Source organism: Lissotriton vulgaris, chromosome 3_1 (assembly GCF_964263255.1).
Source record: "Lissotriton vulgaris chromosome 3_1, aLisVul1.2, whole genome shotgun sequence".
Taxonomy (NCBI): Eukaryota; Metazoa; Chordata; class Amphibia; order Caudata; family Salamandridae; genus Lissotriton; species Lissotriton vulgaris.
Window position 1 is genome coordinate 587,736,681 of NC_141689.1, and position 144,179 is coordinate 587,880,859.

Below are 144,179 nucleotides of genomic sequence, written 5' to 3' on the forward strand. Positions count from 1 at the left end.
AAATATCACAGTAACACACAATTCTTAAAATCCTTATGTTTAAAATCTCTGCAGGTTCAGTGCAAATAACAATGTGCAAACACTGCTAGTCTGCAATATCTTTAATCATACTACTGCGAGTCTTCTAGTGCATCTGATCCAGCAAGTCCCTTGAGAAGCTCAGCTCTAAATAGTGCTTCCCCAGGGTAGTTTCCGCCCTCCACCCTCTGACCCGTCCCTGCCCCGCCTTCACTCCATCCATGTCAAACGGGACGTACCCGTGGTGGAACGGGGAGCCAGCGAGCAGAGCAACGGGCGTCAATGAGGAGGCTATGAGGTAACACGTGTGTTAAAAGAAGTTTAAAAATATCACAGTTACACACAATTCTTAAAATCCTTAGGTTTAAAATATCTGCAGGTTCAGTGCAAATAACAATGTGCAAACACTGCTAGTCGGCAATATCTTTAATCATACTACCGCGAGTTTTCTAGTGCATGATAGTGAATATAATTTCTCTCCCCATTTCTCCTACTTAGGGGTGTCCACAGGGACATAAGATACAATGCACTGAATTGACAGTCCTAAAGCTTGTCATAGTTCTTTGGTCAATATTCTCGTTGCCCAGTTTATTTTGCTAGACACTATGGCACGAGCCACATCTATGAATAATCTCTGCAGTGCCTAGGGCTACCCGTCAGTCATGCTGTCAACTCATCCTCTTCTCCCTCATTACGGGGGAGAAGCGTTGGCAAGAGTCCCACTCCCTGCACCCCACCTAATGACAAGATGGGAAAAGGGAAAGGAAAGGCCAAGGAACTAATGGCTGGAGCCACCGCATCACTATGCAGACTACAGCTTTCTACTTCAGTTCTCGAGGCTGAAAGAAGCTGTGTACCAGCCCCGATAAAGCTTGACATCTGAGATAGTGGAAGGTATGCAACTACAATAAGACCTTGTAAAATTATGTGGGCGTGTGTGTGTGTGTGTGTGTGGGTGTGTGTGTGTGTGTGTGTGTATGAGTGATAGTATAAATAAGTGAGAATGAGTAAGTCAGAGCTAGTAAGAATTAGGGAGTCTAAGTTAAAAGTAGATAGCGAGTAAAACTGAGTGCAAGTGAGAGTGAGCTACTGGTTATAATTCTTGGTGTAAGGGGTATCTATGGCAAAATGCTGGCACTGGCATACTGAAGGTAATTCTTGGCACATGGGGTGGGGAACTGTTACAAATGGGGTTCTCTGGAAGAGTAAGCACCTTTGTCCAAGTAGAAACCCTTCTTCCTAGTCAGGTTAAGGGAGTTACACTCCTAAAATAATCCCTGTTCACCCCTTTGGTAGCTTGGCATAAGAAGTCAGACTTATCTCAGAAGCAGTGTGTAAATCATTTGCACATAACCAACTGCAATACTGTGAAAACACTACAAAAGGATACCACACCAGTTTAGAAAAGTGTCCAATATTTTTCTATATCCAAAGACCACAACCATAAAAATCCAACATGCAGTGCTTTTAAAATATATACTTTGAAAGATATCAATAAAATTGCAGAAATACCTCAAAAAAACACAGTTCGTAGGAGTAGATAGCTCCGATTGGGGCTACCACAATGCTGAAAACAACAGAGTCTAACAGTTTCAGCCGACTGTGTCACTAACGCCAGTGAAAGCGTGAACAGACTCGGTAACAGTACCTTGCTCTATCCGGTGCAGGCAGCGGCTTAGTGATGATCGTCCAGACGGCATCGGTGAGACCAAGGCGTATGTGCAGAGACAGGTGGTGCTCAATGCGTTGCTGGCAGGTTGCGGTGCAAGAGACAGAGCCTGTTAGCAGGAGCTGGCGTTGGTCGGCCCAGCCTGCTGTGTGGGACGAGGAGGTGCATCATGAAACTTACGAGTGGTGCCCCCAGCCATGATGCGGTCACAGGTGTCAAAGTCAGCAGCAACGACAGTGTCAGTGAGACCAGGATGTTGAAGTGAAGCGAGGCGGAGGGAGTGCGGTGCAGAGAGGTCATGGCAGAAGCAGCAGCTCGGTGGCGGCGGCAGTGGTCGTCGGTGAGACCAGGATTGCTGTGCAAGATGTGGACTGTGCCCTCTGCTGTGCTGTCAGGACACAGATTGTCTAAGAAGAACAGGATTAAATACCCATAAACCACGTTGGGATGGGTGTGGAGTAGAAAGAAACAAAAATTCCCAACAGGTAACAGTTAAAGGCAGTTCAGTAAAGTATGCAATCGGCATTACATGAACAGGAAAGAAGGAGGCTCATATGGTTTAAAAGCTTGTTATTCACCAATTTCAAAGGGGGGTGTTTCACAATGAAATACAGTTAAACAGCACTGTACAGATAGAATCATGTGACAACCCGAGGGCACTTGGTGAATGGTGATATATACAATTGGTGAAAAGTGAATATGCAAGTGCTGAACGTGTACAGCGTGATCGGCGCAAAGTGACAAAGAAATTATACAGTGATGGCTCCGCAGGATTAAGTATTAGTCACTTAAATCATGGAACAAACAATTTTACAAGAGCCAAAAACGTTAAATGCGCCATGGAATTGCGTTGTGATGTCGACGGCGTTTCGATCCCTTCGAGTCGGGATCGTCATCAGGACTGTGTTGTCGAATTACGAGCAGTGTTGTACACGCAAGAACATATGCGTGGCCTCTGGATACCCTGGTGGTGGCAGCGGGTGCGGCGTCTGCAGTAGTCTGGCGTCGCCAAGGGCAGTAACAGAGTGGCAGGGCCTAAGTTAATCTAGGCGGCCAGCGACGATGAGGGCTCTGGCGATACGGGCAGCAGGCGGTGAAACCGAGCCAGCAACGGAGATGGTGACGGAGACAGTTGCGTTTGCCTTCTCTGTGGCAACTGAAACAGCAGTTCTAGAAGCAGTACCCAGAGCTTGGTGAAGTATTTGCAGTCCCTAAGACTTCAGAACAGGAGGCAAGCACTAATTCAAGCCCTTGGAGATACTCATCACAAGTAAAGAAAGATCAGTCCTGTCCTTTCACTGCCCAAGACAGACACAGCAACTGCAGGCCTACCCAACAAAGCAACAATGTAGCGAAGGGGCAGTACTCCTCCTGGCAGCTCCTCCAGCTCTTCTTCTTGGCAGGTTCCTTGATTACAGCAAGTTCTACAATGTTGGGGTCTGGGCCCCAATATTTATACTCACTATTCCTTTGTTCTCTCAAGCAGAGAGTGTCTGTGCTTAGTCCAAACCAATGCTAGGTGGAGACAGCATTGGGGAAGGCATACCAGGCCCATTAAGGTGAAAGGAATTCTCTTCCCCTACTCTAAATGCATCCCAGGCCTATTCAGCCCAGCCCTGACTCATCCGTACTCTCTGGAGCCACTGCAAATCCCCAGCCTGTGTCAAGCCAGACAGTCAATCCACATACTAGCAGAAGTGCACTGGATGTCTAAGCAAGAAGATACCTACTTTCTAAAAGTGGTATTGCCAAACACAGAATGTAAAAAGCACCCTGAGTAAAATTTACTTTTTACCATTCTGAGTTGAGGCATACTAAATTATTTTTTTCTACCTTGTTCCCAGGGGTAGTTATGCTTATAAGATGTTATAAGCAAACTCTCCATTCTATCCTATGGGAACAGGTAGCCTTACAATAGTGAAAAACTAAATCAGCAGTATTTCACTATCAGGGCATTCCACACACACCAGGGCATGTCCCACCTTTCACATACACTGCACCCCGCCTACAGAGGTATCTTGGGCCTAGCTTAGGGGTAACATGTAATGAAAGGGAAGGTTAGGGCCTGGCAAGTGGGTGCACTTGCCAAGTCAACATTTCAGTACCAGACTGCACACAGGCTCTGCAATGGCAGGCTTGAGTTACCTTTTCAGGGCTATACATGTGGGTGGCACAAGCAGTACTGCTATCCCACTAGTTTCATTTGATTTACAGGCCCTGGCACACTCAGTGCACTTTACTAAAGGGCTGACCAGTAAATCAGATATGCCAATCATGGAAATACCAATCCATAATAACAATTTTGAACAGGAGCACTTGCACTTTTACTCTGAACAGCAGTGAAAAAGTGCACAGAAAAAGTGTATTGTGCACAGCTGCCCCTTAGCTGGGGCAGCTGTGAGCAATACAAATGTATGTAACATAACATAACTGAACCAGCAAAAAACAGTCAAAACTGGGAGGTCAGAAAGCAAAAACACAAGGTAAACGCACCAAAAGATGCAAAGTCTAATAGGAACCCACAGCAAATTGATGGTGCTGACACAATAGAGGTAATAGTGGTAATTTGTGTCATATGGGACACCAGTAGGAAAATGCTGGTGATGCCATGCATTGGGGAAGACAACCATGGCATACTAGGCAGGGGGATGCAGACAACCATGACAAAATTCTGGATTAGACATACTTGTGGTATTGTTAACTTATAGGTCACCCGTTGTATACATATGGGTGCAGTCAACTGCAGACTTATGGCACTTGCATACTGTATGTAATTATCGGCATTTACAGTGTGCCCAACGTATATGAGACACAGCCACATCAAACTTCTGGTCTTTGGCACATGGAAGTAATTATCGACATACAGTGGCACCTATTGCGGATTTTATATTTAATGGAGTCAACGTCTTTGAAATGTCTGTCTTTAGTGATTTGGAACACCTTTAAAGCACTTCTGTATTTTAATAAAGTGCCATTTTAGAGCCAGTGGTTTTTGAGCAAGTTTAAGTGAAATTTGTGCTTCAAAAGACACGAATTAGCCTGTTTTTAAAAAAAAATCTTTAAGGGGTGAAACCCTGTGGGACTTTCATAGAAATTAGAATTCAGATGAATGATTATGCTCCTTCACTTTCAAAAACCACTAGCTGCTACAGTATGTTTTACAAATCCTACTGTTGTCAAAAGGTGAGTTAGATTTGGGAATATGAGAAATTATTTGGACGTCTTTCCATATACATGTTCAATGTCTGTAAGTAAGAGTTTATTAATCAGCCATTAAAATATATAATTTCTAAACTCTTGGTTGTGGCCATGCATGTCTACATATGGCAAGAAACATTATTTCCCCCAGAAACTGAGCATGTGGATTACAAAGAAAACATCTTTTTACGGTAAAAGAACAGCTGGTTCACTTCCCAAATAAATAAACATCAGCACATAATCTCTGGAGCGAAAAGGGGCCGATCTAATTCTAGAACTTCTCCTATGCTAGTTGTCTCCATCACCACCAGAAACCACATTATCATTTCACGTTTAAAGATATATTGCCCAATAAAGATCCTTAACCCCATATTACATCCACCTAAAACAATATTATTGACCATACGTAGTGCGCACTTTCAAGCCTTCTCAATTTAAAATAATCTTTACAGGCTCAAGTGGAGAAGTGTGGCTCACTGGTTAGAGCGGCAGACTCTAAAGCAGAGATCAGGCCCGGGACCAGGGTTCAAGTCCCGACGCGGCAGGGTCTTGGGCTCAATATCTGCGGACTCGATAATTCTCACCTCGGCGCCTACTCTAATCGTGGGTCCATTGCTGCAACTCCTGGCAATAGCTTGCTTAATCTCCTCAATGGCGCCGGCAACACTGGGATGCCTGGCTTCACCTTGGGGGTGCCCAGGAGGGGCATCTCACAGGGAGAGCCAGGAAGGGTTCCACAGCGTTATACAGCGCCGGGACGCCCCGTTGCTGTGCGCTTTAAAAGCAGCGGTAGAAGTGGAGGGGGATCGGTGGGCACGGCGTGCCCCTACTTCTAAAAATAATTTCAGCCCGTTCCCCTACTTCTTTCTTTGAAATAAGCATCCCGGGACGGAGAGAATAGTCCTGCTAAAAACGTAACTTTTTTTCAGCTTCCAGGGGCTGCTCGCATTCTCTGTTGACCTCCAGAGGCTGCAGCAGCCCCTCCCTGAGCTCTCACAGACCGAGGAGGCCCATTGTCATTCTGATTGAGGCTGATTATCCCCTTTGGAATGACAATGCGCCCGCCCCTGCCTGCCTTTAGCATATGCCAGCGAGATCTGCATGAGGTGTCTCTGGTATCTGGGTGCAGGCCATGGCTCGTTGTGCAACAAATATACAAGATGGGTCCGCAATGTGTAATCAAAACTTTAAAACAATCCCGCTGGGGCGTGAGAGGTGCACTGTGGGCAGTGTAATCTGCTATTTGGAAAACACAACCCTGACGTCCACGACGCTGAGGAGGCAAGGAAAAGCATTACATTCGATCAAACTATTTTTATATAGTATAGTATACTTGTAAAAACACTTGTGGCTGTCAAAGGCGTACCCGAAGGTGCTTGCTTCTTCTAATGCGTTTTATGAAATATATATTTTGCTTAGTGCTCTAAGCTGTGTTTTTATAAGTGTGTTTTGCTGCTCGGTACGTGATGTATTAAAGGGGAAATCCGGCGAATATTACATTAGTCTTAACACCCAGCAGACGTAATTGAACAAGGGAACATCGTTGGATGCCTATTGTTGGGGATTGTTCGAAATACAGGTCTTGATAAAGAGAACAGGGTTTTCCTTTAAACTACCAGACCCCTTTAACTGGAGGACCACGTGATCTTAAGCCCTCCTCTGCGATCCTGTGGCCTTTAAGGTGTGAGGCTCTGCTCAGGGGAGAAGCCAGAAAATCAAAATGCCCCAAACTTTGAACTACACTTATAATGGCAAGCAGCACGTGATGAGAGTGCCCTTTGCACTCCCTAAAAGAGCGGCCTTCACTGCTCCATCCAACCAAGGGAGTAGTCAGAAAATGAGAATGCCCCCCATTTTGCAGTAAACCTCTAAGTGAAGGGACAGGAGAAGTGACGGGGCAGGAGAAGTGACGGGGCAGGAGAAGTGACAGGGACAGGAGAAGTGACGGGGACAGGAGAAGTGACGGGGACAGGAGAAGTGACAGGAGAAGGAGAAGTGACGGGACAGGAGAAGGAGAAGTGACGGGACAGGAGATGGAGAAGTGACGGGACAGGAGAAGTGACGGGACAGGAGAAGTGACGGGACAGGAGAAGTGACGGGACAGGAGATGTGATGGGACAGGAGACGTGACGGGACAGGAGACGTGACGGGACAGGAGAAATGACAGGACAGGAGAAGTGACGGGGCAGGAGAAGTGACGGGGAAAGGAGAAGTGAAAGGACAGGAAAAATGAAGGGACCAGGAGAAGGAGAAGTGACGGGACAGGAAAAGGAGAAGTGACGGGACAGGAGAAGGAGAAGTGAAGGGAGAAGGAGAAGTGAAGGGAACAGGAGAAGTGACGGGGACAGGAGAAGTGACGGGGACAGGAGAAGTGACGGGGACAGGAGAAGTGACGGGGACAGGAGAAGTGACTGGGACAGGAGAAGAGACTGGGACAGGAGAAGTGACGGGGGCAGGAGAAGTGACGGGGATAGGAGAAGTGACGGGGACAGGAGAAGTGACGGGGGCAGGAGAAGTGACGGGGGCAGGAGCGGTGACGGGGGCAGGAGAAGGGAGGGGGCAGGACTGTTCCCATTGGGCGCAGAATCTAGACTGATTTGCATATGGCTGGGTCCAAACTGGAATGGCATGGTGAGCAAAGAAACAATGGATTTAGGCCCAGATCTCTGTACTGGGGTGAATGTAAGATATTGTTCTGCATTCAGTTGTTCTTTTTGCTATATTATGATTGAGCAGCTAGCTGGCGACATGAATATGAAGGAGCCTTTGTGGGTTTGCGTGAGTCTGGATTCTCCTGAAGAGTCCCTTTCTCTTCTGAGTCCTGCTTAACACATGTGTACAGGAGGAGCCCTGTATTCATGACCTCAATGTTTGAGACAAAAAATAATCATGGATTTCTGAACATTGAGTAAAAGCATTAAGGCAACATGTTGTTCCTGCTTATATTTCACACGCTTTACATAAACCTGTATTCCCTATGACTGTTTGCTGTTTCCTGAATTAAACCTCAAACATGTTTATCCATTGTTTTAATTAAATAACGTTCTAAGCTGTAACTGGTCAGTGAAATGCTAAACGTACTAAAAATTGGTATGTTTTGCTATTTCTAGCCACGCCCCTGACTCCGCCCACTGATTCAATCTTCGGTTATTCCCGCCCCCTGATTCTCCGCCCACAGTTCCCCTACTTTTCTTTCCCCACTTCGACCACTGTTTAAAAGTATACTACTACAAGTCCGACGAGTCCTGTCTTGCAAATAGCATTATCGTTTTTCATGTCCTCTGGAACAGGAAGAGGAGACTTTCCTAGTGGACATGGTCATGTTAACATCCAGAGAAAACAACAACAGAAGAAGCTGGTGAGGGCTGGCTTAGAGACAAATGCAACTGGCATGTACATGTACATGGTGCGACAGACAGGGACAGGCCTTCTTAAGAAAGAATACCTGTTGTGCCTACTGCAGGACTCAGGGCATTTCAGTCTACTTTCCACATATAGCAAAATGAGGATGAATTGCACACTGATATACTAAAGTTGAGCACATGCCATAATTGAGAAAAGGGTGACAGCTGTTTTCCAATGCTCCCTCCCTCCCTGGCTGGTGAAGACGGTAACTTAGGGAGCTGGACAGGTCAGGTAGTGCTGGGTATTGGTTTCAAGGATGAAAGGCTTGAGCTGGAGCTAGCATAGAAAGTATTAGATGACAGTGTGTGGTGAGGTTTTAAAACACTGGGTAGTAGGCAGGCATGGGCACTAACCTCCAGCAGGTCAGTCAGGCAAAGAGTGGTAAGGTAAGTCCACCTCGAGGCGACAGGCTGCGAGTGATAGCGAGTGCTATGCTCTCTCCTTGTTTGACATGCGCTTGCTACCAATCACACTCTAAAGCTCTGAGAAGCCTCCCCTTTAGTAACATCATCACAGCATGAGCAGATTCTCATGATGAGAAGCAGGGATTGGTGGTGCAGTAGGGTAATGCATCCACTCCACGAATTTCTGTTTGAAATTATGGTCAAAGATTCAAATCCCGACCTTTGCAATCAGCATTCATAGTACAGATGTTGATAAAAAGAGTACCATTGAGTTGGATAAATCAAGTGCAGGAAAGTGGGGTTGAACGGATCCACCTGGATCCCGAATCCGGTACATGATATTAAGCTGTATCTGGACTGGTTCCACTGAAATGTCCTGAATTTGTTCTGGTGTGATTTGAGGACGTCAGGACACATTTAGCAATGCTCCCACGTTGCCTGTCTTCCGTTTGTAGCAGCAGCCTTCAAGGGATGAGGGAGGTTTCTTATTTTCATGCCCAGCCAGGCTCATCACAAAGGCCTCACTTAAAAGTCAGTTAGCTCTCATTTTATTGAAGTCTTGTTCTGACTGGTAGCTATCTGGAACCTAACACCTAGATGCTAGTGCAATGGAGGGAAAAAGGACACTCAGCTTATCAACTTCACAAATGTTTATTAGAGACTATGACTTGGAAGCAGCTTTTTGACTTTGTTCAACCCCTGTATGTAAGGGACAGGCATAATTATATTTTGTATTTACTTTCTTTTATAGTGCTTTTTTTTCCTGTGTAGGGTGTCATAGCAATTTACATCACATTTACATATTTTACACAGACAATGAATCAAACAAGTCTGTAAATTACTATATAGGAAATGTTACATAATACATAAAGGTTACAAGCTGTGTGAGTCGCTTATCTTCTGTATTGGTTGCCATCATATGGTAAAAGTGCTTGGGCTGGAGAAACACATCCAAGTATCAAAACATAACACAGTAGTTGGAGTTGTCTGCACTAATAGAATGTATTACTATCCAAAGGACCCTCGTAGGAAACCACCTCTATGTACAGTGTACTAAAATGGAGTACACTATGTAGAGATTGTGAGAAATCCCCAAAAAGGCAGGTAGAGGTAAAAGTAGATAGTACTAACTTTTTTTATGGTAGTCTGGACGAGCAGTTAGGCTTTTCAGAGGGTTGTGTTATGCATTTGTTGTACTCACAGAGGCAATAAATGAGACACACATTCAATAATAAATCCGAGACCAATCTGTAGAAATAATGTCAATGTTTATATAATTTTTAGGACCATAAGAACAGTTCTAAGGTAAGTATTTTCGGAGGTATGATTCTCCTAAGTTCGATAAATATATCACTTCTATGCTCAATTATGCACAATAGAAAACAACAGAAAAATACATCGAAATTCAGGCAATCCTTTCACAAAGTTCACCTTCTTGTTTTAGGTCAATGTCAGGACCAGGTCCAAAGATCCAGCAGGAGAAGTTTGGGAGTATCTCAGATCAGCCAGGAACAGAGTTGCTGAGGTCTCGGAAGCTGGTGCTCAAAGTCAAATGGGGCCACTTGAAAAAGCAGTGTACAGAGCGACTTACAGGTAAGCCCAGTAAGTCAGTAAGACAGTGCTCTGTCCTCTGAGAGCACTGGCTCTCACCCCATGAGATCAGAAACATGTGTGGTAGTAGCAGGAAGGCAACAATAAGTCAGGAACCACACCAGTGCTTGGTAGGTTTTCAGGGAACCCCTTAAAAGGGACGCCTGTGTGAATTTATTATTGAATTCAACACTAGAATTAGTGAGGATTATAACAACAAGATGTCTTGTATCAAACACCTTAGAAATCAGTGGAGCAATCATGGAGCTAGGAAACTCATGTTGATGAGTATCCAGCCCATTTACTCTTCATGGCTTCCCTGTTCCTTTCAACATCCCAGAATAGGCTGGACATTGTAGGGGCCTATCTGCTCATGCAGCAGGAGGTCCTCTGGTGTCACACGAGCCATGTCGGTGACCACAGGGATTGTCAATAGCCCACAGGGTCAGGATGTGAGGCACAGCTGTTGCGATTAGACCCAGATTCAATGCAGGGCCACCATTTTGGAAGGGTGGCAGAGGCAAGCTGAGGTGTCCCTGTGAGGCAAAATGACAAGGTGCTCAGCAAGCTGTTGCTCCCGGAGAGTTCCAACTGCTCCAGAGTTTCTGGGCTACAGTTAGAGGCAACTGCAGAAAGTCTGGTAGAGTTTGGGCCGGCTCAGAAGCTTTCTAGGTCGTGTTTGCCATGATCCAGGCCCAACCCACACCCTCACTCTAGAAACTGTGATGATAGCTGTGATTCAATTGGAGTATAGGCTGAGATATTTCATCACAAGAGCTACTGGAGACTAATCATTGACAAAACTAGCGATGCAGGAAATATAGATGGTTACTGCACAACAAGTTTAAAACAGAGTAAAACATGCACTGTTGTACGTTAATGTATTTCATAGGAGAGTTGGGGAAACCCTTTGGATCAATGATAGAAGCTTGTTTTTAATAAATCAAACAGAGGAGTCATAACCTGGACAAACTGATAAAACTGCTGTACTCATCATAAAAGTGGAATAGGACGACAAGTAGCTCTGAGACGGGTAAAACTACAAAGGACATGGGAAAAACATCTGATGTATTATCTCTATCAGATCTGAATGGGGACCAATCAAAAGGTATGACTGTATGGATCCTGAGATACAACTAAACCAGTACTATTTTGGAACTAGGACAGAAAACCAGTGAGAAACTGTAACCGGGAGAAGGGATAGGCAATAATTCAGAGAATAATTATAAAATCATATATCAAGATTAAGCTATACAGAACAGGGACTCAGAAAACTAAAGCACTGTTGAACAGGGAAACTGGTACAGGAAATTATACAGAAGGAAACCTGCTCAAAGAACTCTGACGCAAGAAGAAAGAAAGTTACAGCGGACTCACCAAATATTTGGAAAGATGAGGAAACACAAGCGTGCAAGGGAATAAATAGGACAGAGAATGAAAGTTGAGACCATCACAAGAAATATTTAAAACTGAAGGAAGAGCATAGGAACAGAGGATGCAGTGAAACACACAAAATAAGTAGACAAATACAGTAAAGAAGCTAACCCATAAAGCAAGCAGCAGCAACAGAAAAACAGGAATGTGGCTTTAGATTTTTTTCGGACTATCAGGAAGCTGTTCACACTTCTGGCGACTGTATCACAATTCGAGAGCTGCCAGAGTAATTAGGAGGAGTTTAGTGTCCTGCAGGACATAGTGCTCAGCAGAAAGTTGAAAAACCCAGCCACTCCCTCGAGAGCTGGACACACTCCACCCCACTCCCATCCATCACGGGTGTCATGAGTAACGTGGCCCCGCCAATAAAAGGGCCCGGGTGCACGTGCTCGTGGCCAGTTATCACACCACGCTACCGGCTGTCTGTGTCCATCCTTTCTCACCATGTGGGCCTGATGCCCAACTCAACATTGGCGATGAGGCAGGTAGCTAACCCCGCATACCTGACGCTTTGCTTTATTGTTCCTCGTGGGGGAGGAAATGAACCCGGCAAGCAGTACCCCCGGCGAGCCGTCAACAACCACCCATGTCTGCAGAGGGGACTGAGCCCCTCGTGTCACCCGGTCGCCGCCTCCTAGACTCGAGAGGATTAGCGGTGCCTGCACGGGCTGCTCACACACACCCATTGCCAGCACAAGAGCCGTGGCCATGCTGAGAGGGAGCAACAGCCACTCAGAGACTGAATAGCCACCCAGTGCCTGAATCGGTGTTACAAGGGCGGTCTCGGCAGACACCTGCTGGCACCCACACACACCGCCGCTGCAGCCGGGATGCTGGCCAGCCAGAGGAGGGTCATTGGCTAAGAAAGCGGGCAGACTTAAAGAGACTTGCAGCTGCCAGCACTGCGCAAGAGGCACCCAGGGGTCAGACCCTCTGAGTACTCATGCCCGAGGCCTCCACAGGCTCTTGATGCACCGACAACAGAGGGAGAAGGGGCACGACCAACCTCAGTCCCAACAGCAGCAGCCTGCGGCCAGGGCCGTTTACGTCATCGGTGGATGGGGAGAAGCTGCACAGCATAAACGCCCGCTACCCCGTTCTCACACCCATGCATCTCAGCCGCCGGGATCAAGTGAACAACGGCGTACCAACTAGCACAATGCAGAGCCATCCATGTTCTGGCATCCCACATGAGGTTTGCAATCAAACACAGCCACCCCATGTGAGCGAGCAACCCCGCCCACCAGTTGGTCGGGCTCCCAGCCTCCCGTAAAGCCGCAGTGCTCCCAAGGGCACACCCGGACAGTAGCACCAAGGAAAATAAAGAGAGAGACACTTACTGCCACCGCCATGCCCCACCTCGCACCAGCATCTGTCTCTACAGCGCCCATGGGACAGCTAGGTCTACAGCAGGAGAGAGGCCGCCACGGCCAAGTGGGACACGTCTGAGCACCTGGCGGCTAGCGGGAACGCTGCACTACACGCTGCGAGGGAAAGTGGGCAGCGAATGTGACCCCATGCCGACATTCCCTGGACCCGCAGCACACAAGGCACACTCATGAGGGACACCAGCAGCACTACATCAGTGTTCCCCGCAAAAGCTAAAAAGTCCTGGTGAAAGAGAAAGGGCCCACAGAGGGAGCAGCCTGCAGCGCTGCCCAGTTTGCCACTCCGCACCCTGGCCAGCAACCCCTGCCTCTCCCTGTGGCAAATTGTTCCACCTACCTCCACAGATGACCTACAGCCCACAGGGTGGCCACACCACGTCGTAGGCAGGTAGGAGCAGCATGGGTTGCAGTTTAAAGAACAGACGTCAGGACTGGCACAAACGGAGTGCTACACTGGCATCCGGTGGCCACCTTCGGTACTGCAGTCACCGTAACCCTGAACACAAGGGAGAAACAGCCTACAGTGCAAAACCAACAGGACGGTAAATGCACCATGGCAGGGGGATGCAAACCCAAGCACCCACAGAGCCGCTTCGACCAGGAACAAGGCTACGCTGCAGCAAATGCCTCAGACCCCCACACAAGTAGTGGGGGCAGCTCACTTCACCCTGGTGCCAACTACAACACACAGTTTTCCCAGCTCCCATACTGTGGCCACCGACAGCTGTGCACTGAGGGATAGACTTACAGCCTGGCCAGCGCAGATAGCCAGCACACCCCATGACCGTCAGTCCTAGAACCACCGTGAGCAGAGGAGAAGCCCTGACACCACACTACCCTGCAGGAAGTAGTGGGATCAGCAAGAGGAAATTGCTTAGTGAGCCAACCAGGAGGATCTACACCGGCATTTCCTAAGAGTGGTCCAGCACACTGACTGCCCACCGCGACCGACATCAGCAGATCAGAATCAAGTTTGGCTATACTGCACCCTGCAGGCCAGCAGTACTAGAGCACAACACAGCACTCAGCTAACCAGCTGGCAACAGCAGTCAAAAGACCCCAGAGAACACGGCACTATTAGGAGAGACACTGCCTGTTCACGCCCAGTTGCTGAGGCAGACTGGTTCAGGCACAGCAAGACATGCCCTCAGAGGGGAGTACTCAGAGAGTGGCTCTCTGCACCCTACAAGCGAAAGCAGCAAGGAAACTCCCCAAGGATCAGTGAATGCTCACTACAGCAGAAGCGCTACTGGGGACCCCGCGCATAGGAGCTGTCCCCCTCGACAGCACAAGAAATGACTGGTGCAAAACACGCACCACATATGGCCGCTCAACGCCACTGCCGGAGAACAAGTTGAGTCATTTGCTCCTCCCGGTGTGCATGCATCACCGCGCACTACACCCCAGCACACGACGTGCCAGAAGAAAGCGTCCCAGAAGAAGATGGAGCGCACTACGTCAGATGCATGCAGAAGGCAGCGCCAGAGAACCTGACGCATGGGCGAGCGCTCAGTAGACAGAGACATCTCCACAAGGAAGCACTGCTAAACACAAGTAGGAGAGCATCCACATCCCCACCGCCCCAGCAAAGCCCCACAGTGGGCCAAAAGCAACAGAGTGTCCTCCCTCGTGCTGCCTCATTACGGAGTCGGCTGTGACCCAAGACAGGCAAGAGAGGAGTCGCACACTCCACGTGTCAGGCCGCCACAGCAACATGCACTCCAACAACCAGCGACACGCGACCGGACTTCACGTCGCCCAGCAAGCAAGGAGCATGCCGGAGTGAAGACAGAAGCCGGCGCCACGACAGCCCCGCCTCGAGGTCCAAGCCCTTGAAGAAAGAAGAGTGACAGCCCTGTCACCCCAAAAACCGATGTAACACAGGTGGGCTGAACAGACCAAAAAAGGGAGAAGACCAGGGACTCACACAGCAAGCCACACGCACACTCTAACACACCAGACAGCCACCACAGTAGACCAACATCCCTGGATACAGCCTCACAGGTGAACTGCACATAAGCCGCAGCAATTGCAAACCGCATCTCATCCCAAGGCTTCCCCAGGCGACCATTCATCCCCGAGCGCCGGCAGTCTAAGTTAAGCGGTATCCATGCTCCTGTCCACAGATGGCACGGGTGAAGATCAGCACTGATTGTCTGCCCTCACACCGCCTCAAGATGGAGTCAGCAGTGGCCCCAAGAGAGGATTTGCACGCTCTACGTGTCAAGATACCACTGAAGATCAACATCAGCAAGGCAGAGACAAAGGGCTGCTGGGTCCCTCCTGGCACCCGAATCTCCCAGCAAGTCACCACTACATGTCATCCCGACTCACCACAGGGCTGGCAACCGCCATCACACTAGCACTAAGCACATGCGTCAAACACCACTACCAGAGTACCGATCGACAGGAGTCCTACACTGTTGCCACACCAGCCAACTAAAGAAATCAGAAGCTACCTGTGAAGAAGGCCTACACCGGAACCGCGGCAGCGAGAGCAAGTCTTAACCAAGACTCATCCACCTGTGAGAGTTGTGCAGGCGACTGAGTAACAACTCCTCTGTGGTCCTGCAGCTGCCCCCAGTCCGCCCACAAGCGGCCCCAGCGCAGTCCTCCTGCAGTCCTGCAGCATCCCTGACAACGTGCCTTCCCAGGTGGGAGAGGGAGAAGAGATATAGCCCCACCAACAGGTTATTGGTTACAGCCAAGCGGGTCAACAGAGGCATCTGATCAGGAAACACTTCTGTGAACTCTCACCTGGGATTCCATCCATGTCCATGATGCAACCCACTATAAGGAACTGTCAGAACTCACCACAGACCATTACCGAAGTCAGCAAGGTGGGAGCCAGGCAAGACCGCAAGACATGTCATCATCAGTGAACTGACGGTATGTAGCGGACATCCCCAAGCCAGCGGTCGTAGTTTACCCCTCAGGTTAAACTACGGGTGCCCGCCGGGATGTTCCTAATACAAGCATAGTCACCAGCTCATGTCTGACATCGTCCTGCCACCTGGCTCAGAAGACTGATGGATCCTATGATATTTAGTTAACTGTTTCTTTTGTCCCCACAGGTTGGACTAACGTTTTGTTTGTTCTTCAATAAAGTTGGGAAGGAAAGTAGTGACCTGCAGGACACATTCTAGTGCTCAGTATTTCCAGCCCCTCCCTCAAGGGCTGGACACACTGCACCTCTCACCCATCTGTCGTAGCAAGCCTCAGCAAGGTCTGCCAGTGCAAGGGATTCGCCCTTCTTTGCTCAGAGTTCTCAGACCAATAGTAAGAAGTTGGCACAGAAACTGGAGAAAACAAAGTATTTATTAAACCTCATGAGGTGGAATCACAACCATACAACACCCTTCGGTAGTGTATGAAGAAGCACACTGACTAGAAGGAGCTTGGTCCTTTTATACCCATAGAGGGGCTGAAATGAAGGTGGTACAAGGCACAGAGTGTTGTTTTCAAATACATACAAGGTCATACAGAGAGTGTGCTAGCAACAAGTGGGAAGGGCTGACAGTAAGCTAATTCTGGTGGACACATCTTGACAGTTACAAGTTAGGAACAGCTGTAAGCTCTACTGAGCATGTGTAAAGCAAAGGAGGATAAATATATCTAGTCTCCAGGCAGATTTCAAGAGCTGTTAACAGGAAGGTAGGACAGAGCACATAGTGAGCACATAACAAGCAAAATGGCTGACGGAAATGCAAAATGGATTCCATAAACGGACAAGATAATCTCTAAATACAGGATGTCTTCTGCTAATGCTTAATCTCATTGCTGTTAATTTACAACAGACAACCCTTTCAGCATTAGCTGAAGACATTCGTCTGTCTAGGGTAATCTAGATCTGCATCCTGTACATTGATGTTCATCATCTCAGTAACTTCACTATTTAGCATTTGTTTTTCTTTTGTAATACCTCTTTTTGCAGGTATATAAGCAGTGATGCACATTGAGCAAATCATGGGACCACATTGTATACAAGTACAGCATGTAAATAGTATCACCAGCAGTATACATACAATAGTCAGAAGCTTCCAGCCCCAAGTGACAGAGAGTGTCCATATCCAGTTTGAAAATGTCCATGTACCAGTCTCTGGGTGAATGTCTGCAGCAATCTTATGTAGCTTAGAGATGCGTCATAAACTGAAGGTGATCGGTCTGGGATGAAAACGCAGCAACTGCTACCGATGATGTGGCATGCACCACCTCGATCAGCCAAAATCACATCAAGCACCATCCGATTTGGAATGCTACAATTCTTGCAATTTGCAGTTCTTCTGTATTGTTCCCAAGTGCCATAGCTGTCTGATTGGTGACAGCTTCCACTACACAAGTCAATCGTCTGATTTTTCTGCTATTCAATGCAGCACCCACAAAGAAAAACAAACCCAAATTGAAATCGACATATTGTTGCAGAGTGGCGTCTGTCTAATCAATCTCGTCAGTACTTGTTGTCTGTTTATATCTATTCTTAGAAATATCATTGTACAGTTTCAGGTCACGATGATATGATGCAGGTGCTAAAAACACAGGTGGTAACAGAAATGATATATAACATACCCCTGAACAACCAATAGGTAATTGGTAATATCCTTTATTTCCGCACACAAAATAGGTATTGTGCGACGATATAAAACTACTAGTATTTATGCCCTCAATGTTCAGTACAGAAATACATTCACTTTGTCCTACTGGAATTCTCCCAACACTGCCAATACATAAATCTGCTTTTGCTCTGGTTACAGAAATCACAAAGGGTCCAATGTTCTTCATATTCCTCACATTTGTGAAGGCATATGGTGTCGAAATATTCTCCGGTTGGTATTCATCCATTTCCCATTTAGTCCCTTTAGCTTGAGGGTAACTGTCTTTATCTTGGTAACATTCTTTATTTAATTGAAAAATTATTCCACCTACTGAAGGTTTTCCATAAGCAAACAAAAGGGCATACAAAGCTTGACATGAACCTTTATAGGCAAACGGTAGAGGAATAAAAGGAGTTCCTCCTTTCTTTTGGTGTGCAGGTATCATCCCACACACCCAACAATTGGTGGTATTCGTGGCATTATGTGTATGATGCAACATCTGGATAAAGTTGCTATTTAGGTAGGATTGTCGATGCTTCTGTTCATGATAGGGAAGCGTTAAATAGTTATGTTCCACTGGAACCAGCGTAGTGGCAACAAAAAGCTGTCGAGCAGGAGCCACTTTCTCAACAAACCAGGTGATTATCGCCATAACCACCACAGCAACAACAAACCCTACAGCACAAATGATTCGCTTGAGCATTTTAGCAACAGTGATAATTTAATATTTCTGCAAACTCGTTGAAACAATCGTTGGAGCTCTTATCCCGCTGATTTCTTCCCCGAAGATCAAGACGGGTGTCACTACACTACGCAGGGCTGATACCCCCCCCCCTCTTGTCATATCAGCATTCCGTTTCCGCTAATCCAGGGCGGTAGCTCAACCTGTCTTTTTCAAAACTGCAGATTCTTTTCTTGGTCTCAAGTCGTATCGCGATGCTCCAGGAATCGTGTGGTCCGGGAAGACTTCCGCAGATTCGTCCTGTAAGATAGCTTGAACTTTCTCCGTCTCCAGAATCTCTCGATGATCAGTCAGCACAGCAGGTTCCACCAAGGCGGGCGATACACGCTTGCAGTGCCTGGTATGGAGCCAATTCTTTCTGTTCGTCACTCGAACCCCTGTCCTTGTAGCAAGCAGCACCTGCTCCGGACCTCGTCACCTCGGCTCCAAGCTGTTCGATCTGTCGAAGGCTTTGATCATCGCCTGGTCACCGGGACGAAGGTCATGGGTCTCACCTGTAGATATGTCTGGAAGAGCTTCTCGAACCTGTTGATGAATAGAGATCAAACTATCAGTTAATTGTGTCAAATAATCATTCAATAGAACACAAGGTACATCATGTATGGGGCGTGGCTTAGGAACTCCCCAAATATTCATTGGTCTTCCAAATACCACCTCGTAAGGTGTGAGCCCAGATCGTGAGTGTGGCACCGATCTTATGGACAGCAATGCCAGAGGTAACGCATCTGGCCACTTTAAGGATGTGGAAGCCAGGATTTTCGCTAACTTCAATTTCAGAGTAGCATTGTACCTCTCCACTAATCCTGCTGATTGTGGGTGGAAGACTGCATGGAACTTCTGTTTGATCCCTAATCCTTTCATGACATCATCAACAACTTGCCCAATAAAATGAGGTCCGATGTCACTCCACAAAAGTTTACAAACACCATACCGTGGGAAAAACTCCTTTAAAAGCCCCTTGGCTGTAGTGAGCCCTGTATTATCCTTCGTAAGGTATGCCTCTATCCATTTACTGAAGGCACATACCACCACTAGGACATACTGTAGATTGTTACAGCGTTCAAGTTGGATGTACTCCATCTGCAAAACTTCAAAAGGTGCGGTTGGTGTAGCAAACCCTCTTGTAGGAGTTCGTGTCCCTTTTCCAGGATTGTACTGCCAACAGATCAAACAGGACTGTACTACTCTTTTAGCTGTGCTGGCAATCTCAGAATGCTCCCAAACTTGTGTAAGTAGTTTAGTTATTGCTAGAGCTCCAACATGTGCCAGCCCATGTGCCATTTGAACCATAGGTTGCAAATAGGCTGAAGGCAACTTCCATTTATTTATTTCTTTGATACGCCAACAGCCCTCATCGTCTAACATTCCTTCTTTGGACCACTGCTCAAGTTCTTGCACAGAGGCATATCCCTGTATATCCAATACTTCCTCTCTAGCATCATGCCAACGCTCAGCTTGTGGTTTTACTATGTACATAGATATAGTGTTTCGCTGTATTGCAGTTTCACGAGCTACACGATCTGCAAAGGCATTTCCTTGTCCTATCTTGTCAGTGATCTTCTTGTGTGCGCTACACTTCATAATGGCAATTTTCTTCGGATATGTAAGTGCAGTCAAAAGATTATGTACTAATTCTCCGTGCATTATCTGCATCCCATGGGATGTAAGAAAGCCTCTTTCCTTCCAGAGTAGGTCAAAATCATGAACCATTCCAAAAGCATAGCGGCTATCTGTGTAAATGTTCACACATAAATCAGTACTAAGCTCACACGCTCATGTCAAAGCTATTATTTCAGCTGCTTGAGCCGACTTCTGTGGTATGCAAGCTGTTTCCACTACTGTTTCAAGAGTGGTGATCGCATATGCAGCTGAGGTTGTGCCATCCGGTAACTTCAAACGGGACCCATCAACCAACAGCTCCCCATCTACATCTGTCAGGGGCGTATCTTGCAAGTCAATGCGACCCTTTGTCTGATCCTCAGTAAGGAATATACAATCATGAGGCTCCTTTGATTGAGATTGAGTCGCAGGATATGGCAACAAAGTGACTGGGTTTAATGTTGCACACCTCTTCAATATAATATGATGTGCTAACAGAGTCAATTTGTATCCTGTCAGGGGAGCACTAGTTAGATGTTGCATTCTAGTCTGATTTAAAAAGGCATCTACTGCATGGGGTACTAGCACCAACAATTTGTTTGACAAAACTATCCCTTCACTCTGACGTATGGACACAGCTGTCGCTGCAACTGAACGGAAACATCCAGGCAACGCAAGAGCAACAGGGTCAAGAACTGCAGAAAAATATGCACAGGGACGCTGCTTGTCACCGCGTCTCTGTACTAAAACTGACAATGCACATCCATCTTTCTCGTGTACATAGAGCGGAAAGGCCCTCGTATAATCTGGTGTGCCTAACACTGGTGTAGAACAAAGATCTTGTTTCAACTGATGGAATACAGTTGTAGGCAGGGGAAACCCAATAAACCCTTGTAGGCTTGGGCAACGTATAATTCAACACAATGGTCCATTGAGCCACGATACGCCGTTTCGCCAAAGAAGAAGACGCTGTTCCTTTAAACCGAACCTTTACAGAAATCATCAACAGATTTGAATAACATCCAACACTTCTAATGTGTTAAACCTGTATTTCAGCAACTGAGTGAGACGTTATTTTTCTTCAATTATCTAAAGAGATCACACTCAACTCAGAGCCTACCATACGATCGGTGTTTTTTATTCACCTAACGAAACCGACGGAAGCGGTTTGCAAGTTTCTTCAAGAACTATATGGATGTAGTATTAGAAATCTCTGTGACAGCTGACTAAAGGAGACATACCGCCTCACACCCCAAGGGAGTCCTAGCTTCAGCAATTGAAACATCCTCGTCCTGATGATGGTCTTTTTGACATCTGCAACCAAGACCGAAACGTCGACACACCATCAACTCCACTAATGTTGTTTTAAAACACATATTCATAACCACATTTAATTGATCATTTTGGGTTATGTTTTGTTCACTAAATAGGAGCTGATGTGCTTTGTCATGAACTATAGATAAATTGTTTTCAGTCTTTGTTCATGATTTGTTGCTATAATTAATTTGTACATTTATCTCCCACAATTTGTTTTCAGTAAAGATTTTTTCAAACATAAAATCCCCCTGCTCTGCTTTTCTTTCAACCTTCCACTTATTCGTTTATTCATCTAAAGCAATACTGTTATCCTGTGGATACTGTTGAGTGTAACTATGGTACAACTCATAACTTAGACCGAGTAATTTAAAAACAAACCCCTTGTAGCATCTCTTTGTGTTGAATCAACTGATGGAAGGCATTTTGACATTCATCTGTCAATGGTTTAACAATGTGTGAAAAACCCAATATCCATTGCCTACAAAATGAAGTTAAACCAATAAATGCACTGACATCTTTTTGTGTGGAAGGTACTGGAGTGTCTAGAATTGCTTGAATGAGTTCTGATGTCAATGCACGGCCCTCCTTAGACAGAAGGTGTCCTAAGTAGGTCACCTTCGGTCTACAATATTGTAATTTCTTCCATGATACTTTATGGCTATGTGTGGCGAGGAAAGAAAGTAGGGACAAAGTACATTGTTCACACTGCTCAGGTCTATCGGCTGCCAACAATATGTCATCGTCATATTGTATGAGGGCCACTCCTTCAGTCAAAGTAAAGGAATCAAGTTGTCGTTTTAAGGCTTGACTATGAATACTAGGACTCTCAGTATAGCCTTGAAGAACTCTACAAAATCTGTACGATCGATTATTCAAAGTAAAACCGAACAAATATCAGCTATCAGGATGAATAGGAATCGAGAAGAAAGCGTTCTTCAAATCCACTACTGAAAATGTAGTGGCTGTTGGAGGGACCAAGGTAAGCAATGTTGTTATGTCAGACACTACAGGGTACTGTGGTACTACAATCTTGTTGACTTCTCTCAAATCAATGATACATCTATACATTTTAGTGTCAGTATCTTTTTTTCAGAATGGGAAGAATGGGACTATTGCAGACATTATAATCAACTTCTTCCACCACCCCCACTTCAATCAGGTCTTGTAAAATACGTGTAAGTGCTTCTTCTCCTTCTCGAGAAATTTTATACTGAGACAATCTCGGCCGTATAGCACCCTCCTTGACACTAATATGTACTGGTGGAATAACCATTTGTCCCACATCAGTTTCTGAAGTAGCCCACAGAGTACGAGGGAGTGAAGCTAGGGCAGTGTCCTCTTTAACAATACAGGATCTCTCAATCTTGGGGTGGTTGTCATTTAAAATAACCCGTACTCCTTCCGAAGAACATCGTATTGTGGCCCTGAAATATTTGAGCATGTCAAGACCCACAATATTGTCTGGTGTATTTGGAGAAAGCAAAAATGGACATGGAGCAGTAAACTTATCAACAAGAAGTTGTAGTGGCTGTGACAATCGGCTAAGGGATGAAGTTCCATCGAAACCTATAGTCAGTCATAGTCATATGCTCTTGTATAGCGCACGTTTCCCCAAAAGGTCTCAAGGCGCTCGGCAACAGAGAAAGAGACGACAACCTTGCTTGAGTGGAGGGTGGGGAGAAATTACTTGGGAAAGAGCCAGGTTTTAAGGCCCCTGCGAAAGGCCAGGTGATTGGATAGGGACAACAGATGGGAAGGCAGCTTGTTCCAAAGTTGAGGGGCTATATAGGAAAAAGCCTGACATCCATTTCTTGAAGTCCGGACCCGCGGCTGGACTAGTAGGGATTTAGAAGTGGATCTTAGAGCTCTGGAGGGTTTGCACCAGACCAATTTCTCTGCCAAGTGAGAGGGTCCTGTGCCGTAGAGGAGTTTATGGGTAAGACTAAGGATCTTAAATTGACTTCTTTGGCGCACAGGCAACCAGTGTAACTCTTTAAGACTGGGCAGGGAGGGAGACCTGGGGGCCAATCCTAGCACCAGACGTGCTGCGGCGTTCTGTAGGGTTTGAAGCCTTGTCAACAGACACTCATTGATGGTGGCGAACATGGCATTACCGTAATCCAAATGGCTGATAATTAGTCCGTGAACCAAAGGTTTCCTGGACTCGAGAGGTAGCCATTTAAAGATTTTCGGAAGTTTCCGCAATATGCCGTAACAGATGCCTGATACATGGTTGACATGTGCTTTCCTAGAGAAAGCACATTCGATCATAATTACCAGATCACGGACCACTTCTTTGGGTTCGGGGCAAAGTCCGAGTTCTCGGGACACCAGTCCTGTGACCAGATTGTCTTTGCCTTGCCAAATAGCATAATTTCTGTTTTGCTATAGTTTAGTTGGAGTTTGTTTTCACTCATCCATTCACTAATTTTGATCATGCACTTCTTAAATCTGGTACGGGTATCAAGGACATCTAAGCTACAGGTGATAAGCAACTGAGAATCGTCCGCGTAGGACACTGTAGAAAAGCCATGAGATTTTATAATGTTGGCCAGGGGGGTGAGATACAGGTTGAAAAGTATGGGGCTAAGAATGAACCTATCAATGTAATGTTTAAGCCAGACAGGGGAGCCCTCTAATCAAGTGTTTAGACAAGGCGCTACGAGTAGCTCCTGTATCAACCAGAAACTGATTAGTAAAACCCAAAACATGTGCTGTAACATAGGGACCCTTCTGATCTACTGGAACTTCAACTGATTCCTTACCCCATCCTAGGCAATCCTATGCATAAGCAGAATCTTGTAAATTAGACACCTCATAGTCGGACATTATATATTGATTCCGTCTGTCAAAAGTATTAGCCCCCTCTTGTCCACGTGTATTAGCATCAAACCTAGCACGATCATTTGTATTTCCTTTAGGTCCTGAATATCCTGACCGATTTCTCACTTGTCCCCGACTACGTGAACTCTGCTGAGCACGCAGTACTGGACAATTAATCAATCAATCATTCAATCATGGACATTTGTATAACGCGCTACTCATCCGGTAGGGTCTCAAGGCGCTGGGGGGGAGGGGTCCGCTACTGTTCGAATAGCCAAGTTTTGAGGAGCTTCCTGAAGGAAAGGTGATCCTGGGTCATCCGGAGATGGATGGGGAGGGAGTTCCATGTCTTGGCTGCCAGGTAGGAGAAGGATCTTCCCCCGGCGGTGGTTTTGCGAATGCGTGGTATGGCGGCGAGGGCGAGGCTGGTCGATTGCAGCTGGCGGGTGGGCACGTAGAAGGTCAGGCGGTTTTTGAGGTACTGGGGACCCAGGTCGTGGAGGGCCTTGTGTGCGTGGGTGAGAAATCCAATGTCCGAATTGTCTACAATACGCACACTGATCAATAGACAAATCTACACGAGGATAGAGAGGAAAAGACGAACCATAAGATCCAAGTCCTCCTCTATTATTACCTCTAGAAGGTGGGCCATAAGCTTGAGCCATCATAACCTTTGTTTTTAACTCTTTAGATTTTTTATCCTCTTTACCTTTAGCTTCTAATTCTTGTTGTTCATAATACTGAGCCATGGTTAAGAGAGAAACTGGAGAGGAGGTAGTCCATGAAGTTTTACTCGCCTTTAGGTGACTAGCTATTTCTGGCAAAAGGTTTGTGACATATTTATCGACGAACAGATGCCTACCCATGTCATCTGTCAATGTCTGACCACTAAAATCGTGGAATGCTTCTTCAAAGCGTGTGAAGAAGTCTGAAACTGATTCATCTATCTTTTGCTTACAAGACGCTAACATAGTCCAATCTATCTTTTTAGGGGGAATAATCGTCTTTAATTTAACCAAGATAGCTGCTGGAAGATCTAAAATTGGCTGACATGGTTTTAGTGCAGGTCTCCTATCTTTATCTGCTTGTTCAATATATATGACCACAGTGCCCCAAATACCGCACGATCATCGACTTTACGCACGGTTCTCCACATAGCAGGCAAAGTCATAGTACAAGAACTAATAGCACGCTCAATTTCTTCATATAAGGCTGTCGGATTCTTTTGCGGATCAGGCAATGCATATTTAAGAGCCATGACATCTGCTCTATTCCAAGGAGTGTAAATCCAATTATAAATAAAATACCCTTTCGCCTCAGCAGAAGCATCATCATCACTCGTACCTGCTCCTTTAGGAGGAACATTTAAAGGCGCTGCTTCCTGCATGGGTTTCACATTTACAACATTCTTATCTGTTTCGAGCGTGGGAGCTCGTGCCATGTTGACTCAAGATGTTTGTGCAGCTGCGTCTGCTGCCTTTTTCTCCTCCCACAAACGACTGCTTCATCACGTAGTTTAACCAGGCATCTGATCATGTCAGCCACCTGGGAAAAGACAAAAGAACCTTCACGTAATTCCTTACAATCAGCTGCTACATCAGCTGGCTCTATTTCCACCGAATTTTTCCTAAATCACTCAACAACCTCTGTAGCCAATATCTCAGTAAAATATTTCTGTTCCTTTTCTGACCAATTCTTAATAGTATCTAGAAGTTCAGAAGAAGTGAGAGTACCACGAACGGCTTTTCGCGCCGCAGATCTAATCTCTGAGGAACGTTCAGTAGTTAACATCGAGCGAGTGTCTCAGGCTTTATCCTGATCTGTAGGAGAGTCCTCATCTGATTCATTTGGAGCAGAAGGGAAAATATACAGAGGTGGAGAACGCTCTAATAACAAGAAATCATCTTGAGGTTTATTATGGATAGGATAAAGAGGCCTACATATAGCGTATTGGTCATTTACCTGTAACTGACGCTCCCTATCTTCCCTTTATTTAATTTCTTTAATCTCTTTATCTTTCATTTCTAATGCTTTTGCATGCACACTTTTACGCTGTTCTTTTTCAATCAAGGCCTTTTCACGCTTCATTCGCTCACGCACTTCTTTCTCCCACTTTCGCACACAGTCAAACATGTCTTGCCTAGCCTGTCGCTTAAACATCCGTTGCTCCACATACTGAATCTTTTGCAAATCAAATGACCCATGCATAGGCCAACGCAACTCAGGATCCATACGGGTGTATTTATTCCACAATGTGCTGTACATTATGGACAAAATACCATATTTAATATACATATCCCTATTAGGCGTCCCCTCCGGGGGGGGGGGGCGGTTATCTTTCATCAAGTTTAAAACTGGTACCACTACAAAAGCAACACATCTTACGAAGTGTGCTGGAAAAAGGCATGCCAAAAATAAGTGCAAAATGTGCAGTGTTATAATCAAAGTAACGCTCAAAGTACTCTACGTACGTTGCGCCTTTCAAATATTCTTAGAAGTAGAGAAAAATCTCCTCATTACCTGCCTATATGTATTGCAAAACATATATGTTCATAATCATAGGACAAGTTCAATATTTGGCCAATACAAATGCCACAGTAAGTGTTTCTAAACTACCTTACCAATCCAAGGCTTCAAACTTACAACAAGTGCCGGAAAACGGCTCTTACCAATCAAATGGTGTCCAGGTTCCCACTGCCAAGGTCTCAAATCGACCAAACGGTCACTGCATGGCGAATCAACAGAAGAGATCTCAGTCGAGGACCGGCGCCACCTGGATGGTCAGATAGAGAAACAAAGGAAAAAGGCCGTGGATGCCAAGACTCGGGTCTCCTCCGGAAGGGATCACGTCCAAAGCCGGATTCCAATCCTTCATCTTGACCAGTCCTTCGGGCATCTGAGTCGCCGATGAGCACCACATTGGAGCGCCAATTTGTTGTAGTAAACCATACATATAAGGTCATACAGAGAGTGTGCTAGCAACAAGTGGGAAGGGCTGACAGTAAGCTAATTCTGGTGGACACACCTTTACAGTTACAAGTTAGGAACAGCTGTAAGCTCTACTGGGCATGTGTAAAGCAAAGGAGGATAAATATATCTCGTCTCTAGGCAGATTTCAAGAGCAGTTAACAGGAAGGTAGGACAGAGCACACGGCGAGTACATGGCAAACAAAATGGCTGACAAAAATACAAAATGGATTCCTTAAAAGGACAACATAATCTCTTAATACAGGATGTCTTCTGCTAATGCTTATTCTAATCGCTGTTAATTTACAACACATCCATCACGGGAGTCACGAGTTACGTGGCCCCGCCAATAAAAGGACCCGGGTGCATGTGCTCATGGCCAGTTATCACACCACGCTACCGGCTGTCTGTGTCCATCCTTTCTCACCACGTGGGCCTGAGGCACAACACCACAAGGAGGAAGAATGATGTAGGTTGAAAGCATTCCTATACCATCCTTTCCAGCTCACACCTACTCAAAGAAGCTGTGAGTAGTTAACATCTATTGCCCATCCTAAATCACAATTAATGTTTACAAATACCAGACTCTAACACCCTAAAAGAGGAAAAAACTGAAGCAAAAAAGGAATGTGCCTGGTCTGAATCACTGATAGAAAAGCATGCAAATGAACACAGTAGCATAACATAGGTAACAAGCTGGATTTTGCATTCAATGGAGGGTCACAGATGTTCCCCAGGCACTGCCAGCTGGTAACCAGATGGCAGAATCCTGGCACGACGTGCCAACTACAGATATGTATTGTGCAATATACTACTAAGTGCTAAATATTGTGTTACAAAAATATTGGAGCAAGAATATCAACAACAAAAATATTAAGCAGATCAGCAAATATATCGCCACATGCTTCAAGCTAAGCGACTGTGATTCCTTAATGGCGGTTATTAAGGAATCGCTATTAAGGAATCGCAATTGCCTATGCATGTAGGTTTTGCTATAAAATAGTGATTCCTACACTTTCCTACACATTTCCCAGTCATCCCTATGGGCCTAGAGGCCCATAGGTATGAATGGGAAACAATTTGTAATTTGCAATTACCAAATGGGTATTCGCAAATTGAGAAAGCAATTTCAAGGGTGCCAGGGGGCCAAAAGGCCACCCTGATGCACCTCCAAAATTGGCAAGTGTGCACATGTGATGCACACACATGCCCTAAGGGCATGTATGTGAGCCACATGGCACTTATAAAAAGTAAATTACCATCAACTTGTTGCTGATGGTAATTTGCGATTCTAATTTCTAATTTCTAATTTCTAATTTAAAACACTTGTAGAGCGCGGCGTACACCTTGCGGTTTCTTGGCGCTAGAGGTTCAGTAGCTGAGGGGAAAGAGGACCAGGGAGAAGTGAAATAGCATTAGGCGGGGAAAGCCTGGCTAAAGAGAAAGGTTTTCAGGTCTCCACGGAAGGAGAGGTACTGAGTTGCGGAGCGGAGGTTGTCAGGGAGAGAGTTCCAGAAGGAGGGGGCCAAAGTGGAAAAGTTGGACCCGCCCCACTTTTTGCGCGAAAAGCGGGGGATCTGAAGAAGGGACTTGGAGGAGGACCGGAGATTTCTTGCGGGGACGTAGGGTTTGATTAGTGAAGTGATAAAAGCAGGGGCAGTGCCCTGCCGGGCCTGAAAGACCATGCACCCGATCTTAAAAAGGGAACGTTGTTTCACAGGGAGCCAATGGAGTTCTTTTAGGAGGGGGGTGGAGTGGTGATGGCGTGGGAGGCCGTATATCAGTCTGGCCGCCTGGTTCTGGATGGTTTGGAGTCTACGCAGGCTGTAGGCTGGGATGCCATGGAAAAGGGCGTTGGCGTAGTCCAAACGCGAGATTACCAGAGCAGCTATGATGGTCTTAAGAGCCTGGGGGGAGAAGAAGCGGGAAACAGAGCGGATAGTACGAAGAGTGAGGAAACAGGAAGAGACCACGGAGCTGATGTGTGAGTGAAGAGTGAGCTGATTGTTCATTTTGACACCCAGTGTTTTGACGGTGGTGGAGGGGGATGGTGCGGGGCCTAGAGAGAGGGGCCAGAAAGAAGAGTTCCAGGGGCTGGATGAACCACCAGTGAGAACCAACTCAGTTTTATCAGGGTTCAGTTTAAGATGGTTGTGATTCATCCAGTCCCTGATGAATGTCATAGTAGACTGGAAATTGGAAACCGAGAGAGAAGAGGAGGACAGATCAAAGATGAGCTGGAGGTCATCCGCGTAGTTGAAGACGGTGACCTCCAGCTGCTGGAGAGCAAAGATGAGAGGAAAGATGTAGAGGTTGAAGAGTAGGGGGGAGAGAGAAGAGCCCTGGGGAACACCGCAGGTGACAGGGAGGGGGGTGGAAGTGAAGTCGCCTAGACGGACCGCCTGAGTGCGGTCCCTCAGAAAGGAGGAAAGCCAGATCAGGGCTGATCCCCCAATGCCGGCCGCCTTGACACGGGTGAGTAGGATGGTATGGTCCACCGTGTCAAAGGCGGCGGAGAGATCGAGGAGGACCAGTGCCTGGTGGTTATTGTCGTCCATACCCTTTCTGAGGTTGTCTAGGACGGAGACTACGACCGATTCTGTTGAGTGCCTGGGGCGGAATCCTGCCTGACGAGAAGCCAGCCCCCCATTTGCCTCGATGTGAGCGCTCAGTGCCGCGGTAACATGGCGTTCCATCACCTTGCCCAGGAAGGGCAACAGGGAGATGGGGCGAAAGTTGGACGAGATAGAAGGGTCCGTGCCGGGTTTCTTCAGCAGGGGTACTATGGTGGCTGCTTTTAGTACCGGGGTCACCACACCCTGTGCCAAGGCGCTGTTAAGGCGATTCCTTAATGCAAAGTCGCATTCTGAAAATGCTTCTTGCATTGCATTCAGGGAATCGCAAATTGCGATTCCCTAACTGCATTCGCAAAATAGGTAATCGCAAACTTTGCGATTACCTATTTTACAAGTGGCGTTGTGCTTGAGGCATCCCAAAAGGCTATTTACAGGTCGCAAAGGGGCTGATTCTGCAAATCGGCTCTTTTGCGACCCGTAATTAGTTTGATGCATTTGCCCCATAGTTATGTACTGATTACTGAACTTCATACATATGTACCATGACAATATGTATATCTTAGTGGTAAATACATGAGGAGCAAAGAATAGTAATTCTCTACTTATCTTTATATACTTCCTTATATTTGTAGTCTCAATATTTTTGCTACAATATTTTGGGGGTTGCTAATCTGACATACAATCTTACCATTGGCAATTCTATTTAGCGCCCTTTTACCTTAACTCTTTACCTAGCTGTAACATCACATTTCAGCAGCAGTAACAAAACGCCTAAGTGTTGTCCTATTATTAGGGAGACTCAGATGCTTGCAGTCATCAGTAGTCGCATGGTGCAATAAGCGAACATCCTTCGCTGCCCCTTAAACCTACGAATAAATAGATGGATCCCCCAGGAGATTGTCTTCTGCAAATTAAATATTGATTTGCTAAGCAACCAATCATACACAGCATGTAGTGAATTTAAGGACACAAGCCAAGTATGCTACTTTATCAAGCTTGGTCATGTGGAATTCCAGCTGCATGGCCCAAGGCTCAGTATAACAATGTGCAAGAGGCCGCTGTGTCCAAATATATATATTTTTTATTTTGATAAACAAACTCTCCAGTTTTACATTTTCTTAACAAATCATATGTCTGCATCTCTGTAATGTTATGTTTTCAGTTGAATAACGCATTCAAAATTATAATTATACCTTAAGTATCTTACAGGAACGTTAACAGGCTCTATGTTATAAAGGGCATTCCTAGGACAGGCATTGGAGAGGAGAGGTAAAAAGACATCAGTAGAGGCAAATACGAAGCTGGAACCTGGGAGTGACTGGAAGACAAAGACGCTGCTGATTCACGTGGAAGAAGACGGAGGACCCATATGAGACTGAAAATTCAGCACCATCACTATCACTGCTTCTTAAGTCTGAATTTCTATTACCTCTTCTGAAAGACCCCTAGGTTCATATTTCCAACAAATCAAAATGTAGTCCTTTCTCTAATCAGCTAGACCTCTTCGGAATTTAGAAGTGGGTGAGAGGTCAGGAATGACAAACAAAACCTGCTCAAAATTTAAGCAGCCTCGTGCCCAGTCCTATAGCCTCAATCCTAGATGTATCAGGACTGGAGGGAAGTAGTTATCAATAATGACTAATTTAAATTATGTAACGCTACAGTGCTATTGTAATTAAAGCGCTCTGAAACTTTGGGTAATAGCTTAACTATATATAACTGCATAAAAAAAATCATTGTAAGTAGTAGTGATTTTGGGAAATGTTACTCACACAAAAGAAGGGGAAGAGGCAATACACAACCACTCTTCCAGTCTTCCCAATCACAACTGTAACAGACACAGAAAGGAGTAGCGTGTAGGGTTCTCTTAGAAAGAGGTGGCACGTGCTCAGTGATAAACTACTGCCCTCACTCACAAAATTGTGACATGTTTCATCATCGGGCTTGCTTCAATACACCCCTGTGCAGACCAATGCCTGGGGTGGAGCAAAAGGGAGGGGAAGACAATACAAACAGGTAATGGATCCTGGGATCACCAAAAGAAAAAGTGCAGTGAAGGTTAAAACTATTTCAGTGGTATATTTATTAAAAATGTATTCCTGGACCCACTGAGTAGGATTAAAAATGTGAAGGATGATGGTGACAGGAAAGTATTAGGAGTTCTTACACCCCTCCTTACTGCCAGATTGTCGACATGTTTCTGTTGCTTGACACGTGCCCACAATTTCAGGTCACAACAGCATTCATCAGGACCTTTCAACCTCTTAACATTCCTCAATACCCCGAGTTTGGAGTACCCGAAACCTGTTGTTCGCAGAGAGAGGGACCCACTCAGTAACACACTTCAGTTAATCTGTGGGTAAAGAAATGGATAAAGAGTGGAGTCAGTCATTCCTATAGTGGGTACCGGTCATGGAAAACAACATGTTTCACTCCATGTAACCAACTAGCACTCTTTTTGTGAATGTACATTGTTAGTACATCCACTTATGCGTGCACCACCTCTATACACAGAACGGGCATAAAAATACTATGCCCTATTTTATGGTGTCCCTAGTAGGACATATCACACACGCTCATCCATTCAATATGGTCAAAGAAACCGTACTTGGTTGGGTGATTGCCTCTCAAGCTCTCGTATCGCTCCTCCATCCAAGGTAGAGAAAGACCCAACTCACTGAGTTTACATTTGCGCATTCTTAAACTGGTGAGTAAGAGGAGGCAACCCCATGTAGTCACACTATGGGATAGAATGAAAACATGAAATAGACAAAGTGAAATTTTTTAGCAGTGTGCTCTAAACTATGTCTAAACTGTCCACACACCCATATAAGTTTTATTCCTTGTCCACCCTGGTTCCAGGTTCGGTGCACTCTGCTAATCAGGTATCTGGTGGGAGTCAAATATTATATGTTTGACCATCAGCTTATGAAGGTCATGAAGGATAGGTTAGGATCAAGATTTATTTTTGATCCCGATAGTCTTTATGTGCCATAAAACAGGAGCATGGTTCCTCTACCATGCAACTGTTCCCTCGCAAACTTTGGTATGTTGATCCTTCTAAAATCAGGCAGTACATGCCACAGTCCTATGACTGTGAAGTTATTCACAACTGATAGTCACCTTTTATCAGTATCGGTCTGAAAAAAACATCTATCATGTATTCCGGTACGACCACGCCTCACCCGTTTTTGTTTGCCATGGTGTTCTATGTCAGTGAAAATGTAATAAGCTTTTACCCGGATAACAATCTTAAAAACATACCCCCCTGTTGCGCTCCGCCTGGTAATAACCGGCATACGGAATGGTTGCGAGCAAGGGTAATGCTCGTTGGTACATACGACCATCTTTGCAAAATGTGAACAAGGGGTCCCCTCGGAAAATGTGTCATCTGCCTTTGGTACTGTCAGTCTTGTACTACGAACTTCCCTTCTTTGGAAATTCAGAGTCTGTGGCAAATTCTGAGCTTCACTGAATCTGTGTCTTCAGTCGACTGCCTTGTATCACTATACCAATTCTCATTCACCAGTTTATCATGTCAATTGTAGATAGCGCTGCCCCTTTTTCTTTAATATATTATATTCCCATTGACTTAATTAAATCTCAGGTATTCCAATGGCACTGCCAATGACAGTAACAGAATATCTGCTCCTGTTCACTTTAAATTGCTGACTATCACGAATAAATGTCCACCAAGAGCCTAAAAAAATATTATTGCAAAAATCAAAATGTTGCCTTTTGGTGTCCCAATTTAGATAGAGGACATCAAATGTATCTTCTTAGGCAATAGGCTATTGTTTGCAACTAGTGAACAAGGATTTAAATTTGAAATGCTGTTTCACTCTGATCAATATAGCATCTAATATGGTCAGAATCTAAATATAGCCCAATGCTACGATAATCATGTACTGCGGCTTGATGTTCTGCTGTTGATGCACCTTAAGGGTAGAAAGTTACACAGAAATAGAGGAACATCTCAAACTAAGAGGCATCGTTTAAAGATAACATTTCATGCAGTAAAATCCTTCTGCCCCTTAATCTCTTTCTTCCATTGATGCCTTATTACTTACCGGTAATCTTGATTACCCCGGGTCCCGTTGTCCTCGTCCCATTTATAAATTAATTGGAGATAACCATCTCCCGACGGAAAAAAAGAGCAGAGGCATGCTGGGAACCTAATACTGCCCCTCCCACCGGGAGTACATAAGCAGTACTTACCCAGCATCCCGTCTGTACAACCCAGCCCAGACAGGAAGGCCGGCTGCCCGGGAGGGAGGGAGGGAGGGGCGCATGAATGGGACGAGGACAACGGGACCTGGAGTAATGAAGATTACCGGTAAGTAATAGAGCATTACCCCCAGGTCCCTTATGTCCTCGTCCCATTCATTAACTACTTGGAGAATACCAAAGCAGAAAACCGGCCTTCCGCATCCACAAGCACACCCAGGAAACCACAACAAAAGCAGCAACCCAAGGGAGCACCGAGAAGGAGAAAAGCCAACCGCAGGGAACAACCGAGCCGCAGCCCAGGACAGCTGGGCCAAAACAGGGACTGGAGACTGTGGTAAAATCAATTACCTATACTTAATTTGTAATCAATAATCAATAAGAATAACTCAGAGAAATAAGAGGCAAAATCCGGGATATTGAGGTTAACTCAAAAGGGTTTTATTCCTGTAAAAGGAATTGGGTTATTGGCTCGAGCCAAGGTGGCATAACCATTCCGTCACCACACGGGTTCGGGAAGGGGCAGACAGACAACAAATTATTTACAGAAGTACATATATATAGTCAATGCATTACATTAAGCGATTAGGCAGTAGGCGTAACAGCTGGAAAAAAGGAGATAAAACATGAATACGTCTTAATAAAGGCGTTACAATAGGCGTGCATGAAGGCGTGTACTAGAGACGTCATTAATCATGAGGTCACAAAATGGGTGGATACATAGGAGAATCTTGCAATGTCAGCAGAAAATCATGACACAGATGCGCGCGCAGCAGATTGACGTGAATCTGACGTGTAACTGGAGGGTGAAGGGGGCTTGACACTTAGCACTACAAGTGTAGACATAAGTCTGGGATGTCAGATCAACCTGATCCCAATATCGTATCTAATATCGTATGTTTTAAGAACTGTAGTGTCTGGAAGGAAGGTCTCTCGGGCAGAGACTACTCTATACTGTCTGCGTGTATATGCGTCTACGTGTCGGCATGCGGGGTGAGGGGGCATGGGCCTACCATGGCAACGGAGTCTATGAGTTACTTGCACGGAGACAGAAAGACCGGGCCCATGCTCCTGCAGCTGGGAGGATGTTTACTTGAGCTACGAGACAGGAATGTATTTTCGAGGAGTGGAGCAGATAATTCGAAGGTTGAATACAGTCTTGGCAGGCAGAAGGCTGGGCTGGAGCCGCGCAAGGAGTAAGGCAGGGGTGACTGGTACAGAGGCAGCCTGGGTTGAGGCCCTTAGAGTCAGGAAGCAGGAAATAAAGAGGTTTCATGGCAGAATCAGGGCCTACTTTCGCCAGAGCTGAAAAACGTTCAAAGTGTACCACAAAAAGACGGTGGCACGGTATATATAGGAACTGAATATACAATCAGTTCATGGCGGATCTGAAAGAGGACATGTTAAAGATGGACGCAAATGTATTTGCGTCTTCGTAGCAGACACAGGAGGGAAATCACATGCACTGCAAGCTAGTACATGGAGACGGTGGGGTACTCGCTGGGGAACACTACTCGATCAAAAATTATATTTCCTCATTCCCTCCTTGTTCCCCACGGACCCTTCATGATACGTCAATTCTCATCAATTGATCAATCTGTTCACTTAACATCAATTGCTCTTCTTGCTTCTCGTGTTTTGAATGGGAATTTGGATGTGGAATACATGAAGTGGCACACAGGCCGCAAATCGCCGGTCCACATTGGAGACACAGGCAACAACTGAGTACTATGAGTAGGCCAATACCTAGGAGGGATAGGATCTTCCACCCCCAGGCTGACAGCGTTGTCCAGAACCAACCGGACCAAGTCCAGGTGCCTGGAGTCTGATGTATCAAACTTGCAATTTTATGGAGACGTGTAATAGCTTTGTACACGGTTGGCGCATTATTTGGGATGAAAACACAGCAACTTGACCCGATGACCTTACAAGCTCCACCCCTATCTGCCAAGATGACGTCAATAACGAGACGATTTTGAAGAACAACAACCCGCATAGCGGACTGCTCCTCCGTTAAGTTACCTAGGGCTGAAGTGGTCTCAAGCACCACTGCTTCGAGGGTTCTGGTTAATCTACGGATTAGCTTACTATTGGAAACAGTACCTAGGTAGGGGAAAAAACCTTTGTTGAAATCTGTGTATTGTTCCCATGTGGTTTCAGTATAATCGACAAGTGGGAGATCTCTTCGGAGTCTATGCTTGACCAGATTAGTGTTTCTATGATAGTCAGGAGGGGCTAGGAAAACAGGTGGCAGAAGGAATGCAATGTAACAGGTACCATCCCAATCTAGAGGCAAACGGACATATGCAGTATGGCCGCAAACAAAATAGGAATGACGTAAAGCCCTAAACGTGGATCTACCATGATCACTGAAATCGACCACAGTAGTACATTTACTATGACCTAAGTGTATGGAACCATTCTTGCGAACACATAGTTCACCAGTAACTGGCAATACTGCCATAGCAGGTAGAACAGGAGCAGCTTCAGATTCGACAGATAAAATCATGAATGTAACTGTGTAATTATCTAATCCATATACTTCATTTTCTAGATCAGTTCCAGTACCAACGGGGAGTCCCTCCTTGTCAGGGTAACATACTTTAAGCAAGGCTGAGTTCAGGTTTCCCCAAACCCAGTTACCTTCGTAAATAGCAGCATCAGAAACTAGGGCATTTAGCATTTTAAACCATGCACCACATGTGCCATTGTGAGTGAACGGGTACGGAAAAAGGGGAAGAACTCCCTTGTTTTCTTGGTAGGGAGGGAGTCGACCACATATCCAACAGTTTGTAGCATTGGTAACCTGATGGGAGTGATGTAACATACTAATGAAAGTGTTGTTGCGCAGCGCAAGCCTATAGGATAACTCGTGTGGGGGTAATTCACTAAAAGAATGTTCGTCAGTAACATTATAAGCAGATTGTGCACGCTTGAATATAGGGTAATATATGTGTAGCAAAACACTAGCGGTGATAACCAGCAAACTTAAGAAAAACATGATAAGTAGTGTCACTATACAGCGACTGCGAAGTGATTTACAATATGCATCCTTTTTATGTTGTCTTTGTCTATCTCTCTCTCTATCTCGATCTAGGGGATACATGTCAGAAACTAATTTAACCGATTCACCTAGGGGAGGACTTAAACAATTAAACTGTCTGACTTGCTAGATCGCAACTTTGTTCTGTATTCTTCAGAAGCAGATTTCTCAACCAAAGGGAGTTTCGAGTCTGAGTCAGTTTGTGTAGGAGGGCAGGGCTTAGAAACCAAGTCCGAAGGAAGTCCGTGAAATTTTTTGATGTGGCTGGAATGCAGCCATCCCTTCCTGCCCTCTAGTTTAACAGCTGTCCTCGTCGTAAGCAGGACCAATTTCGGGGCTTGCCAGCGGGGCTCCAATGGACTTCTCCGATCAAAGTTGCGGGTGAACACGTAGTCACCCGGGACCACCTCGTGGGGCTTCACTTCGGTGTTGTCGGGAAAGGCTGCAGCTACCTGTGAACGACAAGATTGTAGTGCAGACATCAAGGAGGCAAGGTAATCTGTCAGCATAAGACAATCAACATCAGTTATTTTTCGTGGAATAGGCGTCCCCCACATATTCGGTGGTCTACCAAAAACCACTTCGTACGGGGATAGCCCAGATCGGGAATGGACCACCATCCTCATATAGAAGAGGGCGACCGGCAAGGCAACTATCCAGTCCACACCCTTCTCTCTACAGATCTTGGAAAGTCGGATCTTTAATGTCTGATTATGGCGCTCCACGAGACCTGCTGCCTCGGGATGCCGGACACAATGGAACTTCCACTGATAACCTAACAGAAGTGTAATATGTTTCACAAGTTCGGATGAGAATGGCTGACCATTATCTGAGTACACGATACGGGGCAAACCATACCGTGGGAAGTATTCACGAACCAGCTGCTTGGCAGTGGTCGGAGCAGTGTAATCAGGAACTGGGTATGCTTCTATCCATCGGGAAAGAGCACATACGACTACGAGGACATACTTGAATCCTCGGCAGCGTTCCATCTGGATATAATCCATCTGGAGTATTTCAAAAGGGTAATCGGGAGGTTGAAATCCACCTTGTTCTACGGGAATGCTTTTACCTGGATTGAACTGACCACAAATCATGCAAGTACGCACTTTCTGTTTGGCTGCTGCCCGTAAGTTTTTATTTGACCATATGTGTTGTATACTGTCTAGCATTGCCCTCTCTCCTAGGTGTGCGGGACTATGTATCGTGTTAATGATGACTTGTACCATAGAGTCGGGGAGAAACCATGTAGATTTTCCCTTCGTCATCCAACCCTGATCTGTTTGGATCCCTCCTAGTTTAGTCCATTCCTTAATTTCATCTGGTGTTGCATGTGATTGTATGTCGATTACATCATGTGCGGGATCCCTGACTGTCATACAGTGCGATGGTAACACTAATTGTGTCTGATCAATTACATGAGTTCGGTTCTGAGCAGTTTGCTTTGCTGTTCGGTCTGCCAGGTCGTTACCCTGGGAGATGATATCAGTAACCTTGGTATGTGCCTTACATTTCATGATAGAGATTGCAGTGGGTAGATGTATGGCATCTAACAGGGCTTGAATAAGGGGACCGTGCTGGATGTTGGCCCCATGAGAAGTTAAGTAACCTCTCTCTCGCCAGAGGACTCCAAAGTCGTGAACGACTCCGAATGCATAACGTGAATCAGTATATATGTTGACTTTCTTATTTCGGGCTTGAATACATGCTCGTGTCAGAGCAATAAGCTCTGCGGCTTGGGCTGACAAAGTGTCAATACAATTGGTCTCAATAACTTCAGTATCTGTCGTGACAGCATAGGCTGCCACTAATTCACCTGTCCTTGTTCTCATACATGAACCATCCACATAAAGTGTCAGGTCTGGATCTGGTAACGGAACATCTGTCAAGTCTTGTCTGGGTTTTGTTGTGATAGTAATGACTTCAATGCAATCATGTGCCAATGGATCTACTCCATTTATTGGCAATAACGTGGCTGGATTTAACGTGCTGCAGCGTCTGATTTCGATGTGTGGTTGAAACAATGTCAGTTCGTAACCTGTCAATCTTGCTATGGTCAGGTGTTGGGTCTGAGTTCGATTTAAAAGGACTTCTACAGAATGTGGAACCTGTACTGTCAATGGATGCCCTAACACAATAGCATCACTCTGTCTAATTGCTAAAGCTGTTGCTGCAACTGATTTCAAACATGCCGGAAGGGCCTGGGCTACTGGGTCTAATGTGCTAGAAAAGTAAGCACAAGGCTTGTGTGAACCTGCTTGTTCCTGAGTGAGGACTGACAAGGCAGTACCCTCACGTTCTGTGACAAAAAGTGTAAAGGGCTTACTGTAACATGGTGTTGCTAAGACAGGTGCTTGACATAAGGCTTTCTTCAAGTCTTTGAAAGCTTGTGTATGTTCCTGAGTCCAAGGGAGGACAGTCGAAGTCGCTGCCTCCTGTGTCGTTAACTGAATGAGTGGTTTCGCTAGGAATGCATATTGGGGAATCCATTGTCTGCAGTATGAAGTTAGGCCTATGAAAGCCCGCACTTCCTTTTGTGTTCTGGGTGGTGACATGTTTGCAATTAACTGAATGCGATCAGGTGTGAGCTGTCTCCCCACTTTGGACAGCAAGTGACCCAGGTACACAACTTGCTGAACACAGAATTGTAGCTTCGAAGGAGACACCTTGTGTCCCTTGTCGGCCAGAAAGTTCAAAACAGTCAGTGAAGCATTTTCACATTCGGGTTCGCTTCAAGCGGTGATCAGCAGATCATCGACATATTGAAGCAGGGCAGTGTGAACTGGCATGTGGATACAATCAAGTTGCTTTTTCAATGCTTGACTATAGATGCTGGGGCTTTCTGTGAATCCTTGAGGTGCACGGGCAAATTTGAAAGATTGTCCATTTAAACTGAATCCGAACAAATATTGGCTCTCTGGATCAATAGGGACACTGAAGAAGGCGTTCTTGAGGTCTATTACAGTAAAGAACGTCGCTTCTGAATCAATAGCAGTCAGCAATGAAGAGATATCTGGGACCACAGGGTACTGCGGTACGATACATTTATTCAATTCGCGCAGATCAATAATTAATCGATAAACAGGTGGAGCATTTGGGTCAGTACGTTTAAGAACAGGAATGATAGGAGAATTACACACATTGGAGTCAGTCTCCACAACCACTCCTTGTGCAATGAGCTCGTCAATGATTCTCAGTAAAGCCACTACAGCATCTGGGGGTAACTTGTATTGTCGGATTCGTGGTAATACCACTCCTGCCTTGAGTGTGACTCGATATGGGGTAATGTGCATGCAACCTACATCAGTGGGGCCCTGTGCCCACAAGTGTGCAGGGACGTTCTGTAGCCGGGGATCCATACCTCTCAATACATAATGGCCTTTGAAATCTCGCAAAAACAATCGTACTCCCTCCGGAGAACAGCATATAATAGCTCCTAGAGCCTTCAGTGTTTTTATACCTAACAGGTTTTCTGGACATGATTTCGTGAGCAATAAATCTGTAGTCCGTGTCAGAGGACCTACTGCAAGAGGGAGGGGTTGTGATACCTCATTAATAATGGGTTTTCCTGAAAACCCAAGGGACACGTTCTGTGAGCCTGAGAGGGGTGCCCCTGGTACTTCATTGTGGCTTATCGTGGTTCTGCTTGCCCCTGTGTCAATGAGAAACTTTCTGTCTTTCCCTAATACTTGACTATGTACATAAGGACCATTTTGATCTACAGGAACTTCAATGAGAGGCAAGCGGAATTCCCTCTCTAGGCTGTTTCATGTGTATCGCTGATAATCAGGGTAATCGTTCTGTGCATACTGATACATTTGCTGTGTCGTGGTTTGTGTTGCAGTAACGGGTTGTTGTTGGGGTATCGCTACGGTCTGTGTAGATGCTGGCATGGGTGCAATATGTTGTACGGTCTGGGGTACTTGTTGTGAGGTCTGATCTTGTCTAGGAGGACGCGGTCTCTCTTTAGTCTTACCCGTGGCGATATTGTGTTTCAGAACTGCACAATCGTTTATATAATGACCTGGCTGTTTGCAATAATTACATACACCCTTGACAGGAACTGTTGAATTACTGCGATGGGTCGCACCCTTTTTCTGACCGTCGGCAGGAACCGACTGAGCAACTAACATTTTCATTTTTGTATCCTTCATACGTCTTTGTTCATGTTCTTGTTCTTCTCTAAGTCTATTCTGGTGGTACTGTAACATTTGTAACATTTGTGAAGGAGTATTAGCTTGCCATGTACTTTCTACTTTCAGTACTCTATTCTTGACCTGGGGCAAAGAATTCTCGACTAATTTCGTTACAAAAAGATGTGGATATGACTCGCTACTTGCTTTCAGACCGCTATTAATACCAAAACATTTCTCGAATCGTGTATAGAAATCACTAGTGTCTTCATCAGGTTTCTGTTTGCATGCTGAAATAGCACCCCAATCTTCCTTTTTCGTACTCAATAAACGTGGCAACACTTGTACTAATAAACCTGGTAACGCTTTAACTTTGTCTCCAAGCCCTAGGCCTGGCACTCGGGTATCTTCTTCATTTTGTAATGCAGCCCAATCAATCTTTGCGTCTCCCACCTCCCACTCTTTTTCCTTGAGTTTCTCGTATATGCCTGGAGGTAGTAGTACTTTCAGTATTTTCATAAGGTCGGGATAAGTATAATCACCCATTAACAACATATCCTTTATTTCGCGGTGAAAACCTGCAGGGTCTTTATCGTGACTGGGTACTAATTTCTTCATTTCCAACAATTCAATTTTAGTTACAGGTGTATACACGAATACGCGTCTAAGCGTGTGGTCTGCATTCTGTACGGGGTGCACTTCTCGCAACGGATTCTGTCTATCCATATAATACATGGTTTTTCGTTCCATAACGGGTGCAGAATTGACATGTGGACATAAGAACGTACTATACTTGTGGCGGTGTTCTAGTATTGCTTTAATTAGATCAGTACTTCGACCTTTCCATCTGTTCGTGACTAGTTCTATTAGTATGTCAGGCAGGGGACCTGGATCAGAACATTGGCTTTTATACAATAAGAGCAGATGTTGTATCATGTACATACCAGCTAAACGCTGATCACTCGGTGTCAAGTTCAAGAACGTATGTGCTAACGCATCATCACCATATTTCTCAGAGCTATCAGCCCATTGTACGGCTGACCTGGCTAATTCTTGTTCATCCATAGAATCGAGTACATGGTACCCCATTCGTTCTTGAAGTATTCTGTCAGTGGCTTGGAACAAGTGTTCGGGTGTTCTAGGATTACACATGGCTTCCTGATATATCCTTTTACTTTCTGGGCGCACTGGGCGCATCGAATTATTAAACGGTCTTCCTTTACCTACGTAAGCTATCATTTCCCTGACCGGCAACTGTGAGTGTTCCGGTGTCTCAGCTTCCTCCTCTGGCTCCTCCTCTGAGGATTCATGTTTGTCGGAATCTACTTCCGGTACGGGCTGTCTTCTCTCGTGCATCTTATTAATTGCAGTTCTGATTCTTCGGTACATATTATCTATACAGGCCTCTTTGTCATGCTGTCCATCTGTTATATTCTGACCCCATCTGTGGAGTGCTTTTACGTCTTCCGGGTTCATACCCGGCCTATCCACTTCTCTAATGAAGCAGTTTATAAGAAACCGCAATATCTTGGCTTTAGTATCCACTTTCTGGTACGTCATGGCCTCCTTAATACTGTCAGGCCCTACTCCTGTCTGAACAAACTGATATATTCTATCTAGGTGCTCCGTCATTCCAGGTAATGTCATTAGGAAGTTCGTGACTCGCCGTAAACGTATTGACGCGAGTAACATTCTCTCGTCATTCTTTCTACCGGGTACAGGATCATATCTGCAGTCTGCAAGGCGATCTCCAAGAATTGTAATATCTGTTCTAGGTGTACGCTGTTGCGCTATTTCTCTGAAACTCATGCGATGGGCAGCTGGCGGGGTCTGGAAACCTATCACTCCTCCGGACGCACCTCCTGAGGCGCCGGCTCCGAAGGGGTTAGTCGGATTCGTATCAAGGGAAGTAGGTACAGTAAGAGGTGGAAGGAGTGCTGGAAGACCAGGAGGAATCGGGGGAGTAGCTTGTCGGGGAGGAAGAGCATAATTGTCCTGACCATCAGGTGCAGGCACTTGTGGCAATGCAGTATTAACGTATGCGGGAGCTACATCGTCTAAATAGGAGGAGAGGAACATGTCCTTCGCTGTTTTCTGGTGTGTTTTAGTCGGGAGCAATGGGGGTGGTAGGTCCTTTGGTACTTCCGGAGAGGCCTTTGGCAAGCCTTTTGACAGGATGGGGAACATGCCATTCATCAGTGTATTTCGCTGTCTGTCTACTTGTTCTAACTTTACTCTGATACCTTCCTCAACTAATGCGTTCTCTTGGATCTTGTCAGACTCTTCCTTACTCTTTTCTTCCAATCTGTGAGCTTTTTCAGTACGCCTATGCGATTCTTTATGCCATAACTCGATGGCATCCTTCTGTGACTGTCTGGCTTTCTTTTTCCACAATGCTTCTTCTACTCTCATGATGCATTCTGCATCCCATGTCCCAGCAGCGGGCCATCTCTGATTCTCTGACAGTTCTTTAGTGTAATCCACCCATAAGTCAAGAAACAAAACGGCATCTAGGCCGTGCTTATGGTACATAAAGTACCCTGGAGTGTCCCTAGGTGGAACGGGAACAGCTTCTTCTAGAACCCCTTTACGGGTTTTTATTTGTCTTAGTTTGGAGAACAACGGCATTCTGAAATCTGGCTACTTGGTTCTTACTTAGACATGAACACACCATACATAAAACACATATAAGCACGACAATAAAGATCGAACATTCACTCATACCACGACATTTGAAAGACACATTAAAACATTTCAAGAACGAACCACATTTGAGTAACTACAATGAAAAACCTACCAACCACGTGAAACAAGATGTACCGCTAAACGGCACGGAAACACCTTACAGATGCAAACTAGATATACTGCTAAACAGTATAGATACACTGCTAAACAGTGCAGACCAGGCTCGTGTACCCGAACCTGTCTTGACCGGCACAATGTGCACGTCAGGATGCGTCCCTAGCAACGGTACTCACCAGGAAGCACGGAAACAGAAGGCCTCGGAAACCCTGGACTGGACTGGGCTCGGACTGGATTCGGACTCGACTCGCGACGTAGATACTTCGGAACTTCGGAATCTGGTGGGCCTCCGTATACCTCGGATCATGCTCTCTCAGCTAGGCTCAGGTCGGGATCCTCCGCACTCCTCACCGCCTCGTCTGGGTGTCGATCGCAGCCTCAGTCACCTCCGTTGGCCTGAGGGAGATACAGGAAATCCTGCGGATACGCGTAGTTGTCCGTCCGGCTGTGGCAGGGGGCTAGGCCTGCAACGCACCTCCGGCGCGTGGGGTGGGGGAGGGGTCCCTATTCGGGCGCCAAAACTGTGGTAAAATCAATTACCTATACTTAATTTGTAATCAATAATCAATAAGAATAACTCAGAGAAATAAGAGGCAAAATCCGGGATATTGAGGTTAACTCAAAAGGGTTTTATTCCTGTAAAAGGAATTGGGTTATTGGCTCGAGCCAAGGTGGCATAACCATTCCGTCACCACACGGGTTCGGGAAGGGGCAGACAGACAACAAATTATTTACAGAAGTACATATATATAGTCAATGCATTACATTAAGCGATTAGGCAGTAGGCGTAACAGCTGGAAAAAAGGAGATAAAACATGAATACGTCTTAATAAAGGCGTTACAATAGGCGTGCATGAAGGCGTGTACTAGAGACGTCATTAATCATGAGGTCACAAAATGGGTGGATACATAGGAGAATCTTGCAATGTCAGCAGAAAATCATGACACAGATGCGCGCGCAGCAGATTGACGTGAATCTGACGTGTAACTGGAGGGTGAAGGGGGCTTGACACTTAGCACTACAAGTGTAGACATAAGTCTGGGATGTCAGATCAACCTGATCCCAATATCGTATCTAATATCGTATGTTTTAAGAACTGTAGTGTCTGGAAGGAAGGTCTCTCGGGCAGAGACTACTCTATACTGTCTGCGTGTATATGCGTCTACGTGTCGGCATGCGGGGTGAGGGGGCATGGGCCTACCATGGCAACGGAGTCTATGAGTTACTTGCACGGAGACAGAAAGACCGGGCCCATGCTCCTGCAGCTGGGAGGATGTTTACTTGAGCTACGAGACAGGAATGTATTTTCGAGGAGTGGAGCAGATAATTCGAAGGTTGAATACAGTCTTGGCAGGCAGAAGGCTGGGCTGGAGCCGCGCAAGGAGTAAGGCAGGGGTGACTGGTACAGAGGCAGCCTGGGTTGAGGCCCTTAGAGTCAGGAAGCAGGAAATAAAGAGGTTTCATGGCAGAATCAGGGCCTACTTTCGCCAGAGCTGAAAAACGTTCAAAGTGTACCACAAAAAGACGGTGGCACGGTATATATAGGAACTGAATATACAATCCGTTCATGGCGGATCTGAAAGAGGACATGTTAAAGATGGACGCAAATGTATTTGCGTCTTCGTAGCAGACACAGGAGGGAAATCACATGCACTGCAAGCTAGTACATGGAGACGGTGGGGTACTCGCTGGGGAACACTACTCGATCAAAAATTATACAACAAGGAGGCCGCCAGCCAGAGAACCCGGAGACAGAGCAACCGGAACCAAGACCCAAAGGACACGGCCAAGAACCCACCAGACAAGGCCGCCCAGCCCAGAACGGGAAGGCCCACAAGAAACGTCAACCACAAAGACACGGAGCAAACCACGACGACCCCGAAGAACGCTGAAGAAAGAATTCAAGACTGGCCAACAGAGTGCAGGCACAAGCACCCAGACCAACAAGGAAGGTGGAAAGCACAGGCCAGAAACTGGCCCACCCCACCAAACCTAGATACGTGCCCCCAGAGAGACCAGAGAAGGGGTCGAATAGGAGCAAAACCCCAACCAAACAGAAAAGACAGGGAAGGGGAAAGGCACCAGAAAAACCCAGGAGGCCAAAAGACCCCACAGGGAAGGAGGCCACCATCCAAACCAGGAGGGCCAACAAACCCTGAACAGAAGGGGTAGAGGAGGTCAAACCAAATACCACAGGCCAGAGACGCCCCAAGAAGCACCAGCCGAAAGCCCACCAATGAAGGAGAAGCCAACAAGACCGGAAACCCACAATGAACAAGCCCAACAAGGGCGGGGACAGAGACACAGGCTAGAACCCCAGAAAACCCCAACCCCAAAAGGGAGGGAAAACAAAGCAGGACCGAAGGCCAGAGCAACCGGGAATACCCTGCAGCCCCCACACCAGGCACAGAAGGCAGAAAAAACCAGGTGCCAACACAGCAGAGGCCCGTACAGGCCACACCCAGGTCAAGCAAGCAAAAAGAAACAGCCCCAGGGCGCACAGCACCCAGACCAAAAGCCCACAAAGCCGGAGAAGAGCCCAGAAAACAGCACAAACCAGGGCAACAAATGCCAAAAGAACCAGGAAGCCAGGACCAGAGCAAGGCAACCCGACCACGCAGGAGGACCCGCAGGCCCAACCAAACCCCAGAAGGAGCCCAGGCAGAGTAAGAGGCAGGGAGGAACAAGGAACCCCCAGCACACCAACGCCGGACCACACAGAAGGCCAGAAGGAAACAGAGGAAACCACCCAAGCGGAAGCCGGAGGAAGCAGTGAAGTCAGCGAGCCAGGCAGCAGGAAACCCCAGACAAACCCGCAGCCAGGAGGGAGGACCCCACCTAGGCAAGAGCACCACGGAACCGCACCCCAACCAGAGAGGGTGGGCACCCAAACAGACCTACACCGGGAACAGAGCCCGGAGAAGCAAGGAAGGCAGAAGCGAAACAGGACACCACAACCAGGAAACGCCCAGCAAAACACCCCAAAGAGCAGGGTAAAACAGCCAGGAGGCCCAGGAGGCAGGGCCTGAGGACAACCAGAACCAGCAGGAAGCCGGCAGACCCGAGCCTCAAAATCCCACACAGGCCCAACACAGGCGAAACAAGCCCGGGAAGTGAACCGCCTGCAGGAGAAGGCCCCAAAGGACCCACCAGGACGCGGCCACAACCGTAGAGCGCCCCGCCAGGACACAAAAGAGAGCCCAGGCAAGGACGCAGAGCTCAAAAAGAAGACCAACACTAAGGAGCGAAAGGCCCCAGGAGACAACCAGCCAGGCACCCAGCACGAGAACCAGATGAGACCAGAACCCCCCAGGGAACAAAAAAACCAGGGCGCAGACGAGGCCTACAGCACCAGGCATACCCACAGAAGAGGGGAATCAGGCCCCCGCAAAGGACACTGCAGCTGCAAAAGACAGCCAGGCCCAATCAGAAGCAGCACAAACTCCAGGGGAAACACAACCCTGGGGGGGGACCACGGAAAATAAAAGCAGGCGCCCAAAAACCCCAGCCAGAGAAGCCGCACCAGGCCCCCAGAGGAGGCCCCAACCGGGAACAAACCAGGCAGGGACACCGGCAGAACCAGGAGGGGCAGGCAGGAAACCCCGAAAGCAAGCCAAAGGCAAGCACAGGAAGAGCCAGGGCAGGAGCAAACAAGAACAGAAGCAGCCAGACCCCAGAAGCAACCAAGCACACAAAAGGCCACCGGACAACACCCGAAGCCTCAGGCCTGGAGCAAAGGAGAACAGAACAGGCACACCCAAGGCAGCACGAACCACCCAGGCAGAGCATCCCAGAGAGCACCAGGCACAGCACCAGGAAGCCGCAAGAGGGACCAAGCGCTGCCCAAGGGACGGGAGGAACAAAGCTAGGAACCAGGACCCCCATACACCAAACCCCGACCAACCAAGCCAAAGCCAGGAAGCGGAGGCACACAACCAGAAATGCAAGCGGAGCAAAGGCCAAAACACAACAGACAGCCCGCAGCGGAGAAAAGGCCACCCGAAAAAAAGGGCCAGATGCAGCCCAACCAACGCCAGGCCACAACACCTGCCCCCGCGACACCCCAAGAAGGAGGGACGCAGAGGGACAGAAAGAAAAGCAGGGGAACCCCGCGACAGGCATACAGGGACCCAGGGGAGCCAACAGGACGCCCCCATGCAGCCCCCCCAGGAGCCGGAACACCGATCCACCACCAGCCGGGGGCAGGGAGAACCCGAAGAAGGGGGAAAGAGAAGCGCAACAGGCCGCCGCCGAAGAAGCGAGAGGCGATCCCAACACAAGAGCAGTAGAGGGCAAGGCAGAAGCAAGCAGGCAAGGAGACCCCAACAGCACAGGGAACCCCAGGAGCAAGCACAGATAGAGCCAGCAAAAAAAGTAACCAGCCACCACAGAGGGAACAGGAACCTACGCCCACCCGATGCAGGCCACCAAACAGAAGAGCGAATGCCAACAGTCCAGAGAAGCAGCAAACAAACTCAACAGAGAGGAGAAACCGCCAGAAGGCCCAGAGCAAAATGCAAAAAGCACCCAAGGCCAAGAGCAAGGACACCACCCGAAGGCAGTGACCTAAAGGAAGAAGGCCCGCGGAAGAAACAGAAAACACCCACCACTCAGACCACGAGAGGGGAGCAGAAAAGTGGAGCCGGAAGACGTAGAGGCGGGCCACACCACGCAAGCCACCGGACCGAGGGCCTCCAGCAACCAGGGAAAAAACCACAACCACCCCCGAGACCACACACCGCAAGCGGGGGGCGGAGGACAGAGTCCGGAGCAACCAGGCAGAACAGAGAAGCACAGCCCCAACCAATGGTGCACCCGAACTGGGAAGAGCTCACCAGGAGCAGCGTGAGGGAGAGGAGCCCACAGCATGCGAACCAGGAAGGAGGGGGACAGCAGCCCTTACAGGAGGCCCCCCGAGAGGAGCGGCACAAGCAGAATGCATACCCACAGAAGCACATCCCCCACCAAGGAGCAACCGACCAGGGCAGCAGACCCCGGAGACCGCAGCAAGCAACCTACTAGGAGCAGACCAGCCCTAGCAGAGAGCACCCCAAGCGAAGCCAGCAGGAGGCACAGAAAGCCACCCCCATGCCCCAAACAGGAAAGCCAGCAAAAAAAACGGCAGACAAACAGCAAGGCAGGAGCCAGAAGTAGCGCCCCACCTCCATAGGCGCAAACCCCGGCAGAAGGAGAAGGACCCGGACACACTGCCCGCAAACCAGCCGAAGGCAGAGCAAGGAGCCACACACCCCAACACCACCGGAGCCGAGCAGCCCGAGCAAAAAGCAAACCAGAAGCACAGCACCAGCACGCAGGGAAGCCGGGAGTGCACCGACCGGGATGTAGCTCAGAGGCAGAGCACATGCAAGCATGAGGTCCCGGGTTCAAACCCCGGCATCCCCAGGAGACTCGCGCAGCCCAACAACCAGAAGGGCCAGGAAGAATGACACCAAGCCACTGAAACAGAGAGTTTGCAACCAAAGAAGAGCGCCTCATCTGAACCGTACACTGTGCACAGAACATCGCAACAGCAGAGTAAGGAACTGAATCCTGACCCACCAGAGGCACCGAAATACCAACAAGCAATCTAGTTGGTAGAACCCCCGCCGGACCGGAACCTGCAACACAACACAGAACAATGCCACGGAGGAAAGTGGTGCCGAAGACCAAGAAAGGAGCGGGAGGCGGGACTCAAACCCATGCAGTGCAGGGAACCGCCACACCAAAGCCACAGGAAGCTGTAACATCAGAAGCAGCCAACAAAATGCAGCAGGCATCAACAGCGTAGTACGGTAGAGCAAAGATAACTGCTAGGCAGGACTTACCCGGTAGGGAGGCCGGTGCAACCCAAATCACAATGCCAACAAGGGCCCCCCCTCGCACCAGCCCAAATCGCACCACAGGAACAATGCCAGGGCCAGGCAGACAGTCAGGAGCAAACACAGAGCGACTTCCACACAGCCAGGCTCCAGGAAGACGCTCCATGACCCGGGAGAGACCCGGAGGCTGGCGCTCCAGCGCAAAGGGCTGGAGCACCCAAGAATCCACAATCCACGAAGAAACCAGCCTCCCAGCAAGCCCGGCAGGCCAGGAGGCAGGACAGCCAACACCCTGACCGAACAGCCAGGCAGCCAGACGGGCAGTACTCAAGGCCAGCAGGAGCTTCACCAGCATCCACAGCAAACTTCTGTCGACAGATAGAAAAAAAGAAAAGACGGGATGCTGGGTAAGTACTGCTTATGTACTCACAGTGGGAGGGGCAGTATTAGGGTCCCAGCATGCCTCTGGTCTTTTTTTTGTTGGGAGATGATTATCTCCATTTAGTTAATGAATGGGACGAGGACATAAGGGACCTGGGGGTAATTCAGTATTAGAGATGGGCCATAATGCTATGGAATTAGAGTACATTATCATTTTTCTGTACCTTGGGACAAGTTTTATGCTTCAGCCATCCAGAATGGGTTAGAATAGTTTAGGAAGCATGCAGGTTATAGTAGATGGTCGAATCATGAAATATTTTTGGGACTGGAACCAAATAATTTGGTAAGACTATTGTGAAGCAATGGCAAATAGACACTGGGCACTGACTCACTACAGTCACATGGAGTGATATTTTCTTATCGATACCTCTACGCATAAATCAGTGTAAAATCACATCTTGTAAGACCTAATGCTTTTGCACACACAATTTTCTCCTGCTGAAAATGTGTGCAGAAAAGGGCCCAGAAGTGGGAATCTCATAAAGTACCAGACCCCATGATTCCAGGTTTGTCCTGCTATTCCCCATTCTGAGCCAACAACAATGGCTGTAATGTGCGGATACCGACTGACTCTGGGTTGGGCTCAGTATTTCCTCTAGTTACTGCCCTTTTCTGAAATGGCCCCAAAGAATGTGTCTGCATAGTTCTGACTTCCAAAGAAGCCAACACAAATAATCAGAGCAGAGGTCAATGTTATTCTGAAATGGCACTGGCACTCAATCACTGGCCTCACTGAAAATGAGCAATGCAGACTAAAGGTAAGGAGGCAGGTAGCTGCAAACAGCAGTGAAATCATTCTATGGCTTATACAAACACACTATCCAAACAATGAATTGGGAGGAAGAGAGTGTGAAGGTTGACCTTGCATGTATAAAACAACTTCCAAATCTCCCTTAAGTAACATGGTGCAGCTTTAATAATAGTAATCAGATATAACAGGGAAGACTTTAGGGCAATGCGACTAATGCCAGCGCACCATGCACCAACCCTGGTGTAGGAATGTGAGGGCGGGGGTATTTTGCCAGACTCCCCAGATTCCAGGTTTCTGTTACATTGTCAGTGAGTAGAGCGCAAAATCTCATGGCTTGTCTTGTTTTATTTGTGCAGCATATTTTGGTTACTCGCTGGAATGTGCTGCACCAGTTCAACAAAATGTCTAATTTTGTATTAGTTTGCATGCCCTGTTTTACAAAGTGGAAAACACACAAATGTAGAAATCTTTTCTTAATTTATTAGAAGTAGAAACCCCCAAGGTCCTGCTCCAGCAACAGTTCTTCCAAGCCCGCCAGCTTAACCCCGAACATTCTAACATGTCATCATTGTTAACATTCTAATTAAAATTAAAGGAACAGATAAGGATGTAACACATCTCCCTTTTTTAAAATAAACAAAACAAAAAAAATAATTAAAAAATGATTCATATAAATTGGAATAATCTAAAGTTGCTAATATCATGCAAACAATATATGCACTCTAAGATTGGTAACATCATATATACAATATATACACTCATGAATACAAAATATAATCCTTCAGCTTAACTGGTTTTTCCACAATACGCCCAGTTAACCTTCTAATGTTAGGAACAATCTTCTGTAGCAATTCAGGATGTGAAATGTTTGAATTAGATTGAATTTTGCCAGGTTGAACCTTTCCAGTATTACCAGAATTTGATTGAACAGATACATCACTTTTCTTGTTCAACCAGCAGTTTCGTTCTAAATCACTGCACAAAGTAACACTATTTAAATTCCATTTGTGACTATCGTCCAACAACACGCAATTCCCTTTTACCTCCAAAATATTCTTAGGTTGAGACCATCTGGAATAACCATCCTTAGACAAACCAAATCGGGAAGACTTCACCCAGTCACCAACACAAAATTTTTGCACACTTTTCCTAATTTTAAAGTTGTGTCTGTTGATATACTTCCCCTGATATGCATTCATTTTCTTACTAAGACTTTCTTTACAAACACTGCTAGAAGAAGTTTTAAGCATCCACGCTGGAGTCACTTTGTTACATGCAGAGCGACCCTTAAGAAGATTAAACGGAGTCACTAATGTGGCAGAATGAGGGGTATTACGATAGCTCCAAATCATGTTCTTGACAGCAATTTTACAATCAGCACCCTCTGCCACAGCCAACTGGATACATTCTTCGAAAACACGGTTGAATATTTCTACCATACCGTTTTCCCTTGGGCAATACACCGCAGTTGTAAAATGTTTTACGCCACACAACCGTAAATAGTTTTGAAACTCCTCAGCTACAAATTGTGGACCATTATCAGTAGTGACTGTTTCCGGAAAACCCTCCCTATGAAACAACTCTTCACAAAAACTAATAATATTAGAAGCTTGATCTCTCTAACAAATGCTACTTCTGGCCATTTACTGTGAAAATCCATTAGGACAATGGCAAATTTTCCTGCAATGTTACCAACACTAAATGGACCACAAATATCCATAGCTAATTTTTGCCACGGTTTATCAGGAAATGGAACAGGACTGATGTGTGACTCTTGAGAAACATGAGACTTGTCACTACAAGTATACGCTGTACAGTTCCTGACACACCTTTCAACATCGTTATCCATGCCAGGCCACCAGAAATGGCACCTACACCTTCTCTTCATACCAGACATACCTGAGTGCCCCTCATGAATAAGATCTAATAACCTATTACGCAAACCTGATGGTACCACAAGTTTGTCTGCCCTCCTAACAATACCGACAACAGGATCATAAGAAAGTTCTGACCATACCGTCCTATATTCAGATAACTCACATTCACTCCATGACAAACGATTGCATACTGACGTTAACCGTGTAATCACTTGCTTCAATACAAGATCCTCCTGTACCGCTTGCTGCCATTCCTCCAAATCAATAACACCATTGCAAGCTTCATTTACTGTAGCTACTGACCAATCTTCATCCTGGTCCATTTCAATGTTACCTTCACACACCGGAAGACGAGATAAACAATCTGCATTGACATTTTTAATGCCAGGTACATATTTCATTTGAAAATCATACTCTTGCAACTTGTAAATCCACTTTTCTAGTACAGTTCGCTGACTTGTGAGAAGTTGTTAAAGTGCATCAGAAGGATGGGAACTATGATCACGAAAAGAATGGGGTCAGGTCAATAAGAGTGTGGATAGAGTTGGACAGGTAGCTAAAAAGAACAAAATATTTTGTGATTATTTTGTAGGGCTTTCAACTCCCAGTAACTGCATTTAACATGTAGAGCACATATCTTAAATGAAAATGAAATGAAAGACAAACTTATCTATGGAAAATGCACTGTTCTTCTATGAAAGCTCAGTTGGTTAAAACAATCATGTCATATCTCTAAGGGTCTTATTATTAGTTTGGCAGTCCCATGGGCCGCCGTATCGGTTGTGGCGGTCAGAGCTTTGCGGTCTGACCACTGTATTACAAGTTGGACGGATCAGCTATGCTCGGACCCCTGACACTGCCAGCAGACTGCCAACCAGGAGGTCGGAGAAAGGCAGCCCCATAGGGTTGTAAAGGGGACCTGCACCGCTGTGGGTATTATAAGTTGCCAGATCCACAGGTGAACTGCTGTGGTCCATTCACATGCTTCAAGGTGGTGGCAACTGAGGATTTGGGGTGTGTACTCATCACTTTCTCCTTCTTTCTGCAGATTTCAATGTGGATTCCTTTCTCCAGGTCCCCCCTTCACAGCAGGATCTTCACCCGAGGATTACGACCCTGTTTGGGCCAAAATTCAGGTGAGTACTTTCCATACCACATACCCATTGCCAGGACTGGCCACATATGGGCTGAACCCTGCTAATGGGTATTTTCCACATATTTCACACATGTGTGTGCATCTGACACATCTACAGTCAAAATACACACACAGGCATCAATATATTTGTATTTGTACTCACCACCACTGCAAGATCCCTGCCTCCACACACCCACAGCCCATGGTGAACTCCTAATATGGTGGTCTTTGGACCCCCAGTGCCGTGGGCTGCTGGCAGGGGCGGACGCGGTCCGACAGCGGTCTGCCGCCAAACTTGTATTAAGACCCTTTTTGTGCAGCCAGAGGGTCACTGATTTGAATCCTGTTATGCACACTAGTGATAGTGACATGCCTTTACAGTGCTATGAGCGCACAAACTGTGACAGAAGACACTACGAATATGCAGTCATTAGTTTAATCAAAGCATTACACAGTGTATGATAAGCTGCAGATGGTATAAGATAGGCTGCTGCACTGACAAAACCTGTGGGCTGGTCGTTTGCAACACTGAAATAAAAAGTGCTGTGCATTGTGGATCAGAGTTACATTGATTTCAAATGAAAAGATTCTGGGGCATATTCTCAAGGACTTATCGCTGAGTTATCTGGACTTAAGCGCAGTGAAAGTGGCGAAAGAATTATCGCCCCATTCTCAAGCTGGTGCAAACTGCAATATTGCCATTTTTCCAGCAGTAGCTTCCGCAAAAAACATCGCCAAGGATGAGAGCGACAACTAACGCTAATGATATGAAGAGTAGGCGTTCCCGTGAAAAAACATACGAAAACACCACTTTGCGATATTCTCAACGACCAACTAGATCGGCGATGCAATCCAAAAACCGGTGATAAGGCGCAGTATGAAAGGGATCCTAGCCCAGAGCCACATCTGAAGACCAACACATGTCATGGAGACACTGATCATGCAGCTCGGAGACCCAAGAGGTCCACAACACCCACCACCGCCACCCACTTTTCCCCCTGAACCACCCCCTCTGGATACCACCAAGGCAGCGCAGAACAGGACAGCAGATGTTCTGAAAACGGCATGGCTCCTAGGCCACACAATAGCAGAATGTGGGGCGAGGTGGGAGCCACGTATGTGTGAAGGAGGCAAGTCAATCATGAATAAGAATGCACACAATGCCAAGTGTGGCGGTGATGTGCTGGACAGACCTCAGTATGCAGAGCACAGACCTGTCCATGTGGACATATACTCCTGGTGCTTGTAGCGTTGTGGACAGTGGACTCAAGCATGTTACCTCAGGTGGGGAAGACCTCGGTCATGTAGCTGTGTCATCCCCCCCTGTAAGCGTAAGCAGAGTGGGCTGGTCAGGCGTACGCCAGTCCTGCATAGGAGTGTGATTAAATAGGCTGGGGTCCTGGGTGTGGTTCTCTTCCAGGATGGCCAACGTGTCTGCCAGGGCAGTGCCCCTCACCCTACCATGAGGCCGCCACTGTGACAGCCTGCCTCCTCAGCCGATCCCTAGCATCCACGACACAGGCCCCCAGCGAACCCAGTGGCACAGCACTGTGGAGTTATGTCTGTGCTGACTACTGCCTTCGACCTACACTGTGGTCAGCAGGGCTCACAATTCAGATTGAGTTGTGATTGCAGGTCACGCAGTTCAATAGGCAACAGACATTGCTACCAGGTGCCACTAACTCTGTGCACCACAAGTCAACACCACATGGATGTGGGCCCCTGCTGACCTCTGCCTCCGGCCTACACTGCAGTCAGCAGAGCTCACACACATCCAATCCATTCCGACTTTCACGGACGACGCATCATCGCTGGCTGCGCACCCCCTGAGCGCTTCAGCTGCCACTAACTCTGTGCACCACAAGTCAATACCACGTGGTTGTTGGCCCCTGCTGACCTCTGCCTCTGGCCTACACTGTGGTCAGCAGGGCTCACGCACATCGGATCCATTCCTGAACTTCACTGACGATGCATCATCGCTGGCTGCGCACCCCCTGAGCGCTTCAGCTGCCACTAACTCTGTGCACCACAAGTCAATGCCACGTGGCTGTGGGTCCCTGCTGACCTCTGCCTCTGGCTTACACTGCGGTCAGCAGGGGTCACACACATCCAATCCATTCCTGTCCTTCACACATGACGCATCATCACAGGCTGCACATAAGCTGAGCGCCACTGAGAGGTGCAACTAACTCTGTGCACCATAACTCATGGACCCTTTATGATTGAGTTACATGCTGTGGACTGCGGACACAACAATGTCACCTCAGGCATTGTGGAAAACCTGGGACAATGATGATGAAGATGAGGCAGGCGTAACACACCCCACTGCAGCTGGAGCAGGAATATCCCTAAGGGACACAATCATTGACAATTTCTTCAAATGGCATATGCTAATAAAGTCTACGCACCTTCACTTGTATTCAACTGTGATGAGTGTTGATTTGAATGACAATGTGTGTCTCAATGCCTATCTGGGTCACTGCCATAATAATACCCAGGGAGTACCTTTTTGTGGAATCACTGTCCCTACATTCATCCATACTTTCATTCTTGATTGATCATGGCCATGACACATCTGTGTGAATTGGAATGTTTTATTCACATTTGGTGGAGTGTTGAAGCTGGAAAAGTACAGGGCCATGCAACCCCTGCTTTACATTTTTAGCCTGTGGAGGGCCAGCCAGAGTCCTTTCGGGATTGACAAGTTCATAGGGAGTGGAAGACTACAGTCCGCAGTGTGATTGCTGTGTCATTGGTAATCAAACCAAATATGGCAGTCCGTATCGAGGTCCAAGGTGAGTGTCGCTCAGTGTATAGGGGGACAATGGGAGGTGATATTCCAGGTCATGATTCAGAGGGCAGAACCAAGCTCAACCCGGTTATATGGCGGAGATGAATGCTACCACTTCATTCTAGGCTCGAAGCCAGATTCATCATCTTCTTCGTCCTCTGATGTGTCAGGTGCCTCACATGCGGGTGGTGGTGTTTTGTCTGCATCACTGTGTGGCAGTGACACATCATGGGATGGAGGTGGAAAATCTGCCGCACTGTGTGGCACTGACACTTCAGGCTGAGGAGATTTGGATGTAGTAGTAGCACCAGCATCCATCCTCCCCAGGCCTTGTGGTGGCAATGCCATGACGAGATCTGCAGGGCATGGAAGATCACAGCTACATCTCGCTGGCGTGCAGCCGTGGCAAACATTCTTTCCGCCTGCATCTGCTCCATGTTCTCCATGATCCACCGCATGTGACATCGCTTGAGCCACTCTGACTAGACTGTTGTTCTTGGCTCAGAGTCATGACTCCAGCGATGTCAGCCATGGCTTGTTGTAGAGCAAGGAGCAGACAGTGGGTGTCCATTAGGGACTGTGAGTGGTCCCTGATGAGTCTTAGACACCCATGTATGGCAACTAGTTTGGCTGCCATGAGGTTGAAACCCACCCGCAGCTGGTCAGACATGGCCTCCTGACACCCTAACACATGGCATTGGAAGGCCATGTGTTGGTTGTGAGGGTCCTGGGAGACAGCTGTGGTGGTGGGTGCTACCTGCTGTGTGGTCTGTGCAGGGGTTGGGGTCTCATGGATGCAGCTGGGCTGCCCTGCTCCTGGAGGTGGGGTGCCGGAGCTGTCCCTGAGCTGTTGGAGTGCATTGGTGTAGATATTGGGGAGGTCCTCTTCGTCATCAGTGCTGTATTCTTGGGTCTGCTATGCGGGAGGTGTTGATTCTCCCTCAGCAATGTGAAGGGGAAATGCAGATTGACATTGTGTTCACATGTATGTTCACGCATTGTACAAGTTTACTGTCAGAATGCATGGCAATGTACATTGTGACTGTTTATGAGGCGACGCCTATTTGAAGTGGGACACTTGCCATTTCTACACCATCAGGGATGTGAGGTTGTATTTGTACATTGTCATCTCACAGTTTCCTGCTATGCCAAATGCAAATGGACATTTTCTACACACAAGCTCTGCATCTTATGTATTTGTGCTGCATTGTGGGTGAGTTGCCCCTTCGGCTCAGATTTGGCTGGCTGTTATCCCTTTCAGGTGGTGTGCCTTTCACTTCTGTGCTTATGCAGTGCTGAGATGTTGCAGACTTGCTTTAATTGGGAAATTGGGCTATTGGTCGGAGTTGTGACTCTAGGGCATGGTTTGTCCGCAGATGTGCTATACTTACTTGTGCATGTGTGCCATAGTGCCCATCCCCCCCGTCTTCCCAGTCCCAGTCGTTACTCACCATGTTGCTGTTGTCTCAGGTCATGTTGTGCAGTGTCTGGTCCACCAACTCCTGCCAATGATGGTCCCAGGCTGGTCCTCCTTGGGGCTTGTGGAATTCTGGTTGTCCTCTGTACTTGCTCGGGCTACCTCCATGGTGCTTTGCAGTTGTTTGGGTCTTGTTTGTGTTTTTTATTGCCGCTTTTATAGTGATTTTGGCCACCTGACTTGTGGGACTTGCAGGCTGGCGCTACTTCTCGCTGGATTTTTTTATCGCAGTTGTGCCCATCTCAAGTTTTTTTACGTTGGGGGTTTAGATTTTTATCGCTGACCAGGGACTTTTATCGTGGATGTTTGCCATGTTGTAGGGAAACTATCACATGTTACCGCTGTGTTGAGAATACGACGTTGACACTGAGTTATTTTCCCACGTAACGGCAATATGAAAGATTGCGTTAACCGACTTTGGCGATAATTATCGCACGTACTTGAGAATAATGTTACAATGATATGAGGGTCCAGAGGTGGTAGGTTTCAAGTAAGTATTTATTGTAATATAAGTTTACAGAGGTATGATCTTGAAGCCAGGATGGAAAGTAGGCCAGTAAGTATCTCTGTAAATACGCCCCACCAGGAGCTGTCCTCCTGGCAGCTCAGCCTTCAGTCACCAACTGAATCAGTTCACCCATCCAACATTCTATGACATGTACAACATTCCACCAAGACAAACTAGAGAGCAGGGGAAGAAAGGGGATAGAGAAATGACCATACAACATATCCCCCTTTTTTACACTTGAAACAAAAACAAAAGAAGAATCAAAGAATGAATAAAACATGCTAAACGTAATAAACATCCTCGTCGCCAATGTTACAATGATATGACGGTCCAGAGGTGGTAGGTTTCAAGTACGTATTTATTGTAATGCAAGTTTACAGAGGTATGATCTTGAAGCCAGGATGGAAAGTAGGCCAGTAAGTATCTCTGTAAATACGCCCCACCAGGAGCTGTCCTCCTGGCAGCTCAGCCTTCAGTCACCAATTGAATCAGTTCACCCATCCAACATTCTATGACATGTACAACATTCCACCAAGACAGACCAGAGAGCAGGGGAAGAAAGAGGATAGAGAAATAACCATACAACAAACATCCCCCTCGCCCTTTTACAGCACTCTTAAGGCAATAGCGAGTCACTGAGTACACAAAATAAACCTAGTGTTCTCTCAATGCTGGAAACTACAATCCATGACCCTTAAGGGAACTGGCCGGTAAAATAAAGAGTACACAGATGACTGATAAGCTGGACATTACATGAGGAGTTACCAGGTCCTTGCTGACTCTCAGTTTTTTATTTGATCTATGATATATTTAAAGATTAATGAATCAGAAGTAAAGTAACACGAAGGACAGCTGTGCTGTCCAAGGACCCAGACTGTCAGATCGCTGTAACTTGAAAGAAATTGCAGTCCGAGAGCTGGGCCTCTGAGAAAGCTCTGCTTTCTAAGGCTAACCCTATGAACTGAACTAGTTCACTGCTGTCTAATGCAAGCACCTGTAAAATAGGTGTAACCTCAGGGACAGCTCTGAGACGGTTTCTGAAAGCTACACTTTTGCTGTCTACAGCTAACACCTTTATTGTCTGTAAGATTGGTTGGTAGTTCCGCTCTGTGAGTCTCGCGCCTGTACATTATGTCCCCCGTGGAGCAGCCCTGGTGTCTACGACCTGAGCCCGTGACTTCTGCAACCCACGGCCAATTCTGTTGTCTGAAGTCTGAACATGTGCTCACGGGTGGTGTTAAAGTCTATCAGCTCCATCCCAAACTTTACAGCAAACTCCTAGTTATACCCTTGATTTCCCTCAAAATCTAGGCATCCTGCTGCTCACAGAAAAGGAGAAGAAAAACCAACAACATGTGTTAGTGTAATTAATGATCTTCTACCTATAAACCGCTGAATAATAGAAGTGCGGTTTTTGTTACTAATTGAAATGTTCTTTTCCCTCCTACCAACATTTTTACAACAGCAGGGAGGAAACAATTAGCACTGCTGTTTTTTTTCGCTGCTGAAGGTTAGTCTGTCTCTCGTTTTCTAATGAAAATCGTGCGCTAATGTGTTAATCGGTGTTTTAGAGCAATTTGCTTTTTAAACTTTTGATGATTACAATAATGTACTCACGGGTGTGAGGAAAATACGTTGTGTGCCATCCCAAGGTACTGAAGGCACGCAGCGTGCAGCCCTGCGTGTCATGTCATGCCAGGGACCGACAGCCTGTATGTCAGTCTCAGGATACATTAGTACACTTTACTCCACGCTATGTCGCCTATAAAAAGACAGCGATGGAATATAATTAACAAGTCCTACATTTATTTGGCATACAAAACACAGAAACTTTAGTTATATTAAAACTTACACTATCAGCTGGATTTCATCTATAAACCGATCAGAACATGCACTGGCAAAATCAAGATATCTGACAAACACATGCATGCACATACCATCCCAGACTATGTGTTGGGGTGGTTACCAGGAATCTCATTAAAACTAATTTTTGATGCCGGGTAGTTGGAATAAGGTTTTCAAGCTCAATGGTTGACATATTGTGTTTGTAATCTCTACAACACGGCATTGGAACAGGGAGAATCTGTACTACTGTTTGACTGAACAAAATGATAATATATATATATATATTCACTGAAAAACCCATAGGTTTCACACCAGTTATAGTTAGCTGGAAATTTTACTGACATAAAACCATTGAAATTCCCACGTTATAGTTAGTTGGACTCACTATAACTTGCGCGCCTGCAATGCACTGCTGATGACGTCACATATTACATCACTCATGACATGGTCAGTGACATCACTCATGACATCACTGATGACACCATCCAGTGTATGTGTGTCTTTCTGAAAAATAAATATGTTTTATATATGTATTTGTAAAGGTCGATGGAAGAATAAATGTTTAAATAAGTGTGTAAGGGGGCGTGGCCAAGATGGCGGTGTGAGCGGACCTGCTCTGCTGAGCTCCTGCCGCCGGTCGCCGAATTTAGCACTAATATAGCACCGATCCCGGCCCGAGGGGTCTCAGGGAGCGCCTGACACCGGCGCTGTTGAAGCGGAATCGCCTGCGGTGGACGCTGCCGACTGAGGGCGCCTAGTTTCTACCGGGACTGGCCGAAGCTATCGCGGCCGTTGGGGCCTGGCCCGCGCGGAGCGGCGAGAGCGAGGCCGTGGTGGGCGGAGCCCGAAGGCCGCCTTGGAGACACCCTGAGGGGACGGCGGTAGTGGTGACAGGACCGGCCCGCGCGGCATCGCGCGAGGCTTCCCGCAACCCCTGGCGGAGGCTTCTGCGGAACTGCTGTCCCATCCGGGCATCGGAGCCACCCCCGCCCTGCCGCCTGCCGGAGCTGTCGGTGTGCACCGGGGACGACGACGGCGGCGCCTGGGAGGCCCTTCCAGCGACCGGAGGTGAGGTGCGGGGGGAGGACGATCGGCCCACGGCCCGAGCGGGGCGGACCCCCGGCGAAGTGGGGGTGATCGGGGGGGATGAGACAGTGGCATTGAGCCCCCCCCACCTGCAGAGCGCCCGCTTTTCCCCTCCGCCCAGCGGGGGCTGAGCAACACTACAGCCCGCCATTTTGGGAAGCCTGACATCGCGCCTGGGCCGGCGCCTTCGGTGGGCCTGCGCTCCCCCTCTCCATCGCCTGCTGCCACCACACTACCCCCCTGGGGGCTAGCACCACACCAAACACTCGCCCACACCGAGCATTGGGCGACCAGCAGCAGTGGCCCGACCTGCACAGAGAACACAAGCACGTGGCAGGAGGCCGACCAAAGACCACGCACCTAGCACCTCTCCTGCTCACTCGGTGGCTCCCTGCCCCGTGTCTGCCCAGATTCCTCAGCGCTGGCCCGCCTTTTGATCCCTGGACCGGTCCTGCTCCTGCCACCCCCGAACGGCTCGCCGATCCCCGAGCTGCCCACGTTCCTGACACTGTAGGGCTTTGGCGCGCTTGAGGGTTGGGGGCCCGCAGGCCGCCGATACTAGTGGCGGCCGATCAGCACACCGGGGAGGGCCTCACAGGGTCATGTCCAACGGGAGGACCCGGAAAGATCGCACCATCACAGAGCTCTTCACCCCTAGCACTATGGGGAAGCGAACGGACGTCGCGACGACCAGCCACCGGGTGGGCTCCGAGAAGAAAGCCCCGGACTCTCCGTCCTTGGGGAAGGCGGACCCAGAGGGCCCCGTCACTCGCTCCTTCCTAGAGTCCCTCTTTACTGGTTTGAGCGAGGACATACACGCCCTGAAGAAGGAACTCCAGGAGGAAATAAAGGAGGTGCGCCGCGACACCGATGCCCTTGGGGAGAGAGTTGCGGATTTGGAGACGAAATGCGACACGCGGGATGCAGAACTCGAGGCACTACGGCAAGAACTGGTACGCATACATGATCAGCAGGTAGACCTCCAAACTCATGCTGAGGACTTGGAAAACCGCTCCAGGCGGCACAACATTAGAATTCGGGGAGTGAAGCTGTCCCCAGACACGGAGGATCTCTTTCAATTCACCCGGGAACTGTTCAATCACATCCTGGGCCGTCCGGCGGATTCCCTCCTGGGTCTGGACAGGGCACATCGGACGAGCCCACCTAGAGCTAACGCGGCCCGCCCAGCAGACATTCTGGTGTGTGTGCAAGAGTTCAGGACCAAAGAAGAGATCCTCAACAAGGCACGTCAGATGGCGCCAGTCACCTTTGGCACACATTCCCCAACTTTGTACCAGGACCTCGCGGCCCTTACTCTGGAGAAACGTTGCACCTTCCAGCCGGTCACGGCGGAACTACGTACGCGCAATATCTTCTACAGCTGGGGGCACCCCTTCAGACTGGTGTTGAAGCTCGGCAACAACCTCCACCAATTGCGTTCCCTCAGTGAGGCCAGTAGCCTCCTGGGCATCGAGGAGCCGACGGTGGATGAGAGCCCTACAGGTGGGGGCACTACCGGTGAGGACACAACCGGGCGATGGAAGCAGCAACGACGTCGCCACAGACCGCGGCGCCCCGCAGCAACGGAGATAGAGGAGGGTCAATGGGCAGCGGTGGATACCGTCGCGCAGGGCTTGGTGAAGCCGGACAGTGGCTGACCCCCAACTTGAGAATGCACGGACCTAGGCGGATTCGATGAGGCCGGGACTGCTTGCACGGGCGGTGAGGGCGAAGGCTTCAGACTCCGCACACTTTCCCTGCTGTAACCCTAACGATCTGCCCACGGCGCCAGACGGGGACGAACTCTGTCCACCATCACCATTGCCACTGCCTGCATACCAAGGGAATACCCTACCACGGGTCCAGCGGATTACCACCTGGACCTGGGACTATGTTTGATCGAACTTTTTTCATGGTTTGGATGAAGGGATGGGGGGAGGGCCGGGAGGGGGGAGTTGCACCAGTTGGGGTTGGGGGGGGAGTTGAGAAGGGGAGGGCGGAGTGGGAGGGCTCTCCTTGTCCAGGGGTTCTAACCTAGCAGATGGGGTCGGCGGACACACCTGCGCTGTGCAAGACATTGTCCTATGGCTCACGCCCACAGCCCGGGGGCGGGTCCCAGCACCTTTCTTATTGCTCCCGCCATGACACGTCACTTGACTATACTCTCACTTAATGTGCGGGGCCTCAACAACCCAATCAAGCGCAAAGCGATACTGTCCTTCTTGGACCGTTCGAAAGCAGACATATGCCTCCTCCAAGAAACACACCTTGTCACTAAAGACCAACACAGGCTTAAATCGCGCTCCTTCCCTTGGCAGTTTTTCTCCTCCTCCCAGAAAAAAGTGGCCGGGGTAGTAATCTTAGTAGCCAAGTCCTTCGAGGGGAGGATCATACAGAAAGAAGCTGAGATCAAGGGGCGGCTCCTCCTCCACAGTTTCCAGGTTGCGGGCCAAACACTACTAGTGGGCTCTGTCTACGCGCCGAACGAAGGACAGGAAAAGTTCTTACACACAGCACTAGAGACAGCCACTACTACCACACACCCACCTTACTAATTGGTGGAGATCTTATCCTAGTGTTCCACAACACAGCAGACCGCTCGGGTCAGAGACTCGGACAGGTGGGGGCACTCACGACATCAGGGCACACACACCTTGCAGATCTAGGCCTCATCGACCTATGGAGGCACGCTCATCCACAAACAACTGCCTATACATGCTACTCGGCGGCACGCAAGACCTACGCGAGGTTGGACTATTTTTTGTGTTCCTCCCAGCTGGTGGCACAAGCCACGGACGTGGAGATACTCCCGGCCTCGCTGTCGGACCACTCACCAGTCGTGGCGACCTTTCAAATGGCGCCCACGCCGGCACCCCAACGACACTGGAGGCTGCGGGACGGACTTCTGCAGCTACCAGACACCCAAGACAGGCTTAAAACCGCGATCACTCAATTCTTGACACATAACGCGAACGAGGACACAACTAAGGCCACGCAGTGGGCGGCCCTCAAGGCGGTCCACCGCGGTGAAATCATCTCCATTGCCGCCGCTAACAATAAGGAAAGGGCGCTGAAACGGGCCGAACTCACTCAGCGGGTGGCTGAGCTGGAGCAAATGCACCAGCGCACTGGGGCCGCGCGGGCGTGGTGCCAGTTGTGCACCGAAAGGAAAATGCTGGCTGCCCTGGACCAGGATGTGGCCGAATACGCCGCCATGCACCTCAAGCACGCATACTACACCGGGGGCGACCGATGTGGGAAACTCTTGGCGAGTAGACTGCGGGCACAGACTCAGAGGCAGCAGGTACGCTCCCTCCAATAGGCTAGTGGCACCCAGATCACGGAGGACGCGGCCATAGCAGCGGCCTTCGGTAACTTCTACGCCGCCCTCTATGATGCGGACCGCCTGGACCCGAACGCCAGAATAGACTATTTGCGAGGCGCAGCACTCCCCACCCTAAATCAGGCACAAGCGGACTTCCTAGATCGGCCCATAGGCCTGGAGGAGGTCATTTTGGCGATATCCCGCCTCAAGGTGGGGAAATCCCCGGGACCAGATGGCTACACAGCGGCCTTCTATAAGGCCTTTTGCCCACAGGTTGCCCCCATCCTGCGTGACCTGTTTAATACCTTTGATCAACCCGGTGCCATACACCCAGACCTGCTCGAGGCGTCCATCTCTGTGATTCCCAAACCCGGCCGCGACCCAACCAAATGTGGCTCCTACAGGCCTATTTCTCTGCTGAACATAGATCTGAAGCTTTACACCGGCATCCTCGCAGGTCGCCTAGCACCGTACATGCAGCAACTGATAGACCCTGACCAGTCGGGCTTCATCCCCCAAAGGCAGACCAGTGACAACACCCGGCGAGTGCTCCACCTCATTGAGGCCGGGTCGCGTACAAGGCCGGGCTGTATGCTTCTCACTATCGATGCTGAGAAGGCATTTGACAGGGTGCACTGGCCCTATCTTGACCAAGTGCTGCGACACTTCGAGTTTGGGGAAACTCTCCGCCACCGCATCTTCAACTGTTACCGCCGACCCAATGCAGCAGTGCGAGTTAACGGCCATACCTCCCGGAGATTTGACATCGGCAGGGGTACCCGCCAGGGCTGCCCGCTCTCTCCACTCCTATTCGTGCTCTACATGGAGCCGATGGCACAGAGAGTGCGGCACCACAAACTCATCTCTGGCATTCCATTCGGAGCAGATACACACAAAATTAGTCTATACGCAGACGATATCCTACTGTCCCTCACCAACCCGATGCATTCACTACGCGCGCTCTTTGCGGAACTCCATGCCTTCGCACTGGCGTCGGGCTTTAAAATTAACGAGGCGTAATCGGAGGCCCTGAACATCTCACTGCGGCCTGACACACTGGAGGAGATCAAAGCGGAGTTCAAAATGCAGTGGTCAGACGCCTCCGTCTCCTATCTGGGTGTCCTCCTGACCCCGACGGTGCAGGGTACAGCACGGGCCAATTACGAGGCGCTCACGAAGAAGCTCCGAGAGCAGCTACGGCGTTGGAAGCCTCTCACGTTATCCTGGCTGGGTCGGATCGCAGCAGTCAAAATGACGCTGCTGCCCCAGATTCTATATTTGTTCCAGACACTCCCCTTGAGACCGCCGAACGGGTGGCTTCAACAGACCCAAACTGAGCTGTCGGGATTCGTCTGGAACGGCCGTCGACCGCGGTTTAAACATGCTATCGCCACTCTGCCTCCTGCTCACGGGGGGGTTGGCATACCCGACCTCACGCTATATTTTCAGGCGGCACCGTTGCGCACACTGGTAGAGTGGCATCAATTAGAGTCGGGCAAACACCGGCTCTTCCAGGATCAGGCGGTAGCCGGTCGCACACTGCAAGGTATACCATTCCTGCCACGCCGGCATAGACCCCCCAACCTCTACGCTTCTAAAATCACGAGCACAGTCCTAGAAGTGTGGGACAGGGTGGCTGTGACAAAGGGATTGACCTCCTTTCCCTCGCCGATGACCCCGATTTTCGACAACCCGGACTTTACGCCTGGCCTGGACACTAGAGCGTACGCAGCTTTGAGAGCGACTCCCTGTAGAGATGCGGGTCACATGTTTGACCTCAAGGGTGTCCTTCCGTTCCACAAAGTTAAAGCAGACTATGGCATTGCCGAGACAGACAGCCTACAATACCTACAAGTGCGACCCTGGGTGCTTCACCCCTCAATCCAACCAGGAGCCCAAAGACACCTCACGCCTTATGAGAAGTGGTTGCTGACCAGCACTTCGGATAAAAAACTGATCTCCGACCTCTACCAACAACTACTCCTCACTAACATTCACACATACAACGCAGCACGGGCTAGGTGGGAGAGAGACCTGGGGCGCCAACTCACAAGGAAAGAATGGGAGGGGGTTTACCACAGGGCCAGACATTCAGCACACCACACGGGTCTCACTGAGACACTAACCAAAGTCGCCACGTACTGGTATCATACACCCGAGAGGTTACACCAATGGGACGCCCGGGTTAGCGACAGATGTTGGAGGGGTTGCGGGGAACTAGGGACACTAGAACACTTGCTGTGGGGCTGCGACGCGCTCCGTTCATACTGGACTCCTATCCTGGATCTCATAGACTCCCATCTGGACACGCAGCTACCCCGATTCCCAGCCTACATCATACTGGGCCTCCCAAACGCCCTCATGTACCCCCTGAAATCCTGGAGGGGGAAACTGATTGCACTGGCCCTGGGGGGCGGCAGTCCAGAACATTGTAGCCCACTGGAGGGCCGTCCACGCCCCGCAACAGTTGGGTGGGTTGCACCGCCTCTGGGCGATACTGGGGATGGAGAAACTGTCACTAGCCTCAGCAGGGAGGGGGGCGGACTTTGCAGCGCTTTGGCGGCCCTTCCTTACCCTACTGACCGGGGAATTCAGAGGTGAGCTGTCCCCGCTATCTGCGTCTGTTACGCCTCGCAGAAACCCCGCTCCCAGAGCCCAAGACACGCACGCACAAGCCCAAAACCCCAACACGTGCAGCGCCGCCTGACTTGTAGAGAGTCAGCAATGACCTACTGCCTATACTTCACTAATGGACAAGGAGAGGGGAGGGAGGGGGAGAGAAGGGTACTTAGGGGTTGTTTTCAGTCCTGAGTTGGGGATTCCTGTTTACGCTTGCATTATTGTTGGCATAGCTTGCACCTCTATAGCACCTCTTATGACGCGGCCGGCCCTGATGGGTTGTAGGCGGCTTGCTATGTTAATAGACGTAGACCCCGATGGGGACGCATTGGGCGCCGGTGGTGCCCCGGAACCAGGCTGCCTCATGTCGGAGCCGGCACGGACGATGTTGAGAGGTGCATTACGCTTATTTTTGCTCAATAAAAGATTTATTACATAAATAAGTGTGTAAATGGATGTTTTTTTAATAAAATATTGATTGGTTAACTGGCTTATAAAGTGTATCTTAGTGAATACATATATTAGCGAGTAATTTTTAAATATTTAAATATATGTATCAGTGTTTCACTTTGTGTATAAGTGGCTGCATGGGTTGGTGACTGACTCACTGTTTGTATGTGTTTTGAAGACAGCATATGTGCAGGACTGTATGGGTGGATGAGTGTGTATATGTGTGTGTTAGTGAGTGAATGCCTGCCTCACTAGTGTCTTTATGAGTAACTACATATGTTTTAATCTAGTATTTGTATTGCTGTATATAAGTGAGTATATGTGAGAGTGAGAGATTGAAAGAGTTCCTGTTTAAATAAGTATGTGTTTCTATAAGTGATTGTTTAAGAAAGTAAGTATGTGTAAGTTTCCTTAGAAGTAATGTGCTAGTGTGTGTATAGTTGTATATGCAAATAAATGGATGTTCAATAGTTTATTTGCATGTGTGAGTATGTGTGTGAGTAACTTTTGGATGACTGTTGGTGTGTAACAGGATGTATATGTGTATCACTACATATGATGAGTGAGTATATGTATGAGTGACTATATAGAACTGTTGCTGAATGAGAGGATGTGTATATAGATGGTGGAATTACTGAATTGGTTGTTGTAACTGATATGGGTATCTCCATTTTTTTGAAAATGTTAGTTTCTATTTTTGAATATGTGTTTCAAGGGTTACATTACACTGAAAGGAGGTCTGTCAGTCTGTCCCAAGGATGGTGTGCGCGCAAGTTATAGTGATTCCAATTAACTATAACGTGGGAATTTCAATGGTTTTATGTCAGTAAAATTTCCAGCTAACTATAACTGGTGTGAAACCTATGTTTTTTTCAGTGAATTTCATAGGTTTTTTAAATGCTAATTCATAACTATAACTGGTGTGAAACCTATGGTTTTTTCAGTGAATTTCAAAGGATTTTTTAATAGCAAATTTCTATAGCTATAAAATGTAATATTTTTTATAATGAATCCTATATTGTATATTTATGTAATACTATTTTTTTATGTATATTGTTCTTGAACTTATTTTTATTTTCATTTTTTTTGCCCTGGAGCGCTCCCGGTGCGCGTCCCAGTGAGCGCACTGGTAAGCCCAGTCTTGCGGCGCGCCCCGGTGAGCGTCCCATTAGCGCTATTGCCGCGAACGAAAACATCATCGTGACGTATCGCATAGCCGCGTCCGCGTGATACGCACTGCGTAAACGCACCCGGAAGCACTCGAGCACCTACGATCGCGCAACGTAAGCATCCGACGCGCTTACACTAGGCGCCCCGGGGCGCGTAGCGTAAGCGCGTCGGGTCATGTGACCTAAAAATAACACTTTTTATTGGATCAGGACAGTTTTGGTTTCCAATTGATGAAAGCCCTGGTCATGTGACCTGAAAATAACACTTTTCATTGGTTCAGGACAGTTTTTTTTCCTAATGATGAAAGCCCCCACCTTTTTTCCTCATTCTGTACTTTGAGTGAGGAAGACCTGTTTCCAGAGCTATTACTAATTTGTACCCAGAAATGGCTTCAGTAGCAGCAGCAGCAGGAGCATCTCAGCCACCACCGCCACCAAGAGGACCACCACAACACCACAGTGGTGGAGATTAAGAAGAGGAGGAGGAGGAGGAGGAGGAGGAGAGGAGCAGGAGTTTCCTGCCAGAAGATAATACCCCATACAGGCGATAGCAGCACATTATCTGGGAGTTTTTTTCAATCCCAAAGGACCAAAAAAAGTCAATGCGCCAAGGGTTACTTGCCTAATCTCTGGCACTGAACTTTCAAGGGGGAACCCTAACAAAAAATACTCTTTTGGCAATAACACCATGATTCGCCACATGCAACGCCGGCACCCAAACAACTATGCTGCGGCAGAGGTGAGAGAACTGGCCAGAAACCCTCCCCAATCTTCACCCAGCACCTCCAAAAGTAAGCAACCCACTCCATCGGGTCCAGAGACAAGGGAGATGGTCCCAAACATACAACCCCAGTTTGGGCAATACAAAATCAGTTGTATATTTTGTGGTAAAACAATTACCTATGGTGAGCAAAGCATAAAACTCATCAACCGTGCTGGTGACAACCACAATTGCCCCAAAAAACCTTAATTATTTCCTGATTTTTTTTTGCTCCAGTTGAGCCATTTACAATTCCCTGTTTTTTGTTTCTCCCCATAAAAATAACAAAAAAATATATAAAATTGTTCATAAAAGCCAAAAAAAGTACAAAATGTTCAAAAAAACAATAAAAAAAATATAAAACAACAAAAAGAAGAAAAAAAACAGTTCTTTTCAGAACTACCTCCAATTTATAAAAAAAGCTAAATTTTTTTAAAACTCTGTCATTCTTTTTTCCCTATGGTACGCTCCCTGGTGCGCATACTGGGCGCTCCCCAGGCGCAAATTGAAAAATATATATATTTTTTGCCCCACGGTTATGGCCCCCACATCAAACCTAGGGGGTCAGGGGGGGTCTACTCTGCCCCCTTTTGGTCATGAAAAGATTATTATTGCATTGTACTTACCCACTACAAGATGGCCACCACACAACTGATACCTGTGTGGTTGGTAAAATGTCCATCTTCTGTTTTCATGGCTATGGAAGCGAATGGAGGGTTTAAAATGGTTGTTGCACAAATGGGTAATCGACATTGAAAAAGCCGCGAAGCGAAACGCGTCTGTCGATATGGAGGGGAGAGGACTTTAGGCACCGAATAAAGCATTTTCAGCTTTATACATCAACTCCGAGTGTGCCTCTTAATCTGCTAGCCAGCTAAATCTGCCTGCTAAGTGAAGCAATATATATATATATATATATATATATATATATATATATATATATATATATATATATATATATATATATATATATATATATAGATTACCAAGAGTTTGCCGAAAGTGAGAGCGGCCCTACTGGAGGAGTACTTCCAGCTCCAGGGAATGGTGCACTGGTAAGTAAAATGCCCAGCTGTATCAGTTGCTCGACGCGTTTCAAACAAAAGTTCTTTATCAAGAGCCTGACATTCAAGACATCACGCACGGCATGAAGAGCAACAATGCAATTTATTGAAGATCCCGCTATCATAGGCCTATCTTTCCGCCCGATATGGCAGAGTGAATTCTGGCATCTGTAGTGCTCTTCGGAGTGCTTCAAGATGTCCTGAAAATAATGTCTTTAAAAACCCAGTGGGTTAGCTTGACAATGTTCCCACAAGTGCTGCCACTTACACGTCCACCAGCAGGAAACCTCCAAGTCCAACCGGCAACCACGTGTGTGGCCACCAAAGATCTGCGCTGAGCGGCGGGCCTTTCTCGCGACCAGGCACGGCCGCTACAAAATTACCAAAAGGTTGCCGAAAGTGAGAGCGGCCCTACTGGAGGAGTACTCCCAGCTCCGGGGAAAGGTGCACAGGTAAGTAAAATGCCCAGCTGTATCAGTTGCTCGACGCGTTTCACACAAAAAGTTCTTTATCAAGAGCCTCACTTTCCGCAACCTTTTGGTAATATACATATATATATATATTTTATTTTTTACCACCCACGATAGATAGATAGATAGATAGATAGATAGATAGATAGATAGATAGATAGATAGATAGATAGATAGATAGATATAGATGCTGATATATATATAGGCCAGAACAGCTGAAGCAGTATCAGGGAAAGACAAGACTTGAAGTGAAATAGACCACACCAAAGAATCTTCTTGAGATGGTCTTGCGTATCCTGGGACAGACAGCTAATTGCTTTCATTCCTTTGATACCTGATCATACGAATTTTGAATCAAGAGAAACCGAAACAGCACAACGATTCTGGTGCCACCGAAAATGATATTGCTATCAAATATGTTGAATCGATTCACCTGTCTACAAGCAGAAAAACTACTTTAGAAAAGTGCAAACAACTGATGGTTGGAGCAGAAATCTGACCTTCTGCATTCCAAACCCTTTTGGTAACCACGAATATTCAGACTGAACATGCTGAAATCTTTATCCTTAATCTGATACACGTGACATAGTTTCAAATGATTCTGTGGATACCTTGGTTGTGTCGTCACTGTCCAGGCATTGGAATTACATTGTTGATGCTTCAGTCCAGGGGCACAACTAGTCTCAAATTTTGGGGTGGGCTAACATATGGATTAGTGGAGACACAGACATCTTAAGAGTCAAATCAAAATTACTTGTGGGGGGGTCCATTCGCTTTTCCGATATGGTGCGTCAATCTTTTTTGACTACATGTTGCAAATAGTGCATTTTAAAGCATGCAGGGTCAGTAACATTATTCTTGGCATAACATGATTTTGGGACTCTCAAGGAATTTTAGCACAGTGAATGGCAAATGTTTTATTTTAATACACATTAGGCCTGTAAACCTGGTGCAATGTGAAACGCCAGATTCTATTTTACATCAAAATCTCGGGCAAATCGTGCACTCCAAACACTCTGGGCCAGTTGTGTCAACCTAACTAGTCTTAAAAAAATCTTTTACAAGATATTTCACCATCCTTCCACCAATAGAAGGTTTTGAAAATTGGAAGCAAATAATGCAGTTTAAGCACATTTATTTAGTTATTGCTCTGTCCATGCTTCATTTACCTGCACACAATTCTTTTATGTTATTTTCTGAAAATGATGTTACTATAGTAAACCGCTTTGAAGCTGTATGGAGGAAGCTGCCACATATCCTAGTTCTATAGCACAAAGAATGTTGAATATATATTATTTGGTACTTTGTGACAACTCCCACCAATTATTTTTGAATTTTCAATGTGTGGGAGGTCATTTAGCAAGAAACAACCCATGTTTGATAATATTTGCTATAATAACATACAGTAAGGATAGAAACTGAGCACACAAGCTTGATTATAAATGATACCCCCACATCAATCTGGGATTACCAAGGGTAAGAGATGTTGACCTAGTTTTCCATTTGGCACTCATCTCACTGCACTCAGTACCCCTTGTCTAAGTAAAAAGATCTGAAAATAAACAGAGCTTTAAACATCTTACGTATTTTTTAAATTCCAGTCCCTCTACCTCGCCCTTGGGCAGCAAATAAGTAGCTGTTGTGGAGTTAAGCATGGGTAAACGGATCAACTTTTGATACCACTACAGCTATTGATTGCTGCCATTTTAGTGAATAAATGCCATAGGAGATGAGGGCTGACATTAAAACCTGCAGCGTACCACTGAACACAAATGGGAGCAGATTATTTAATTCCAATAAGATTTGTGAAAATAATTTGCACCAGTGCTCGAACAATGAGAATGTTTACTGATAACAATGTTAGCAGTTTTTTATTGAATTCTTGTATGAAACAAAAGACGCATGAAATAAGATATCTTGGGGTGGAAGCTTAGTAGCAGTTTGACGAAGTAATCCCGGAAAGAAATTTGGATGCATGAGTCTGTCGTCTAATACGAATGATGGGGCTAAATTAGAACAATTGCATAACATTTTGGAGTAATCATAGTGTGAGAGGAAGACTGGACTGCAGACAAACTAATCTCTGCTTTGTTGTGGCAGGCAGGAAATTAGGCACAATCACAAGGACCGGCAAACCAAATGCCAACCTCATTTTACCATATTGGCTCATCTCAGGAAGAACCAATTGCTGCAGAGACAGACAATACCTTCACAAAGTATTATCCATTTTAATCACTGCCTGTGAGAAAGTGTCACCTTTGATGCATTGGTATGCCCCCACTTTTTTCTGAACTGCTGATGTACTTTGACTGAGTGTGCCCTGGGTTCCTGCCAACCAGGTACCCAGGGCCTGTGTTCCTTCCCTAAAACTGTGTTGAAACTAAAAACCAAATTGGCATCTCTGGCCACCTGTCAGCCCCTAGTAAATGGTACCCTAGGTACCCAGGGCATGGCGACCAGAGAAGACCTCTGAGGGCTGCAGCACCTATTGTGCTACCCTTAGGGGCCCTGTATCCTGGTACCCACACACTGCTTTTGCAGGCTGAGTGCCTAAGTACACCACCCCCTTTTGTACCGCTAAGTAAGAACTAAACAAAGAGTCGACATGGCACACATCCCTATGTGCCATGCCCACAGAACCCACTGTCCCGGCATACTTCAGTCACCCCTCTAGCTGGGTGCCCAATGCCAGAGGTGTGGGCGCAGGTGCAGGAGCCCTGCGCCCCTACAGTACCCAGAAACATTCCTGGGCACTGTAAGTGCAGTGATGCCATTAAGAGTATATGGTGCTGGGAGGTTGTCATTACAAATTCCACAGCACCATAATGGCTTCACTGAAGACTGACAAGTTTGGTACCAAACTACTCAGCACATTAAACCCGCACTGATGCCAGTGTGGGATTTATTGTGAAATGCACCAGAGGGCATCTTAAGATGCCCCCTGAAACCCTAACTTACAATCCACGTCTGGGCTGAGTGGCTGCAGAGGCTGCCACACAGCAGACATGTTGCTGGACTCCTGGGTGGAGAGCCCCCGCTCTACTGGGCATGCAACAATGTACATCCTGGGCAAGGTGCTAGGTCTCCTCCCCCAGGATGGACAGGGGGAAGCTTCAAAGGCATGCCACCTCTGTGAGCTTCTCCAGACCATTTGCTGTACCCAGCAACTGGCCCCACCAGTCCTGACCCTCACTCTGGAAGAAAGACTGGTGGGAAAAACTATGTCAGGAAGAGGGGGTGCCAGCCTGTGCCAACCCCACCCCTCAGGTGGGGGAGACGAGGTAAAGCACGACCCCGTGCTCCAGCCATCTTGTAGATGGGGAGCCCTGTCCAATCACAACTAGGCTCCTGCCCCCTACCACCGGAGAGGAGCAGGCTAGGGGGTATACCCACCCCAGGACAGGGACCTATTGGTCCCTCTCCTTGCCCTACCTGTAACGCCCCTAAATTCAGTATTTAGTGGCTCCCTGAACCTTCCTCCCTTAGATCCTGATAAGAAAAGAAGACAGAAGATCAAGACCCGCCCTGCAGCTGGTAACAAAAGGACGACAACAACTGACTTGGCCCCAGCCCTACCGGCCTGTCGATCGTGGAGCCTGCTCCTGCCTAATCCCGGCGACTCCTGCGGACAGCAACTTTGGGACACCCAGAGGACCTGCCTGCCCTGACCCTCTTAAAGCCGGGGACTCCCATCAGCAGAGGCTCTGCTGCAACAACACCCCTGGTGCCAGCCAGGAAGCTCCAGACCAACCCACTCTGCACCAGACGAGCCCGGCCCGTGCCTGAGTGATCCAGGACCACGAGGACGTCGCCCCGGTGACTGGGACCCAAATTCCAGTGCCCAAAGACCCTCCTCGACGACCCCGACGACACCTGCAGCCTCAGGACAGAGGACCCCTCCGACCACGACCAGCAGGGGATAAGATTTCCCAACCTCAAAAGACACCCCTGCACCCGGCACCCCACGGCCCCCTGTGTCCAACTCCTGGGTGCCTACCTATCCTCCAAGACCCCAACTTACCCCTCGAAGTGTTGGTCACTCTAGAAGATCCTTCGTCCCTGAGCCTGCAGCCTTTGATCCCTTTTCCAATTCCTCGTTGAATAACATTGAGCGCCCGATGGCTCAAAAGCACCCTGCACCCAGCTGCCCGAGTGCCCCTGGCAGTGCAACCTGTACCCTATTCTACTTCCCCATTTGCCCTGGGAAAGTGACCAGGAGCCCAGCTCCCATAGCCGTGTGGCCTGCTAGCCAGCAGCCACCAACCAGAGGCCCCCTTTCCCTCTTTGGAAAACATTGGGTCTATCTACCTCTGCACCCGGCCGCCCCTGAGCCGCTGGGGGTGAACCAACTTTACTTACCTGACCCTGGGGGACCCCTGAATCTATGCCCAGAACCCTAACTTCACCAGCCAAGTACTCACCTGGAAACCGATAACTCACTTACCTGCCATTGGATAACATTGACTGGTTTGACTCGAAAAATCTTCTAAGTGTGAAGTTTTGGAAACTAAAAATATTCATATAAAATCACCCGAATTCAGAATTCCAAAGTACTCACCTGTGATCAGGGGAGAAGCCAGTACTGTACCTTGTAGCCCAGTACTGAACCGCAAAAGTAATCCTTACCGGGTTTACTAGTAATCTGTATTTTCTCCATAGGAACCCATTGTCTGCTTTTCTATGAAATTTCTTCTAAGTGTCTACTTTGGAAAACTTGAAATATTCTTTAGAAATCATACGAAATACTGAAACACAATTACCTGCCTTTTTTGAGTTAAGACCCCAGTGCTGGCCCTAGGAGCCCAGTACTGGATTACAAAAGTAACGGGATCATACTTTACCTGCAACCTGAATTTTCTCCCATTGGATAAAATTACCAGATTTGCATTGAAAAGTTTCTAAGTGCGAACTTTTAAAACAGCTTACATTCATGAAAATTCACTACAGTAACTAAAACGTTTTTGCTAATCTGGTTTCAGCTTAGACCCCAGGACTGAATCTAGGATCTAGTCCTGGAACTACTAAAGTAATCAACTGTACTTATATGATGACAATCCCTTGAGCTCAATGCTAAAGTGTGTTTAGAAGTGTGTTGCCTACTGCAGCCCCTGTATCTATTGGGTTCACAAACTTCATTGCTTCCTTGCAAAGTAATTACATGAGAGTACTCATATAGAGAAAAGTATAATTTGACGCCTGTTAGTTCTAAAAATAAAACCACTATGGGCCAGATGTAGGAGCCCTAATACCGGTCGGAAAGGGCCGATTTTGGCCGTTTCCGACCGGTATTAGGGTTTTCAGATGTAGGGGGCAGAAAATTACAGAATCAGTATATTTACTGATTCTGTAAAATTACGGATTCGGTAAATTACTGAATCGGTAAATATACAGATTCTGTAATTACAAATGTAGGTGGCACAGTTTACAGTGCCCCAGGCCCTTAAGATTCGTAATTTTACCACACAATCCTATTGTGTGGTAAAATACCGAATTCTGGTGTGCATGCACATCTGTGCATGCACACCTGTGCAATGTGGCACACAGACATGCCCTTAGGGCATGTATGTGTGCCACATTGCACACAAGCCTGTATTTGGGGTGCTAGAGGGTGTCAAAGTGACACCCCCTGCACCCTTGCTGGAATCGGTATTTACCGAATCGGTAAATACCGATTCGGTAATGCCCATTGATTCCTATGGGCTTCAATGCCCATAGGAATCAATGGGCATTACTGAATCGGTATTTACCGAATCGGTAAGTACCAAATCTTAACGATTCGGTATTTACAGATTCTTTAATACTTACATCCCTCCCCTCTATTTTACCACTTCTTAAATACCGAATCGGTAAAATTCGGTATTTAAGAAGTGGTAAAATGAAATTACCTACATCTAGGCCTATATCTTTTGATATAACAACAATTGGCCTGGAGTTCAGTCTTTTGAGTATGTGAAATCCTTTGCTGACTGAGTGTGTACAACAAATGCTTTACACTGTCCTCTGGTACTGCCTTACTGCTCGACCAAGCTACCACTTTTGAGTGTAAGGTCAGTCCAGACTTTAAACTCTGTTATACCTCTGGGGTTTATGGACTCTATACACAGTGTCCCTCATTCTGGTCCAGTATATATAGAGCCACTTGCTCACATTGCCCATCTCGGTAACATGGCCTTCTGCCCTATAAACGATTGCAGAAGACAAGACAACCATATTGGCTTTTGTCCTCAAAGAAGTAATCTCTCCCTTCCACATTCCCACCTACTCTCTCCTCAGCTCAATGCAACCCTTATAGCGAGGATCATGAGAGGTCTTCCTTGAGGCCCTACGTAGGAGGTGGGAAGCTCCTGCTTCCAAGCTGTTCTTCTTGTACTGCTTTAGTATCTCCTGCTCTCAAAATACCGCTAATACAAACAGGGAGAATATACACCCATTGTTGGATGGCCTAATTCTATTCTGATTCATCATAATGGATAGTCTAATTTCTATTCTGATTAAACTCCAATTGGTAACTGTATTTCTGTAGACCATTTAGATGTGACACGTCACCATGGCGCCTTAACAAATCCTCTGAGTGACCTATTGCATAGGACAGATGTATTGGGGTCTCTCTCACTGCACAGATAAGAAACATCCCAAACCATCTCTGATTCAGGGATGCAGTAAAGGCTAGCATATTCCGTAAAAGGTGACACCCCTACTGCAAAGCCGTCCCAAATCCTAACAACCCCACAAAGTTGAGTCAGTCACCTATGTATAAGTGGAAGGTAATTTGCATCTCTTACTTCTCTTGGCTCCATTCCAAGCTAAAGTGTATCTAACAATATTGCATACATATATCTTTTCCCCAAAACACATTGAAATTATGCCTATTAGGACTGAACAATTTTGTACTGTGAACTACTTAATTCTATGTAGGCCCAGATTACAAATTCCTTGGAGGACATTGTGCATGTTAAGTTAGACACTAAGAGGGGGGTCTAAATGTATCCAGTGTGACAAATAGCAGCACTGAGTTTTGTCTAAACAAATGGACCATAGGATAGAGAGTTTGGTGTTCTCTGTACCTAAAAGTACATGCTCTGTTATTTACAAGGAACTTATCTCCCAGCAATTCTTTACCCAGGTACATTTTGGCAAGGGAAACCTGTTGAAATTCACCTGGGAAATTGTTGTGGTTGTGGGGCTTGCGATGTAGATATGTGCTGTACCAGGAACTACCATCCATTTCAAAATTAAATAGACCAAACATAATCGCTGGCTTTAACCACTGAAGTTCATACAACACAAAGGATTAGGCATGGTACAAAGGTTGGCACTACAAACTAAAACACTTAAAAAATATATCTCAAACATTTTAGGAAAGCATCATTGAAGCTTTTAAAGCTGTACCTAATTCTGAATGAATAACCATTACTCCACAGCACACAACATAATTAAGATATCTGCTAGTGCTGAGATTTAAAAAAAAGCAACATAACTGATGCCCTTCTGTACTTTTGAGACTTATTTATAGGGGTTCTAATATACAACACATTGTAAACTTAGCATTGCTTGAAAACTGTTTAAGTTAAATATATAAATATGTGTTCTACATTACACAGGCTGCAGGACATGTTATAGTTTTACAAGACTAATTTAGCTATTTTATTCCAGAAAGATGAAAAGGTAAGATGCCTTTGTTGGAATTCAAATTCAAATCCATGTCCGGTTGACTTTAAAGTTGGTTGAGTGATTAAAGGTTCAAGCCAGGCTCAGACAGATGCCTTGCTCTGACTGAACTTGAGGTCCTCTTGGACCCATAAGACTAAAAAGAGCCAGGTTTGCTTGAGACCTTTCACTTCCACTCACACTCTAACCTCATGCAGCAAGAATTAAAAACAAAGAATTGACCTGTGTTGTAAAACAGGAGAAAGTAATAGCCATCCTGTGTCTTAAATTCATAATGAGAAACCAGTAAAACTGAGTTCATTCACCCGAGCTTCCTTGCTTGACTAAATGGTGTGATCCTAGGCAATATTTAATTTCACCATACCTCCTTTTATTATTGCACATGGCAGCACCTTGAAAAACGTGAGCACTGTATAAAAATGGCTTGCATTTGATTTAATAGTCTATAATTCTTCTAAATGTATATTAGGAATCTAGGATACATTTAGGGTGCCACTGACTTGCATCTTAGTGGCCTATTTATGGTATTTAGGAATGGTGCAGTGCAACAAGAAACCTTGCTGTCCTCCCTATGCCAAAGCGAAAGAGCAGGAATGCATCATATTTTTGCACTATGGTGCATTCCTGTTCTTTCACCCTGCGCTGGTGCTGTTTCTGCAGCCTAGCGCCAATGCAGGCGCCCTTGCACCATGGTGCAAGGGTGCCTCTGTTGAATGCAGGAGTGTTTTTGGGCAGGAAGGGGCACCTTCCTGCACAAAAACAATGCTAATAAGTGTTTTCCTCGCCAAATGGCGAAGCAGCGTGCGCAATGTAATTTGTTTTATTTATTTAAACATGTACTTACCTCCGTTCGGCCGTATTCTGTGGTTTATTACCGCCCACCCTGCCCCTCCGCACCTGCGCCTCTGCCCCAAAGCACTCCTACCAGGAGCCCCCACTGGACATACTCATCCGAAGTATGTACGGCAGTGTGTCTGAGTGTGTCACATCACACACATATTATATAGAGACAATGACTCATAAATGTGAATGTCAATGTATAGGAAATGTTACTTAAGACATTGAAGGCAACAAGGTGTAAGAGTCAGATGTCATCCATACTGGTAAGCAGAGGCGTAGCATGGGCGGGCCTCAGGTGTGGTTGCCTCGGGCACCATATTGTTAGCGGTGCAAAATTTTAAAAGAAAAAAATATTTGTGGTGGAAGGGACTCGAGTCACGTCGGTGCTGTTGTCTGCAAGTGCAGGTTATATTGTCTTGCCCTCCTTTAACCCGCAGAAGGGGTGCACAGAGTTGAGCCCTCATGCATCCCTCCTGGCCTTTGGACAGGTGGGAGCTACTCGTTCTATTTTTGCTGGCATGAGAGCAGCACCGCCAAATGACTCAACAGTGGAACGTCTCTTGTGGTACCACTAGGCCGTACAAGGAATTATTTTCTGATTTTTCACAGTCAGAAGGAGCATTTCAAGCCCGAATTCCGAGCTTGCTGCCTAATGGCATGTGTTGGCTTGGGATGGTGGGTTGAGTCACCCGGGGATGTTGCATCCATTCATTCTTTCGGCCATTATTCAATCCTTCACCATTCATGATGTCCTTTCATCTGTGTGCCCATCCATATCCAAACCTATTCAACCATTTCCAAACCTATCCATCATCTATCCTCTCATCCATCATTTCACTGATCTATCCCTCCATTCACATTTTCACTCATTCATCCATCCATTCTTTCACCCATCCATCCAACCATTTACACTCTCACCCATCCAGCCATCCTTTTTCTTACTCATCCATCCATCCATTCACCAAGTCACTTAACCATTCACTCATTAACCATTTCACTGATCCATCCATCCTTACTTCCAGCTCTTCACCCTTCCTTTCACTCATCCATGTATTATTTTACTCATCCATCCTTACACCCTTCTTTTCACTCATCCATACACCTATTTGCTAATCCATCCTCTCAATCATCCATCTATACTTTCACTCATCCATCCATCCTCCCTTTCTCTCTCCATACCCCTTTCACTTAGCCATCCTTTAACCCATCCATCTACCCAACAATCCATCCACTCATCCATGTATGAATCCATCCATCAACCTATCACTTATCTATCCATCCTTTGTTTCATCCATCCACCCTTTCACTCATCCATCCTTTTGCCCATCTACCCTCCCTTTCACTCGCTGATCCAGTCTTACATCCACCCTCTCACTAATCCATCCATCCATTCACACTCTCTCACTCATCCATCCATTCACCCTTTCCCTTATCAATTCATCAATCCATCCATCATTTTACTCATCCATCCATCTGTTCACTTGCCTATCATCCACCCTTTCACTCTTGTTGACCGGGAGCCAGTGCAGGTCTCTCAGGTGGGCGGAGATGTGGCTGTGGCGGGGAATGTCCAGGACGAGTCGTGCAGAGGTGTTTTGTATGCGCTGGAGTCTTTTCTGTAGTTTGGCTGTGGTTCCAGCGTAGAGGACATTCCCGTAGTCCAGTTGGCTGGTGACGAGGGCTTGGGTGACCGTTTTTCTGGTTCCGGTCGGGATCCACAGGAAGTTCTTTCAGAGCATGCGTAGCATGTTGAAGCAAGATGATGAGACGGCGTTGACTTGCTTGGTCATCGTGAGGGAGGAGTCTAGGATGAAGCCCAGGTTACATGCATGGTCTGTGGGCTTGGGGGTGATACCCAGTGCAGGGGGCCACCAGGAGTCATCCCAGGCGGAGGGGGATGGTCCGAAGATGAGGGCTTCCTTCTTGTATGAGTTTAGTTTCAGACGGCTGAGCTTCATCCATTCCGCGACGTCTTTCATTCCTTCCTGGAGGCTGGCGGTGTTGGGGTCGTTGGTGAGGGAGAGTGGCGGGGTCGTTGGTGAGGGAGAGGATCAGCTGGGTGTCGTCAGCGTAGGAGATGATGTTGAGGTTGTGTTGACGTGCAATGGCTGCGAGGGGGCTCATGTCGACGTTGAAGAGAGTGGGGCTGAGCGAGGAGCCTTGAGGAATGCCACAGATGAACTTTGGTGGCTGCTGAGCGGCAGGGAGGCAGGCGGACTCTCTGGGTTCTGTCGGCGAGGAAGGAGGTGGTCCATTCCAGGGCCTTTCCTTGGATACCGGCGTGGTGGAGGCGTGAAGTTAGGGTGCATTGGCAGACGGTGTCGAATGTGGCCGAGAGGTAGTGGAGGATGAGGGCAGCCGTTTCCCCGTTGTCGAGCATGGACCTGATATCGTCGGTAGCTACTATGAGGGCGGTGTTCCGGAGTTGGGGTGCGATGATGGTGTCGGCTTTGTTGAAGATGTGGTGTGGACAGGGGTCGCCTGGGGAGCCGGAGTGGATGGTGTTCATCACGTGGGTGGTGTCTTCAGTGCTGACGGGGGTCCAGGTGCAGAGGGTGGGGGTGGGGGGTGTAGGTTCATTGGTTGGGGTGTGGTGTGGGCGCCGAAGCTGTGTGTATGTCGGCGATCTTGTGGTGGAAGAACGAGGCAAGTGAGTGGCAGAGGTCTTGCGAGGGTGTGATGTCATTGTTGCTGGCGTTTGGGTTGGAGATCTCTTTGACAATGCTGAAGAGTTCCTTGCTGTTGTGGGCGTTGATATCCAGTCGTTCCTTAAATGCTGTCTTTTTGTGGTCCGGATCAGCTGGTGGTGTTTGCGGGTGGCGTTCTTGCGGGCTGTCATGTTTTCTGTTGATTGGTTGTTGCGCCAGGCTTTTTCGAGGGTCCGGCAGGATTTCTTGGAAATTTTGAGGTCGTTGGTGAACCACAAGGCTTTGTTGCTGCTTGGTCTGCCGGGGGCATTCTTCATTGGTGCAAGGGCGTCGGCGCAGTTGGTGAGCCACTGTGTAAGGTTGCGGGCTGCTTCGTTGGAGTAAAAGCCTGTTCACAGTTGCCTGTTCAGGAGGGACTGTGGACTCTAGCGAGATTATGTTATAAGTGGGATCTTGCTGGAAGTCTTTTGATACCATGCAGCCAACATTTAAGATGTGCCCCAGCTTGGAACAATTTGCTCTGGCAACAGCTTTAAAGTACCTTTGCATGTGCATCTCTGAATCTTTGCTCTAGCCACTGCTCCAAGCACACTGTCTTTCTGAACTTTCTGCTGTATCCCTTCTTCTTCCTTCATATACAGTACCCCAATTAGCATATTGATAGGACAACTTATCCATTCAATGAAAATAGAAAGAAACTTAAAGGTCAGGGAGGTATGTTGCATTTCCTTGCATTACATAAAACAAGCAACACAAGAACGTAACAGTACAAAAACAAATCTTACTATATCGATCAATATCAGAATCTAGAAACTGTGATATTCTCATGGGCAACTGCAACTTTGATGTGTCCACTCAGGTATGACCAATGAAATCTTGGTGTGACCTCTAAAGAGACTATTGCTCCCTCAAGTGAGATATTTGTTTGTTACAAAATTTTTGCTCATTTTTTTCCTTAAGTGATTTGATTATTAACCTCTTCGCTGCGGGGGTAATTCCACTGCGGTGCGAGGGGGAGGGAGGAGGGCCATGGCACTGCGGTGCTTGTGACGAGCCCAGCTCGTCATGGGTCACAGTGGAGCTGTGCTCATGACAAGCTGGGCTCGTCACAACCCTGCCCACTACTTAATTCTCCCGACCAGGTGGGGAATCAATCGCGCGTGGGCGGGCCGCAGCCGTTATGATGAGCCCAGCGAGCCCAGCTCGTCATGAGCACAGCTCCACTGTGACTCATGACGAGCTGGGCTTGTCATGAGCGTGGTAGGAGTTAAAAGACAATCCTATTTGATGCATGAGAAGTATCAGGCTTTTAGAACTCAACACTTTTGCTCCTATTACCAAATTAGTGTCACAATAGTAGTGACTTGAATTTTGTTTTGTGAAATGATTACCATTCTTACTGTATATTGTTTGTCTTCATTTTAGAGCTAACCCAGTCTGTAAATGTAACAGTAGAATTGCAGCATGTCCCAAAGACAAACTACCCTTATTGACAGAGAGCCAGTTTGGTGTGTGACATATATTGCTCATAGCACTATAATAGAAAATTGGAGTGTTAGGAACATGAATGATGATTTGAACTTATAGTGTTGATGTGCGTATGTTCTGGTCATTTCCTGTCATCATCAATCTAAAGATGAATCTGGCCACAGGAAAAAAACAGAACGACCTACAGACAACTCTCTCTTCTATTCTCTTTTACCTTTTACCCGGGTCCTCTTCCACAGTGTGCCCATTGTGACACTAATGCCCATACTAATGCCTCCTAGCCATGTCATATTATATCTTTACTCTTCATTGAAGTATTAATTTCAGCTAAAGGTCATGTTAACATATTTTGGTGGTTACAGGCATTTTAATCAAAATGGTCAATTTTTACCCATAAAGTGTCTAGTAACTGTTAGAAACCAGGTCTCTAGTTAGCAGAATTATGCACCCTGGCTAAGGAGTGTCCAAAATTCTAATTAGGGGAAGGCAGTGATACACTTAAATCAGTTTGTACTCACCCTCTGGTAACTTGGCACAGAGCAATCAAGCTTAACATAAGAGGTAATGCGAAAAGCAGTTGTGCATAAGTGGATACAGTAACAAAGTGAAAATACCACAATAAAGATCCCACAATGGAGTAGGAAAATAGTATCTCTTTCATTGTTCAAAATGTTATAAAAAATATAAAAATCCAGTTGAAGCATCTCAAGTTATGGATTCTTAAAGAATGTACAATGCTGAAGGAGCCCTTGCATTTTCAGTAGGTTCTTTACAGTTACACTGGATAAATTACAATGATCCACGCTGTTGATCGGGAACAGACTTTCTATCTGGGTCAACGCGAAGCAATGCTTCTAAAGTTATTAAAGATAAACTGCAATGGCAAGTTTGTGGGAAATTGATCTACTTATTTGGACCACCTGCAAAAGTGCGTGTGGGTGGCAGGGACCTCAGTAGTCCCTCAGTGCACAGTACTTCCCTTGGGAATTGCAGCGGGAGTATTGGCATCAGGATTGGGCACTGCATTGCTGAACTCCCCTCTTGCTGGGTATGATGCAGTGATTGAATTCAAGGAGGGCAGACACCCATCTTTCCTTGATGTGTGCAAAGTGCACAGGGATGCTCTGAACTGCTTTTGGGTACTGCAGCTTCAGCAAAGTCAATAAAAACTGAAGGTTTGAGCTCAAACTTCAGACACAGTGGTTCTTGATCGGTGCACCACGCTGATGCATATGGATGCCCAAAAAAAGCTTTCAACACTCTGCGAAGGACCAGGACTGGGTGAGAGCAAGCCAGGCAGGGTCAGACTCTAGATTAGCAGAGTCTAGCAGGGATTGTTTGTTTAAAAGACATTTTTATGGCCCTGAGATTTCCTGAACATGGGGACAAGCCAACAAGCCCTTGGAGTTACTTAGGTTGCAAAAGGTTAAGAGAACAAGTCCATCCCTTCTCATCACCCTTGTCAGAGTCAGCAGGCCAACACAGCAGATCAGGTAGCAAAGTGACAGTCCCTCCTGCAGCCCAGCAATCAGCAGGCAGGCGGCCAATACAGCAAGGCAGTTAGCAAAGTGGCAGTCCCTCCTTTAGCACATCTTCTCCTCTTGACAGTCTCCTTAGGACCCCAAAGTAAAGTAGTGAGAGGGGATCATAGACCCAATACTTATATCCAAATGTGTCTTTGATGTGGAGGTGAGTACAAATGAAAGCCTGTGTGGAGCATAAGTGTCCTTTCAGCCCAGCTCTGTCTGCCAGCCTACTTGTGGGGGTAAATCAGTGTTTTGTGTGAGGCCAGGCTACTATCTATTCAGGTGTGTATGTCAGATCCTCCCCTCCCTCTTGCCCAGAAGACCCATCAGTATGCAGATGAATACAGATGCAGCTGAGTGTCCTGTATTTGTGGCTGTCTAGAGGGAATGCACAAGGTGCAGTTGTCATCCCACCCCAATTGTGTATTGGAGACAGGCTGTAAGGCACACAAGAGAGTTAAGAGCATAGAAATATCCACTTACTGAAAGTGGCATTCCTGGATTAGTAATCCCAGATCCAACTTTACCATTAAAGGGGATTGGTCATTACCAATCTAATGATATAAAACATAAAGTAGCAATCAGGGATTGCACTTAAAAAGGGTATTTAAGGAATTCCCAATGCTAACTTATAAGACGAGCAGGCCTCAACGTAGTGAAAGCAAACTGGAAAACATAAAGGTACATGTCCTCCCTTTTGCTTAAATAGCACCCTAACATTAGGGCTACCTATGGCCTACCTAACGGGTGACTGATATGTAATAAGAGGTTAGTTTAAGGCTTGGCAAGTAGTTGGAAATGCCAAGTCGAGGTAGCAGTAAACTGCACACACAGTCCCTGCAGTGGCAGGCCTGAGTCAGTTATGAAAGTCTACTTCTGTGGGTGGCACAATCAGTGTTGCAGGCCCCCAAGTAGCATTTTGTTTACAGTCTCTAGGAATATGGCATACCACTGTTTTAGGGACTAATAAGAAAACCTAATATTGCATTCATGGATAAACCAATTGTCATCACATTTTAACTAAGATCACATGCTCTTTAGCACTAGTCAGCAGTCTAAAGCTGGCTAAAATGAAGTCAGAAACAGAGGAGGAGGAAGGCAACACGTTTGGGGTAACACCGAAAAAAGGGCCATTTCAAACAGTAATCATTCAGAAAGCCTAGACTTTCTACAGAATTCACCATGGCCTTCCATTGGTATTGATCATCCATAGAGTTTCATGATGTATTCCCCACTTTAAATGAGCCACGCACACCTGCTGAACATCAGAAAATAAAGAACATACAGAATTTGTGATGCAGGTTAATAAAGTATTGTTAGGGTTGGGCTTCTTATGGATCCTTAAGGATCTTTCCATTCTTCAGTCATGAAGAATACCACCCATGAATGATTGAGTTTGATATGACAACCCTCATGAGCTTATTGCTGTTTAAGAACACCAGCAGTATCTTCATGATATTTCTCAAGCTGCCAAAAATAAACTCACCAAAGCGAAATCCAAGTATTTGCATCGCAAAGAGGGAACCAAATTCCAACTGTTACATTGGGCCCTTTCATGGTTATGTAAAATGATTAATCCAATAACAACGGAACCTAAAAATCTTTCACTATGTCAATACATCTAGGGGCTTATTTACATACCCCTTGAGCTGCCGGTATGTCACTTATTCCCGTTTTAAAAGTGTCCGCATCAGCACCTCAAGGGGATTGTAAAAAAAAAAACCAGTCTTTCATATTTCATAGGTTATGCTGGTAGTTAAAGGCACATGCATATCCTCCAAATCTCCACATTTGCTGCTTAATAGTTACCCTGAATTCTAGTTAGATGCAATGCTGGATTGCAAGAATGATCAAGAGAGGTTAGAATACTTCATATACTGAAAATGTGTTGGCCCCGAGAATAAGATGTGAGAAACTTTGAGTCAGGTACATGTTCCACATCCGGATATATAGTTCCGCCATTGATATCCTGCTGATCCTAAGCCAGTGGATTATTTTAGAGAGATATGCTATCATGCCCTTTTCTGTGTAGACCTCAGATGTGGCTTGGTTTGAAAGCTGCACCCTATTCTCAACACTCTGCTTGCCTGTAAAAGTTTCTCTTGCTTCAGTATTGGGTGTGGTCCCAGCTCTTAGATGTGACTCAGTATAAAAGCTCCATCCAGTCCAGACCGCTCTGCTTTCTCTTGAAGCTTCTGAACTGGAGGCAGTAGTATTCTCTAGGCTCCAGCTAGCACCACTCAGCTCCAGGGTTTCAGTTTAAGCACATACTTCACGGTTCTTTCTTAGTTACCACTAGAATCAGTTTGCCTGCATTGAGTTTATTTCCACACTTCCACACCTGAAGAATTTACTTCGGACCTGCACTTCAACTGCAGGCTTTTACCTAGTGTTAAAGCAATACAAACTAGGTCTTGTGCTGCTGTGTTCATAACTAAACTAACAGTGATCTCGGTACAGTAGAGGCCTATTTTGATTCTTTGCATTTTAAGAACTCCAGCACTCTCTGTTATCATCTCAATGCATGACGTAAAGCATAAAGGAAATTGCACTTCCAGAACATTCCATGAGTATTTGTAAATCATTCTCTATAATGCCGTGTTTATCCCTGTGGTATTTTTTTTTGTCCACATGCAGGAGATTGTAATGGTGACAAAGGTCTGAGAAAATGGACAAAACATGGCACAACTTCTTGTTAACAAATGGGACAAAGTGCTGTGCATGAAAGTGTGTGCTATTTATAAAATTGATACCAACAAAGGGTCTTAAGATAAGATTGCCCTCTTCCCAGCATTGATCAGTATTTTATTAATTTGTGCTGTTTCTTCCTACTTGTGGTTTGCGAGGGAAAGAGATGTAAATCCAAAAGAACCTAAAAAGCTATACAATTCTGAAAACCCAGAAAAATTCTGAATTTAGCTAGGGATACTTTGTGTAGATCACTCAAGGTTTTCCCAAACAAACTTCGACCCCAATGATGATGCTGGTATTTTACCGGGCCGGAGACTGCCCGACATGTAGGAGGTGGCTCCACCTGCCTTATTACACTCTAACTGCCGTGAAGGTGATCAGAAACATGCCTTTTTGAATTGCAGCTTGTGCTGCGGCCCGGAAAAGGCCCCCAAATTCTCTTTCCATCTGCCTTTATATGGCGGTCAGACCACCATGTAAAGGCAGAGGGAAAGGGACATCCTAATCCCTAAGGTAGTGCGTCTGCAGGCACTGCCCGATTTTAAGAAATAGTACTCCGACCGACAGCCCGATTGACAAATCTGATTTTTACGATGTGGACTTTACAACGCACCTACCATTGCAACGTATGATTTCACATCGAAAGCCATTACAACTATGCCAATATAACACATGCCATTACAAAGCTTAATAATTACCCTATGTTAAGTGAATATTGATGTTATGAAAAAAAAACAAGAACGCATTTTTCAATTATCAAATGTCATTATATCGCAAACTTAAAAAAAAAACATTTTTCTGGATGTAAATCACTCAAAGTAGTCATCAAAACAATTTTATCAAAAAACACTGTACACTCACCGGCAAAACCATCATAAGAAATGGGTGTCCTACCACTATTTCCACTATAACGTAAGCTTGGGTGGTGAACTCCACTCCGTTAGCTGGGGTTTGTGCACAGAGTTTTCTGTTCACTGCACTCAGCGGAGTTTGCGGAATTCTGAAAAAAACTCTGCTCTGTGTAGCTGAGCAGAGGTATTTCCTCTCTCGCGCTTACCAACTGTAAGATGGCAAGCGAGAAAAATCATATGCTAGACCACTTCCCTACGAGATTTCTCAATGCGAGCAGTCGCAGAAGGTTTCTAATGCTCGTGTTGAGAAGCCTTCTGTTTGCGTTGAGGAAGCTGCAGCTCAAGTAGAACTTCTACTTGAGCTGCAGAATGAAGCAGCAACCTCTTTCACTATGCAAGATGCCATTTGCACTGATTTTACAGTGCAGAAGAAACAGCCGGCACTAAAAATCAGTGCAAAAGGCCCACTCTACTGCTAGTGGAACTTCGCGTAGCTTGGTGGAATTTTGTTGTCACTTAGGGGAGTTCCGCATAGCGGAACTCTGCAAACTCCACCCAGACTTACTATAACTACACAGCATTGGTCTACTCAAAGGGGCTGCCATTCTAAAATAAACATAAAAACTAATATTTTATACACAACATAATAATTATACTTTCTGTAAAATCGATTTCAAAACATATTTTCTTTTAAATATTCGTTAACTCCTCGCTAATGTATAAATTCAGCTGACCACCATTTTGTGCTCAGTGGTACACTGACTATCCTGGTGACCACACGCAGGTGGAGTAGATGGAGACAACTGACAGTTCGGAGTTTAAACACTGCCATCTATTAACGGAATTAAGTGTAAGTTTTAGAGGAAACACATTTACTTAGAAAACAATTAATTCCCAAACCTAAAATTAATTTGTAATTTTTAATAAATTCACAGATCTTGTATAGAAACATACAGCAATAGAATACTCATCTTCTGTCAGAACTAAGTGAATGTTTCACACAAATCACATTTCATTTTAAGTAAAAAAATCCCCCACGCTAAAATTAACTTAATTTTTTTAATCAATCACAGACTTTGGACATAGACATACAGCTATTGAATTTGAATAAAATACCTGAAGAAAATCTTCTGTAAGTATACGCTAAACTATATGTATTAGACGAAAACAAAATATTTTGAAATATTAGAAAATCATTTATCCGGGGAAACCTATTGATCAGTGGTAGGGGGCAACATTACTATTCTAACTCATCCAGGTGCTTGCCTCAGGGAAGGTGCTAGTCAGTTGTATGGGGCAAAGGCACTATTCTAGCTCCGCAGGCGGCTTGCCTCAATGAAGGTGCTGCTGAGTGATGAGGGGCAATATTTACTATTCTAACTCCACTGGATGCTTGCCTCAAGGAAGGTGCTGGTCAGTGGTAGGGGACAAATTACTATTGTAACTCCAAAGGGGGCTTGCTCAATGAAGGTGCTGGTCAGTCGTGGGGGGAAATTACAGTTCTAACTCCACTGGGTGGTTGGCTCAGGGAAGGTACTGATCAGTGGAGGGTGGCAAAATTACTATTCAAACTCTGCCGGGTGCTTGCCTCAAGCAAGGTGCTGGTCAGTGGGAGGGGGAAAAATCACTATTCTAACTCAGCAGGGGGCTTGCCTCACGGAAGGTGCTGGTCAGGGATTGAGTGCAAAATTCCTATTCTAACTCCACCAGGTGCCTGCCTCAGGAAAGGTGCTGGTCAGTGCGGGGGGGAGCAAAATTACTATTCTAACTACACCGGGTGCTTACCTCAGGGAAGGTGCTGGTCAATTGTTGCTTTATGAAATATAATCAATTAAAAGTTGAACATACAGTCATTATGCTTTTTTTCACATGTTCAATAAATTAACCGTAAACAACAATACGAACAAAAACATCAGCTGGACTCCAAACCATGATCACCAGCACAAGAAGCAGAAGGCCTTTGAGAGGTAAAATAATTCAAAAACCTTATTTTACAGCCAAAACTAACCAAAACATTTCTCATTACTAACCAAAACGCATAACAAATAATCTGTTTTAACGCCTTAACTGCGGCCATTATTTCGGCGCACTTCAGGCGTTCTGAAAGGTGGGCGGGACCACGTCGGCAGTTGGCCGACGACAGCACACAACGGGTTAAAAAACAAATGAAAAAATGTCAAAAACTGGCTAACCTTACAATTAATTTTAAAACCTCTCTTAATGACAACTAGTTCATTTTAGATCTACCCAACATCACCCAGAAGTGAGAAAACACAATCAGCCAAATTACCTGGAAAAAGTCCTACACCTGCAAAGGGACAATCAAGCAGACAAAGGAACCTTACAAGGGTGAACCAAAATATATTAAGTATTTAAAATGCCTTTTTTTCTTTTGCCAGGAATCAACTGCAAACCATAGTACAACACTATAGCTGGCAAAATCAAAGTCAAACAATAGATTAAACAACATGTCCTTAGATGAGTCAATATGGTAGCCTAACACATTTTAACCAGATTTTTCAACAGGTTGTAATCAATATAAATGTCAGGTAACTTAAGCACATAGGAACATTTTGACATTTTTTTTAGAAAAAAATCAATATGGCAACTGGAAGACAGGCAACATACATCCAGTCCAACAGAGGCAGTTGATTACTAAAGCACAGTGGCTATCTTTATTGTACGGAGAGATTAACTGAGCCCAGGAGTCACTGGAGGTGTTTGCAGTATTACTCGTCCCATTGCACCGGCAGAGCGGTTATGCTTGGTGACACTGTTGAAAGTACCACAGAGCACAAATACTCTGCCTCAGCCATAAGAGATTGAGGTTAGAGAAAACATAAATCAAATTAAAGTACTTGCATCCACTATTGAACCCTGTGGCACAGTTTTGAGGGAGATATCCCAACACATTCCTATGCATGTACCAAGTTGTATGCCCACAATTCCTAATCAGTGCAGATTTAGCGTAAGAGAAAAACAGGCAAGTAACCCCCAACATGTATCACCCGAAACATACTATGATATTAACATTCCACCAGAACTGACTATAACTGTTAATAATGAAAACTTTCTTTTGCATCCTCAGAAAAGGATACAAATCTTTAGCACACCCCATGACTAGTGATATTTGGATGATGGATGGAAAGTTTAAATCTACATCTCATCCATTCACCCAAATACACACTAATAATACAAACATTAATAACACTACAGTTCCTTTAATGTACAGTTTACTGCTTGATAAGCAAACCTCAGCATCAGTGGTAAAATCTAAAACATTGAATAATAGCCCTACAAAAGTTATAATTGATGTTGAATTACCCATGATTAACACCATAACCAAAATGAATGCATCCTGATACTCCAATTTTAAGGATTCTATTTTACTTTTCACATGCTTATTGGAGAAAAATTTAAAAAACATCCTTAGTTGAGGAATACATATCAAACAGTAAACTGAAATTTGAATTAATGAAATTAACAGCATTATGCTTTGTTCCTCCTATTAGTGTAGATGAATACCACACATTAATTACTGAATCTGACTATTTTACAACAAAAGAAGACAAATTGGTACCCTTACTGATTTACCTTGGGGATATATGGATAGGCCATCTAAGAAGGTCAGGTCGCAGGAGGAATCCAAGGTTTCCAGTGAAATGCTGGAACTGTTACATAACCTGCTTAGAGGGAGGAGCAAGGACCAATAATGCCAAAGAGGGATATCACAACTCCTTCAACAAATCTATTTGAAAACGTCACCCAAACTTGTCTAATTTCTTAAACTTTGAGGAAGGTGCAAAGTTTCCAAGAAATTAGAATAGCGCTATCATTGATTGGCAGTCTGAAACCAAAAATTTCCCAAAGAAATGTCACAGCAACTACTGGGACAAAGTCAACAGTTTTCGTTGATAGTGGCTTCAGACTACCTAGACAATATTGCACACACATTACATTTCTAACTGACACTAACTCCTTTTCTATCTTTCTTGTCTATTTTACAATTCATTTTTAAAAATCAGATTGGCATTTTTCAAAATATTTTTTCAAATTCAAGAAATGGCGGGTCTCCTACCTAGATTTGCCTTCTTTCTTCAACTCTAGCTGATTCGTTAAGTTCCACATTTCACCAAGAATCTTGAGCACTGCAAAGTTGCTAATCCATATTCCACAATGCAATCCTAATCCTATGCAAAACTATCATAAGAGACACTGATTGGCATAGCCATATTTTCCAGCAAAATCACAGCTGCAAAATGTACTGTGTAACCTAAAAGATGCACCCCGAAACAAAATCTCAAAAAAGTAAGGGCTGGTTGTAAAACACGCAACAACAAATCTATTGTTGCAATCCACTGTCCATAAATTTTAAATACATCCATAATCAGGAAAAAGATTCTCGAAATCCAAAAGTCCAAAATTCCTCATGTTCTAAAATTCCTGCATAAACAAAAATCCATTAAAAAAAGATCCATATTGTTAACAAAATCCATTCACCAATCCTAGGCATCTGTGTTCTCCACACTCTCACTTGGTCGAACTGCTGTGAATATGGCATACTTTGCTTTAAAAAACGTGTTGCACAAAGAATTTAAAAAAAATATATTGCTCTCTTCATGCTTTGGTTTAAAAAAAAAATAATAGTCTATATTTACATTTTTTTTTTTAAACCAAAAGTGTTCATAAAGCAATCATCCTGACGTGGGCCTACAACTGCTACCAGCATAGGAATTAAAAGAGTGAGTAAAACATTAAAAACATACATCCAAATACTAACCTATATCTAACTAATCAAACTACCTTCCTCCTCTATCCTTACAATACATTATGCCACCCACAATCTCTGTGAAATAAATAAAATGTGTCTTAAATCACCGGAGCTCTTCCCTGATTCCGATCTTGACTGCGATGCTCTACCAACTGTAGAAACAGATGCAAAACCACGAATGTCCACTCTGAGTAATTAAAAAGGGAAAAAGGACAATTTCTTTCATGACTTAAATGCCAGAGCATGGGGAAGCACAGAAAAATGTTTTAAAAATGTAAATGTACTATTTTGAAAATGTGTTTATTGAAATGAAAATCTATACATTAAAAGTTATGTATTAAATTGTTTCATATTTTTAATAGTGTTATATATTTTATTTAATAAATACATCTTTTTAAGTTTATATTAATATAAATATTGATTCTAAATGATGTAAAATGTATTAAATTAATACAATTAATTATAATAAATTAATAGTCAGGTATTTAATTATTAACACCCTCATACGTTTTGATTTTAGTTAATTTAGAATTTATCAAAGTTATTTTAAATCTAAAACATATAAATACCCAGGTATGAAGATAAATACCTGGGTATTAATATACTCACCCACAACCCCTATTCCCTCACAACCCATGCCAGAGGGTGGGTGTTACAACATCATAAGTATTTATTTTAGTTATTTTAAAAATTACAAAAATTAGGATTGAATTTAGAAGAAATAATATGCAGGTATTAAAATGAATGCCTGGATATTAATACAAACCCCATCAGTATTAATTCTAAATATTTTAAACTTACTAAAATGAATTGCAAAATAAAAAAAATCAATTACCAGTCAGTTACTCCCTCATAAGTATTATTTTGATTATTTTAAACATACTAAACTTTTAAAATAAAATAAAATACCCAGGTATTTGAAATATTGCCTAATTATTAATACACTCAGCCACCCAAACCCTCTATTTCACTTACACCCCAAGAGTATTTGTGAAAAAATACTTTGAAAAACTATTTAAATTAATGTATTCAATGAATGTTAAATCGGTAAATAAATCATTAAATACACCATTTAACAACAAAAAGTAAAACAAAAATTCATCAACAGTACTTACCTACACTACTTACCTAAAATTGTGTTGTAATGATATGTGTTGTAATACCTTACGTGTTGTAAAGGCAAGCATTGTAATAGCAAGGGTTGTAATGGATAATCATTGTAATGTATTTGTTGTAAAGGCATTATGATGTAATACCTGTGTTGGTATGGTCATTTTCCCTACCAGTATTCTTATGTTGCAGTCAGAATGCAGCTTTGGATGTTGGGCAAACCACCACGGACAGCCTGTCAGTGGCAGTTCACCTGACATCAGGATAAGGCCCTTAGAGTTGAAATAAAAAATAGTAAAAGTAAAAGAAAAAAGACAAATAGGTGCATTTCGCACTGGAGACCAATCTTTAAAAATAATATACCATGAAATCCATAGGACTCTTCTGGTTACCAAGAAATGTACCATTTGGTCCTAAAACATGGAATGAACTAAGTCATCAACTGAGCGTCAGTTTTTAATGATGTAATGTTTCATAAGAACAATTTTATGAGTAAACCATGAAACGAAACATGCCTTTTCGAAATACGCCCAGAAACTTGATTTTAGGAGTAGAGGTTATTTGTAAAACTCTAAATCTACGATTGTCCATCATATCAGTCTGACTGCTTTTTACAAAATGTGTTCTTTATTGCACACTGATTTAAATCTGGAAGTCATAAATATGGAGAAATTCAATACTTAAGGCCAGATTTACAAACGTTAGGTATACCAATTTTCTAGTTGCGATTGTGTTGGGATCTGTCCTGTGCGCGCTTCTGCATTCTTTCTTGGAATGTTCCCTGCGTGGAACACATTGTGGATTCTGGCCTTGGCAGTTGCTGCCGGGGGGGACGCTGTAACTGGACGTGAATAAATGCCTTCCAACTTACCTGACGTTTGGAACCACTTCTTTTCATTGGCGACGATCGTCCCAGTTTCCAGCTTCACCATCGACCGAGCTAATTCCTGCTCTTCCTTCCAGCGCGTCTGCTTGTCCAGCCCTGGTGTTCGTGGCCCACCGGTGTTGCTGTACCTGGCTGGCGGCTCCTCTCTGCCTTCTGCTGCTCTGTTGGAGCTACTTCGAGCTCCGAGAGGTACTTTTTGGAGTGCTGTGCCTCGCCCTATTGGGGTGTATTTAACCCTGTTGTGCCGGTGTCCACGCGCTGCTGTGGTGCTGCTTTCATCCCCTAACAGTTTCTCCGGTGACATCGTAGCGCCACGTGTCCTGCCTGCCTTTGCCTGGCTCACTGCACGTAACGTGAGGACGTTGCGTGCGGCCATTTTGTGGATCCTTTGTAGCCTCGTTGTTATGGCTACCCAATGCATCGGATTATCGCACTGATGCACACAGCTTTATTCTTGTTGCGCCTGTGTTGATTCTTTCGCTGATGTGCACAGCAATTTCTAGGCATGGATATTATTTCATGCGCACAGCAGTTTTTTTTCTTATTTTAGTTGTGCTCAACATTATTTTTTTCGCTGATGCGCACAGCATTTCTTATCATCCATGAAATTCCAAGGTGCTCTGCGCTAATTTCTTCGCTGATGCGCACAGCAGTTCTAAGTCATTTAACTTATTTCCCATTTTTTTCGCATTTTAGTGTTTTCTCTACTGTAACTGGCTTTTTGTCATAATCATACTGTAGTGGGGAGAATTTTTTTTTGCTTGTTTTTTTTTATTTATGCTGATTTAACGTTTATATTGTACATTTTGTACTGTGGGGCAGCAACTCACCCACGCACATGGATCACATATTGGCTCCTCATTTTTTGCAAGCAGCTGGTACACCACCTGTTCCATGGGAACAGTGGAAGGATACTTTTGAGGCATATTAAGAGGCTATTGATGATGACACTTTTACTTCTAAGAAGAAAAAAGCTCTTTTAATTTCCTACCTTGGCACCGAAGGTAGAAACATTTTGAAGACTTTGACTCTTGGAATTGTCAGCACTACAGTTAGTGGTGGCGATACTGGTGATTCTCTTCTAATTGATGACTATGCCTCTTTGATAAAAACTCTTGATAAAAGATTTTCTCCCAAAAGGAATGTTGTACTTAAGCGTCATAAGTTTCTTCAACATGCTCAGGCACTATTGATGACGTTATGGAAGCTCTTCGCATTCTTGCCATTAACTGTAATTATAGGGAGTTTAGGGATGAAATGATATGGGATCAGCTTATTGAAAGAATTTGTAACAAGAAGATTCAAGAGAAACTACTTGCTTCTGGTGATCCTGATTTGGAGACTGCTCTCACTCTAGCCAAAAGCATTGAGCATTCTCTATTCTGTGTTAAGGAAATGACTTCATCTTCTTCAACTGCGGAGGTGAAACTCTTGAACTCCAAACCCCCTTTTCAACCTACACCTAGTGTTCCCACATATAGTGCCACTCATTCTACTACATCTAGCGTTCCTCCCAGAACTAAACCTGTGCAAAACGAATTGGTGTGTTTTCGTTGTGGCAGTAGGTCGCATCTGGGTTCTGCCAAATTTTGTTTTGCCCTTAACCAAACCTGCTATAAATGTGGGAACAAAGGTCAATACTCTAGGATGTGCAAAGTTGCTTCTGCTAAAAAGCTTATTCAAACTGTGAAAATTATTTCTGGAGAATCCAATGAAGAATGATATGAATTATTGATGTTGTCTTCTTCTTCTCACGAGGGTGGTGTGGTCGAATTGTCTTCTTTGTCAGGCCTCCGGAAAAGGAAATCTCCTTCTTTCCTTATAACTGTGAATGGGTTATGCTGTACATTTTTGGCAGATTCAGGATCCCCGTTTACCTTGTAACTCTTGCAGATTTTAGCAAGATTTCTTGTGTGCTTTTAGAACCCTTCAACATTAGGATTTTTGCTTATGGTGGCAAAAAGGTGGAAGTGCTTGGAAAATGTTCTGCTGAATTGAACTTTCATTCCGATCATACTACTGGTGTAGTATTTGTGGTTAAGGAAGGTGCTAACTTGTTAGGGTGGGACGAGCAAGGTGATTTGAATATAATTTTGGATCCCAACCATCCTGATATGGTAGTATCCCGAAGTGCCTTAGGTAAGTTTTACAATTCCACTTCTGTAGCATCAAAAGTGCAGACTATTTCTCAAGTATCGAATACTAAGTGGGCGCAGATGTTTCCAGAAGTGTTTAGTGGGGAGCTGGGTAGACTCAAAGGCTCCCAGCATCATATAGTTCCAAAAGAAAATGCCAAACTTGTTGCCAACAAGGCACGTAAAGTGCCTTTGAGTTTACGTCCGGAGTTAAAGAAAGAGTTGGAACGTCTATTTGCTGCAGGGGTAATCTAGCCAATTGAGGGTTCTGAGTGGCTCGCCCATATTGTTTTGGCATGGAAATCTGATAAATGCCTGAGAATTTGTATTGACTTGCGCTATCTCAATGCGAACATCTAGCTTCCACTTCCAAACATCAATGAGATGTTGGCTACTCTTGAAGGTGCCCGGTTTTTAATTTCTTTGGATATTTCATGTGCCTATCACTAGATTGAGTTGTGCAAAGACTCTAGACACCTCACATCTTTTGTTACCCCAGAATGTGCATATCGTTATATTCGTATGCCATTTGGTTTGGCTTCATCCTCGGCTGTTTTTCAGAGACTGATGAACAAATTGTTTAAGGATATTCCCGGTGTCGTTTTTTTCCAAGATGACATTTTGGTCCATGGTAAGACTGAACTTAAGCATGATGAACGAGTTAAGTTGATTCTGAGCATTTTAAGGTCCAGTTGTCTAACTTTGAGGGAGGATAACTGTAAATTTCTTCAAGACGGAGTAGACTATCTTGGTCACCATAATTCCCACAATGGTGTTGAACCCAAAATTAAGGTCATTGATGCTATTCAGAATGCTCCTATTCCCGTGAACAAGGATCAGCTGCGTTCATACCTGGGTTTGGTCGAGTGTTACTAGAAATTTGTCAATAACTTTTCCACCAATACTGCTGCCATGTGGAGTTTACTTAAGAAAAATGTTAAATTTGTTTGGGACAATGATTGTAGTAGTAATTCTGATACTATTAAGCAAGAAATTGTTTGTGCTCGCCCTTTGAAATTGTTTAATATCAACGATTTATGCATTTTATCCATAGATGCCAGCAATGTGGGGTTGGGAGCTGTTCTCATGCAGGCACGGGGTGATTGCCGTGAGGAAACCATCGCTTTTGCTTCTAGAACTTTGAGGGGTGCTAAAGGGACGTATTCCACCATAGAGAAGGAGGCTTTGGCAATGTGGTGGGGTGTTCTACATTTTAAGAATTTCCTTTGGGGTAACAGATTCATTTTAAGAACTGACCACAAGCCTTTAGTTGATTTATTCATGACCAAGGGTGGGGGTAGGGCTACCCCGCACATCTCTAAGTGGCAATTTAGGTTTCAGGAATTTCAATATCAACTTGAATATGTGGCTGGGGTGAAGAACTTAGTCGCTGATTGTTTGTCCAGACTTCACCTTCTCTACAATGATGACAGTATTTTGAGTGATGACTTAGAGGTGGTTTGTGCTGTAGGTTCTTTGAATGACACTGTGGGTTGTGCTCTTTCTGAACATGAGTGGTTGGAAGGCATATACTTGGTTGTGGATATGAGGGTTCTCATTGACCTTATGTGTAAAGTGTGGCCATGTGACAAGGATTGTCCTCCTGAAATTGTTCCTTATACGAGAATTAAGGATGAGTTGTCTCTTGTGGACGGTATATTAAGAAGAGGGGGGTTATTCGTGATCCCTTCTTCTATTTGTAAAAGGATTCTGTGCTTGGCTCACGATGGTCATCCTGGTATTCGATCTATGAAACGCAGAGTGAGGCAAGACTTTTGGTGGTCTTCTGTTGACAAGGATGTTGAGCATTTTGTTCGTGATTGTTGTGAGTGCATTGGCAGCGACAAATCACAGGTTACTCATCCTTCGCCTGTTGAACCCATTGTAGTGAAGAACATTCCCTGGTCCAAGTTAGCATTGGGCAGTGCTGAACCTTATGGTCTCATTGGTACCACTCCCAAGTATGTTCTGGTGTTAATTGACTATATGGCCAAGTGACCTGAGGTGAGGTTTATGGACTCTATCAGCTCATCTGTTGTCATTAAGTTTTTACGGGATGTTTTCTCAAGGGAGGGTTTTCCTGAGAAAATTGTGTCTGACAATGGTACGCAGCTGGTTTCGGCTGAAATGTCTTCGTTTTTCAAGGAATTTGGGATTGAACATATTCTTACGTAACTCTATCATCCCTGCAGCAACGGTTTGGTTGAGTATTTCAACCGTGTTGTTAAGGAGCACCTTCAACTGACCTTGGTGAATGGGTTGCATTGGCGTCAGGCGGTTAGTGATATGTTGTGGGCTGTGAGGACCACTCCACATGTTTCTACTGGTGTTGCTCCTTTCACGTTGTTGCGGGGAAGAGTTGCTGGTTCCAAATTAAATGGATGTCAAGGAAGGTTGTGGATGCTGCATGTTTATCCATTGTAGCTGATGTCAGGGCTTCTGTCCAGGAAAAGTATGACACTCGATTGGATGTTTTGTCTCCGTCCAAGGTGAGGGTAGGTGACTGGGTAAGGATAAAGAAACCTGGTTTTCTCCACCAAGGGGAGTCGCTTTTTTCTTCTCCAAAGAGGGTCTCTGTGGTGAAGGATAGTGTTGTAGTGTTGGATGATGGAAAGGTTTGGAATAAAAATACCATTTCTATTGTGCATGGTTCCATTACTGAGTGTGTCAACAAGCGGTTTGGGGTTAATGTTTCTCTTGATCCCGGTTCTGCTAGTGTCAGTGGAAGGGCTGTTTTGCGTTCTGACCCTATCCCTCTGAGGGGCATCTCTTCTAACCCTCTGAGGGAAATTTCTTCCAGAGTCAGATCTGTTCCTTCTACATTTCAAGACTACATGATGGGGTAATTTTTGTGCTTTGCTATTTTCATTTAGTTTTACCATAATGTGTTGTTTTCCTTGTCATATGATTAATCTTGCTCCTCTTTTTTTGCCTTTCTACTTCTTTCTATCTTTTCTTGTTTTTCTTTATGAAGAAGGGGAGGTGTGTTGGGATCTGTCCTGTACGCGCTTCTGCAGCCTTTCTTGGAATGTTCCCTGCGTGGAACACATTGCGGATTCTGGTCTCTGCAGTTGCTGCCGGGGAGACGCTGTAACTGGACGTGAATAAATGCCCTCCAACCTACCTGACGTTTAGGCCCACTTCTTTTTAGATTCTCTCCTACTCTCAATTCGAAAATCGGTATTCCTAATGTATGAAACCCTTTTGAAATTCATTAGTGATTCCTGATTGATTGCAAATAAACATATCCCATGCAAATTACTGAGGTAGGTCGCAATTTGCAACCCATTAGGAATCACAGCCATCACAGACATGGGGGCCTGCTGCGGTCAGCAGACAAATATGTCTGTGATTGCTTTATAAAAAAGCAATCTTTTTTTAAATGCAGCCCGGGGTGTATTTAAAAAGAAAAATATTTACTTTGTGGTTTTATTTTTTAAGGGTAGGCAGTTGTCTGTGGGACACTGCCTGCTCCTAAAAATATTTATTAACATTCACAAAGGGGAAGGGGTCACCAAGGGACCCCTTCCCTTTTGCCAATGGTTACCACTATGTAAAATTGGTGGTAAAGACTCTGTTTTGTGACTGGAAATTGGTCACAAAACATTAATTTATTCCATACTGAGTTGGTATTTGGAAGGGACACCCCTTCCAAATACCGAATCGGTATTTGGTAGCTAAAGCAAATTGGGATTCAGTAACAAGTTACCGAACCACAATTTGCCTTTTGTACATTGCAAAAACATTTTTGCAGTCACATACAACATGATTCTGCGAATCAGGCCATTTGCGACAGCAAAAAAGGGTAGTCCCTGATTGTAATGTCAGGCAGATCATATCAGTTCGGAACTGCCTGACCATAGGTCAGCCGTTATGACCAACTTATTTGGATGCGACCACCCATAGGGCGATCGGAAACATTCATTTGTCAATGGAAGCTTGCGCAGTGGGCAGAAAAAGGCCCGCAGCACGAGATACAATTGACAAATAAATGTTTGCAAGCATCCCTGCACTGTGTGGCAGGCACCCATGTGGAGGGCCTGGGGGAAGGGGGCCCTGCTAGAGACACCCAAAGACTATTTCCGATAGCCTTTTCAATTTGGAAAGCCAACAAGAAATGGCTGTAGGAAAGGGCCATAATAATCCCGATGGCGGAGCTGAGGCCGGATTGGAACCTACAATGCCGGTTGAAAAGTCTCTGACCACTGGTCGGAGTCTTTCTCCCCGACATCATAATTGGGCCCTTTGCATATCTGGCCTATAGTAACATATGCCCTAACATTCTGAATTTCCACATTTCACCCCATAAAAAGATGCGGCTATATGAAGAGAGAAAATTATGTTTGGAAGAGATGCCTAAGTCAAATGGGAGGGAGCAAGTAGGAATTAATTTGGGTCATCCCCTACTTCCTTGCTGTTGGACTTGGCTCTTTTTGCAGGACCATCCCAGAACGTTCTGCCTTCCTCCGGTATTTTTTCTGACCTGTTTTTGTTGGTTGTATTTTTACCATTGCTGATCAGTGCTAGAGTGTATATGCTCTCCCTGTAAATTGTTGCAATAGATTGGTGTTTCCATAATTGTATTAGTTGATTTACTAGTCAGTCCCTAATAGAGTGCAGTGTGTGCCCAGGGCCTGTAAATGAAATGCTGCTAGTGGGCCTGCAGCACAGATTGTGCCACCCACATAAGCAGCCTGTAAATGTAACTCGGACCTGCCACTGCAGAGACTGTGTGCAGTTTGGTACTGCCATGTCGACTTGGCAAGTGCACCCACTTGCCAGACACTAACACTCATTTTTCTTACATATAAGTCACCCCTAAGGTAGGTCCAAGGTACCCCGGTGGGCATTGTGCAGTGTATGTGAAAGGTAGGATATTCCCTGATGTGTGTGGCATAGTGAAATACTGCCAAGTTTGTTTTTCACTATAGAAGGTCTATCTGTCCCACTGGATAGAATGGGGAGTTTACTTCTAACATTTTATAAGTACAACTGCCCATGGGAAGAAGATTGGAATAAATAGTTTATTGTTCCTGAACTCAGAATATAAAAATGCATCTTTTAGTAAAGATGATTTTTATATTGTGTGTTTGAAAATACCACTTTTAGAAAGTGGGCATTTTCTTGCTTAGCCATCCTGTGTGCCTCTGCTGGTTTGTGAATTGACTGTCTGGCATTGAATGACAGGGGCTGGGGATATGCCACCAGGGGTTGATATATGTCCTGCCTTTCCTGAATGAGTCAGGGCTGGCCTGAATAGACCTGAGCTGTATTCAGAGTAGGAGGGGGAGTTCTCACTAGCCCCTTAATAGGCCTGGTCTACATTTGGATAGTGGGAGGAGATTTCCCTTGCACCTGAATAGGCCCTGACTGAATGGACAATGCGTCCTCCACCTCCTGCCAGGCAGCTGTACCGTAGAGGACACAACTGGTTTTATCTGAGCACATAGCCTCTCTACACCAAGAAAACAAAGGAATTTGCTGTACAAATAGTGGAGTCCAGACACCAGTATTTGAGATTACTGCTGAACTAGGGAGCCTGCCAGGAAGAAGAACCAGGAAAGCTGGAGGACGAGTACTGCCCCTGTGCTGTGTGCCGTTGGGGTTGGTCTAGAGTGGCTGCATCTGCCTTGGGCAGGGAAAGGACTGGAATGTGATTTCATCATCCTGCTGCAGTGGCTACTTGCTGCAGAGGAATGGAAAAATGAATTTTGCTGTTTGTTGTGTCCCCTGCATGAGGAAGATCTCCAAGGGCTTGAAACTGAGCATGCCTCCTGTTCTGAAATCTCAGGGACACAAAGACTTCACCACCTGCTCCCCTGAACTTCCTTGATGGGAGTTCTTACCTGCTAACAGGTGCCTGCTGTTGTTTTGGACCTCTGGAGGCTGTTTGCCACTGGAAGCTGGAGAAAGTAAGGCAACTTCAAGAAGCACGACGCAGCTGCACCCATTTCTGACAAATCACGGAAGAAATCTTTGCAGCCCCTGCCCAAGGCTCGGGAAATCGCTGCACGCCGCATCGAGTGCACCGATTTCCAAAGTCCAGGTTCACTGCACCGATTCTGACGTAAGGCCTGCTCTGCGGCTGCAAGAACCCAAGTATTGTCCCGGATCATCACATTGCATCGAGGCGCCAGGCCTGTCACATTGTTGGGGGCGCAGTAAGAAACCGATGCATTACTTCCCCACGCATTAAGAAACCGAGGCATCACCTCCACTCCAATAATGAACCGAGGCATCACCTCCCCTGCGCAGCAGTAAGGAACTGACGCAACACCTCCCCCAGAGCGAGTAACTGACGCATCACCTTCCGTGCAGTCCTTTTTATTTTTTGTGCGCGACACATCCAAGGTACTTTGTGTGAAAAGTGTTGCACCTGCAATTTGCTTTGAACTGAACCATTTCTACCATTTGAAAGTCATATTTTTATTATTGTATTGTGGATTTGTGTCATTTTGGTATTGTTTCGTTTAGATATAGATTACTTATTTTTCTAAACTGGTGTGTTTTGCATTTGCAGAGTTTTCATTGTATTACTGTATGTATTCGCAAATGCTTTACACACTGCCTCGTGCCAAGCTACCAAGGGGGTGACAGGAGTTATTTTAGAAGTGTATCCCCCTTACCCTGACTAGAAGCAAGGGTCCCTATTTGGACAAAGGTGCCTACCTCTGCCAACTAGAGACCCAATTTCTAACACTGGCCTTAATCAATTCATCAATAAAGAGAGAAGCCTGTAATATATCTGGCTCCAAACCCAAGGGTTACCTGTAACTCTGTAATCTGACAACCATCAAGTGATTTTTAAGGACTCTCACCTTCTGTTAGAGGCATGCTTCATCCTAGCATCCTTGTGCCAGGACCTATTGTCCCCGCAAAGGCTCTACCTTGTTGCACAAAGGAGATCTTTGATATTGTTCAAAGGATCCTAAGACTAAAAATACCTAAGTAGTCTTGTATTTTAATAAAAAAAGTGGACCCTTGTTAATACTAAAAACAGATCTCATCATTTTGTAATGGATTATGTCTATACGTCTAAAGATCAACATGGTTCAGGCATCTCATTGCTTATATAAGTCCTCTGACCTTAATCAGGATCTTCTTAATTTGACTTCTTGTAGTTTTTATTCTATGAACTCTGTATCATAACTATGTTGCTCAACCTCCCTTTGTGGAAATCAACAATCATAACATACTAGCCATTCGTATAGTCATTATGAAATTTACAGATACTTAATACTTAGCCAACACTGAATTATTAGAATGTTATGGTATTTAAGACATTATGAGGTCAATGGGGTTGGCGCTTCCTGCAATCACACATTTGTGAAGGAAACCCACCAGGCACCTGTATCTAAATGCTACCTTCTCCACCTCTGCCTAAGATGCGAGGCAACATCAACAGGTAACATTAACAGGAAAGTGAAAACATTTGCAGAACCAACAATCCTATATAAGTGCAAATTACATTCAAGTGCTACATCATTATTGGTGTAAATTTAAATTGTGGATGGGAACACTTATGTGCAAAAACACGTGGAGGAACAAAAATGACATTTAGGTGCACAAATATATTTGGGTGCAAAATCACTGTTGATACAGAGTCAGCTTCAGTGTATTGTACCATTTAGGTGAAAAATCACACAGTAAAGAAAGAGTAATAAGATGTTATATTAGGCGTAAAAAGTGTGGAAAATGTTTTGGAGCATAAATCATATTTATTTACAGAATTGCATTTTGGGTTGAAAAGTACTCATTTTGGTATCACGTTTAGTTGGAAAGATACATTAGTGTACCAGATGTGTGGGTGGGTATGTATGTGCTCAGGAGTAAAAATTGCATCTAGGTGAAAAATCAGTAGAAAACGTGTTTGAAAAAAATAAATCTTATTGCAAAATCACATTTAGGGCAAGTAAAGTGTGGGACAACATTAACATGTGTGTGGCTACACATCTAGATACAAAATCACATTAGCAGCAGAAATCACATTGAGGTGCATAGACACTCACCCAAAATTACCATTGATACAAAGAACAGGAGTGTGGTAGCACAATTAAGTGCAAAATCAATGAGTACAGAGAATAAATATGGTAATAAAATGGTTCATTAGATGTAAAATGTGTGGATCATATTGGCTGGACAGCACATTGAGGTGCTAAATCATGCAGGGTGTGTACCCTCAACAGACCCTCGAAAACAATGCAAGTGGATGACCATCAGGTGTGGCCACAACGATCACATACTAATTGCAAATCTAAGAACTACATTTATATGATCATCTGTCCCTGTAACATGTGTTATGTAGGTATTACAACATAGCTGATCAAAACCACAATTATTGAACCTTGCAGTAACATACAATGTAAGAGGATCTCAACCAATATGAGCACACACTACACTGAGAAACTCCACTTCCCCAAAACCCTATGTTGACAATACTGGAAATATTCCCCGATGCGACCATGGCCAACCTGCTCCAAAAAGAACAGAGATGGATTTTCGCTTGTCCACACATGTAACAGGACTAAACAACAACATAATGTGGGGTGAGATGCACAACTCATACCCCAATGAGACATTGTCTTTCACTCTTTCAGATGCCAGCCAACTAGATATTTTGAGACTTAACCCCCAACATTGATCATAGCTAATTAGGTTAGACTGGGGACCATTCTTCTTAAACTCATTCTGACAGGATGATAGCTTATTTTAATTTTTTATTAATATTACTTGCCCATACGCCACCTACACCACCAGTGACAGTTATCCAATCAAAAATTATGTATACTCTTGCACAACTCTGAGATTTAGCATGTAGTCTCTTTTTGAGGTATACTACAAACGGTTTAATTCTCTGCCTCCTTCGAAAGTACACCAAAATGTTTAAATGTTTGCCCCAGTACCATGACATATCTGACATTACCATAACTCCCATACACAAGTATTATCGATTTGCCTATATTTTGCTATAATTTGATATCTTTGATATCCAGTGGGAATGGACCACCATTAGATTAAATTGATTCCCAACCCAGCTCCAAGATGGCGCTGGTCTATCTTTCTTCTACTCACCAGCGGTCGGGGGATGGACCAGAACTACGGGTGCGCCATTATGACACATACTGCAACCTTTTCTTTCACCGGCTCTGCTCCCTTGCTCACAGGTGAGCAGTAGCCAAGCCTGGGGTAGGCTACACACTTTCCACGGCGGCCATCATCCGTAAGTAAATACTTCAAATTGTATGAGAATGCCACCCAAAATGTGGCAGGTGGCTAAAACAAGGGGACCTGGATTTCCTAATAGACCTCTGCCCTCTTTACTTTTAAACCAGGCAGCACAAAGCTTTTGAAGCGCGACTCCGCTTTTGCTCATGGAACTTTAGCCAAGCATTTGTAGCTTTAAGATCTCTTGATTAATGAATCTAAATTCATGTTTTATCCCAGCACTGCGCATGAGGGAGCCGATAAAACTTAAGATAGATCTTGGTTGTACCTCATCCATAATGTGCATACTTTTGTGTCATTGCACTCGCTTTACTATATAGACGATGTGTTAACTATAGTCACTACTGTTTTTGTACTATATGCGAGAGGTCTCCACACCTTGCATGTAGGTGGACAGATGCACTACATATGTATGCATACCTACACAGAACTACACATGAGGCATCTCTAAGTATGTCCTGGGCTTCACCTCTACTAAATGTTTAGTTTGTTTTGTGAGACCATGCCCACCTTATCCACAGGATGATATGATCTCCATTACTGTGGTTGCTGCTGTTGCATATTGATTATTGTTTATACTGTTATACCCACCATGCATCGCATGCAGCTGGAAATGCATTGCTCGGCCATACAGATTCACTTCTAAGAGTTGTTGCTTAATGTTATCTTTGCTCTCTTTTAATCCCCCCAGGCCGGTTCACATATTGATTGCATTAAGGCACTGGGATCTAGTACAGCTTTAGGTAACACATGTACCTCCGAACGTCCTCCCCATGAGTAGTTCCCTTTTCAGCCTTCACTGTCCTGACAAATCGCCTCAATCATCCTTTTGACACATTTATGGCAAGAAACATGTTGACCCTTCACCTGTATTTAGAGCCAACTTGGGTCGTTATATCCACTTCAGCTTATACCTGTTTTTAGCATAACTGAGCGTTCCATACATTAAACGTTTGCTTTGTGAATACCTCGAGTTATTTTTAATAGACCACTCTACTCACTCACAGCACTTTCACATAGCACTTCACACTTCACTACGGCACCTTAACAGAACTCCAACAAAAACCCCCTGAGGGGCCCGTTGTTCAATGCAGTGCCAGACCAACGTCAGATCCCCCAACTTCTTTGAATGCAATGGCACCCTCTACCTCCAAAAGTACGGGACCAGCATGAGGAGCACATTTGTTCCCAGCAAAGCTGGTCTCAATGTGCACCAATTGGAGGTTACGAAGATACTAAACCCCAGAAATCCTTTTTAGGTCAAACATCAGGGTTTGGAAAAGATACATCGATGATATCCTTATCATCTGGGATGGAGATGAGAGGACTTCAAAACAGTTCCTAACCTGGTTGAACTTCCAAGACGAGTTCCTCAAATTCACCAGTGTCACCTCTAACAGCAACCTTGTATTTCTGGATCTAAACATCTTTCCAAAAAATGCCAGATTGATGACGACAACCCATTTCAAGAGCACTTCAAAAAACTGTTTGCTCATGTATCAGAGCTTCCACCCAAAACACTTACGGTCCAATTTACCATACGGCCAGTTCCTGCGTCTTCGTAGGAACTGCACAGAAATTGGTAATTTTAAGCAACAGTCAAAAGACCTGCGAAGGAAATTGGAAACCCGGAGGTACCCTACCAGAATCATTGATCAAGCTTATAAGAGGGCAAGAAACAGCTGCAGAGAAAGCCTCCTTGAAGACAAGACATTGAAGGAGGAAGAACGGAGACCCATCTGTGTCACCACTTATAATACAAGCTCATATCAAGTGACCAAAATCATCACAAGAAATTGGAAAATTCTGAACAGTGGTGGTTTAGAGATACCTAAACCAATTTTCTCCCAAAAAAAACCGCAAAGTGTAAAAGACATCCTGGTGCACACCAGACCAAAAACAGAAAGAATCAATCCATCAAGAAATCCCAACTTTGTACAAGGACACTATCCATGTGGAGGGTGCAAGGTTTGTTGCTTAACCAAGAAGAGTAAGACACTCACTTTTAACAATGGAACAAAATGGGAACAGAGAGGCTTTAGTAACTGTAACAGTCTCAATGTTGTATGCCTAATCACCTGCCCGTGTAAACTTGAGTATGTCGGCATGACAAGCAGGGCTGTGAAGATCAGAATAGGTGAACACAAAAGTACCATAAAATGCAAAAAAAACAGCACAAAACTGACCAACCACTTTATAGAGAGGGGTCACAAACCTGAAGACATCTCTTGGACTGTCATAGAACAGGTTGATAATGAGAACTACCTTGTCGAAAAAGAACAACGGTGGGTTTTTCGAATCAAATCCAAAAAAAATGGCTTGAACGATGAAATACCTTGGGGCCAACTATAAAAAAGATCGCAATCGCCCTCCAGTAACTCAGCTGTAAAAAGTCCCCAGTGACTTCCTGATGCCGGTCCCTAAAGACCTCCTTGTGCCAAACACGTGTGTAACACCTAGCGTTTAAATTGAACTATGTCCGCATTGCCCCCCTCAAACTCCGATGTAGAAGCGATCTAATAAAACCGACTCTACAGACAACCAAACTGTTGCGAAAGCGATATCTCAAGGTCATTTCTGAGAAGACCGCCACGTGTTGAATACTTGTGCCACCGCCAATGCCCTAATCAAACTACGGTGCAGCATCATCTCAGCATCAACGCTAGATATTCCCTCTTTTTTATTCGAATTAACCCACCCTAATATACCTGGGTGCAAGGCATTCTGTTGGCATGAGCGAAAAAAAAAATCTTTTTAAACACGAATGCGAACTATGTGCACCAAGAGACTTTTTGCAATAACACGCGTTTAGATAACAAGCCCCGTTTTTCAAAAACTGGGTGATTAACAATAGCCTCTCACTGGGTTTTCGGAATAATAACTTATCTTACAGGTAATCAAATTAGAAGAAGGACTACCGGGAACCCTTTTTCCTTTCGCCCGATGTCCCACAGAAGGCGGCCATCTTGGGTTAGCAGTCTAGCGTCTCATTGACAGGAGATACACAGGATGACAATGCAACCAGTTTGTTTCTTAAAGCCGCGAAGAGCGAGACGCCAGTAGTCCACAGAGCGGCACAAGGGTAGGAACGAGGCATTGAACTCATGCGGTAAATGTAAGTAATAGACTCTGACCACGAGTCTCTAACAATTTTGGTCCTGGAGGCAATAATTTATTTACGGAGGAATCCGTGATTCACGAAAGGGTGCGGTTTTCTCTTGCAGTCGACCGAGAGGAAAACCCTTCGTCTGCCGGCTAATGGGGCATGCAACTTGTGTCGAACTAGTATGTATTAACATCCTTACTTTGCCCTGATGACTCTGTGCACAAAGCTAGGATGTTCATTGTTTTTAAACGAGAGTGTATTCGGTCTCCTAGGAATCTTTCCTTTTTAGAAATGCTGTTTGTCTGCATTGAGTGACGTGTGTGTGTATTTCGAGATGACACAGCCCTCATAGCAATGAGGCAAACGAACGGAACAATCAGGGGAGTGACATTTATCCCGCCCCCTCACATATGAAGCCTGTAGTGCGTGCTTCTTGTATGTGAAATTGCCAACGAGTAGTGGTATTCTGGATACTGAAACTGATATGTGCATAAGTATCCAATATGAGTCTATTCACTGTGCTTTGTCTCCCTTTTTTCCGTTTTCTTTTACAGAGACCGCAATAGGTCAATATTTTTGACTATCAATTGAGATACTATTACGTTTTCAATGGGGCCAGCTCATGCCCTATAGTCCAAACTAGCAGCTGATTTTTGCTGCCAGTTTGTAGGACAGTAGGCTTACCATCTTACTAACCGAGCACCTCCCAGTAGGGATCATTAGAAGGTCCTGATGAGTAGGCAGTAGGGGACTGCCTACGAAACATGTTGACCAGGTAGCAAGCTAATTGCTCTACCACAGAACCCCCTTCTTAATATTCCCAGCCAGAGAAGTGAATACATTATTTTTTCTACTAGCCAGGGAATTTTTATTTTTTTCCTTTTTTATCACACTCACTAGTTAGGTCCCTACACTTCACTGACACACTGTACCATCACATAGCCTTTGTCACTAATATCAAGTGCTTCCGCGTAGTCCGTAGGTGGCAGCACGCCCCGCCCCATAGAGGGACGGGAAGACCCCTATGATGAAGCATGACACTATTGGATTTTTTTAGTGTGTGAGGGGTGTTTTAAAAAGCACACAAATGCTCTCATCTTTCCACTGTATAAGAGAGAGCTTAGTTTTTTTCACTGAACATATTAAAATCCAAATAAAAATATCACCATCACACATTGATAGAATCTCTTTGTTTATATAAACTTTTTAGGAGGGTGATTCTATCATTGCCTCTATGCTTCCTCTTTTGTTTTTAAAGTTGTCTTTGCACATGTTGTCAACTTGCACAGATGGTAATTTGCTGAACGCATATTTGAGTTGCTCCCTTGCATATTTGAAGGTACCTTGTCGCATACCTGGATGTTTAGTGTGACATACAACACCACACAATTTCACATTATAAAAGTCACTACCACACAATTCAACAACACCCAACATAACTACACTCCACATAATACTACTCAACACAACATGATTCAACTCCAGATAATTACAATACACTCAATCCCACATGTTATGTTATGTTATGTTACTTTGGTTTGTGTAGCGCCAGCTCACCTACAGGTCTTGAGGCGCTTTAGACCAAAGGAACCACACCATATTCTTACCAGCAGGGGGGATGAAGTAGTGTATATACTATCATATAGATCCAAAGGCCTCCCTAAACAGAGTAGTTTTCAGCTGCTTTCTAAAGCGAAAAAGATTAGCCTCTTTGCGCAGGGAAACTGGCAACTTATTCCACAACAGTGGAGTAAGTATAGAAAAGGATCTCCCGCCCTTTGTAGCCATTTTAAAACGAGGGCAGGTCAACAACTGAGCATCAGACGATCTTAAAGATTGTTTCAGATTGTAAGGCATCAAACGATCCTTTATATAGACAGGTGCCTGCCCATATATTGCCTTATGTGCTATGCACAAGCTTTTGAACTCCACCCTCTGTTTCACGGGGAGCCAGTGAAGCTTGAGCAATAGAGGAGCATAAATACTCCTCATATAAAACCACTGTATGCCACATAGCAACAATATACATAAACACCAAATGCCAAGTGCCAAATAATTCCAATCAGCATCATTTCACTCACCACTACACAGTTCCATGCCACACAGTTCAAGTTCACACATTTCTGTTCCACACTCCATAATTCAACAACAAACCACACATTTTAAATCAACAACACAACTACACAACTGACCACTTGCATCCAATCCAAACCACAGAATTCCATGACATGCCACAAAATTCAACGTCACACCACAGAATTAAACTGACATGGTCAGTGACATCACATCAATGATAACATCTCAAATGTCATCACTGATGACATCAGTGATGACATCATCTCTGACGCACCCAATCAACCCCTATAGAATCTTTCATACACCCACTGCTACTACCACACAACCATTCGCAAACCCATTGACAGAGCTATACCAGTACTTAAACAGCCACTCACTAATTAATAGATCTACACAAACATCTACTTGCTCACCCATACTGACCCTCATACACCTTCTCAGCCACCAATATAGCCATTGAGATATCCTCTCATATATCCATACAGGCACTCACACACTGAGTGAGTCACCCATAGATTTTCTCACACACTCAATGATAGAGGTACATACAAACCCAAACAGTTACATATACATCCGCCTACTTACTCTTACAAATATTAACACATACCCCCTCAGTTATAAGTCACTGACAGAAGGATGCACTCATCTATATAGCCACTCTCACATTCACTCACTCACACATACCGTCACTCATATACTCCATCAATCATGTATACTTTCACATACTCAGTTACTCACCCATACTGACACATACACTCAGTTACTGACACAGCCATACAGACACTCACTAACCCATATAACTTCTCACACACACAACAGAACCCCATACAGCCACTGACTCATGCAATCATTGATCCATGCAGGCAGTCACACACCTCCTCACCCACAAACACAGATACCCAGAGAACCATAGATGTAGTCAGACAACCAATCATCCATAAAGCCATTCACATACCCACTAACACACTCATACACCCACTTAGACATTAACTGACAGACAGATACACACATTCACACAACCAGTCACTCACCCATACATTCACTGAGACATCTAAACATTCACTTACACAGTCAGTCATGCACCCACTGACTCATCCATATAGTCACTCATACACCCACTGATTCATCAATACACCTTGTATATAGATTTAACACTCATAAACCTGTAAAAAACAATCACAGTTTTTGTATTATGTCATCAATAATGTCATCTGTGATGTAATTTGAGATGTCACTAGTGATGTCACTAACCATGTAATGAGTGATGTAATATGTGAGGCCATAAGCAGTGCATCGCAGGGACGCTGTTTTAGTTAACTCAGCTAACATTAACAGCTGAATTTCTCTGGTTGTGTACGAGTGAAATGTCAGCCTAACTATAACGTCCCTGTAACCTTTGTTTTGTTTCCGTGAATATCTAAGGTTTTTAAATGCTAATTTTGAACTATAAAATCCCAGAAACCTGTGGTTTCTTTCAGTGAATATATATATATATTTTTCAATAAAAAAACATAGGTTTCAAGGAAGTCATAGTTAGAAATTAGCATTTAAAAACCTTAGAAATTCACTGAAAAAAACATACCCACGAGGGCCCCTCACTCTATTATAATAGGGGAAGAGGTGGTCCCCGGGGCAGCAGGGGGAGCTGCGTGTCCCTACACATAAACTATAAAGCCCTGGGGAGGTGGTGGTCCCCAGAGCTGCAGGCCCCCGGGGCCCCCGCTACAGAAATGAGGATTTCACCTGGACCTGGCCCACTCGGGGGCTTTAAAAAACAAAGCGTGGTAGCCCACGCTTTGTATCTTTTTCATTTTCAAAAATGCTTTTTTTGGGCCTCTTTGGGACCCCCTGAGCAGGCCTGGGGGTCAGGGTGTTTTTACCCTGCCCTCTTTTCTTGTGTGTAATATATTGCTCATCTTTTTCCTTCTCCCTCAGTACCGAGTCACAAGATGGCTGCCAATACTTCCTGCTTTGAAGTGTTGGCAGGCAATCAGAGGGAGGGCTCAACCAATCAGATCTCACAATTCTCAATTATCGATATCTGTAAATCTTCAAATATCTCAAAAACTACTGAACAGATTTACACCACTTAATAAAAAAAACATGCTGTCTGGACCAAGAGCTAGCTCTCCGACAAATTTGGTGTAATTACGCCGACGACACGCAGCTTGTCGTCTCGCTGTCGCAACAGGAGGGCAGCTCGGTTGATCTCCCAGACTGTCTTACAGCCATTTCCTCCTGGATGTCCAGTTCCAAACTTAAATTAAATGGATCGAAGACGGAGATCATGCTCCTATGCAATCAATTTACCTCTCTGCCCCCTGAGATGTGGCCTGCTTGTATGGGAGATCTTCCACCCCCTAAGCAGCAAATAAAAAGCCTAGGGATTTGGTTCGAACCCCAACTTACATTTAAGACCCATGCGCAGAAAGTGGTTGGAGGCTGCTTCGGCCTGCTTCGGGCAGCCCGGAAGGTACTTCCTCTCCTTCCCTTTCAATCTAGAAAGCTGTTAATCCAGGGTTTGATTTTGTCCAAACTGGATTACGGTAACTCCCTTTTCCTCGCAGCCCCTCTTGCTACAATCAAGACTCTTCAGCGAGCGCAGAACGCCGCAGCTAGGCTGCTGATGGGGGCGCCGAGAAGGGCCTCAGCCAAACCATTGCTGAAAGCCCTGCACTGGCTCCCCATCCAAGAGCGGGTCTTTTTCAAATCCCTCTGTATTGCACACAAGACCCTGCAAGGCAAAGGCCCTCCAGCCCTGAGAGGATTGATCCGACCTTATAAGTCGTCCAGGGCCCTCCGCTCGGATGGAGAAAATCTTGCCATTGTCCCACGAGTGAGGAAAGCGAGAACAGGAGGCCGACGGTTTTCTCTGAATGTGTCAAACAAATGGAATGCCCTCCCTAGAGAACTCCGAATGGAACCGGATCATCTGAAATTCAGAAGAGCACTTAAAACCTTTTTGTTCCCTACCACCTTCTAATCTTGCTTTCGCTTGAGTTCACCTGGTTCAGATTAGGATTAGCGCTGGGACGCTCTAGGGCAGCCATGCGCTCTACAAATCTAAATCAAATCAAATCAAATCAAATCAATCAATTCCGTTCAGAAGTTCAGGCTGTTGCTGTGTCTAAAGTTTCCTATGGAAATTACCATGGCGAAAACACGTTTTGGGACCCCCTTTTTTCTCGGCCCCCGCCTGATGAATCACCCCGAAACTTTCAATACATGAGCTGACCTGAGTGAACCATTAGTTTTGAAAATTTCATGAACATTCGTCAAACGGTAGGTGGTTATAGTTAGGACCTTGTTTCTTTTCAAAAAGCGTTATTTCGTTTGCCAATATCTTTGGCGCTGTTTGAGGAATCTTCTCAAAATTTTCAAAAATAATGGGGCGCTCAGGTTAGCTCCTGTCTTGAAAGTTTTGGGATGATTCATCATGCGGGAGTCAGAAAAAAGGGGGGTCCCAAAACGCATTTTCTTCATGTGAATTTCCATAGGAGTTTCTGGAACAGGCTACAGCCCGAACTGCTGAACGGAATTACACCAAATGTGGCAAAAATGTAGCTCTTGGTTCAGAAAGCGCCCTTTTTTTTAAAATGGTGTAAATCCGTTCAATAGTTCCTGTGAATTTCAATAAATAAAAATATTGATAAATGAGCACCGAGGAGAATCTGCGAATCCTCCCGAGCACAAGCTTCATTCTGATTAGCTGTCAACACTCCAAACCAGGAAGTGTTAGCAGCCGTCATGTAACTGGTTAACCAAGTCACAAGAAATCAGTAGAAAAAAAGAAGAAAAACAAGAAAAGGGGGCAGGGCAGAAACACCCTAAACCCCTAGGCCTGATCAGGGGCTCTCACAAAGAGCCGAAGGGCCCAAAAAAAATTAAAAATATTTTCAGCTGAATTCGCACTGGCTGCGTGAATCAAGTCGAAATTGATAATTATGGTGTGGGGTTCGTGGGGGCTCCCACTGCCCTGGGGAATGCCACCGCCTTGGGGCTTTGTTTATCAAATATGGGGGGGGGCACTCAGCCCCGGGGACCGCCACCTCCCCAGGGCCTTTTTTTTAAACAAACTACCTCCAGATACCCTGGCTTTCCTATTAAGATGTATGCACTTTCAAGTCTGGCATCAAACACCTCTACGTTTAACAAGTGACAATTTAATATTGCAAGAAGCACGGGGTGGTATGCATAGGGTGTATAGGTAGTCACACATGTCAGTTACGCTAACTACACTGCCATGCTTTTACCGTGCACTTTGAACAATTTAAAGAAAAAAAAACCTATGAAATAAGGTTGGCAGAATTCAGACTGGCCGGTGCAGTCGATGTAGCAGTGTTTGTAGGCTGGCTTTGAGAGCCTGCCATTTCTCTCACATGAAAAGACATGCACACAAACGCTGTGCCGTGAGAAATCAAGCTCATTATGTGTCCTCACTTCGCACCCTCCTGGCACGCCCAATCAGCATCCGCTGAGCGTTAGTTAATATTCAATTAAAAGATAAAGGTAACATTTGCATTGAGGTTGGACATTAAGCAACACATACAACCGTCTCATTACACCGCTCTCATTCAGCCCTCACACCACTTTGTGCTCCGTTTAATGCTAACCTGACAGCTTCTCAATGGCTCCCCGCCATTCAGCCCTGGACTGAGCCTTCATTAGGCCGACAGCCACCCTTTTTTGCCTTTAAAAGAGAAATACTAAAATGTCTTATGTCGCTACAACCTGTAGCTTGTGTCTGAATGTTTAATTCTGTATTATCAGGAATTTAGAGCCCTATATAACGGCACTAATTCTCGTAAAGGGCCTTTCTCTCTGCGATTTAAATCTGGTGTAAAAAGGTTATTTTGCGCATTAGGGAGTCCGGTTAAATGCTTGTAATTGACAATTTTGTCTATCATAGCCCAGCTTGAAGTCCTTTCTCGCTGATAATGTGATCCTAACACAATCGAACATTCAATTCAAAAGCTGCCTTGCTTCTTAAATTTAACTTGAAGGCATGTGGTAGAACCTGTATGATGGTTTGTTTTTTAGCCAGTGCTTAATTTGGAAGAAAAAAACATAGTGCACAGGCTCAGAGTTTGTATTAGGAACCTGCCACTGGAGCTTGAGAATGCCAAGTCTTGATTCCACCTCATGTCTCCTTCTTCTGCCACCCCATATTTCTTGCATATTTACCTTTCTCCTAGAAGCTCTTTTCCATCCATTCTTGTTCCATTTCTCACTGTTTCCCTATATTTCTCACCCTCCCTCTTTCTAACCTTTTCTGCCTTTCTCTCTTTTGCTCTGTATCAATGTCTGCAAAGGAAAAATCAGTCCCTGTTCCTAAAAATGAGTGCTGGTGCCCACCCAGTTCACCCACTGGAACAAATTAAGTATTAGGTACCCAGCGTGTACTGTCTGATGCACATGTGAGTCCTCCCTGTTGTGTAAAGTTGTTATATTGATTGCTTTGATTTTAAAACATAAGCTTTAAATTGAATCATGTCTGGGCCTTATACAAGAGACTCTGCATGGCAGACCTTGAATGTGCCTGAAAGAAAAGTCAGGTGTTAGAGGTGGATGTGATAGGAATTTGCGCTTCAGAAAGGTGGCATATTAGTGAATTGGAATTGAGGGGGACAGAGGCACATGGGGCCAGGGGCATCATATACCCCCATTTAGCAGCTTGAGCTGGGGTGGATGTTAGTGGACAGCTCAGTGTCACATGAAACATTTAAGATGTTATTCATGCTACATTCACCTTAGTCTCTAAGAACCTAATAAAGGTGTTCTCATGGAGTGGAAAGGGGGAGGGTGGAAAGAAAGACTAGAGTCATAATGAGAAGTATTCTGAGAGGATGGATTGATGAATGAATGAATGCAGAGATGGGAGGAGAGATGGTGGGTGATGGATTTATGGAGAGATAAATGGATGATGGATAGATGTGAGAATTATGAATAGATGGAGAGAAAAGATGATGAAGGATGGAAATAGAAAAAAGATAAGATTATTGATGGCTGACAAGGAAAAGAACAAAGGAGACAAGGAAGGATAGATAAAAAGAAAAAAGATTGAGAGAGGACGAATGGATGGATAAGGTAGATACATGGAAGGATCCCAAAACGTAGAGAAAAATAAATAATGAAAACAAGATAGAGAAAGATAGAAAGAAGAATGGAGAAAGGAAAGACAAAAGACTGAAGGAAGTATGCAGAAAAGGAGGACCAACATTTAGGTATTTTTGAAATCCCCAATTGGGGTCAATAACTAGAATACCTTCTTGGTTCACTTGACTCACTCACCCACTCAGAGCTATTTGGGGCACAGTTGAAAGTGGTGGGTATTTTGTTTCCTGGCTATTTCTGGGCTGACAGTGATTTAGAAACAAGAGAGTCAGTGAAAGGATTAGATTGTACCTGGGAGCTAAAAGTTAGTGGGTAGAACTCACAGGAACGTGGGTCTGCTAAAGAGTGACTTGATGACTTCTTGTTGACAAGACACCTTGTTTAAATATCTGGCTACTGTGTCGGTACATTCTGAGAGTTATAGGGCCAGATGCATCAAGCATCCATTTTGCGATTCCTTATTAGCGAAAAATAAGGAATCGCTAATAAGGAATAGCAAAATGGAATGCAACAAGCAATCACTACAAAAATGGCGATTTCTTAGAATTCCTTAATTGTGACTCGCAAATTGCGAGTCGCAATTAATGAATATCTCCCCACTCATTCCTATGGGCCTAGAGGCCCATAGGAATGAATGGGAAGACAATCTCAATTTGCGAATCGCAATTAGCGATTCGCAAATTGAGATTGCGAGTTCAAGGGTGCAGGGGTGTCCAAAGGACACCCTGTTGCACCCCTGAATTTGATCTTTGCACATATGTTGCGCACACATGCCCTTAGGGCATGTGTGTGCACAACATGAAACTTTGAAAAATGCACAAAAATGCATTTTTCAACGTTTTTGCAAATTACCATGAAGTTGTACTTGGTGGTAATTTGCGTGCCCTATTAGCGAATTCGCTATTTTTGAAACTTTCATGCATTGCATTTAAGGAATCTCAATTTGAGATTCCTTAAATGCAAACAATCGCAATTTAGCGAATTCTCTATTTGCGATATTTGCATTTGGGATGATGCATCCCAAATGCAAAAATACCGGTCGCAAAGGGGCAGATTCTGAGAATCTGCCTCTTTGCGACGGGTTTTTAGCTTGATGCATCTAGCCCATAGTCCTTCTTAGTGGATGCTAATTAAATGGAGGCCAAATGGAGACCCATATCAGATAAATTCCCACTATCGCTGGCCAAAAATTGACCTATAAGTGAAAACATAATATTTGCCAGGTTTCCCAGGTCCACGCATAATGTGCTGTTCCAGTCCATGGTTAGCTTTTTCCTTTAAATTCTGGGACTTGTAGTCCTTTTTCTTAATGAAATAAACAAGACTAAATGTCCCAGAATTCAAATAAAAAACCTGAACTGCTGCAACATGCCATGCATGGACCTGGGAAACTTGGCAGTGCTAAAGAGTATTTACCAACCACCATAAGCACTGCCTTATCAGAATTTAGTTCAAGCAATGACTACATATCCATTCCTGCAAAGCCAGCATTAAATCCAACAGTAGCCACATCTCCCCAACCTGATGAGGAGCTGGTTGTTGTCACTAAACCTATAAGATTTACTATAAGATTTCCAGCTTTGCCGGCAGCACCACCAAGCTTTACAAAATTTCTACAAGATTAGCTGCTCTAGTCCAGATTGTTCCCAGTAGTCATGGTTTTATAATAGGATAAATAAGACCGCAAGTACCAAAATGTAAAGAAAAACCTTGACTGACGCACATATTTGGGCTTGGGTATACCCAATTAATTCTAATCCCTGCAATTCCAGATTTTATCAATTGTAATAGATATCTTTCCACCCACACCCTTTAAAGTGTTCGAATTACGAACTCATCTAATCCTTAGCATCTCTCTAGTGCGCACATAGTCCCGGATTTACAAACATTTCACACAAGGAAGCACAGCAAGTAAAGTGGCTGCGCTGCTTTATGGGAAAGGAAAAGACTCGAATTGCGCCATTATTTTCATAGAAACTTTGGGTTGCCTAGAGCCAATGCAGGCAATAAACTTAGGGTGCCTGGAGCCAATGCATGCACCCTTGAGCCATTGTGCAAGGGTTCCTGCATTATGTTCAGGATATGCTTTTTCCTCTTTGTTTGTGTGATCTGGAATGTGCTGCATAATGCAGCAAACACGCAAAGTAGAAATAACAAGAAGAAATAAATATATTTCTCCTCATTATGCTAGCCTCAAGCAGGCACACATATTTTGGCTCAAAAGCATATCTATAAATCTTTTTAAATATGGGTTTGCCTCAAAATCCATGGGTAGATGCACAGGAATAGTCATGCACCCCAAATGGAATGCCCCTTGACACAAAATTTGCATTGCTTAGTAAATGCTAAAATACATTTTGTGTTGGGTCTGCTTAAAAAAAGCGACACATCCTGTCACAAAATTTTGTAAATTAGGGACCCAGTGATGGTCATTTATATACCATTTGTAATGACCAATTCTGGTTATTTACAACAAACTCATTGCTGTTACTCATTTATCTTAAACTTATAAAAAGCAAGCACAAAAAAGCCAATATGCCTGGGTTGTTATAGGTATATGTTTGTAGTTGTGTGAAATGTCTGGATTCAGTAGCGGAAAATTCACAGAGGCACTTAAGTGTGTGTCAGCAGAATGCTGTGTAAAGCAAAGAATTGTAGTTCACATGTTTTAAGACACACTCTTAATTACTTAGGCCTCAACTCTTCCACAGATACCTCCACCTCCTTTTTGCCTCACTTAAAGCACTGTGGGTAACAATAGGCTTTTGCCTACAGACAGCTAAAAGCTGTCTCATAGGAGAGACCAAATTGTCATGCTGTAAAACCGTGGAGTCCTTTAAGCCAAATCTAAAAATTGTGGTGCAGAAAGAAGTAGCAACTGCTTTGCTTCTCTCTCACATCTACCCTGCAGCATCTATTTGAGGGAAGAAATACAGCTGGTGGCTCTCTGGCAAAGAAGTCCCAAATATCCTGAGCTTTTTGTGGAGTCAAGCACAGAGGGAGTAACACAGGTGAGAAACAGCAACATTGAGCACAGGCAGCAGCCAAAGGAGGGTGGAGGTGGGAGAATGATGAAAGATGGGGTAGGGGAAATAACAGGAGGGCGATAGAAGTTACACAGAATGTGGGTAGAAGCAACAAAGGTAAATAGGTGGGGAGAATAACACAGAGGATACAGGGAGGAAAGCAAACTAATTGGGAAAGACAGCAGAATGGAAGGGGAGAAAAGTAAAAGGGCAAGAGAGCAATTGGAGCAGTCACCTCTCTTGCTTCTTCCTGCACCCTCTTTCCTCTTTCAGCACCTCTGTTGCTTCTTTCTGTTCTTCTCTTGCTTCTTTCTGCACCTCTCTTGCTACTTTCTGCACCTCGCTTACCTCTTTCTGCACCCTTCTTCCCTCTTTCTGCACCTCTACTGCCTCTTTCTGCACCTCTCTTGCTTCTTTCTGCACATACAGGGCTACTTTTAAACGGACCTCCGGCTCAACAGTGCACACATGCAAGTGCAAAAAAGGGCTGCTGGCCTCTAAATTGCCATGCTCTATTATATGCTAGGGACTTAAAGATAGTTGTAATCCCCCTGACCTCTTATGTACTAGGGCCTTACAAGGGAGGTCATACCAATCACAGGGGTACCCCAACCCATAGTGTACCTTAGTATAGGTGTTTTAGCTGTATTCTAAGTGTGTTTCAGCAAAGCATTGGCTCCGGGCCTGGTTAGGCAGAGCCCAGGGTCATTCAGAGTCAGTTGCCTCCAGTACCAGTCAGAAAAAAGTTGGAGAGTGCCCAGAGCACAGGATGACTTTGCCACAAGGCCTTTTTCTGCACCTCTTTTGGTTCTTTCAATTTACTCACCTATACAGTTATACACACACCACCTAACTCATTCATACAGATACTAACACATATTTATTCTATATACATCACTGAAACAAGCACACACTCATGTATACAGCCACTCTCTCAATCACTCACTCTCGCATAGTTATATACTCCAACACTCACATATACTGCCTTTCACATATGTAGTTACTCACACATAAACCACTGAGACATGCATTCACTTACTGACACAGCCATACGCACATTCATTCACCCCTATAGCCCATCACAGATGCACTTATGAACCCATATACCCACTAAATCACCCACTCACACATCCATGCAGGGAGTCACACACCCCTACCCACCCACACAGATACTCAAGCATCCATATAGGTTTTCAGACAACCAATCAATAACTGATATAGACACTCATGTAGCTAATCACCAATCCATGCAGCCACTTACCCCTTAACTGACAGACTGATACAGACAGTCACACAGATTAGACATTCACCCATGGATTCACTAAGACACGTTTAATCACTCACTTATACAGTCAGACACGTACCCACAAAATCATCCATATAGACACTCATACACCCTCTCATTCTCCGAATACACCTTGGGGTATATATAGATAACATTCTTAAAGTTTTCAGAAACACTCAGCCACTGCATGATGTCATTAGTGGTGTCATCAGTGATGGCATTTGAGATCTCACCTCACCAGTGATATCATCTGTGATGTCACTGACCATGTCATGAGTGATCTAATATGTGACATCTTCAGCAGTGCATTACGGGGTGCAAGTTATAGTTATCTCAACTAACTATAATGGCCCAATTTCTCTGGTTTGGTACGAGTGAAATGTCCAACTATAACGCCCCTGAAATCTATGTTTTTTTCAGTGAATTTCTAAGGTTTTTTTAAATGCTAATTTTTAACTATAACGTCCCTGAAACCTATGTTTTTTTCAGTGGATTTCAAAGGTTTTTTAAATGCTAATTTCTAACTATAATGTCCCTGAAACCTATGTTTTTTTCGTGAATATATATATATTCCCATCATATCTGAGATTGGCAGTTTGTTTGAGCCTACGTCCAGATACTTAGACTCCTTTTTGCAGGTATTTCTGAAGGCATTCCCAGCATACATTCAAGACACTAGGGACTTTTTGAACAAAATCACCAATGTGGTCTGGAAAGAATCCTATCTCCTGATCAACATTAGATGTGGTTAGCTTGTACACGAGCATAGCTCATGAAGATGGTCTACGCCTTTATTTGAATACACGACCCATCAGCCTATTTCAACATTCAGGCATGTTAGTGGAAATGTGTAGATTGTGTTTGTATAATAACCACTTCATGTTTGGAGGAGACACATACAAGCAGTTACAAGGAACGGCGATGGGTACCTGCTTCGCCCCCAGCTATGCCAATTTGCATATGGGCTAGTGGGAGGAGAACGTGCTCTAAACCAAACCGCCCAGGGAGTGGAACTATCACATTGTAACTTGGATCTGATCTGTTTGTTTTGTGGGATGGCTCATGGGATTCAGCAAAGCAATTTGTGCAGGACAATAATGACAATGACCTGAACCTGAGATTTACAGCCCACATCAGTAAGTCCAGTGTATCATTCCTAGACCTTGAAGTATATATTCAACAGGAGTGATCCATACCCGCACTTTAAGAAAATCTGGAAACAGCTGGAAACACCATCCTGCTCGCAGATAGTTTACATTCTCAGAGACAGAAAAGGAGTATTCCTTATGCTGAGCATCTGAGGATGAAGCGTAACTGCAGTGAGGCATTGGCTTTAGCAGAAGCGCAGTATTCACTATCAAAAAGATTTGTTGAGAGAGGTTACAAATCTGAAGTACTGAATCAGGCACATGAAAAGGTAATTAAGATTGAAAGAGACACTCCTGAAGCCTAATACAGAAAAATTGAAGAGAAAGAGGAAAACCACAGGAGATCAAATAGGGATGATTACCAGTTTCAATGCCTACCAGTCTAAAGTGAGAGATAGTCTGTGTATGCATTGGTATCTAGTAAAAAGAGATCCAATATTGAACAGTTTGGTGTCAGATAGACCTATGATCATGTTTAACAAGCAAAGTCAATGAAGAATAATTTGCTTAACAAGTGAGTACGGTGGAAGGTTGGTTGAAAGTAAGCCCTGGCTTCCATAAATGCTTTAAATGTAAAGTGTGTATGATTGGTCGGAATGAGAAGCAGGTCATTTTGTCACTTATGAACAGTCTATGGAAGATTAGATGTTCATTGAATTGCAGAAGTGAGTATGTTGTATATATTCTACAATGCACATGCCCAAAAACATAAGTTGGTCGTACTATACATATGGTGCACATACGCATACTGCAACACCTCACGGCTGTAAAAAACAATGACAAGAACTATGTGGTCGCCCGACACATAAATGAGGTACACAAAGGCAACATAAATGACCTGTAATACTTTGCAATAGACCAAGGGCCAGGTGTAGGTAATCCCAAGTTACCTATTCCTAAATACCAAATTTTACTAATTCGGTATTTAAGAATAGGTAAATGGGATGTAGATACATTTTTGGTAAAAATTACCGAATCGGTAAGATTCTTATTTACCGAATCGGTATTTACCGATTTGGTAATTGCCTTTCATTCCTATGGGCCTGGAGGCCCATAGGAATGAATGGCAATTACCGAATCGGTAAACACCGATTCGGTAAAATGGGGGAAACATTCAAGGGTGCCAGGGTTTGACACCCTGTTGCACCCTTGAAACGTGCCTGTGTGCAGATGTGGCACACATACATGCCCTAAGGGCATGTATGTCTGCCACAAGGCACAGTTGAAAATGCACAGATTTGCATTTTCAAAGGTATTCCTTATTTACCACCAACCTATAGTTAGTGGTAAATAACGAATCCTAAAATGGGAAAATCACTCATTTGAGTCAATCAATCGATCAATCAGAAATTTGTAAAGCACACTACTTAACCTCATCCCTGCGGATGATATCCTTCTCCTGTGCTGGGCCCTAATGTAAATGGGTGTGGCCATGACGAGCTCAGCTCGTCATGAGCACAGCTCCACTGTGCCTCATGACAAGCTGAGCTCGTCATGAGCATCGAAGGGGTTAACCGTGAGGGTCTCAAGGCGCTAGGAGGGATGGGGAGCTGCCCTACTGCGTGAAGAGCCAGGTCTTGAGGAGTCTTCTGAAGGCGAGTAGGTCTTCGGTCTGCCGTAGGTAGGTAGGTAAGGTGTTCCAGGTCTTGGCAGCGAGGTAGGAGAAGGATCTACCGGCGGAGGTTGTTTGTTGGATGCGGGGGACGGCGAGAGCGAGGCTGGTGGGACGGCGGCAAGGGTGAGGCTATCGGAGCAGAGCTGGCGGGTGGGGGTGTGGAAGATGAGTCTGCTGTTGAGGTAGGCTGGTCCGGCGATGTGGAGTGCTTTGTGTGCGTGGGTGAGGAGTTTGAAGGTGATCCTCTTGTCGACGGGGAGCCAGTGTAGGTTTTTCAGGTAGGGGGTGATGTGGCTGCAGCAAGGACGTTGACGATCAGTCGGGCGGAGGCATTTTGGATGTGCTGTAGTCGTCATAGGTGTTTGGCTGGGATTCCGGCATAGAGTGCGTTGCCGTAGTCCAGTCTGCTGCTGACGAGGGACTGTTTCACCGATCTTCTTGTTTCGGTCGGAATCCACTTGTAGATCCTGCGAAGTATGCAGAGGGTGTTGTAGCAGGAGGAGGAGACGGCATTGACCTGTTTGGACACGGAGAGGGAGGAGTTGAGGATGAATCCTAGGTTGCGTGCATGGTCGGTGGGTGTCGGTGCTGGTCCCAGAGTGGTCGGCCACCAGGAGTCGTCCCAGGCTGCGGGATTGGCTCCGAGGATCAGGACCTCCGTCTTGTCCGAGTTCAATTTCAGACGGCTGCTCCTCATCCAGTCGGCGATGGTCTTCATTCTGTTGTGGATGTTGGTTTTGGCGGTGTGTGGGTCCTTGGTGAGGGAGAGGATGAGCTGAGTGTCGTCGGCGTAGGTGATGATGTTGCAGTTGTAGTGGCGGGCCACTTGTGCGAGGGAGGCCATGTAGATGTTGAACAGGGTTGGGCTGAGGGAGGAGCCCTGGGGGATGCCGCAGATGATGTTGGTGGCTTCGGATTGGAAAGGTGGGAGGCGGACTTTCTGGGATCGACTGGTCCAGTCGAGGGCCTTCTCTTGGATACCAGCTTGTTGGAGGTGTGTTTTTAGAGTGTGATGGCAGACTGTGTCGAAGGCGGCCGATAGGTCCAGGAGGATGAGGGCTGATGTCTTGCCGTTTGTCTAGTTGGCGCCTGATGTTGTCTGTGGTGACGATGAGGGCTGAGTGCTCCCAACATTGCAAATTCGGTAATTAACCGATTCAGTATTTTAAGGAATCGGTAATTTACCCATTCCTTAAAATACTGAATCTGTAAATTACCGATTTTGCAATTTAGACCACCTACATTCCAAATGCCCAATACCGGTCGGTGACGGGCCGAAATTCTGTAATTTCGTCCTTTACTGACTGGTATTGGGCCACCTACATCTGGCCCCAAGTTCCTAAACTCAGAAGAGGTGTTGATTGAGAGGGGAAAATTTGCCAACTGGAGTCCAGATATATTTTGCTGTTTAACCCCAAGAATCTGTTTGGATTAAAAGCATACGAAGATCTGCATGTTCATTTGACTAAGGTATCCTATTTAGAGGTTTTTAATTTTAATTTTAGCAGAGTAAGGAATTCTATGAGTGGCACAGACAGACGTTATCCATGTGAACCCTACATGAGTAATGGATGTAGGTTGAACATGAAGTGTTGCAGTTATAACAGTAAACTTTTGAGTAGTTCATCAAGCTGGTAATAAAATGTTGGTTCCCTGTGTACATAGACATGATATGAAATTTTAATGATATTATTTATGTATTCTAAGATGAGATTTTAAGTCAATGCATGTTTCAATTAACTAATGGACCATAAAAAACCTATGTCTACGTACTGTAATTCACTTCTAGGTACTTTAATGCCCTTGCACTTTATTGCCAAAATGTCCATGCTCATGTCTAGGTACTTTAATGCACATGCACTTTATTGCATCAATTTACACAGGTATATAGACTACAAATTTGGGATACAATAATGAAGCATTTGCACTTTTGATTAATTCTAAGATGCATCTCTAATCAAAATTGAAAACATCTGAACACAGCATCTGAGAAGCAAACGGAGGTCCAGAGATACTTGATGAATGGCACTTGCACTTTATTTAATATTTTAACTCATGATTAAGTATAGGTTTTTCTTTTTTTACTGATTTAAGATCAAGTATAGTTATGACTAAGCTAGTAGTACTTTGCTCAACGTAATATTTGCATTGGACAAAATGGGTGCACATTATTTCATGCTACTTTAATGAAGTATACGTAAGGAACCTATGAGGTAGGATGGTCTTATAATGAGATTTATCATTATGTAGAATAACTCTACGATGCTGAATATCAAGCATTAGTTTACATGGGCATTATATTTCCATGATATAATATGAAAACAGGTATAATTATAATTTAAAATGTAAATTGTAGCGAGATTGGCAAACAATATTGATTTGTTGAAAAGCTATTTGGCATATTCCCTTGTACCTGCACTCTTTTTATCAGTTGGAGTCTGTCATTGCTATATTGAAACTGAAAAGATCTATCCGAGTTTGGGTATATTCAAGATGACTACTCGGGCAAAAGGTTAATCCAAGACTCAAAAGTTTGGTTTCCGTATCCGTGAGACACCTCTTAGTGAGGTTGACCACTGTTAAGTTTGTAGTTTCCGCTAGCGTTTGTTTGTTCTCTTCTTGCTTCTGTTTGTCCAGGTCTGTGTTCGTCCTCTTCATGCCCCCGCCTGCTCTGCGGGTTTTTTTATGGGTCCCTCTGGGTCCCTCTTGAAGGACTGGGCTATTCTAAGGCCCGGCAGTGCCAGGGAACAACACCTGAAACCTTCGTGGGTTACCTGTTCCAGCGTACAAATTACAGAGACACGGGACACTTCCTTCGGCGTCAAACATCAAGGTTTATTTACTGCAGGGATACAGAAATCGCAAGAAGTACACAGCGTGTAGGTTCTGAGAGACTGCTTCAAATTGCAACAGTGGGTCGCTCCTTTTATACATATTTTAGTCATAGCACAACATGGCGAACAAAAGGTTACAACTCAGTTCCCACAGTAAAACTTCGAAAGGGTCGCTTTCATGTATTCAGAAGCCCGGAACATAATTACAGTAGCATCGCCGGTTCCCAACTGTAAAAGTACGTTATCCCATCATTAAGTACATTCCATTTTAGCTGTAAACGATTTAGGAAGAGAGACAGAAACAGGTGCAAGGAAGAGACAACAAATTGGAAAAGAGTGTAGGGGGTAGTATCGGAAACACGATTGCAGGATCAAAGGATTCGTGCCTAATGCATGCACGGCTGAAACAATAGACCGGCACGGCAAGATGAGCCTCGAGCGGAGCCATCTGCCTTTGCAGTGTCATCCCCCTTGTCATAAAGACATCCTCAGAGGAACGCGAGTCTTCCGTATGAGTTTGGGAGTCCCAGGGTCACGGAGCGGACAGTGTCCGTTCGCTGGCTACTTGAGGGCAAGAGACAAAATGGATGCCGTATCTAAAATGGAACCCGTGGGTTCAGATAGAGAAACCCACGAATAAGACAAACGGTTCAGGCCAGTGTAGCGAAAACGCGTACACCCACTAAACTCGTCATTTGCGGTTCATAGATACCAAATTTGTCCATATTCAAACGAGTCAAAAACATCGTTATGATTGTCACGGAACCTCAGACGCTCCTTTTGCCCTCATGTAGGCAAGCACTAGTCGATATCTGAATCGATCTCGATATTCATCAGGTCATTCAGATGTTGCTGCAACATTATTCTATCCATCAATGCTTCCTTGGTAACAGATGGCCGTCTTATACACGACGTAGCACAGAGGCCACATAAGGCAGGACCACAGTGTACACAAAGACAACACGCGAATGGGAACGTCACAACAACTCCAATGATCATCAGAATCTTCCAACCCCACGTTGACATTAGGCCCCAAAACCATCCGAGTAGCGTCCAATCATCTACGTTCACGTGTATGGACTCGGAGATCTTATGCAACTTCGAGATAGCTTGATATACGGTTGGAGCGTTATCAGGGATGAAAATACAGCAACTCGAATGGATCACCTTGCACACACCACCTCTATCTGCAAGTACGACGTCTAAAACCATACGGTTCTGCAACGTCATAAGTCTATCCGCCTGAAGCTCTGCTGTCAAATTACCAAGGGCACTTGCAGTAATATTAGTAGTCGATTCCACCACGCGAGTCAGCTGTCTCAGGTTCCTACTATTAACCATAGGTCCCCAAAACGGCAGGAAACCCTTAAAGAAGTCTCCTGCTTCTTGACCGGCAGTGTCCTCTTTGCTAATAACGCCTCTCACAACTCTAGTCTTGTGATAGTCTGAGGCGACTGTGAAAGTTGGTGGCAACAGATTCGCAATATAACAGGTGCCCGAGAAGTCACGGGGCAACCATGTATATGCACGATCGTAACATACAAAGTATGTACACTTGGCAGTCAGGAAAACAGGGAAAGAGAGCATTGGTCAAGCACTCTTCCCAAGCTGAGCTCGCGGATTTCGACCAAGGCCTTGCAAGCAGAAATTACCAAGATGGGGTACAATCCAGATCGGAGACGAGCTTTTAAGCTGTCTATCACCCACTGGCATGCTATAGTCAGCCTCACTCAGATCCTTGTACGCTCGCACTTCTTCCTCTGGGATAAGCGATACATCGAAAATATCTCTATCTAAGTCAACAATCGCTCTTGCCAAAGGCTTGTGGTACGGGCCGGGACCAGGATCTGCAGAGCGTGGCTCTCGATGGGGGTAGGAATCTAGTGCGCTACGGAACATGGTTTGGAATGCTCGAGCTGACCCCTGGGAGCTGTAAGGAAGAACCAGATACGGAATACCCCTATCCATGGTATGTGGCATTAACCCACACACCCAACAGTTAGTAGTATTCATCACCAACTGATGCTGATGTAGGAGCTGGACAAAGGAATTGTTCATAAATTCCGCACGTCTAACCTGTTCATGTTGCGGCAGAGGATGAAAGGAATGTGGAGAAACAGTGGGAATAGATTTTGGTTCAGAAGAAAAGGTAGGTGAAACAGAAGGCAACAACAACTGTATTCCAGAATACACTCCACCCACCAATAGCATGGAAATAGTCAGAAACAGCAGGAATACCTGAAACAGAAAGCATTTTGTTCGTACAACCCTATGCAATTTTGATCTTTGCGCTAACATCCTCTCTACTTCCGACAGCTTAGAGAACTCCATCCTCTAAAAACCGTCCATAACGTTCTTGACGCACTTCGTTCTGAGTAGCGATTATCAATTCTCAGGAGTTCCCAGGAATCGACAAAAGTAACCGACCTAGTGTCAAGAACCTGCTAAACAGAAGGAAATACCCGCACGGCCCTACGGTCAACCCGGATGAAAGGTTTTCTTAAACAAACATTCAATTTTTAATGCAAATCTCCTAGCTGTGGTAAAACATACGTGTAAAAGAATTCAAAAATTAATAGAGGATGCAGATGTTCATAATATTCGTGGCAACAGTAAGGGGTAATGTGAATTCAAAAAGGAGAAAACAAAAAAAGATTTCTTTTTATTAGTCTTTATCACGAGAACGAAGGAAATATCTGCTTCTTCCAGGACGAGTCTGTTCTTCAAACAATTGTTCAGATTGCAAAACAGTGTTTGATCATTCTGATGACAGTTCAAGCCTCGAATTCTCCAATGCTGATGGTTCAACAGATGTGTCTGACTGCAATGAAGTGTCTCCTACAGGTTGAGCATCACTAAACGGCACAAAAATTTGTTGGGGTCTCTGTTTCCGTTGCGCCAATCCCAGTCCTCACCCAAGAATCCGCTGGCAAAGGGATCGGAATCTTTTTGGTGTGGGTGGCATGCACCCAATTGTTCCTGCCTTCCAACCGAACCGCAGTCCTTGTGGCCAGCAGGACCTGAAAAGGACCAACAAATCTCGGCTCCAAGTTACGTTTTCTGCCAAAATTTCGGGTGACGACCCAGTCACCCGGTTGAAGCCGATGTCCAGGACCCTCTGTCTGTGCCGGTGGAGCTTCAAAGACCTGTTGATGAATTAACCTCAGTTTAGCAGTCAGATCATGAAGATAATCAATTAACATTGGATACTCGAGGCTATCAAAGGCCCTAGGCCTCGGGACCCCCCAAATGTTCGCAGGACGGCCGAACACAATCTCATATGGGCTAAGCCCTACTCGAGAGTGTACAGTCGCCCTGGTCGACAGGAGAGCCAGAGGCAAGGCATCAGGCCATGACAGACCAGTCGTAGCTTGGATCTTAGCAAGTTTCCGTTTTAGAGTACCATTGTACCCTTCAACTAAACCCGCTGACTGGGGATGATTGGCGCTATGGAATTTTTGTCGAATTCCAAGGCCCTTACACACACTCTTCATCACACTCCCCACAAACTCACTTCCGTTATCTGACCATACAATCCGTGGCATTCCATACCGAGGAAAGTATTCCTTCAGTAGGACTTTCGCTGTGGACAGGGCAGTATTATCTTTCAAAGGGTAAGCCTCAATCCATCTGGAGAACGTGCAAACCACAACTAAAACATACTTCAGGTTATTGCATCTCTCCATATGAATGAAATCCAGTTGAATAACCTCAAAGGGACATGTAGGAGGAGCAAAATGGCCAGGTGGAGTGGGGGTACCCTTGCCGGGATTGTACATCATACATACCATACAATTCTTAACCACCCTCTCAGCACACTTAGCAATACCATCATTCTTCCATACAGGGGACAACAACTTACATATACCTTTCGCGCTAATATGTGACAAGCCGTGAGCCATAGTCACAACGGCTAGCACATATGCATCCGGTAACATCCACCTCTGACACTCCGACAAACAAACCCAACATCCATGCGCATCTAACTTTCCCGTGCTCTCTTTCCATTTAGTCTTTTCAGTCTCCGTGGCCTCATTCTGAATTGCTTTCACACTCTCAACAGTGTCCTCACACATACCCGTCTCCGTGGGCCACCTTACTGAACTCGTAACGTACATTCGGGTTGCAAGATTCTTAGCTGTCTCTTTAGCGATCTCATCCGCAAACGCGTTACCACGACCAACATCATCCGTAACCTTTCGGTGCGCGCTGCATTTAATAATTGCCACCTGCTTGGGCAACGTAAGCGCGTCCAAAAGATCGTTCACGAGCTGTCCGTGTTGGATCTTCATGCCATGCAATGTCATAAATCCTCTTTCTCTCCACAGACGACCAAAGCTATGTGCAACGCCAGAAGCATATTGGCTATCAGTAAACACATTCACTCGCTTCCCTTTAGACAAAACACACGCTCTCGTCAACGCAATCAACTCTGCCGCTTGCGCGTAATTCTGATTCAATCTCGCAGTTTCCACAACCGTACTTAACGTCAGTACAGCATACGCAGTCGTCACATCACCATTCGGCAACTTGAAATACGAACCGTCAACATGCAAAGTACCATCGGGATCTGCCAATGGAGTGTTTTTTAGGTCAACACGACCCTTCGTTTCTTCCTCAGTTTGTAAATAGCAATCATGTGATGGTACATCATCTGATTCCATATTAGTCGGCAACAATGTCGCCGGGTTCAGTACATTACAGCGCTTTATTTGTATATGACTTGCCAAAAGCGTCAACTCATAACCGGACAACCTTGCGCTCGTCAAGTGTTGAGTTTTTGTACGATTCAAGAGAGTGTCAACTGCATGCGGCACCATCACCGTAAGCATATTATCCATAACCAATCCTGCAGATTGCCGGATGGACACCGCAGCTGCCGCTGTCGCTCTTAGACAACTCGGCAATGCTCTTGCTACTGGGTCCAAGGTCGAGGAAAAATATGCACATGGACGCTGCTTACCGCCAAATTGTTGCGTCAAAACACTCAACGCACAACCCTCTCTCTCGTGAACGTATAGTGTAAACGGCTTACTGTAGTCAGGAGTACCTAACACAGGAGCCGAACACAACGCATCACGCAATTCAGAAAAACTTTTCTGACACTCTTCAGTCCATGGCAAAGGAGTCGGAACATCCTTGCACGTAAGGGCGACCAATGGCTTCGCTAGCAATGAAAAATTTGGAATCCATTGCCTGCAGTACGACGTGATACCTAAAAAGGCACGCACATCTCTCTGAGTTGTTGGCACAGTCATTCGAGCGATCGCTGCAATTCGTTCTGGGGTCAACCTTCTTCCCTCCTTTGACAATAAGTGACCTAGATAGGTTACTTCTTAACAACAATATTGTAGCTTAGAAGGTGACACCTTGTGATGCAAGTCACATAGATGCTGTAACAGCGATACTGTAGCAGTTTTGCAAATCTCTTTAGTGTCAGCAGCCACTAGCAAGTCATCAACGTACTGAATGAAGGCCGCACCTGCTGGTAGCACAAACACATCAAGTTGACTGTTAAGAGCTTGACTGTAGATCGATGGACTCTCACAGTAGCCCTGAGGAGTGCGTTTAAATCTAAAGCTGCGACCTCCTAATGAGAAACCGAATAGATCTCTGCTTTCCTCAGCAATCGGAATGCCAAAGAAAGCATTCTTCAGATCGATCACTGAGAACCAAGAGGCAGAGGCTGGAATGAGAGTCAGTAAAGCCGTAATATCAGGCACCACAGGAAATTGTGGAACCACAATTTTGTTTACATCTCGTAAATCAATAACAAAACGGTACACAGGAGGCTTGGATGGATCAGTTCGCTTCAAAATAGGTAGCACAGAACTATTACACACATTTCCCCGAGTTTCCTCAATAACATCCTTCTCGATTAAGTCATATATGATCGCTAATAGCGCTTGTTCGCCATCGAGAGAGATACGGTACTGGGGAATACGTGGTAATCGCACATTCGACCTCAATTTGACAACATAAGGTGATATGTCCAGCAGGCCCACATCATTGGGACCTGTTGCCCACAAAGACTCAGGAAGAGAACTCAATTCCGGTGGGTGCTTATCAGTTGACAAGTACATAGGAGAGATCACTCTCTGACCCAATGTAAGCTCCACTCCCGCAGGAGAACAGTACAGAGTCGCATATAGCCGTTTCAACAAATCCAGGCCCAAAAGATTCTCACCAGAACCAGTAGTTAAAATCAAAGGAGCCTCTAGCTCACGAGGCCCTATTGTAAGGGGCAAAGGGCTAGAAACCGGATTGCTAACGGGGGCGCCAGAGAATCCAACGGAAACATTCGTTAAGCCAGACAAAGGTGCGCCAGGGTGTTTCGAATGCATGATGGAACTTTTCGCTGCACCAGTGTCCAACAGAAAAGGCTCAACTACGCCCGATGTGGCAACTGCGACGTAAGGCCCTCTCTGATCAACCGGAACTGATACTACTCCCTCTCTTTGTCTATGGCTATCCTAGTAATTACCGTCAGCATCGATATCATGCTCGACGTAACAATCGTCCACATGATATTGTGCAGATCTACCAGACGATGAATTTCGCTGATCAAAGCAATTGTTCGAGTCTGATGAGGTGGTAGAACGCTCATTCTGATTTTGAGTGGCACCGCGGCCTCTACCACGTGATGCCTGTTGAGGACCACTACGACCTCCTCGAGCCGAAACACCATTATTTCGGTCACGTAAAACCGGACAATTAAACTTTAAATGGCCCTCACCTCTACAGTATGCGCATTGATTATATCCTAGCATAGATCTCGGTGTAGAGGAGTCAGTACGCGACTGCGTCCTAGAAGACTGTGATTGCGATCGATTTTGTTGCTGTGCGTCATTTTGATTCATGCACGGAGGATACGCTTGCTACAACAGAACTTTAGTTTTAAGATCCTTAGTTTTCTTATCCGCACGATCATTTTCCTCCTTCTCCCTATTTTCGTAATATTGAGCCGTGGCCAATATTTGAGCGGAGGTAGAAACAGCCCACGAACTTTCAGAATTCTTCAACTTGTTGCTGAGTTCAGGCAACAAATTTGATACAAATTTATCTACAAATAATCGCTGACCTCCCTCAGTGCTCATATCCTGACCACTGTGATCGATGAATGCCTCCTCAAATCTAGTAAAGAAATCGGAGACACTCTCGTCCTTCTTTTGCTTGCACGCGGACAGTTTATCCCAATTGACTCTCATTGCTGGCATAAGTGTCTTCATAAGTGTAATAATCCTCTGGGGCAGATCAGTAATAAGCTGTTCAGGCTTAGCCCCACCAACTTGTCGTCCATCAGCCGCCGCAAGAGCAGCCCAATCACCACCTAACTCAGCTACGTGATTCTCTTGACGGATTTTTGCCCAAATTGGTTGAGGTACTACATTACCGAACAACATGTCTATATCGGCAAGGTTCATAATAGTAGCATCCACAAGTTGGGATAACTCCTTATAATAACCTGCCGGATTTTTGCGGGGGTCAGGCAAAGATTGCTTCACCTGCAAAACTTCCGATCGCTTCCATGGGAGGTGTATCTAAACTCTCTGAAAGTGTGGCGGAATAATAGGAACGGCATTAGCATCACCTGGCATCCAAACTGGAGGAACCTCTCGCATGGGATACTGTCCAGGTTGTGCCATCCTCTCCTCAGTTGCGTCCTTAAACAATGCTCGAGGCTGTACTATAGATCGAAAGGATAGGAGGCGCTCTAAAGCACGTCGAACATTACTACCCACAATCATACCGTTCGAAAACTGATTCTGGAGTTCAGTCATTTCGGATGGCACATTGTCTATCTCACCATTATCCAACTCCTCTCATAAGGATTTACACAGTTCTTCAAACACAAATCTCTGCGTAGGCTCATTAAATTGAGAGAACGTCTCACAAACCATGCGCGGGGTGTATTTAACGGGATACCTAATCCATTTACGCGACATTTTCACTAACGTATCACTCTCCCTACCACCAGGAATTTGGCTTCGCCTTTGAGGGACATCAGAAACATCGGACCCAAGAATTGGTCCAAATGGAGAGTAAAGATTAGCAACAGCATTAGGTATGCGACTACGAACAGAAGGAGAAGAGGAGAGAAGCACAGGGGCAACAACATGAGGACTAAACACAGGAGCAGTAGGAGCAGTAGGAGTAGCAAAAAGAGCAGAAGTAGCGGGAACAGCAGACTGAGAAGGTATAGGCAGTGGAGCAGTAGGAAGAAGGGTAGGCAAGGGAGCAGGGACAACTTGAGGAACAAGAGGATTCGGAAGGACAGGACCAACGGCAGGCTGACCAGCAGCTGCCGGAATGACAGGTTGAGGAACAGGAGGAACCACAGGCGCTGTAGTATCCTGTGCATATGGAGGTGGCGATTTCAGTAGATAGGACAACAAAGGGTCCTCTACCACTTCGTCTCCCTTCTTATCAGAACTTGACGGTAAAACAGGATAATATTTATCCACCGCCATGTGTTGCAGTCTAGCAGAAACTTCCTTTTCCTTCTCTTCTTTGTCTCGCTGAAACTGCTCTGCATTTCTCATCACTGTATCGATGCCTTCTCTTTTATTTTTCTTAATCAGCTTGATTTCTTTCTGCTTGGCCTCTTTGCGCCATAGCCAAAAGGAATCAAACATGGCCAGCCTAGATTTCTTTTTAAACACTTAGCTTCAAGATTATCCAAAATTGCAGTTTCGAAACTGCCATGGGGTGGCCAACTAAGGACACCATCATCTTTGGTGTAGCGGATCCAATAATCATTATATATGATAGGACCCACTCCGTGGCGACTATAGAGCTCATAGATCGGAGTTCCAACTGGAGGAATCGGACATGAGTCCTCCAATCGGGAATCCGCACCGCAACATTTAAAGCAACTAAACAAAGTACTACGGCCAGGCATCGCGCACACTAACCGAGTTTACAAACTTCAAGGGTTATCGAATTACGATGTCCTCGCAAAAATGCAAGACCCTTGGTTTTTGGCAATTGCAATCGTCAAATAAAACCCAACAACTAAGAACAAACAACTAAGAACCACAAATGCAATGGAACCATGCAAATAACCAAGTTACAACAACAACCAAGGACTCTGGGAGCGACCCACAAATACTTAACTGAAAGAACAATGGCGTCACCAGGAAGGCCCATCTTTCGTCTCGCTGTACAAAGGGCTACGCCTAGTGCCAAAACAGGTCGACAGTCAGGGCATCAATCCGTCGCAGCCGTCAGGAGGCGGGAATCTTCGCGGGAAAAGGCTTCGGGCCACTTATTTCGACAACAGGATCGATGAAGCGGGGTGCACCTTCCCTCGGAGATTTCACACGAAGTTCCTCACGATCGTCGGGCTTTGGACCGGTACCGCTGATGTCGCCCTACGTTGGGCGCCAACTGAAGGACTGGGCTATTCTAAGGCCCAGCGGTGCCAGGGAACAACACCTGAAACCTTCTTGGGTTACCTGTTCCAGCGTACAAATTACAGAGACACAGGACACTTCCTTCGGCGTCAAAGATCAAGGTTTATTTACTGCAGGGATACAGAAATCGCAAGAAGTACACAGCGTGTAGGTTCTGAGAGACTGCTTCAAATTGCAACAGTGGGTCACTCCTTTTATACATATTTTAGTCATAGCACAACATGGCGAACAAAAGGTTACAACTCAGTTCCCACAGTAAAACTTCGAAAGGGTCGCTTTCATGTATTCAGAAGCCCGGAACATAATTACAGTAGCATCGCCGGTTCCCAACTGTAAAAGTACGTTATCCCATCATTAAGTACATTCCATTATAGCTGTAAACGATTTAGGAAAAGAGACAGAAACAGGTGCAAGGAAGAGACAAGAAATTGGAAAAGAGTGTAGGGGGTAGTATCGGAAACACGATTGCAGGATCAAAGGATTTGTGCCTAATGCATGCACGGCTGAAACAATAGACCGGCACGGCAAGATGAGCCTCGAGCGGAGCCATCTGCCTTTGCAGTGTCATCTCCCTTGTCATAAAGACATCCTCAAAGGAACGCGAGTCTTCCGTATGAGTTTGGGAGTCCCAGGGTCATGAAGCGGACAGTGTCCGTTCGCTGGCTACTTGAGGGCAAGAGACAAAATGGATGCCGTATCTAAAATGGAACCCGTGGGTTCAGATAGAGAAACCCACGAATAAGACGAACGGTTCAGGCCAGTGTAGCAAAAACGCGTACACCCACTAAACTCGTCATTTGCGGTTCATAGATACCAAATTTGTCCATATTCAAACGAGTCGAAAACATCGTTATGATTGTCACGGAACCTCAGACGCTCCTTTTGCCCTCATGTAGGCAAGCACTAGTTGATATCTGAATCGATCTCGATATTCATCAGGTCATTCAGATGTTGCTGCAACATTATTCTATCCATCAATGCTTCCTTGGTAACAGATGGCCGTCTTATACACGACGTAGCACAGAGGCCACATAAGGCAGGACCACACTGTACACAAAGACAACACGTGAATAGGAACGTCACAACAACTCCAATGATCATCAGCATCTTCCAACCCCACGTCGACATTAGGCCCCAAAACCATGCGAGTAGCGTCCAATCACCTACGTCCACGTGTATGGACTCGGAGATCTTATGCAACTTCGAGATAACTTGATATACGGTTGGAGCGTTATCAGGGATGAAAATACAGCAACTCGAATGGATCACCTTGCACACACCACCTCTATCTGCAAGTACGACGTCTAAAACCATACGGTTCTGCAACATCATAAGTCTATCCGCCTGAAGCTCTGCTGTCAAATTACCAAGGGCACTTGCAGTAATATTAGCAGTCGATTCCACCACGCGAGTCAGCTGTCTTAGATTCCTACTATTAACCATAGGTCCCCAAAACGGCAGGAAACCCTTAAAGAAGTCTCCTGCTTCTTGACCGGCAGTGTCCTCTTTGCTAATAACGCCTCTCACAACTCTAGTCTTGTGATAGTCTGAGGCGACTGTGAAAGTTGGTGGCAACAGATTCGCAATATAACAGGTGCCCGAGAAGTCACGGGGCAACCATGTATATGCACGATCGTAACATACAAAGTATGTACCCTTGGCAGTCAGGAAAACAGGGGAAGAGAGCATTGGTAAAACATACGGTTTAGTGCAAGCACTCTTCCCAAGCTGAGCTCGCGGATTTCGACCAAGGCCTTGCAAGCAGAAATTACCAAGATGGGGTACAATCCAGATCGGAGACGAGCTTTTAAGCTGTCTATCACCCACTGACATGCTATACTCAGCCTCACTCAGATCCTTGTATGCTCGCTCTTTTTCCTCTGGGATAAGCGATACATCGAAAATATCTCTATCTAAGTCAACAATCGCTCTTGCCAAAGGCTTGTGGTACGGGCCGGGACCAGATTCTGCAGAGTGTGGCTCTCGATGGGGGTAGGAATCTAGTGCGCTACGGAACATGGTTTGGAATGCTCGAGCTGACCCCTGGGAGCTGTAAGGAAGAACCAGATACGGAATACCCCTATCCATGGTATGTGGCATTAACCCACACACCCAACAGTTAGTAGTATTCATCACCAACTGATGCTGATGTAGGAGCTGGACAAAGGAATTGTTCATAAATTCCGCACGTCTAACCTGTTCATGTTAGGGCAGAGGATGAAAGGAATGTGGAGAAACAGTGGGAATAGATTTTGGTTCAGAAGAAAAGGTAGGTGAAACAGAAGGCAATAACAACTGTATTCCAGAATACACTCCACCCACCAATAGCATGGAAATAGTCAGAAACAGCAGGAATACCTGAAACAGAAAGCATTTTGTTCGTACAACCCTATGCAATTTTGATCTTTGCGCTAACATCCTCTCTACTTCCGACAGCTTAGAGAACTCCATCCTCTAAAAACCGTCCGCAACGTTCTTTACGCACTTCGTTCTGAGTAGTGATTATCAATTCCCAGGAGTTCCCAGGAATCGACAAAAGTAACCGACCCAGTGTCAAGAACCTGCTAAACAGAAGGAAGTACCCGCACGGCCCGACGGTCAACCCGGATGAAAGGTTTTCTTAAACAAACATTCAATTTTTAATGCAAATCTCCTAGCTGTGGTAAAACATACGTGTAAAAGAATAAAAAAATTAATAGAGGATGCAGATGTTCATAATATTTGTGGCAACAGTAAGGGGTAGTGTGAATTCAAAAAGGAGAAAACAAAAAAAGATTTCTTTTTATTAGTCTTTATCACGAGAACGAAGGAAATATCTGCTTCTTCCAGGACGAGTCTGTTCTTCAAACAATTGTTCAGATTGCGAAACAGTGTTTGATCGTTCTGATGACAGTTCAAGCCTCGAATTCTCCAATGCTGATGGTTCAACAGATATGTCTGACTGCAATGAAGTGTCTCCTACAGGTTGAGCATCACTAAACGGCACAAAAATTTGTTGGGGTCTCTGTTTCCGTTGCGCCAATCCCAGTCCTCACCCAAGAATCCGCTGGCAAAGGGATCAGAACCTTTTTGGTGTGGGTGGCATGCACCCAATTTTTCCTGCCTTCCAACCGAACTGCAGTCCTTGTGGCCAGCAGGACCTGGAAAGGACCAACAAATCTCGGCTCCAAGTTACGTTTTCTGCCAAAATTTCGGGTGACGACCCAGTCACCCGGTTGAAGCCGATGTCCAGGACCCTCTGTCTGTGCCGGTAGAGCTTCAAAGACCTGTTGATGAATTAACCTCAGTTTAGCAGTCAGATCATGAAGATAATCAATTAACATTGGATACTCGAGGCTATCAAAGGCCCTAGGCCTCGAGACCCCCCAAATGTTCGCAGGACGGCCGAACACAATCTCATATGGGCTAAGCCCTACTCGAGAGTGTACAGTCGCCCTGGTCGACAGGAGAGCCAGAGGCAAGGCATCAGGCCATGACAGACCAGTCGTAGCTTGGATCTTAGCAAGTTTCCGTTTTAGAGTATCATTGTACCCTTCAACTAAACCCGCTGACTGGGGATGATTGGCGCTATGGAATTTTTGTCGAATTCCAAGGCCCTTACACACACTCTTAATCACACTCCCCAAAAACTCACTTCCGTTATCTGACCATACAATCCGTGGCATTCCATGCCGAGGAAAGTATTCCTTCAGTAGGACTTTCGCTGTGGACAGGGCAGCATTATCTTTCAAAGGGTAAGCCTCAATCCATCTGGAGAACGCGCAAACCACAACTAAAACGTACTTCAGGTTATTGCATCTCTCCATATGAATGAAATCCAGTTGAATAACCTCAAAGGGACATGTAGGAGGAGCAAAATGGCCAGGTGGAGTGGGGGTACCCTTGCCGGGATTGTACATCAAACATACCATACAATTCTTAACCACCCTCTCAGCACACTTAGCAATACCATCATTCTTCCATACAGGGGACAACAACTTACATATACCTTTCGCGCTAATATGTGACAAGCCGTGAGCCATAGTCACAACGGCTAGCACATATGCATCCGGTAACATCCACCTCTGACACTCCGACAATTCAACCCAACATCCATGCGCATCTAACTTTCCCGTGCTCTCTTTCCACTTAGTCTTTTCAGTCTCCGTGGCCTCATTCTGAATTGCTTTCACACTCTCAACAGTGTCCTCACACATACCAGTCTCCGTGGGCCACCTTACTGAACTCGTAACGTACATTTGGGTTGCAAGATTCTTAGCTGTCTCTTTAGCAATCTCATCCGCAAACGCGTTACCACGACCAACATCATCCGTAACCTTTCGGTGCGCGCTGCATTTAATAATTGCCACCTGCTTGGGCAACGTAAGCGCGTCCAAAAGATCGTTCACGAGCCATCCGTGTTGGATCTTCGTGCCATGCGATGTCATAAATCCTCTTTCTCTCCACAGACGACCAAAGCTATGTGCAACGCCAAAAGCATATTGGCTATCAGTAAACACATTCACTCGCTTCCCTTTAGACAAAACACACGCTCTCGACAACTCGGCAATGCTCTAGCTACTGGGTCCAAGGTCGAGGAAAAATATGCACATGGACGCTGCTTACCGCCAAATTGTTGCGTCAAAACACTCAACGCACAACCCTCTCTCTCGTGAACGTATAGTGTAAACGGCTTACTGTAGTCAGGAGAACCTAACACAGGAGCCGAACACAACGCATCACGCAATTCAGAAAAACTTTTCTGACACTCTTCCGTCCATGACAAAGGAGTCGGAACATCCTTGCACGTAAGGGCGACCAATGGCTTCGCTAGCAATGAAAAATTTGGAATCCATTGCCTGCAGTACGACGTGATACCTAAAAAGGCACGCACATCTCTCTGAGTTGTTGGCACAGTCATTCGAGCGATCGCTGCAATTCGTTCTGGGGTCAACCTTCTTCCCTCCTTTGACAATAAGTGACCTAGATAGGTTACTTCTTGACAACAATATTGTAGCTTAGAAGGTGACACCTTGTGATGCAAGTCACATAGATGCTGTAACAGCGATACTGTAGCAGTTTTGCAAATCTCTTTAGTGTCAGCAGCCACTAGCAAGTCATCAACGTACTAAATCAAGGCCGCACCTGCTGGTAGCACAAACGCATCAAGTTGACTCTTAAGAGCTTGACTGTAGATCGATGGACTCTCACAGTAGCCCTGAGGAGCGCGTTTAAATCTAAAGCTGCGACCTCCTAATGAGAAACCAAATAGATCTCTGCTTTCCTCAGCAATCAGAATGCTAAAGAAAGCATTCTTCAGATCGATCACTGAGAACCAAGAGGCAGAGGCTGGAATCAGAGTCAGTAAAGCCGTAATATCAGGCACCACAGGAAATTGTGGAACCACAATTTTGTTTACCTCTCGTAAATCAATAACAAAACGGTACACAGGAGGCTTGGATGGATCAGTTCGCTTCAAAATAGGTAGCACAGGACTATTACACACATTTCCCCGAGTTTCCTCAATAACATCATTCTCGATTAAGTCATATATGATCGCTAATAGCACTTGTTCGCCATCGAGAGAGATACGGTACTGGGGAATACGTGGTAATCGCACATTCGACCTCAATTTGACAACATAAGGTGATATGTCCAGCAGGCCCACATCATTGGGACCTGTTGCCCACAAAGACTCAGGAAGAGAACTCAATTCCGGTGGGAGCTTATCAGTTGACAAGTACATAGGAGAGATCACTCTCTGACCCAATGTAAGCTCCACTCCCGCAGGAGAACAGTACAGAGTCACATATAGCCGTTTCAACAAATCCAGGCCCAAAAGATTCTCACCACAACCAGTAGTTAAAATCAAAGGAGCCTCTGGCTCACGAGGCCCTATTGTAAGGGGCAAAGGGCTAGAAACCGGATTGCTAACGGGGGCGCCAGAGAATCCAACGGAAACATTCGTTAAACCAGACAAAGGTGCGCCAGGGAGTTTCGAATGCATGATGGAACTTTTCGCTGCACCAGTGTCCAACAGAAAAGGCTCAACTACACCCGATGTGGCAACTGCGACGTAAGGCCCTCTCTGATCAACCGGAACTGATACTACTCCCTCTCTTTGTCTATGGCTATCCTAGTAATTACCGTCAGCATCGATATCATGCTCGATGTAACAATCGTCCACATGATATTGTGCAGATCTACCAGACGATGAATTTCGCTG